The 144,179-nt window shown below is 40.7% G+C and overlaps 4 protein-coding genes, 1 long non-coding RNA gene and 1 pseudogene across 5 annotated transcripts in view; 3 read left to right on the top strand and 3 right to left on the bottom strand.

The window, feature by feature from the left end:
- LOC5571915 (putative helicase mov-10-B.1) overlaps positions 1-41,199 on the bottom strand; it is a 49,698-nt gene extending 8,499 nt beyond the window's left edge. Inside the window, exons 1-3 of the mRNA XM_021852888.1 lie at positions 41,030-41,199; positions 40,679-40,972; positions 39,707-40,328 (exon numbers count right to left, since the gene is read on the bottom strand). Coding sequence (XP_021708580.1) covers positions 39,707-40,328; positions 40,679-40,972; positions 41,030-41,051 — 938 coding nt within the window. The 5' untranslated portion in view covers positions 41,052-41,199. The remainder of the gene's footprint in view (positions 1-39,706; positions 40,329-40,678; positions 40,973-41,029) is intronic.
- On the bottom strand, positions 5,480-6,551 carry LOC110679013. The gene is made up of 2 exons (XR_002502136.1): positions 5,785-6,551; positions 5,480-5,723 (listed from the first exon to the last, which is right to left on the bottom strand). It is a non-coding gene; the product is annotated as an uncharacterized LOC110679013 (long non-coding RNA).
- Positions 41,200-48,073: 6,874 nt separating the features above from the next.
- LOC110678408 lies at positions 48,074-49,168 on the top strand (annotated as a pseudogene).
- A 3,215-nt stretch (positions 49,169-52,383) lies between these two features.
- Positions 52,384-54,421, top strand: LOC5567453 (alkylated DNA repair protein alkB homolog 8). Its single transcript, XM_001657407.2, has 2 exons — positions 52,384-52,632; positions 52,697-54,421. The coding sequence occupies exons 1-2, from the start codon at positions 52,525-52,527 to the stop codon at positions 54,398-54,400; spliced, it is 1,812 nt and encodes a 603-aa protein (XP_001657457.1). The 5' UTR covers positions 52,384-52,524; the 3' UTR covers positions 54,401-54,421.
- A 35,946-nt stretch (positions 54,422-90,367) lies between these two features.
- LOC5567452 lies at positions 90,368-142,457 on the bottom strand. Its single transcript, XM_021852861.1, has 9 exons — positions 141,933-142,457; positions 119,795-120,711; positions 117,000-119,634; positions 116,531-116,937; positions 116,297-116,463; positions 92,416-92,519; positions 91,686-92,354; positions 91,432-91,626; positions 90,368-91,361 (listed from the first exon to the last, which is right to left on the bottom strand). Exons 1-9 carry the CDS (start codon positions 142,324-142,326, stop codon positions 90,451-90,453), a joined length of 6,399 nt encoding a protein of 2,132 aa, XP_021708553.1. The 5' UTR covers positions 142,327-142,457; the 3' UTR covers positions 90,368-90,450.
- LOC5567458 (RWD domain-containing protein 2A) lies at positions 107,383-141,953 on the top strand. Its single transcript, XM_001657408.2, has 2 exons — positions 107,383-107,615; positions 140,919-141,953. Exon 2 carries the CDS (start codon positions 140,920-140,922, stop codon positions 141,844-141,846), a length of 927 nt encoding a protein of 308 aa, XP_001657458.1. The 5' UTR covers positions 107,383-107,615; position 140,919; the 3' UTR covers positions 141,847-141,953.
- Positions 142,458-144,179: the final 1,722 nt, after the last annotated feature.

Here is a 144,179-nt window from a genome sequence, read left to right as displayed (position 1 = left end):
GACTCTCCAGTGTAAAAATCTGGATGAGGTCACCGATGCAGCGGAGGTCTCGGCTGCCCTCAAAGAACAGTGTGACATCGACGTAGCCAGTAAGGCCATCCACCTTAGAAAGGGCCCGCAGGGCACCCAGGTGGCGGCGATCAGGCTGCCGGTCGCAGAGGCCAACAAAGCGAAGAACTTGGGCATACTCAAGGTAGGCTGGTCTGTTTGCCGGCTGAGCATACAACAGCCTCCTGAAGTTTGCTTCAAGTATTTCGGGAAGGGCCATAAGTCGTGGAATTGCAATGGTCCCGACAGAAGTAAGATGTGCAGAAAATGCGGCGCGGAAGGCCATAGGGCAAGCGATTGTAAGCAAATCGCTAAGTGCCTAATATGTGTCGACAGAGCAGACAACGGACACTTAACGGGCGGACCCAAATGTCCGGGCACAAGCGGAGTATCAAAGCAGCCAAAACGGAAGTAACACAGTTAAATTTAAACCACTGTGATGCAGCCCAGCAGCTGCTTTGGCAGTCAGTCTCGGAAACCAAGACTGACGTGGTGTTATTATCGGACCCATACCGCATACCAGCCAACAACGGGAACTGGGTGGCGGATAGGTCTCAACAGCTGGCAGCTATAGGGACGACAGGACGATACCCAATCCAAGAAGTAGTCTCTAGCTCAAATGACGGTTTTGCGATAGCAAAAATCAACGGCGTGTTCTATTGCAGTTGTTACGCGCCCCCAAGGTGGTCGATTGAGGAATTTTCCCACATGGTTGACAGGATGATGGCCGAACTAGCTAATCGGCAGCCAGTAGTGATAGCTGGCGACTTTAATGCATGGGCAGTGGAGTGGGGTAGCCGCTGCACCAATCAAAGAGGCCAGCTATTGTTGGAATCCCTGGCCGCATTAAATGTAGAGTTGGCAAATGTGGGTACAGTGAGTACCTTCCGCAGAAATGGTGCAGAATCGATCATCGACGTGACGTTTTGTAGTCCTAACCTTTTAGGTACCATGAACTCATAGCGATCATCAATCGATTCGCTATAGTATAATACCAGGCGGGCAGAAGGCTGCGCGATGTAACTCGACCCAAGCCCGAGGATGGAAAACAGCGCGCTTCGACGTCGAAGTATTCACTGAAGCCCTGAGGCGCGAACGAAACACTCTGGACCTAAACGGTGAAGAGCTAGTTGCTATGATATCACGAGCGTGTGATGCTTCCATGCCGAGAAAAGCCCCTCCTAGAGAGAACAGGCCGCCAGTGTATTGGTGGTGCGAATCAATTGCAAATCTTCGAGCAATCTGCCTTCGGGCTAGACGAAGAATGCAACGCGCACGCACAGAAGCACAAAGAGAGGAACGCGGTGCAGCATTCAGAGAGGCAAAGTTGGCTCTCAAAAAGGAAATCAAGAGTCGAAAACGGGCATGCTTTGAAAGTCTATGCGAGAGTGCCAATTCTAGTCCATGGGGTGACGCCTACAGAGTGGTAATGGCTAAGACCAAAGGAGCCATAGCGCCCCAAGAGAAATCGCCCGAGTTGCTGCGATCGATAATCGATGTACTCTTCCCGCACCATCCCATAAGCCCATGGCCCCCAGCGCCGTATGCGGCAGATGAAGGAGAAGAAGTGGCGAGAGTGACGAACGAAGAGCTGGCAGAAGTCGTGAAATCATTCGCGTCAAACAAGGCACCGGGACCCGATGGTATCCCGAATGTTGCCTTAAAAGCGGCAGTGAACACGGATCCGGACATGTTCAGAACCACGATGCAACGCTGCATTGATCAAGGAATCTTCCCGGATGTATGGAAGCGACAGAAATTGGTGCTACTACCAAAGGCGGGGAAACCACCAGGTGACCCGTCGGCGTATAGACCTATCTGTCTACTAGATACGACGGGCAAGTTATTGGAGAGGTTGATTCTCAACAGACTAGTACCGTATACGGAGAGTGCGGACGGCCTGTCCAACAACCAGTTTGGATTCAGAAAAGGTAAATCTACTCTGGACGCCATACAGTCGGTCGTTCAAACAGCTGAGGTGGCAATCGAGCATAAAAGGAGCGGCATCCGTTACTGCGCGGTTGTCACTCTGGATGTGAAGAATGCGTTCAACAGCGCATGCTGGGAAGCAATAGCACACGCGCTTCACCGCCTCAAGGTACCGGTGCAGTTGTGTAAGCTTCTAGAAAGCTATTTCGATGGTAGGATTCTACTGTATGACACAGAGGAGGGGCAGAAAAGCGTTCGAATTACCGCGGGAGTACCTCAAGGTTCAATCCTGGGCCCGCTGTTATGGAATGCGATGTACGATGACGTACTGAGGCTGCCCCTTCCGACGGGTGTTAAGATTGTTGGCTTCGCCGACGATATCACCCTAGTGGTCTATGGTGAATCGATGGAGGAAGTAGAGTTGACAGCAGCGCACTCTATTTCCCTGGTTGAGGAATGGATGAAGTCTAGGAAACTAGGACTGGCCCGTCACAAGACTGAGGTGGTGGTGGTCAACAACCGCAAGTCCGAGCAACGGGCGCTTATCTCGGTAGGTGATTGCACCATAGAGTCCAAGCGATCCCTCAGGCATCTTGGGGTAATGATCGATGACAAGCTGAGCTTCGCTAGCCACGTTGAATATGCCTGTAAAAGGGCATCTACGGCTATAGCGGCGCTTTCGAGGATGATGTCTAACAGCTCTGCTGTAATTGCCAGCAAACGCAAGCTGCTGGCAAGCGTGGCGCTATCCATACTAAGGTATGGAGGACCAATCTGGTCAAAAGCGCTTAGAACGAACAGAAACCTAAAGCGGTTGGAAAGCACGTACAGGATAATGTGCTTAAGAGTAGCAAGTGCATACCGGACGGTATCTAAAGAGGCCGTGTGCATCATAGCCGGGATGACGCCCATCGGGCTCATCATCAAGGAAGATGTTCAATGCTTCAACCAAAGGGGTCCCGACTAGAGGCTTGTAACAAAAATATAATAAAATTGTATCAGAATATGATATGCATATCATATTATGATATAATTTTGTTAGGCTCCGTTATCCATAGAACATAATAAAACAGAAATATAACATAATGTGTTTTATTTCCCTTTAAGATATTTTTTTGTTCATTTTTAACAACTTTATAACAAAATAAATAGATAGTTATGCATTTCAATAATATACAATATTATCGTATATCGAACAGTATTATAATTTTGATACTTTGTATCAAACATTATAACTTGGTTTGATATGTTTTTGATAGAATTAAAACACATTTTGTTATGTTTATGTTACTACTCATACACTTTTTGTTATAATTTTAGTTATTTTAACAACATCCTGCATCAAGTTTGTAACAACCTATGTTCGAAAAAAACTTATAACATAATAACATATGCTGATATAATTTTGTTATGTACCCTTAGTCGGGGTACCAGAGGAGTCCGCGACACGTGTAAAGAGGAAACGCTCAGAAGCTGGCAGCAGGAATGGGATAACTCCACTAAGGGTAGATGGACCCATCGACTAATACCAAATGTGTCAGATTGGTATGGTAGAAGCCATGGGGAAGTGAACTTCCACCTGACGCAGTTTCTGTCAGGACATGGTTGCTATAGACAGTACCTGCATAGGTTCGGGCACTCAGAATCTCCTGCGTGCCCCAATTGTGCTGGTGTAGAGGAAACAGCGGAGCATGTCGTGTTCGATTGCCCCCGTTTCATTGTTGTGAGAGGTCGCATGCTCACTACATGCGGAGGGGACACGTCCCCCGACAATATTATAGAGAGAATGTGTGCGGATGCCGAGTGCTGGAATGCAGTAACTACGGCTGTCACTCACATTATGTTAGAATTGCAGCGTCTATGGCGCGCCGACCAAGAGTTGGCTGCAGAGGATTAGCCCTGCCGAGGCTGGTCCCTTGTAACATTGTTTAAGTCGGCTAGGAGAAGCAGTTTGCCTAGGCTACTTCTGCTACACGTGTTGTGCTATATGCACTGGTCCCTTCCCGAAGAAATACCGTAAGGTGGTTCCGGGGAGATGAGGGTCTGAGTCCAAGGGTCATGTCGATGCACTGTTCACCACTTGAGCAATTCTAAATGAATTGCTCATGCACAGTGCATAGGCTGGTTTTAGCGGGTCGTCGTTGGTGCGTCATCCCCGCATTCCCTGAGTTATCTTCTCAGGGGATCTGTTTGCAGATTTCCCCCTTGTAAAAAACAAAAAAAAAAAAGACGAATGTTTGTGATTTTTAAGCTTAGGATCTGAACCGCTCTCTCCCATAATCTCTCTCAGGATTTTAATTTGCAATCATCAAAAACTAAGGTATTGCTTTTCCTGTGATTCACGTGCTCTGAAAGCTATGAAATTCGCCTAAATGCTGAGCCAACTTTGAGATTTTTGAGGCATCGGAATATGCATCAATCATCTGTCAATACGGTCAAACGGTCTCAATATGCATGCATATCTGCATGTATTATGACAAACTTCTCGTCAAAAACCTGTTTATTTATCAGAATAAGCAAGATAATTTCAATTTAATAAAACTCTTTGGGGGTCTTACTATTCAAAAGCATCAATTTTGAAGAACATTACTGTTAATACAACGTACTGGTCCGATGTTTTTGGATTGTAGTGTTAAATTTAAATAGTATATGTATTTGGAAATAATTCTTTAAAAACAAATCTGCTCTGGAGGGGATTTTGACCCCCAAAACCCCCCCTTGGTTGCGCCACTGATCAGGTGCATAAGAAGAAGTGTGAGCAATAGTTGAGGAATGGATGAAGTCTAGGAAACTAGGACTGGCCCGTCACAAGACTGATGTGGTGGTGGTCAACAACCGCAAGAGCGAGCAACGGGCGCTTATCTCGGTAGGTGATAGCACCAAAGAGTCCAACAATCCTTTAGGCATCTAGGGGTAATGATCGATGACAATCCTAATTTGGTAAAACAAATTTAAGATTTAATTAACATTTTGTTAACAACATATTACATTTCATTTGCCGTAGCAGTTCAGTTTTTTTACAGGTGAGTTGATTTCACCTGCTTATAAGAGAAAAAAAAAACGTTTTTAATATACTTAACCTAACTTAACCTAAACATACACGCAGAGAAATGATTTTTAAAATCAATAATATTCTGTATTGAAATCAACAAAAAAAATTATCATTTCTCGGCTAATAATATATTTTTTTGAATTCAACAACAAAATTTTGTTGTTTTAAAAAAATATTTTTTTGTATCTAAAATCAGTCGTGAGCACAAACAAAAATTAGTTTCTTTGAATTCATAATAAATATATTTGATAATGCTAAACCTTATGTTGAACCAAAAAATAACTGTGTTGTTTTTAAAATTTATATTTTTTGAACCAAAAAAAGGATTTTTAAAAACAAAAATAATAATTTTTGTTTTCAAATATGTACTTTTTTGATCCAACTTTTTTATTTATATTTTTTTCTGGTAGCCCGATATTTCATTTGAAATAATCACAAATAAACAGACTATTTTCTCTCAATTTAGATTTTATTTACATCTCATTTACAAATAATCATTAGATGAGTTATTGCCTTCTTATAAGCTCCTGGTTAAAAAATTGCATTTGCCATTTCTGCAAATAACTCGGCATTTTGTTGACGCGGTCAGCACGTAAATAACAATGCACCGTTCACGAGTGATGGCTTCGGAATTACTTTCTCTTACCACCGGTGATGCGGTCGAAAGGCAATCTGTGGATAATGGTGGAGATACCTATGATACATAGAAAAATACAATTTATTTATTTTTTAACACTTCCTCTGTTAATTTATACCTGGACAATCCATGCATCAATTCTTGAATTTCCTTCCGTTCCAGGATTTGCAAGGGTATATTGATTTTCTAAAGATCAAAAAAATGCGCCTAAGTTCATTATCAGATAATTACATGGAAACAAGACAATTACTTACCCAGGGTACGATTGATAAATTCTTCAGAGAGTCCAAAACTCAGCAATAAATCCACCAGCGCGTCAATAATTTCCTCAACATTCATAGCCAGTACTTCTTCTGTTGAATCCATTTTAGCTTTGTTTCAAATCATGGAAATGGCGTCTGGCCGTGCGTACATACTAGCAAAAAAACATACTCATACATGTCATGTCTACCTATCTCAAGTGATATTAATTATTCTGCCTTTAGGCTTGGTACCTTTTATCTGTTCGTACCTACGGCATTTCTGAGCTATAAGTACTGGCTGCAGTTGGCGCAGAAGAGGGACTTCCCGGACTGTGGACTGATTAACATATTATTTTATTTTTTATTTGCAGGATATAAAAATACACTCTCATATAATGCATATGTATGTGTATCAATATTAGGATTTTTTGAAACAAAAAAACTTTTTTTGAAAGCAAAACAGATTATGTCAATAGCCAATAAAATATTTTATTGAATCTAAGGTACTTGTGTTCCAATCAGTTTGGTGTAAAAACAACAATTAAATTTTTTGGAACAATAAAATTCAATATTTGTATTCAACAAAAACAATTGTAGTTTTTAAAAAATATTTCAATCATATTTATTTTTGAAACAAAAAGGTCTGTTTTCTCTGCGTGTATAACGCATTAATCGTGGCAATAGAAGATTGTAACGATTTTTGCCTGAAATTATTGATTATTTTATTTGACATTTGTTCCAATGTTTCAACATTGGATATTCTATGTAACTCATTGATCCTGCAAAAATAGAGTGTATTAAACAATGGCCAATACCAAACACAGCTGACCAAGTAAAACGTTTTATTGCTTTTGCAAATTATTATAGAAAACACATACCAAATTTTGCTGAAATTTGTGGTCCATTGAACTTATTAACCAGAAACAATGTTAAATTCAAATGGACTGATGAATGTCAAAATTCATTTGACAAATTAAGAGAAAAATTTATCAACCCTCCTTTACTTGATTATCCTGATTTTTCATTTGATAATAAATTCATATTGCAAACAGATGCTTCTGGATTTGCTATTGGATCAGTTTTATCAAATAAAAATAGCAAGCCTACAGCGTATGCCAGTAAAGCATTAAACAAAGCAGAAATCAATTATGCAATAATCGAGAAAGAGCTTTTAGCTATAGTTTGGTCTATCAAACATTTCCGGCCATATCTTTATGGTAAGAAATTTGAAATTCATACTGATCATAAACCTTTAGTTTACTTATTTTCTATGAAAAACCCTTCCAGTGGGTTAACCAAATTTAGATTACTTTTAGAAGAATATGATTTTGATATAATTTATTTGCAAGGAAAACAGAACGCTATTGCTGATGCATTATCGCGAATATCAATTACCGACTTAAAGGAATTAAATAATAAAATAAGTAAGGATATTCTTGCAGTCACAAGAATGCAATCACATAAAATTGATCATAAATATGACTCAAAAATATTGAATGGCCACAATGTTTTTGATGAAAAATATATAGAACTTATTATTGACAATACACTGAGAGACAATATAAAAAAATATAGAAGAGGAAGCAAAAATATTAATAAAACCAGCTAAGTCATTACTTCAGCTACGGCGAATAATGAAAAGTCTGGAAGAAACTTGTAAAAAGAATAATATTAACGAGCTCGTATTGAAATTGAATGATAAAAGTGCACAAAAATTCTACAATGAAATAATTGAAAATGATCTATGGAAAGGCATGCCAAAAATACATGTTATTAAAAATAACATTGAAATTATCAGAGATGAAAATAATTATGAATGATTTTTATATGCTTCCCACTGCAGGACATGCAGGCATAAAAAGAACATTGAAGACTTTGAAGCAAAGATATTATTGGAAAAACATGCAAAGAGATGTTGAAAATTTTATCAAAACATGCAAATTATGTCAACAAAACAAATACATAAATCAACCCAAAATTCCGATGACAATAACTTCTACCGCCACACTGCATTTGGAAAAATATACTTAGATTTGGTTGGTGCTTTGATTCCAGATGAAACCGGGAATCAGTACATTCTCACAACACAATGCGAATTAACTAAGTTCATTACAGCAACCCCAATTAAAGACAAAGCTACTGAAACTGTAGCCAAGGCAGTCTTCAAAAAATCCCACTCCAAGAGCTGCTGAGATCAAAAGCCATCAGAACAAGATTTTTTCCGCGCGCATCTTTTGCTCAAATCCAAGCATGCAATGAATCATGCCACGTGTATGAGAGGATTGAATCCCAAGATTCAATCCTTGATCGATTGTTAGCCGGGTAAATTAATCGAGTAAGCATTGATATTTTATTCCATATCGATTGAGAACTTTTGCCTGACAGGAATTGATCATCACAGCTGTTTCTAGTGAACGACTTCAGAAACTTGCGACAATTTTTAGTAACATTCTGGCCTGACGTAATGAACTCAAATGTAGACGAGCTCCTTAACAGAAAATATGAATCAGGACAATTGAGATTGAATTTCCGTTGAAACCAAGATTCAACGAAACTCTAGTTTTCAAATCTTTGTCTTGATTAATTTCTCCTTGAGTGGAAATGCCAAAAAGTACCTAGTTGCATTTTGCTGTGGTATGATACCATTACCATTGATCCTCACTTCATTGCCTTCCATATTACTTCCTTTCATGTTCAGTCATTGTTGTCCCAATTCCCAATGAAACGTCAAATATTCCAAATAGAGAACATTTTATTGCTGTTTGCATTTGAGATGCAAATGTTGAGTAAACGTCCTCCAACTGCGGTCACACAAAATAATCAAAGGACACCTAGCAACGATTACATAAATCACCGCCGCCCTAGCAAGAAATATCTGTGTAAGACATCGCATTTCTTGTGAAAAATCTTACCGCATTTGGTGTTCCCGCATTTGATATTTGCATTTCAAACGCACACAGCAATACCTTGACTCGATTGCCTATGAGCGTAATGACGAGATTCAATCATGGGATTGAATCCTTGCATGAATCACGCACGCTGAGATTGAAAAAATCAGGATTCAAAACGATCCCACGCTTTGAGATGATTTCAAAGCATGCTTGTTTAAATCTGGGAGCAGAAGGATGCTCTTAGAAGACTGAGCCAAGGCATTCGTTGAAAGTGTAATTTTACAGTTCGGAGTTCCCAAAGAAATAGCCACCGATCGAGGAACTGAATTCATGTCGAGTCTTTTTACAGAAATATGTAAATTATTGCAAATAAAGAAGATTAGTTCAACAGCTTACCATCATCAATCAATAGGAGCTTTGGAAAATTCGCACAAAGTCCTAGGAAACTTTTTACGCATACACTGTGGAAATAATCTACAGTGCTGTTCTGAATAATAGCAGCGCATGTCGATTTTCATACAAAATGCTCAACTTTGACATGCTGTAGTTTTGTTCCCTTTCAAGCAATCGAGTTGAAATTTTCTCCACAGAACTACAAATATGCCCAATTTTGTAAACACAAAATTTCAAAATTTTCTAAGCCCCTGCCGGAAAGTGAGATCACAGACAAACAGACGTCACACTCTCATCATTGTCCATCGACCACCTTTTTAACGATCGGTTCAAAAATATGATAGGTGGCCAATCCACCACCCGTTGCGCTCGCATCGTTTTTGCTTGCGTTTGACGTTTACACACTGCAGCCATCTGTTGGCCTGTCGGCCAAACACACTAATTTTAGCATTGGGCGCACATGTCCTCGTGACTATGATTTTGATCGAGATTTGTTCTAAGTGTTACGTCTGCTTGTCTGTGGTGAGATACTAGGTGAAATTGTTCTAAAAAATAGCAGTTTTAAAAATTTGAATTTCGGCTTGACATTATAGTTTTAAATTGTATATCACTTACCATTGGAACAATCTTCTCCTACTTATCAAACCTGCACCTAAACCGAAAATGTTTAAAATATTTGTAGAAGAAAAATTTTAAAATGAAAAACTGCTATTTTTTCGAAAAATTTCACCTAGTGTCTCACTTTTCGGCAGGGACTCAGAAAAAACTGAAATTTTGTAGTTACAAAATTGATCATATTTGTAGTTCTGTGGAGAAAATTTCAGCTCGATTGCTTGAAAGGGAACAAAACTACAGCATGTCAAAGTTGAGCATTTTGTATGAAAATCGACATGCGCTGCTATTATTCAGAACAGCACTGTATTTCAATGGTCGTCTTGGATCCCTTGTTACAAATTTGCTTATAATACAACAGTTCATACGGAAACAAATAAAACTCCATTTGAATTAGTTTTTGGAAAATTGTGTTCATTACCATCAAACCTATATCAACCAGAAAAGATAGAACCATTGTATAACTTCGATGATTATTGTAAAATGTTGAAATTCAAATTGCAGTTGTCTCAAAAAATGACCAAAAACAAATTGTTACGAAACAAACAAAAACGAGCGGAGAAATATAATTGTAATTCGTTACCTATTATATATAAACCAGGACAATTAGTATTAATAAAAAATGAAACTAATTCGAAATTGGATAAAAAATATATTGGGCCATTCCCAGTTATAAATGACAGAGAACCTAATATAGAAATTCGGGTTGGAAACAAAACAGATTTGGTTCATAAGCAAAGAATTAAACCATTTATAACAGAAGAAACGTGTGCTTAGCTTAGCTTAGCTTAGACTGACTACACATATCAATGGTTGCTATTCCGTGATTGACCGAAGTCAGTGAAAATGCACAAAGAATCAACTAGAAGTTCGGCTGGGATTGGCCATAATCTTCTTCAGTGTGCATAATTCAGTGCCTCTATTTATACAAGGTCAATAACGGCGCCGGCCAGGTCCTTGCAGTCAGGTGGGATTGAGGGAAGGAATGCTAGTGTGTAACCTTTGCTATTTGGAGACCGTGTTTGCCTCTGCATCTCCACAAAGGTTACTAGGAAGGATGTTTGTTAATGGGGAGGATCGTTGGGTCAAAGGATTCACTTTGATAAGTGATTAGACCATGATAAATAGTTATTTGTCGAACATAAATATGCTTTTATGAAAATATAATATTTTCATTTGATATTAACAATTTTGTATGTAGAGGAAAATTATGCCGACACTTGAGGTGACGAACCATTCAAAGTTTGTTGAACAAATACCTAAATGTAACATTCCTACAGCTGTCAGGACGAAAGCATGTGTTATTAAAAACTCGATTGTCTGGAACATCATAGAACACTCTTATTCTTATGCCGACACTTACAGTGGCGAACCATCCAAAGTATGTTGAATAAAGTGAACCTTTCGCAAGTCTACACTTGTAGTGTCGAACCATTCAAAGTTTTTTTTTTAATTACAAAAATAAAGATAAAAAGAAATGAGTGTTTTGAAAACAAAAAAATGTTAAACATAAATATTTCATGAATTAGAGTTTATGTCGACACTCACAGTGACGAACAATTCATAGTTTGTTGAAAAATCATATTTACGTCCTACCGTTGTATCGGTTAAATGTGCATTCATACATATTTTATAGATTAGAAATAGTAGCATGAAACGAGCTCACCAATTGATCCGTCATCCTTGACTGAGCAGCAACAATCCACTTTCAGCTTAACTCGTTTGCTCGGCTATATAAAAGCACTCAGAGAAAATAGGCGCACGACTCGAGAGGGAAAACAGCTGACGACTGCTCGGGCTTTCTTGACGCAATGCCAAGGTCGAAGATCAAACAGAACTAACCGATCGCGGAACTTTTTCACTTCACTCGACCGACGCGCGACATGTTCGATCCTGCCCTCGTCACCCGCTCCCACAGGAGCAAGCGTCAAGGTCAAAATATCAAACAGAACTCGCAAAACCGAACTGTCCTGCTTGGGCTTCACAAAGCACTACCCAGCAAGGCGCTCCAAAACAGGGGAAAAAATTCTCCGGCAACGAAAATACGCGCGAATCCGTCAGCAAAGTCAATCGGACGACGCAAAACCGAACCGTCCTGCTTGGGCTTCACAAAGCACTACCCAGCAAGACGCTCCAAAACAGGAAAAAAAAATTCTCCGGCAACGAAAACACGCGCGAATCCGTCAGCAAAGTCAATCGGACGACGCAAAACCGAACTGTCCTGCTTGGGCTTCACAAAGCACTCCATTTATAACAGAAGAAACGTGTGGTGGATAAATTCAGAAACTGATCAACCAACTATTGTAAAATCAGTGAAAAATTGTAAAACAGAAAACAGAACAAAATAATGTATTGTAAAACAAAGAATTGTGAAATTATGTAGAAAACCAAGTATTGTAAAATCATTGAACAATTGAAAAAAAAAAACAAAAAAAAAATTGTTAAACAAAGATTGTAAAATAATTTAAAAAAAAGATGTTTTTTTATGCCGTTTTGAGAGAGTCTAAAACGATGATAGGACAGCTCAAATAGGCTTTTTCCATCTGAAATTTAAATGCAAAAGAAAAATGAGATAAAGTTAAAACCTACATCAATTGCGCACTATTTACAGCATTATAAAAAAAATAATGCACATTTTTTTTATTAAAATTAGTAAGGCGTGTGGTGGATGCGCGAAATTAGATTCAGTAAACCACATTTCAATTAGTAATATTGACGTGCAACATAAACTAAAAACAAAACTGTAAATCACATTGACAGAAATGCTTTCGCATCATTTCAATCATTTCAAGTTACACGAATATATAAACAGTTTGTCGATATTATATTTCAGTCGTTTTCATTAGTAGAGTTCACACACAATCGAATAACGAAGGAAGCTCATAAAATCTCAATAGCGTAAACCATTGCTTAGACTTTCGAATGGTCATGAATATTATGCTTAAGCCTTAAACCTAGTTTAACTATATGGGTAAACGTGGTTTACGGCTTAAGCGAAGGTGAAGAAATCGGCCCTTAACCCTCTAATACCCAAATTTTTGTTTTCGATCTAAATATTATTTTTCGTTATCTAAAATCATTCTAAACACGGTTTGGGCAATGATTTATTTTTCTTCGCAAATTTATGAATTTTGGTTTTTGATTTTTAATATTTTTATTTTTGAACATCCCTATCCTTTTAAATTTTTTCTTGAAGCCTCTTCTGGTTACTGATTTTTGACAATAATAAAAAATTGAGTTTTTACTATACTTTTGGAAATATGATTTTTTTAATTTTTTTCTGGAACATTTTTTATTTTCCGTGTAACTAACGGAAAAACAGATTTGAAATCATTTCAATACCATCAGGCTCTTCTTCTGTGATAGGTTGATTGTAGAAAAATATAAAAGGTACGATTTTTTATAATACACGTTAAATGAATCCCAGGCATTTGTAGGTTATATAAGAATACAATTTTTCAAACAATTTTTAATAATACAAATAAGTTTCAAAAATCATAAAAAACTTTTCTTATATGCGTGTTATAAGTCAAGGTTTAAGCCCAAAATAAAATAATTTTAATTTCCGAGCTATGAAAAAATACACAAAATTCCAAAGTGTACCCCGTCTAAAGGCGGGGTTGGGTATTAGAGGATTAAAGATACAGCGATTTTAATACAAAATTATGATATAATTTTCAATTTTCGGTCATTTTCGAATGTTTTTCGAGGCTCATAAGCCTAGAAATTTGTTTATTGTCTGAAAGAGCACATAATTTTTGACTAAAATGTTTGAAAAAATATTGATTTGGTAATTTTTCATGGTATGAGGCGAAATAAAAAATGTGCCCTGTAAAAATGATTTATTTATTTTTTTTAACGAAACACAACTTCAACATTCAACATTGTGATATTTTGATATGTAATTATCAAGAAAATATGGACCAAAATGTTAAAAGTTAAAAAATAACAAAATAACGAATATAAAGCAATCAATGCGTGAGATACATTTATATCGATTTAAGATAATGAAATATTTCCATTCGAAAACAAAAGCTTTATGAGTAGAGGAGTAACGTGCCCAGTTGTCTCACACAAATATACCTGATGTTTTCTTTAAGTACAGCACGTTGGTATATTTTTGTGGTCGGACAGAAACGTACCTAATAGTTGATTCAAGTTACCATGTTTGTATAAGAAAGAGATGATGCAGCAAAGACACGGAAAGTAATATTGCCAAATTAGTTGTGTTGCAGATGAAAATCAGCTTAATAAACAATTGCGATTCGTGACGTTTACAATCGGCCAAAAGAACAGCATTATCAAGCAGTGATGACTTATCAAGTAGTTAAGAGGAAGATGTTTGCATGGAAGAGGAAACAATAGAAGCATCAGCATCAGCAACTTTACAATTGGCCAAAAGAACAGCATTATCAAGGAGTGCTGACTTATCAAGTAGTTAAAAGGAAGATGTTTGCATGGAAGAGGAAACAATAGAAGCATCAGCATCAGCAACTTCAATACAGTCAACGGATTCCAATATGAATATTTCCGTAGATAAAATAGAAGTTAGGCAATTTTCAAACTGTAATGATAGTAAAAAAATTGTAAACATTATGAAAAAGTAAGAAAACTGTATCAAAATAGGACGCTCCATCATTGTATAAGAACATGAAATAAAATGCTTTCAGAAAAAAAAAATCTTTATTTTATCAACTCGAAAAACATCCGAAAACAACCAAAAGTTGTGAATTTTCAGTAAATTTAATTCTAACATCGCTGTATCTCGGAAACGGTAGCAATTAGCAAAATTTTCTAATATACCTTTTTTGTTGCAAATTTTGCGTACTTTCATAAAATCGGGTCGAAAAGCATTCAAAAAGTTTATTTAGACCATATTGAAAAATCAACCTTTTTTTAAATCATAAATTTTTTGTCCATGATTTCTCCATCTTGACCCACTGTGCAAAAGACTCCATTTTTTGTATACTTTAAAATATAATAAAAAAAAATCTAAAAAACGATTTGTGAAAAAATGGATTTTTTATTTTCGAAATAAAAAAAAATACAACATTTTTTTTACAGTGTATATTTTTTCCAGATAGTTCCAGCAATAACCTAAAACTTTGTGGAAGACACCAAACCGAGCAGACAAATAGTTTCTGAGTTTTATTTTGAAAATTGTTAAGGCTTTTTTTCTTAGGCCCTTATCAAAAGTAACGCTAGGGTAAAAATGGCGAACCGATGATGCAAATAGGCATTTTTGGGTATAATGAAAGCATATGCCAAATTTCAGCCAAATCAAAAAATACAAAAGTAAACTGATATTCAAATTCAAATGGAACCGCTCTATAGACAGTAACTGCATAGGTTTGGGCACTCAGAATCTCCTGCGTTCCCCCCTTGTGCTAGTGTGGAGGAAACAGCGGAGCATGTCGTGTTCGATTGCCCCCGTTTCATGGTTGTGAGAGGTCGCATGCTCGCTGCATGCGGAAGGGACACGTCCCCCGACAATATAATAGAGAGAATGTGTGCGGATGCCGAGTGCTGGAATGCAGTAACTACGGCTATCACTCACATTATGTTAGAATTGCAGCGCCCATGGCGCGCCGACCAAGAGTTGGCTGCAGAGGATTAGCCCTGCCGAGGCTGGTCCCTTGTAACATTGTTTAAGTCGGCTAGGAGAAGCAGTTTGCCTTCTGTTGTTTGCTACCTCTGCCACACGTGTTGTGCTATGTACACAGGCCCCTCCCCGAAAAAATACCGTAAGGTGGTTCCGGGGAGATAAGGGTCTAAGGCCAAGGGTAATGTCGATGCACTGTACACCACTGTAACTGTGCTCTGCTGGAAAACGATGGTGAACCTATGCGCTGAGGGCAATGTTCCCAGTGATTCTGTTTCGTTGTCTCGCCATCGCCCCTTTTTAGAACCGATGGTATAGTTTGAACCTCGCTGGCGGTCTTCTCGGTCTGGAAGAGCGACGTAGTAGTCTTGGCGTGCTAGCGGCAGCCGACTCGAAGCTGGAAGATGAGCGAACAAACGGTTGCCAAATTTTGTCCAAGACGGAAGTAATAGCTGTAGCAGTCAAACATGAAGGCCTGTACCGGTTGAAGATCCATGGTGAACGAGCAATGGTTGCCGGACAGAATCACACCGAGAGCTGCCAGCACACTTGGCATAGGCGTTTTGGACACCGGGATGAAGACGTCATCCAACAAATCATCAGCAAGAATTTGGCGAGCGGAATACAGGTACGTGACTGTGGAACCAACGAACTTTGTAAACCGTGTCTCAAAGGGAAGCAAGCTCTGAAGCCGTTTGCGAAGTCCACCGAGAAGAAGTCAACGGCTACGTTGGACCTGATACACACCGACGTTTGCGGCCCCATGGATGCGTACTCACTAAGTGGTTTCAAGTACTTCGTGACCCTGATCGATGACCATAGCCGCCTCTGTGTGCTTTATTTTCTGAAGAAAAAATCGGAAGTTCCGGAGAAAATTCAAGAATTCGTACGAATGGTCAAGACACAACAAGGTCGAGTTCCGAAAGCCATACGATCGAACAATGGTGGAGAATATGTCAGTGCAGAGCTGCGGAAGTTTTACAAGCAAAACGGAATCCAAGCACAGTACACTACAAGTTACACGCCGCAGTTCAATGGAGTTGCTGAACGAAAAAACCGATACCGAAATGACAAGATGCATGCTGGCTGATGCCAAATTGGACAACCGATTCTGGGCGGAGGCAATGAATACGGCGGTTTATCTTCAGAACGTACTTCCTTCGAGAGCCGTTGATGTCACTCCACATGAAATTTGGTACGGACGGACACCAGATATGAAGCATTTGCATGTTTTTGGAGCAGAAGCATATGTGCATGTCCCGAAGCCACTCCGGAAGAAGCTGAGTCATGTTTCGCAAAAAATGACGTTCGTTGGATATTCGGTGGACCATAAGGCGTGGAGGTTCCTGGACATTATTATTATTATTATTATAACTTTATTAAGGAAATTTTCAGCCCTAGGCTGGTTCATCTCCGATGTTCCTGGAAATTGCTGAAGTTGGTTGTAAGCCGAGATGCGGACTTCATGGAGCTCAATGCAGGAGGACATCAGGCCAATCAAGACATCGCGAGAAGACCGGAAGTTTAGGAATATAACCTGGATGATCAGAAACAAGAACTGATTCCTGTTCAGGAATATCCTGGAGCAGATGTCGTAGATCAGGATGAACGAATCGTCGTTCGAAGACCAGGAGGCGGAAGTCACCATCACACCAAAGCGTTCGGAACGAATTACCAAGGGAATTCCTCTACTTCGTTATCAAGAAATCACCGGCGCGGTCGTTGGTAATTTGCAAGATGAGCCTCTTTCGTACACGGAAGCTGTCAGTGGTACCGAGCGCAATCAGTGGGTTGCTGCGATGCAGGAAGAATTGGACTCTCTGGCGGAGAATCGGACGTGGGAAATGACTGAGCTATCACCCGGAAGAAAAGCCATCGGTTGCCGCTGGATTTACAAACGCAAGACGAACGAACATGGTGAAATTGTACGCTACAAGGCTAGATTAGTGGCCCAAGGTTTTTCCCAGCGCTATGGCTTGGACTATGAAGAAGTTTTCGCTCCGGTTGTAAAGCAAGCCACCTTCCGGATCCTGTTGACTGTTGCTTCTCGTGAAAACCTGATTGTCAAGCACGTGGACATTAAGACGGCCTATTTGTACGGTGAGTTGCAAGAAACCATATACATGAAGGTACCTCCAGGAATCGAAGCTTGTATGGCCTCAAGCAAGCTGGTCGTGTTTGGAATAACACGCTGGATGAAGTACTTCGGAGAATGGGATTCGTTGCGTCTACGGCGGATCCATGTTTGTACAAGAGAGTTACAAGAAAGAGGAACACGTTCATCGCAGTTTATGTGGACGACATGGTAATGGCGTGCAGCAGCGAAATCGCATTTCAAGAAATTATGGCTACTTTGGAGAAGAAGTTCAAAATGTCGCTGCTAGGAAATCTGAAATTGTTCCTGGGAATGCATGTGGAGTTCAACAATGGCTGTTACATGGTGAGTCAGAAGGCGTATATTTCCAAGCTTGCGGAGAAATTCGGCCTTCAAAATGCCAAGCCGTCAGCAATCCCCATGGACCCAGGATATATTCAACGAAAGGAGGAGGATTCTGAAGCACTACCCAGGAGTGACGAATATCAAAGCCTAATCGGAGCACTGAGCCTAATCACGTATCTGTGATGACCAGACCAGACATTGCTATCGCTACATCAATCCTTGGGAGAAAAGTGAGCAGGCCGTCTTATGCTGATTGGACAGAGGCCAAAAGAGTGTTACGCTATTTGATGACCACCCGGGACCTGCGATTGAATCTAGGCGCTAGCAAGGATTATCTGAAGTGTTTCGTGGACACCGACTGGGCAGGTGATGTCAGCGACAGGAAATCGAACTCAGGATATCTCGTATATTTCGGTGGAGGATTGATTTCATGGGCCGCTCGCAAACAGAACTGTGTGGCGTTATCATCAACCGAAGCTGAATTCATCGCTTTAGCTGAAGCCTGTCAGGAGTTACTGTGGTTGAAGAAATTACTGGACGATTTTGGTGAAAACAATGAGCCGATCAAGATTATGGAAGATAATCCAATAAAAATACACCAACTGGAGAACGAAAGAGTTGAGAAACGATCAAAACTTATTGATACGAAATACGCATTCACGAAAGATTTGAAGAAAAACAAAGTTATCGACGTAGAATATTGCCCAACGGGTGAACAAACAGCCGATATGATGACGAAGCCTTTATCAAAAACTAAACTACAAACCTTCAGAGATGCATCTGGATTGAAATTGATCAAGAAAAAAACGCTTGAGGAGGAGTGTTGAAGCATGTGCATCGTAGTCACCTTGCAATCCAGAGTACTGAAGATCTCAATCATAGTAGTCATTATATAATAATGTCAGAAATAAATCCATTCCTTCCATTACCGTTAGCCTAGCTACACGCATTTTCCTTAAGGGGGCAGGACTCGTCATCAATTTCGGAATTTTCAAAATCAGTTTTTTCGTTCAAAATCAAGAAAATTTACTAGAAAATGTGTTCACTGTATTCAATTCTCCAACCGCAACACAGTGAACACATTTTCATCGAATAATGTTCAGTTTTGAACAGAAAAACTGCTTTTGAAGTTTCGATGATGACGATGATTACGATGACGGAGCGTTGATCGTTAATTCTAAGAGCGACGACTTCAACTTGACTATTTTAAACACTGGGGAAGCAACACGTATCAAGCCTCCAGCTTTTCCAAGTATTTTAGACCTCTCAATCTGTTCGAATTCATTATCATTGGATTCCACGTGGAAAGTAATTCAAGATCCCCATGGTAGTGATCACCTGCCTATCAAAATTTCGATTTCCAATGATTCGAGTCAGGCTCGCCAGATCGACGTAGCATACGACCTCACCAAGCACATTGACTGGGGAAAACATGCTGAAGCGATCTCCGATGGCGAGCAGTCGGTCGATGCTCTTCCTCCGTTGGAAAAGTATCAGTTCTTATCCGAGTTAATTATCAACAGTGCTATTGAAGCACAGCGTCGACCAATACCGGGAGCGAAAGTTCGAAGACGGCCACCCACCCCTTGGTGGGATGATGAGTGCACCGCAGTATATCGGGAAAAGTCCGTCGTGTTTAAGGTGAAACAGTTTGTAATAAATTTCTAAGATTGCATTGAAACTTCAAAGGCACAAATCACGCGAAGGAAGCATCCAAAAACAGTGAACTTTTTATTTTGGCTTTGTGCACTAGCAGAAAGCTTAAAATAAGAAGATCAGAAACGTTTACCAACTATTTCTCCAGTTTTGTGCCTTTGAAAACGTGAGTAGGGGCACAAGTCGGCCATTGTGACGACCATCTTTGGATTCTGAGATGTTTCACCTTAAAGAATACCGGAAACGCGGTTCTCGTGAAAACTATGAGCGATATACCTCTCTTGAACGCAAGTTTGGTAGCCTCGTCAAAGCGAAGGAAAAAGGATATTGGCGCAATTTCGTAAACGGGCTTTCTAGGGAAACTTCCATGACAACATTATGGACCGTCGGGAGAAGAATGCGGAACGCGACAGCGGTAAATGAAGACAAAGAACACTCTACTCGGTGGATCTTCCAGTTCGCAAAGAAAGTGTGTCCTGATTCCGTTCCAATACACGGAAAGGTTCGCGTTAACTTAACCGAAAGAAACGAAGTTGATAGACCCTTTTTGATGCTAAAATTCTCACTTGCTCGCCTTTCATGTATCAATTCTGCCCTAGGAATGGATAGGATTAAGTTCAACTTGCTCAAAAACCTCCCAGACGTCGCGAAGAGGCGCTTGTTGAACGTATTCAATCAGTTTCTGGAACGCAACATTGTTCCGGATGATTGGAGACAAGTGAGAGTGATTGCCATCCAAAAGCCCGGAAAACCCGCATCGGATTACAACTCGTACCGCCCTATCGCGATGCTGTCCTGTTTACGCAAGCTGTTAGAGAAGATGATTCTTCATCGGCTTGACAATTTGGTTTCCGCAGAGGCAAAGGAACGAGCGACTGTCTTGCACTTCTTTCAACAGAAATTCAACTGGCCTATGCTCATGGGATCGGTTTTATTGGACATTAAGGGAGCTTTTGATTCAGTATGCATAGATGTCCTTTCAAACCAACTCCACGACTGTGGGCTTTCACCATTATTAAACAGCTATTTGTACAATTTGTTGTCTGAGAAACGTATGAGCTTTTCTTACGGTACCTCAACAACTTCACGAATTAGTTACATGTGTCTCTCCCAGGGCTCATGCTTAAGCCCCCTTCTTTACTATTTTTATGTCAGAGACATTGATGATTGTCTCGTGGGAAATTGCTCGCTAAGACAGTTTGCAGATGATGCCGTTGTTTCCGTAACAGGACCAGGGGCGGATGATTTGCAAAGACCACTGCAAGATACTCTAGACAATTTGTCTACTTGGGCCTTATCAAATTCTCTCCGGAGAAAGCTGAGTCGGTTGTCTTTTCTAAGAAGCATGTCCCAGCACAATTGGGGCTTCAAATCATGGGTAAGGAACTAACTCAGGGTCTTTCACATTAAGTATCTGTATCAGAAATGCCAACAACGAATCAACTTCATGCGCACACTGAACGGAACATGATGGAGAGCCCACCCGGACGATCTGATAATGTTATACCGCACTACAATCCTCTCGGTCCTTGAATACGGTAGCTTTTGTTTCCAATCCGCCGCGAAAACACACATTCTAAAGCTTGAGCGTATCCAGTATCGTTGTCTTCGAATCGCGTTAGGCTGTATGCACTCGACTCATACAATGAGTTTAGAGGTATTAGCAAGAGTTCTTCCTATATCAGATCGTTTCGCGGAATTGTCGCTCCGGTTCCTCATCCGCTGTGAGCTATTAAACCCATTGGTTATTGAAAATTTTGAAAAGCTAATCGAACGAAATCCTCAAACAAAATTCATGACACTGTACTACTGGTACATTAACCCTTCTTTGAATGCTCCCAATCGTAGTTGCTTCCCAAATCTCTCCACAACTCCACTGTAGGTTTTGATCTGACCATGAGGCGAGAAACCCATGGAATTCCTGATCTGCTCCGATCGGAGTTCATACCACTAATTTTTGCAAACAAGTTCGGCCAAATCAGCAGCCACAGAATGTTTTATACTGACGGATCAAAAACAAATTATTCTACTGGATTTGGTGTATACAACGAATTTCATAGCGCCGCCCACAAACTTCAGAACCCTTGTTCAGTATACGTCGCAGAATAAGCGGTTATACACTATGCATTAGAGCGAATTGCCTCTCTCTCCTCTGATCGATATTTCATTTTTACGGATAGTCTCAGCTCCATCGAGGCTATACGTTCAATGAGGCCGGTAAAGCACTCACCGTATTTTCTCAGTGAAATACGATCTAAATTGGGTCCTAAAATGTTTAATAAATTCTTGTTTTTACTTTACAATACGAAAGAGCATGTTCTTGCAACTTACTTACTTGATACTTGATGGGCAACAATTCCTTGCTATTGCGTTGAATCTACGCCGAATGAAGAAGCCTTCTCCATTGGACCCGGTCCTGGGCCAATCGCTTCCAGTCGCCCTGAACGTTAAGCGACCTTAAATCCTCCTCAACTGCAAAAAGCCATCTGGTGCGCGGCCTTCCACGGAGGCGACGGCCTCTCCCTGGTTCCCTGCTGAATATTTGTTTAGCTTGACGTTCCTCCGACATGCGAGCTAGATGCCCAGCCCACCGCAACCTGCCGTGTTTTATACGCTTAACAATATCCATTTCATTATAAACTTGGTATAACTCGTGATTCATGCGACGCCGCCAGATGCCATTGTCCAATTTACCGCCGAGTATTGTTCGCAGCACTTTACGTTCAAAGACCCCAAAAGCTCTCCGGTCGACCTCTTTCAACGTCCAAGATTCGTGGCCGTACAGAGCTACCGGAAGAATTAGAGTCTTGTACAACGCGAGTTTGGTCTTCGTCTGTAAGCTGCGGGACTTTAGCTGGTTACGAAGTCCGTAAAAAGCCCGATTCGCAGCTGCAATACGCCTTTTAACCTCGCGGGTAACATCATTATCGCAAGTCACTAGAGTTCCAAGGTACACAAATTCTTCAACTACTTCAAATATATCACCACCTATCACCACCTCACTACCAACATCACCTATGGGCCCACGATGTCTACCAGCGACCATGTACTTTGTCTTCGTGGTATTGATAATGAGCCCAATTCGCGTTGTCTCTCTTTTAAAAGGCACGTATGCCTCTTCCACGGCTCGGCGATCAATCCCGATTATGTCGATATCGTCCGCAAAACCAAGGAGCATATACGAACGTGTGATAATAGTGCCATTCCTATGCACGCAAGCTCTCCTTATTGCTCCTTCTAACGCTATGTTGAACAATAGGTTTGAAAGTGCATCGCCCTGCTTCAATCCGTCTAAGGTTACGAAGGATGTGGAAATCTCATCCGCAACACGTATACTTGATTTCGATCCTTCCAACGTTGCACGAATCAGTCTAATCAGCTTCGTCGGAAAGCCATATTCCATCATTATTTCCCACAACTCGTTTCTTTTAACTGAATCGTACGCCGCCTTGAAACAATGAACAGATGATGAGTCTGCAAGTTGTACTCCCGGAATTTATCGAGGATCTGTCGCAGGGTAAACATTTGATCCGACGTCGATCGGCCCTCACGAAAACCAGCTTGGTATTCGCCGACGAAGGACTCTTCAAGCGCAAGTTCTTGCAACTACTTTAGCAATTTTTCCAGCTCAAATAACGACTATAACATATTTAAACTTTAATTTTAAAAATGGTTTCAAATATGAACCTTGACAGTTTTGATCATGTTTGACGTTCACTTTCTCTACAAAAGTGCTTTGTCGAATCATACCATCTCCTTGGTTTGGGTCCCCTCGCATTGCTCGATTCCGCTCAATGACAAAGCGGACGCACTCGCCAAGGAAGGCGATATTTATGATCGCCAAATCGCCTTTGAAGAATTTTTCACAATTGCTCGTCAGCAGACCTTGCTCAGTTGGCAACAAAAATGGGATAAAGGGGATTTAGGCAGGTGGTTACATTCCATTCTCCCGCAGGTGTCAAAGGAGTCGTGGTTGAAAGGGATGAACATGAGTCGCGACTTTATCAAGATAATGGGCGGTATGAATAAAAAGCGTTGAACTTTACTACATGTAGCATCTACTCAAAAACAAAATCCACAAAGTTTACTACACTTTTGGTATGAATAAAAAACCTTTCGAACATGTAGTATCTACTACTTTCGAACATGAGCAGTGACTGATGCTGCACGTTAAGAAAATTCTATTCAGAGTGCAGAGTGATGCTGTACGTTAAGAAAATTCCATTCAGAGTGACACTTAAAATCAATAAAATCATGCATATATGCCAAATTTATCGCTTATTCACACGACAAATCATGTGAAAATATGAATATTACTACAATCCCGCAATACATCGCGTAATCGAGCATGAACAATAATTCATGTAGGTTATGTAACTTTACACGATTTGAAAATGTAAGTTTGCGATAACCATTCCCTTTACATGCATGTGAATTCTATAATGATTTAAAAACAAGGATTTTTCTGAGAATTTTGGAATTTTAGCTAGAAATTTGTATCCTATGAAGAAATTTTGATATTACAGCAATTGTGGAATTATAAAGTTCCAAACATTTTCAAGATTCCAGTACTGAGAATTTGATGAAATAGCGGTAGAATTTTGAGCTTCCTCTGTGAATTTAAAAAAACAGCATGTTGAACTCCGATGATGGATATGGGATTCTTAGTATTTCTGTGGTATTCTAGTTATGAGGTACGGTAGGTTTCCAGGTAGTATCTCTGGAATTCTTAGAAATAAAAATATATTCTCACAATAGTGGTTGAATTAAGGATTTTCTTTTACATTTTTACATTCAGGCATTCAAAGGTTTATACTATAATTGAAGATTTCCTCTGAAATCCCAACGGAACTGGAAATCAAAGAGATCTAAAGTTTACAAGAATTCCAAAGTTTCGGACCAGAGTTTGCAGGAATCTCATTGAAATCTCAGAGATTTTTACAGAAATACCGTCTTGAAGATACCCGAATAATTTCAAAAGATTAATAGCCAGATCAAATACCGGATTTACATTATTCCCAAAAGAAACCCAGAATGGCTTCCAGAATCCCAGAATTGTTATAACTAATCTAGAATGCCTATCGGTAACCCAGAATTACTATAGGGATTCCAGAATTTCAAAGGCAATCAAGGAATCTGGGATGTCAGAATTGTTACATAAATTTAAAAATTACTTTATAATTAGCTGAAATACATCCGACATCCGAGAATTCCTACGAAACAACATAATTATCGTAATGCCAGATTGAACATAATTATCGTAATGAGTATCTTCGTACCTACCACACGACATTCACATGCAAAATGGTCAATTGACATTGAAAGCTCTCAGTTAATAACTGTGTAAGTACTCATAAAAACACTAAGCTGAGAATTAGGTTCTGTCCCAGTTGGGACATAACGCCAAAAAAAAAATACCAGATCTCTCAAATAAATTCAAAACTCCTTACCGGAATCTCAAAATTCTTTTCGAAATATTAAAATTTCTACGGAAATCTCAAAATACCTTTCGAAATATCAAAGCTGACATCGTTTTCCCATGATATTTACTCAAATTTTAATTATTCCATTCATTTCAACAATTTCAAAGCATGAGTAGCATCCTCTGAAGCTAACTACCAGTAGCTTTGTAGTAAATGCTACCTTTATTCATAACAATGCGTTGTTTGTAGTATCTTCGAAAGGTGTAGAAAGAGAAATGACACAAACATGTTCCACTCGTGTTCCACATATAGCGTTTACTACCGATAATGTAGTAAACTCAAGTTTACTACATTTTATTCATACGGCCCAATGTGTCGGCTGATGTTCAACCCGGGCTGCAAAATGGTGAGTCGACGGAGTCCTTACAAGTTCCTACCTCATGCTTCCACGGGTCGACGGATGACAAATGACCGCCAGCTAAGAGTTGCGTGCTTAGCTGGTAGTGCAGCTAGATTGAGGAGGTACGTCCACCGAGCTTCTGTTCACCAAGGAGGTGCGGCTCAAACAGCGTCTGTCTGGCATCCAGCGGCTGAATAAGAAATGCTCTTCCCCGGAAGCTACACCTAAGATGGCAGCCCCATCACGGCGGATAGGGATCCTTAGGCTAACAACCTACTGTCCCCGAAACATCAAAAAATGTTCAAGAAATCGATAGAGAAAGATTACGAACTGATTTAACGGCAACGACTTTTAGCGCAAAACAACGGACACGAATTGGAACATGGAACGTACTAACCCTAGCCCAGCAGGGTAAACTGGCACAACTCGCCAACGAGGCGTGTCGCATGAAGCTGGAGATCCTAGGACTGAGCGAAGTCCGTTGGCCAAACTTTGGAGAACACAGAATACCATCGGGACAGATTCTGCTATATTCTGGCCTGCGAGCTGAACACGCTCCTCGGCACCGTGGGGTTGGCTTTTTGCTCAGCGCCCAAGCTTACGCCGCGCTTATGAAGTGGGAGCCTATAAATGAGAGAATAATCGTCGCCAGATTTAGAACACGGGTCCGAAACCTTACCATAGTCCAATGTTATGCGCCAACCGATGCTGCCGAATTGCAGGACAAAGAGAACTTTTACAGTCAACTCAATGCTGTCGTGGATAAAGCCCCAAACGCAATGATGGCGGAACGGCAACGGAAAGCGGAACCGGTTCGCCAGCATGAACTACAACAAGCTTGTCGACTAAGTGTTAGTTCAATTTCATTCGTTGTCAGCTCAGTCGAGATAGTGTGATTCATCCTGGCGAACCGGTACCGCATTCCGTTGCCGTTCCGCTACCATTGCGTTTGGGCCTTAAGATTCCGAAGGGTGATATCAAGATCTACATGGGCGACTTCAATGCGAAGATCGGATCCGACAACTCGAGCTATGAGCCTGTCATGTGACGCCATGGTCTCGGAGAAATGAGCGAAAACGGAGAACTGTTGGCAGAGTTTTGTGGCAATAACGACATGGTGATCGGGGGATCGCTCTTCCCCCATCGTCCGGTTCACAAGTGTCGAATCCAAAATTTGGGAGCACACAGAACAACGTCTTTCTTCCACAAAAGTAGTATACAGAATGACAGGTACCCGATACGCGTCTATTCGCTGCCTATTCGGTTCTTTCGCGCTGCGTTTTCTCTTTCTCCCTTTCTCCTATAAACTTCAACCTCCTATGAACCTCATGCGTTACTAAAATCAAGGTTGCCAAATGCTTTCGATTTCTTTCTCAAAATAAGTTTTTTTTTCCATATTCTGCAAACACCCATTAGATTATAAAACAGTTGTTGCTATTAATATTATAATTTAGAATATTTCATCTCATTTACTACATCTGCCCCCATCCGTACTCTGCATATGCAATTATCAATAATTCGCACATATGGTAAAACTCGACAAAAAAATTGCCGATGTGTGAAACATTATGATTTACATAGATCTGATTTTTTTTTCGGCGAGTTCATTTTCGGCCAGTTCTCATCAACTCATTTGGGTAAATTTATTACGGATCTTATTGAAAATTATTGAAGCGTGTAAATATTGACGTTTGTTTCCTTTGTTTTCAACTGACATACAAATTCAACTTCCAAAGTGTAATTTTTCTAATGGTTTAACAAAGTTTAATGTTCTTTACTTGTTTTCATTTAATTATTTACTTCAGGTTACAAAAGCACTAACAAGTTTCTTAAAAGTTCTCGGCATTTATGCACTTTTCTTTACAGGATTTGCTAGCGTTGCTGGTTTTCGGAAGTTCAGTAGAAAACCCTATAGACGAACTGATCATCAAATCTCGTTGGTCGTTTTATGTTCGTTCGTTCTCGGAGAAGCTTGGGGCTTGGATCCCTCCCTATTTCCGATGTGTGTGCAGTTAACGAATCATGATTGTCATTCAGATTTTCTCCGGAATCCGCTGGTTCGTCCAAAAACTCTTCTGGTTGGAACTGTACCGCTGTTGGTGCCAGTTTTATGTCCTGTATATTTCTGGCATATTGGAGTCCTGATCTGCTCATCACCACCACTCTTGCTCCATCTCTAGCTACAACCTCGAATCGTTCCGACGAAAAGTTGGGATCTGTCTTGCTCTTTTTCTGATGTGCTAAAAAGACGGTGTCGCCGATTTGGATTTCACTCTCCTTAGCTCCACGTACGCGGTCGGCGTATTTTTTGGATACAAGCTTAGTTTCCGCATCCTTCTCTGCAATATCGGAGCGGTCGAGGTCGCTGACATCATCCGAATGGTTTGAATTCCAGAGGCCCGGAAAATTTCCTCTGAACTTCCACCCAACCATAAGTTCAAAAGGGGTCACCAACAATCGCGAGTGCGGAATTAAAGTGTTATGCCTGTGCACATACTGTTCAAGTGCTACACGCCAATTCGTACCATCCAGTTTTGAAGCAGACAAGGCTTTGATGATGCCACAGTTTTGCCTTTCCACAGCCCCATTGCTTTGAGGACTAAGAGGTACAGATTTCCTTACTATCACACCTCTGGTTTCCCAGTGTGAGACAAACCCGGAACTCTGGAATGGAGGACCATTGTCACTCTGTATGATTGCTGGATAACCCCACATTCTGAAGATTTCACTTAGAGCCGAATTGGTAGTTGCAGTGTCGGTTTTCTTCATTTCTACGACGAAAAGATAACGCGAGTACGTATCTGTAACTACCAGGAATTCTCCTGATCCGAATGAGGGAACCGCTAGAAAATCTATTTGCAGCGTTTGCCATGGTCCCTCCGGTAGCTTCCTTGAACACAAGGGTAGTGGAGGATTTCGTCTGGAGAGCTGGATACAGGTGGTGCAGTCTTTCATGAAACGAGTTATTTCGGTGGACATTCTGGGCCACCAGAAAAACTCACGCATTACGCGTTTCATTGAAACTTCTCCGATGTGGCCCCCGTGTGCACAATTGAGTGCCTTCCTTCTTAGCGGGTATGGTAGAATCACTCTGTCGTCTTTAAAAACCATGGAACCGAATGTACGAAGGCTGTGTTTTTGCGCCTCATATGCTTTCAGATCAGCTGCCCATTTGTTAGAAGCTAACGCTTCTCTAACGGACAATAATTCGCAATCTTTTTCCGAAATTGTTTCTATTTCGTCCCAAGTAATAGTCATGCTACCGGAGTCCAAAGAGTAGAGATAATGGCTATCGCGTTCTTCCTCGAAGGGTACTGATTCCTGTGCTGCTGATATGAGTCGGGACAATGCGTCAGCAACATTCAGATTTCCCGGCACTCTCTGGACTTCATAGTCATAAGGCTGTAACCTTAGTGCCCAACTTTCTGCGCGTGAGATAGCACTTTTTCCCAAACGGTGATTGACATTGAATATATACTGAATGGCTTCTGCGTCCGTTCGAATAATAAAATGCCTCGTCAGTAAATAATAGGAAAATCTTTCTACCCCCCAAACGACCGCAAGTGCTTCCTTTTGCGTTTGAGGGTATCGTTTTTCCGCTGAAGATAACGCTTTAGACGCGCAAGCTACGATTCTTGGGACACCATTATCGTCAACTTGCGCAAGTACCGCTCCTAAACCACTAGGCGAGGCATCCACAAAGAGTTCAATGCGATCATTTACGTTGTAGTATCCAAGCCTCTCAATGGAATTAGAGATCTCGTTCCTGAGCAAATTGAATTCCTTATCCTCCTTATCGGTCCAATAAAAGGTTTGGGAGTTTGAAAGATTTCTCAGATTTTCAGTTTTAGCTGCTCGGTGTACAATAAATCTGTCCACAAAGGTGAGCAGTCCTAAGAAGCTTTTGACTTCAGCACAGCTTTTTGGTTGCCTGAAATCTTTAATCGCACGTACCTTTTCTTCCTCGATTTGCCAACCATCTGATGTGATCTGGAAACCGATAAATTTGACGGACTGACTAGCAAACACACATTTATCCTTGTTCAATTTGACGTTATGGTTGGCAAGACATGCCAGAACTTTCGCCAAATTCTCGTCATGCCCCTCCTTAGTTCTTCCGAAGATCAAACAGTCGTCCAAATAGTTTATGCATCCCTTACAATCGGCCAACACGGTTCTTTGAAGCGTCTCCTGAAATATATCAGGCGCGTTGCATAGACCAAATGGAAGTCGGACGCACCGAAACATACCGAACTCGGTATAAAAATTTGTGAGGTGGCGCGACTCTTGATGCAATTCGATATGAAAAAATGCATTCGAGAGGTCAATAGTCGAAAACCATTTTGCGCCATGTAATTCAGACACTATCTTGTCTAATGTGGGGATGGGGAAAGGTGTTCGTTGTATGTATCGATTCGGTCCCCGCAAGTCGATCACTAAGCGTATGTCGTCTTTACCCTTGGGCACTATTAACATAGACGAACAGAACGAGGTGTCCATTCCATCCACCACCCGTTCAATAATGTTAGCCGACACCAGGTTCTGTAATCTTCTCTCAACTAACGGTTTCACTGCTAGAGGAATATTCGTGAACACATTTCTACATGGTGGCTTTGACGTGTCATATGTGATTTTAACAGGTGGGACGTTAAATTTGGGAAACACTCCATCGAGAGCTATTGCTGCGATTTCACCACCACACAACGGTTCCTCGAATACGTTCTTCGTTGTAGGTTGCACAGGGACTTGTAGGCCTAACATCAATATGCAATAACGCGAAGCAGTTGGCCTTCCAAGTAAAGCACGAGCTTCCTTGACTACATAAAACTTTTCTATGTAGACTGGTCTGTCACTGGACACATACAAGGGAGCATGAAATGTTGCTACAACGTTGATATTGCCTTCCGTCGCATACGCTTTAAGTGGTCTATCCGATTTGTGCTGCACGTTAAGGATTTCGTTACAATAGTTCGCGTTCATTGTCAGTTGCTTAAACATATCCTCAGTAAATGTGTTTACTTGCGCCCCTGAATCAATCATGAAAACGCACGGCATTCCTGATACTGTAGCAGTGATTATAGCCTCATCTACGCCAATACGTTGACAATTTGATGCTATGTGAAACACCGTACTGAGCCCGGAGGTTTCTGTTTTCGTGGGCTCAGTATGGTTCTGTAAAACAGTTAAGTTTAATTGATCATTCAAACCCTTTTTTTTGTGTTTTGTTACCTGTTTGTTTCCGCTGTTCTGAGCATTCAAATCATTTTCTGCGGTTGAGTTTGAAGCATTTTTGGATGACTTTAGCAAACCACTCTTGTTATCCAAGATGTTCGCCGTTTCGATCGCTATTCGTACGGATTTCTGTCTTGTCTGTGAAAACGGAGATACGATTGATGAACTATACATTCTACAATTTTATTTGTGATTACTATTACCTCTTCTCTGTTACTGATCGGAATTTTGTTAACATGAGGTGCATTTGCGATTTGTCTTATGGCTCGTTCCGGCTTCAGATGTGTCTATAAAAACATAAAATGCGTTTCATAGATTTCTTTATTTGTTTTATTTTCTTACACGTTGATCTCATACATATTGATTTTTAATGATCAGTAACTGATTAAAATAAAAAAGGAAAAGGGAACTCCAACATTTCAGTTAAATTTAACTTTGTTCTCTGGTCTTTAACTTTTCGTTATTCTATTCTCATTTTAGGTACCGATAAGCGAATTCAAATGAGAAAAAAAAGAGGAATTTAAAAACCATTGGGTTCACTTACTGTTTGATCAGATTCTGCATCATCTTTAACCTCTTCGATTGCGGCTATCTTCCGTGACTGGGGCGCGTCTTCCATCAAGTCAGTTGGACGCTTGACTCCTGACACATGACGATGCGAGCGGCAAGCTCGTTGGATATGACCAAGAATGCCACAATAATTACACCTTTTATCTTTGTGGCTGCAATCATTACCTCCATGATACGGGCTGTGGCAACGCCAGCATTTTTCTCCACGTGTTGATCGGAACGATGGACTGCTGCCAGCATAGATCTGTCCAGTTCGTTGGGCTCGGAAACTGCCTCTGAAAGACCTGCCACCGTAGTTTTGTGAAACCCTCTGAGGCTTATAATCAAATTTGCGACTGGGGCCCTTCGGAAAGGATGCACCCACTGTTGCTACTAACGCCTGCTCAGACTTTTCGTATTTCTTCCGCACAAAATCTTCGTTTAACTTTATAGCCTCGATTTCGCGCACTTTGTCGACCAAATCTGTAAAATTTTGATTGCGACTCAACATTTTCAACGACGCCGTGCGAACTTCCCGATTCGTTGCATGTTCGGAAACTGTTGCAACTATCTGTTCGAACTCCTTTGAATCGTCGAACTCACACAGTCTGGCCATTGATCCTACTCGCGTGATATACGATAGATCAGACTCATCCGGTTTTTGGGACAGTAGTGCTAATCTGCGCCTCAAAAGCATAACATCAGATCCTGATCCGAAGTACGACTTGAGCCTGGACATCGCATTTGTGAATGGAAAGTAATCAGCATTCGGATCTTCCTTCGACGACTTGGTGTTCTTGAATATTTCAAGCAGCTTTGGTCCTGCTTTCACCTTGAAGATCGTGAACATGGTAACTTCATCATTCACCCCTGCCAACACCATTGAATCCAGCAATAGATCTTTCCAAGCTTCGAAGCACTGACGATGGATCTCGCCATCCTCCGCTGGTTTGCACTCTGGAATGCTGACGGATGCAATTGATAGCTGGTTCATGGACGTGAAGAATCTTGATTCTTCCCAGTTCGGTGCACCTGGAGTCCTACGGGTGCTTGAAAAACGCGTTTCTCTTTCCAATTCATAAACATCGCCGTCCCTTTCCGTTTGGTTCGCCATTAGCTCCTCATTTATTTGTTGGCTTCGCTTGAGTTCTTCCAAAAGCCGTGCATTACGTGCTTTTTCCGCCGCCAGCTCACGAGACAAATTTTTCGCTTTGTTCGTCTTTTTCTGTTTATTCGCCGACGCTGATTCTGTCTCCACACTCACTTGCCGGGTGGCGAGCTCTTCTACCGATTCCCGGATCAAATCCATCTGTTGCATATTCTGTGCTTTTTCCGTCGTTGGCTTCCGAGACAAATGTTTCTCCTTTTCAATCTCTTTCTGTACTTGGACTGATGATACTTCTTCCCGCACTTTGCCGGAGGCGTTTTCCTCCCTTGGCTGGCGTGTCAAATCCTTCATTTTGTAGCATTTCTGTGTTTTTCTCCACTGCGTTGTATTTTCTGCGAAACGTGAAAAAAACGCTCTTAGATTTCTATATCTCTGTTGACGTCACGCTACATTTTCAACATAAATCTACTAAAATGTCTTTCTTTAATTGATAACGTCCGTTAAAATATGAGAGGTCCACTCAGCTCATACACTTCAATCCTTATTTTGCTCTCTCACTACACAGTTGAAAAAATGCTGACGTCATGTCTACATTATTACCACCATCACCACACCGTTCTATCATACCTTGTTATTATTTTTTGTTTTTCTCTCGTGCCGAGACCGCATCGCTCGAGCACATACTTTTTTTTTTTTTGCGAAGAGACCGCATCGCTCTTGCCCTTTATTGTTATTATTTTGTGATGAGACCGCATCGCTCAAACACCTTTTTTTCTTCTTATTTTTTTTCATGCCGAGACCGCATCGCTCGTGCACATATATTTTTTATTCTCGTATCGAGATCACGCCGCACCATTCCCCCAAGACGCCATGTTTTTTTTTTTTGCAATCGGAATATTCACTTTTTGTCTGTTTGCCTTTTTTCTACCTTATCACTTCTCCAATAGACTTTTCAATATTCTCCATTGTTAAATTTGTACTGATTCATCGTTCACAAATTCTAAACGAAAAGAAATTATTAATTTTGCACTCTACTTACCTACTGGCTCCGCCATGTCGAATCCAAAATTTGGGAGCACACAGAACAACGTCTTTCTTCCACAAAAGTAGTATACAGAATGACAGGTACCCGATACGCGTCTATTCGCTGCCTATTCGGTTCTTTCGCGCTGCGTTTTCTCTTTCTCCCTTTCTCCTATAAACTTCAACCTCCTATGAACCTCATGCGTTACTAAAATCAAGGTTGCCAAATGCTTTCGATTTCTTTCTCAAAATAAGTTTTTTTTTTTCATATTCTGCAAACACCCATTAGATTATAAAACAGTTGTTGCTATTAATATTATAATTTAGAATATTTCATCTCATTTACTACAACAAGGTCACGTGGGACTCCCGTGGTGGCTTTACCGAAAATCAAATTGACCACATCTGTATCAGCCGAAAGTGGAAACGGAGCCTTCTTGATGTGCGGAATAAACGTAGCTGACATCGCATCCGACCATCACCTCCTCATCGGCGAGGTGCGTCTGCGCATTGCGCGGATTCGTCGACAGGAGGAAAGAGTCGGACGTCGATTTAACACACGCCGACTGGAAGATGCCACAGTGAAAAGGTCCTTCGTCGAAGAACTGGAGACTCGTGCTGCTAATATTTCGGAAGGTGGCAGCGTAGAAGAGCAATGGACCGCCATCAAGAATGCCTTCATCACTACCAGCGAAAATAATCTGGGTGAGCTACGCACTCGGAGAAAACAGTGGATTACCGATGAAACCTGGAGGAAGATATAGGAGCGGAGAGAAGCCGCGATAGAGCGGGCGAAAACCAGAGGAGCCAAGGCACTTTCCCGTCAACGATACTCGGCTCTAGAAAGGGAAGTTAAGCGCTCATGTAGGCGGGACAAACGAGCGTGGGCGGACTCCCTTGCTGACGAAGGTGAGAAAGCCGCAGCAACCGGCGACATTCGTCTTCTCTACGATATCTCACGACGCCTTAGCGGGGCAAAGATGAATACGACGATGCCCGTGAAAGACACGACTGGACAACCCAGACTACCAGAAATCGCATGAAAGTTCACGTTACAACTCGTTTATTCATACTAATTACATCAAACCCGCAAAACACCGTGGATAAACTCGTCAGTTTGATGAGTTTCCTCGCATAAAACACTTCTTTTCTGAGTTCATTTATACATTTTGTTTCGTCTCGTACACTCGTACAAAGTAAGTCGCATCAATCCGTAGCAGCTGTCAAATCAACATTTGTTATCATAAGTTAAGTCGCATAAGATCACAGGTTGGTTCGGTAGAATATTTATACACTCGCATTGTATGTTATTATTCATCACATAATACATGCACGCATATCGCCTCCACTTTTGTACGTAGAAGGCCTTTTCGCGACATCTTATAAGTGAAATTTTGCACATATAAAGCCTCCAGGTGATTTCGTTATACGTACATTTTGGTTGTCTGGGAACTGTTAACCGACCCCACTGACCAGCTAAAACGCTGGTTTGAGCACTTCGAACAACTTTTCCAAGTGTCAACCCGGCCACCAACACCTCAGCATGATCCGCCTAGGGTTCGGCGTATTAGTCGCGTTAACACCGAAGCTCCATCACTGCATGAGATAGAAACAGCCATCCAAAGTATGAAATCCAACAAAGCCCCTGGGGTCGATCGCATATCAGCCGAGATGCTCAAAGCAGACCCCGCAATATCCGCTCAACTGTTGCATCAACTATTCCGGAATATCTGGGACACCGCGACTTTTCCGGCCGACTGGATGCAAGGCGTGTTAGTGAAGGTACCCAAAAAGGGTGACCTCGCCGTATGCGATAATTGGCGGGGCATCATGTTGCTATGTATTGTTCTCAAAGTTCTATGCAAAGTGATCCTAAACCGGATCCAGGAGAAGATCGATGCGACTCTCCGTCGACAGCAAGCGGGATTCTGTGCCGGACGATCCTGTGTGGACCATATTGTCACGATCCGTATCATCTTGGAGCAAGTCAATGAATTCCAAGAGTCCCTGTATATGGTATTCATTGACTACGAAAAAGCTTTCGACCGACTCAATCACGAAAGTATGTGGGGTGCCCTGAGACGCAAGGGTGTTTCTGAGAAAATCATCGGCCTCATCGAAGGCCTCATACGAGGCCTTTACGTGCAGAGTATTGCACAACGGGGTCTTGTCTGAACCCATCCGGGTTGTAGCTGGAGTGAGGCAAGGATGTATACTATCACCACTACTGTTCCTCATCGTAATTGACGAGATCCTGATAGGCGCCATTGACCGTGAACAAAACCGTGGGCTGCTGTGGCAACCTATTACTATGGAGCACTTAAATGATCTCGACTTGGCTGATGATATTGCTATACTAGCTCAACGGCGCTCTGATATGCAGAGTAAGCTAGACGATCTTGCCGAACGCTCCTCAGCGGCAGGTCTCAACATCAACGTCAACAAGACCAAATCGTTGGATGTAAACATGGCCGGCCCTTCCAGCTTCACAGTAGCCGGGCAAACAGTGGAGAACGTCGAAAACTTCCAATATCTTGGTAGCCAACTGGCGTCTGACGGCGGTACCAAGATCGACATAGGTACACGGATCAAGACGGCGAGGGCTGCTTTTGCGAGCTTAAGAAATATTTGGAAAAACAGTCAGATTAGTCAACGCACCAAAATTCGAATATTCAATTCCAATGTCAAATCTGCGCTGTTATACGCCAGTGAAACGTGGTGTGTATCAGCGGAGAACACTCAACGGCTGCAGGTGTTCATCAACAGATGCCTGCGGTATATAATTCGGGCATAGTGGCCACACAACTGGATTTCTAATGCTGACCTCCATCGTCGGTGCCACCAGCAACCGATACAAACCGAAATTCGACAACGAAAGTGGGGGTGGGTCGGCCACACTCTACGTCGGGGCGGAAACGAAATCTGCAAACAAGCGCTGGAATGGAATCCAGCAGGACATCGCAGCAGAGGCAGACCCAGAGGATCATGGCGGATGGAAATCTTTCACGTCGGCCCTATGCACCAGAATGGGTGCCCAGGACCCATAAGTAAGTAAGTAAGTGATGTTCAACCACTACTCGTTAGGCTCGCATCTCTATCGAATAGGGCTCGCAGATAATAATCGATGAGGTTGTGGAGCTGGTTACCAAGACATCAACCATATTGTCTGGTACTGTCCCGAATACGGAATTGCCAGATCAAATCTATGTATATCTCTCAGGGCCCGAGGAAAACCATACAAGGAAGACATTAGAGATGTGTTCACGGAGAAAAATGAAGCTAGATTAAAACAACCAAATCTATGGTTGAAGTTCAAACTACGATTTTGGTTGTTTCAAAACTAATAATTACAGTCAACTTTCGTTCGTTGCACTAAACCCGTGGCCCGATTAGTGAAAGACTTTCACTAATCGGGCTAAGATTTGAGCTGTCAAAACACCGATTACAATAGAAATTCAGGGCTACCAACATTGACAAATTGGGTCCTAAAATTTTTAATGAAATCTTGTTTTTATTTAATAACACGAAAAAGCATGTTATTGTAACTACTTTAGCAATTTTTTCCCGCTCAAATAATGGCTATAACATGTCTAAACTTTAATTTAAAAATTTGGTTCATAAATAAACCTTGACACTTTTGATCATGTTTGACGTTCGCTTAGTCGACAAAAACACCACAGGGGTTTTGGTTCGACCACTGGGGTTGTTCCTATCTGACATTTCGTAAGGGACACGGAAAACAAAATACACCCAAAATTTGAGTTTGAGCCAAAGGATGTGACAAAATCTAAAAAAAATGTTTTTTGGGCTTGAACCAACGGAAAACATTAGAAAATTGAGTAAACATGTGTTTTTGGCCGAAACTTAAGCGTTTGGCACTAAAATTGGGACAGGGCTTTAGGACCCTATTGCGGTTTATGTCAGAAAGTGACGCTTGCCTTCGTTTTAGGTGGGCTATAGCCCACTTAACGGGAGCCCAATTAAAACGAAGTGCAATTAAACGTAGTGCAACGAACGAAATTCGACTATATTTGGTTCTAGGTTGCGGTTTAAGTTGAAGCAAACTTTATTTTTGGGTGGTTTCAACCCAAGAATATTAGTTGTTTGTAAACCAATTTTGTTTGATTCAAACTAAGGACATTGCTGTTTTTAAACCATAAACTAGTTTATTTTCAGCAAAAAACAGGTTGAACAAAATGCTTTATTCTGGAATAATTAAACTGCAGTATTGGGTTGAATCAAAACTATTTTTGAGGTATGCATAACCTAATTGTTTTGTTAGGTGAATTTCAAGGTTAGGAGTAGTTCAAAACAAACTAATTGATTAGTTTGGCTAAATATTTTTCAGCACATCATCCGTTCAAATTCGTTTTGCATTGTTTTGTTCAACGCATCAGAAAAAAGGTTTGTTAGTTAGGTCAGTAGTTCTAGGCGCCATAATGACAAGTGCAGATTTCAATTCAATTCAAACCAATTGTAAGTTGGTAAGTTGTATTGTTCTTACAATAACGAATTATGAAAAACGAACTCAAATATTTTCAGATTATTTACATGAAAAGCAGATCTTGACGAGCAGATTAATAGAAATAATGACAAGTGCAGATTTCAATTCAATTCAAACCAATTGTAAGTTGGTAAGTTGTATTGTTCTTACAATAACGAATTATGAAAAACGAACTCAAATATTTTCAGATTGTTTACATGAAAAGCAGATCTTGACGAGCAGATTAATAGAAATATACCGCAGAATTTTTAATGCAGATGAAGTTCTAATCAAGTGGAAAAATTCATTAAGTAAGTAAAACGTTAAAACATATAAAACCGAGCTCATATGTCATAAATATTCATTTTTATTCCTTTACGCAGATCAAATCTTCGCCCTGAACGAAATGAAACGAATGCGTTAAAGATGCTTGGTACATGGAGCTAGCAACCAATTGCAAACGAATTTATATTTAACGATAATGTTGTATTTTTCGAAATAAAAACCAGCTGCTTTCCTAATTTTTTTACCTACTTTTTTACAAAGAAAGAAACATCAAGGGACAGGCAGGGAACACGCCCGCAGGCAGATGGTAAAAACAAACAATAAAGCCATTGCTTTGAACTAGAATTTGTTAAATTCAAACTAATCCCCTTAGTTAAAAATAACCAAAATATTTGGTTGATTCAAGAGCAACAATCATAATTTATTTGTTTCAAACAATTTTTTTGTTGAATTCAAGTCTTAAAGAGAACTAAATAAAACTTGAAATTTTAGGTTGTTTCAACAAACGCATAATGTTGAATTGAACTAGATATTTGTTTGTGCAAAATTCAACCTAAGATTTTGGTTAAATCGAAATTAAATTTGGTTGCGTTTACCATTATTTTTTCTCCGTGTTGGGTAGACTGGACTTTGACTACATGTTAGGGACCGTTCAAATATTACGTAACGCAGCAGGGGGAGGGAGGGGGTCTTACGTAGTGTTACGGTTCATAGCAAAATTTAAAATTGTTCATAAAAAAGCTTTTACGTGGGGTGGGAGGGGGTCTAAAAGTGACAAATTTTGCGTTACGTAATATTTGAATGAACCCTTACTTGTTTACAAGTTTTTGAAGCAAATCGACGTTTTTGTTTGATAATATGCTTTTTTGTTCTTGCTTGTCCACCTCGTATACCCTTTTCCGTTTTTTGGATGTCCACCTTGTTTCCCTCGAAACCCGTTTATTTGTACCATTACAGGTTGTCGTCATGTCCACTCTGCGTTGATCAGCACCAATAACGCCACTACAATACGCTGCTGTTGAAGATCAACGAGTAAACCCAAAATTCCCATCCCTTCCAAAAATGATTGTACTCCTTAACCTCGACCAAACCGCGAGTTTTACGGTTCCCCAAAACTAACCTAGATAATAAGAAGCATGATTTTTTTGTAAAATAAATCAATAGAATCCGGCTCCGTAATGCCTAAGAGCGCTTGAGCCTGCTAAATAAATGATAAGATAAAAATAAATAAAAAGTCGACAAGGGAGTGTTATGCGAATATGGGCAGTAACGATTTAAAAAAGGAATAAAGGAATTGCTAGAAAAATATCGGATGGGTTTCCTGAAGAAATTCGTGTAGGAATGACCGGAGGAATTACTAAAATCATTACTGTTGTGAAGCTGGTGGGAAACCTAGAAAGAACTTCTGAACAATCCTTAAAGATTTTACTTGAGAAATGTTTAGAAGAATTGCATTCCTGGATGAAATACTGGAGAAACTTCTGAAGGAACGTCATAAAGAATCGCCGGTTGAATTAATTGAGGAATTTCTGGAATTTCCTTAAATAACTGGTGGAATTTCAGGACAAACCTGCTTCTACAAGTATGAAAAAGTGACTTTAGAGACAGATTTTAGTTAAAAAGAGATCTTTTGGAGAATTGCTTTAAAATAGTGACCAAGTCTCTAAAGTCAATGGGTTAAAGATTCTTGGACCAACATACCTTTCTTGGTTCCGAGAAAAATCTTTGACCTCGTAAACTCGCAGATAATGCTGCTCAAGCAGATCCCACTGGTCTCCGCCGCGACGGTACGTAATCAGCAGCGAATACTTGTCCGGTGACTTCACCAGCAAGCGGTTCTGGATCAAAAACCCCCGAGACTCTCCGGGTTCCAACACGATTTCTTGCAAATCAATCGGAAACAGCTCAAACTGCTTGTGGTAGATGTAGACTCCGTTGACGATTACTTGATTGCCCTCCGGATTGGCCAGCTTCAAGGTGGACATCAGCTGGTACTCGTCGTAGAGAAGCGTCACATTGAGGGCACTTTTCGTCCGTCGAAGAATGGCACTTTCCTGAATGGTCAGTGTCTGACCATGGGTTGAAATGTGATGTAGGTAGCCCATGGCGCTTCGGAAGTTCTCCCGGCAAATTAGGCAGCTGTAGCCTTGCGCTGAGTGGCCCGGATCCATCGGACGACTGACGGTGATGGCATAGGTCATTTCAACACCCGTTGAAATCTTTTCCAGGTACGTCTCATCATCAATTAAGCAACAGTCTTCAAGGCTGGACAGGAAGGGATTCATGTTGAAAGGTTTCCTCTCCTGGTTACTATTTCCTGCTTCTGTGGATAAGAAATATACCTTCAACTTTTTCAGATCAACGAAAAGTCGATTCTATAGCATTCCCCAGAAACCGTACCGAAAATGGGATGTTAAGGACACTTGGGTATTAAGGGATTGAACTACTCTATCGGGTTCGACAAGTTACAAAAACGTCCAAAGTTTTAAAGACTCACATGAAAATAGAGACCGGCTACCAGCCCTGCAATGTAATGAACCTTGTTTTGTTCCCACCCCCTTGTTTTCCTGGGGAATGATACATTCTGAGAAAAAATCTCAATTATCATTTTAATGCAATTCTAGTGAGTGGATTTCTGGGGAATGTTACAGAATCGAAACCAATCCCTCCTACCTTTCTCAGCTGCTTCCTTCTTCTCCGCAACAGGTTCCTTCTTTTTCCGTTCGGCTAAAACCTTCTCCACATTGATCCGGTACTGTTTTTGGTCTGGAATAGCTTCCGTCACGAAGCTGGACCGACCCATCAGCGCTTGGAACTCCCGAAGCCGCACATCCTGGCGATACTGCCGGAAGACTTCGGCGGTAAACCGACGGAAGACGACATCGGAGTCCACCGTTCCGTCCGGGGCGAGGAGACCTTCGCCGTGGCAAACGTCCAGCACATTGCTCAGGATTTCGGTTACGCTGGCTAGAAAGGGAATCGCTTTACATATGCCGCCTGAATCAGTTGAAAATAATTGCTTACCTTTCTTCGTGTTGTTCTGCATAATTAGAGAAAGTTTCCGGCGGCAGCAGTTTGCACTTTTCGGATTATTTTTAGGTTTTTTGCATTAAATTTTTGGTTTTAAGCGGAGGACACGAAACTGAGAAAGGCTTTTTTAACCAACCCGGGAGCATCATGACAGCTGCAGTACAACGTCAATGTACCGAAAAATTTTGGTCCGTGGTACTGTCAAACTCAATGAAATCATGGAATGTGCTCAAAATAGGGCGTAAGCTAGAATTATGCTTGATGGACATAAAAAAAGTTTTACATTTTTTGTTTGGCATTTGTAACATCATTATTAACGAGTGATCACCAAATAGCGATTCTCTAAAAGGATTTGTATGGTCATCGGGAAGATTTTGTATGGCCCTCGAGCGAGTTTTGAATAGTGGTGTGATGTGGTCCGCATGCTGTAAGTTGCTTATAGTAACCGTTCCTTTGCTTACGAAATTATTTTTTGACCACTTGGCAATTCAAAGCAAGACAAATTTGTTAGGGATCGTTCAAATATTACGTAACACAACAAGGGGAGGTAAGGGATATTTTGTAGTGTTTCGGTCCATACAATAAAATGAAATTTTCCATATGAAACCTGTTACTTCAGGGAGGGAGGGAGTTTAAATTGGCAAATTTCTTCGTTACGTAATATTTGAATCATCCCTTAGATATTTACGATAATCACTAGTTTATGGGAAATCGACTGTAGTTATAAGCTTGAAATCAATCTGAGATCATATCAACTCGCAGTACATTTTCTTTTGCGGATTTGAACACTTTTTTACTCATACTCACCACCTAAGTTTCAATCAGATAAGCTTATTGGATGAAGTATCCCGCTTTTACGAACGCTAATATCACCAAAAATTAGCCCACTTTTACAAAAAGGGATCTGGTGATCTGACGTTTGACTTGGGTCGCTTGATATGGACTTATCCACTCAGTCCAAGAATTTTGACACTTGACTGGAACACGTGGAAAGCATCTACGTGACCCGTTAAAGTGTCAAAATTGACAAGTCAATTGACCGGACCAAAGCCAAACGTCAATATGTTGGATCCCTACCAGAAAGTAAGCTAACTTTTGGCAGCCATTACCGCTTTTAAAAAGCTGGATAGTTCATCCAATGGACTTATCCACGGTCTTATTTCCATGTTGATTTTTTCCGATCTAAATATGTTTACACAAAATGACATCCACGCCAACGTTTTATTTTATGTTACGGCCAGCGCTTTCTTTTGAGGGCATAAAAGCGATCCACAAATCAGTTAGGCTGTATTGTAAGTAATTTCTTATAGATTACTTTTCCGCAAAACAAAGCACTAACACGTCATTTAATCTTTTCACCGAACGAATTGGTACGCTCTTAAGTTCATTTAGTGCTCAAACTTGGTGATTTTATTAAATTTATTTCCATTGGCAGACGAAAATACCAGACTCGCCCTTATTTCATTTCATTCCATTCGTTGTTTTGCACCCGTCAACAACGAAACAAAATTCCGATCTGCCATAGTGAAAAATTGTGCCGGCAGCGGTGGACGGCCCCATTGTTTACGTTGAAAGTAAGTACGTGAAAATTGTGTTATCTGTCACTTCGCGGGGGGGTTGTTTTTAACTAAACGAACAGCTCTTGCATTTGTGGACGACGGCCTTTTCATGCGACAGATCCGCAATGAGAATATATACCGAGGTGAGGAAGAAGCATTTAGTGTGCGTGACATCCGTGTACGGTGCAAAATGTTTCACTACTACAAGCGAGCGAGCTGCCATAAGAAGCCATGTAAATTAGTGACGTAGTTATTTTTGTTTACGTTTTTTCTCTTTACTAATACATAGCCTTTGCTTCTTCTTTCACACCTTAGTATATATTCTCATTGACAGATCCGTCTATGCATTTGTTTACATCGGTGGAGGTCCTCCTGGAGGAGGACCGGTGCTAACACGGGCCTGTCATTTTCATAGAAGAAATGTCAAAGTGCTTCCCGATCAGCTGATTTGAGACGTCATTTGAATAGGCCTATTCTTATTTCATTCCCCAAATTAAGATTGAAAGAAAACGCAGATCAAAACAAAATGCGAGATGATCCGTCAGGTTTCTTCTTTTTCTTTTTGCATTTCCACGAATTTTCACAAAAATCCGATTCTAACCGTTCTAACCGTCAGCAAGATTTTCTAACCATCATCATCCCATGCCAAGACACTGGAAGATTTGTCAACATGAAAAAACTGTGAGTATCGATCACTCAGGCAAATTAATTAACGAATTCCATCCTGCTTTAGACCGAAGTTAATAAGAGAAATGAAATATCACCAACAAAAGTTCTCCGAAGTTCGGTCAAAGACAAATTCAAGACCTTTATGTTCCTTGCAGTTGCCCAAAATTTCATGGCTCATTAGGTAATCTAGAATGCCGTGAAAAGTGTACTGCGATCTGTCAAACTTGGGAACCTTTTGCACTACCGAGGGACCGAATGCAGTACTAGAAGTGGTACCCAATCTGAGCCTGAGTGGGACGGACCTGGTTCGGTGTCGGCATTCTACCGAAGTGCTACACCGACAAAGGCATTCCTTATGCGTCGGCGAAGCACTAAATTAGAATGCCGACGCCGAAGTTTTGACTGCCGAACTTCTAAATGTCACTCGAATTGTCAATATGAATTCCATACCTTTGGAATTACCCAATTTGGGTCCTAAAATTATTAATGAAATCTTGTTTTTATTTAATAACACGAAAAAGCATGTTACTGTAACTACTTTAGCAATTTTTCCCGCTCAAATAATGGCTATATCATGTTCAAACTTTAATTTAAAAATTTGGTCCATAAATGAACCTTGACACTTAAGATCATGTTTGACGTTCGCTTAGTCGACAAAAACACCACAGGGGTTTTAGTTCGACCACTGGGATTGTTCCTATCTGACATTTCGTAAGGGACACGCAAAACAAAATACACCCAAAATTTGAGTTCAAGCCAAAGGATGTGACAAAATCTAAAAAAAATGTTTTTGGGCTTAAACCAACGGAAAACATTATAAAATTGAGTAAACATGTGTTTTTGGCCTAAACTTAAGCGTTTGGCACTAAAATTTGGACAGGGCTTTAGGACCCTATTATAATTAAAAATATAGGTGAACATATTAAATGTTTACAAATTGCGCGCCTTATGATTTTCATTGCTTTCATTAGTCATTCCATTAATGAAACCATACATCATAAGGCTATTATGAATTTCATATTAGCTCAATGAAAACCATAATTGCGAAGTAAGTTATACTTAGTTACCGTATATCATTTTCTTTAAGACGCCTTACGATTCACATAGCTGTCACTAATGTCTCACCAGTTGATAATCAATCCTCGACTGAGCAACAAGGAATCACTTTCGAATTGTTCAGATTTACCAATATGCTTATTTGGGCCATACCGAATCACTGCCCAGCAAAACGCCGAAATTGAAACAAAATGAAAAATGAACATGCTTATACTGTAACGAAGCACTGCCTTTCTTGAAAGAACGATACAAGTTCAATATAAATCTGGTGAGTTAATTTTTGTCGCAATGATAGAATGCGTTTTGCGAACATTATTTTAGACGACTGAAAAAACAAATCTTAAAGACAGGTCCAAAACTTCAAAGTACTCCAGTTATGTTGTTTTTCGATAAAGTTTTATCAAACTTACTACGAAAATGCTTGACTACTATATCTTTTGAATACCGAGTGTCAGTCCTATACCCATTTTTATTTGTAAATAATGTACATTAATATAACGAAGCCATATAAATAAGCTCTTATCTAAACTTCATAGAAATAATGGTAAATATACTAATCACTGTAACTTCTGAGTTTCTCGATGAGATTATATCAAACTTTCAGAGAAGATGCTTAGATATTATATTGCGGCGCTTATATTAAATCCACATCCAGCGGCGGCGGTAACGCGCAGAAGATATGCGCGCAATTCAATCGCAACGTCAAAATTCAAGTAGGCTAAGATTTTTTCGTTCTTCAAGGACGCAAATGTTTCAACTTGGCTAAATCTGAAACATTTGGTGATTTTCATTATCACTGCGACGGTATATCGACATTTTCAGATAATCGCATTACGTGGATTTATCTTGCAGAGCACAATATGTTTTGATTGCTTAATACAAAGCTGATGGTTGCTTGGCTAGTTTACTAATTAATAATGATGCACTGGTGGGGAAAATTGTGAAGCATGTAAAAATCCCTTCCAAAATAGCTCAAAACCTTGAAATCACGATAACTTTCGATTCCCTCGTTAAAACATTTTAAAATTCACAGGAAAGATGCTTGAATACTAGTGATCCTTTATAGAAAGATAAGCGGAAGTAAAATGGAAAGATTTGGCAACAGACCAGAAGTGCTGATTTTGCTCGGCGTCGAGAACAATATTGTAACACGGACATGACTTCCTCATTGCTACAAAAGATATTTTGTTTCGTTATACACGCTTAAAAAATATATACTAGATAGCTTAAATACCATTCTAAAACCATATTCGGTCTATTCACTCATTCACATGCATTTTAATGTATTAAGCATTGCTTGGTATAAACGGTTTTTATAATGGTATATGATTTTTCGAGAATTATGCATTTAATGCTTAAAGTTCTAAAATCATGCACAATGAATTAAAAGGCCATTTTTCTTTAATTTCAGTAAACAAAGTCAATGAAAATGTAAGAAAAACGATTTTCGCATGCAACTTATTTATTTCCATATAAATATATCTTAGTGAATCTGTCTCTACAACTCATGATTAATGCTTCTTCCAACCTGTTCCGCTTCGATCAAAATCGCAATTGTTTCCGACTTGATTACGGCGACCGGAATGGAGCTCTTTTACAAAATAATCTGCAAAAGTTTGGATGATGACGAAACATCGATATGATTCTAATTAATGAACATACCTTCATGATCGTAATTCCATATTTCACCCCATTATGAGCTTAAAATCTCTTCCTGCGGCAAATTTTCTGAGACAAATGTCCTTTGGGGATGGCGTCTCTGATAAGAGCTGAGTGCTGATCCGCTGCGAGCATTTATTTTCTCCACATTCTGGTTTTTCTTTATGGGCTTCACTTGCGACATAGAATGCTGGTTTTGAACACTCGAATGTAAAATAAATTGCTTGAACTCGAATTTTTCGAGGATATACTTAGGAACACGATGTGATTCTGATTCCGAACCGAACAAAATCAAATTAAATTTTGAAAAGTCCCAAGGGTAGCGTCTTTCACTACATAAGCACGACAAAAAATAAATCACGGATAAGCTTGACAAGGTATAAAATAATAAGCTTCTCAAAGATTAAAAGAATATTATTTTGAGAAAATAATATTTCGTACACTAACTAGTATTTTCGTTTTTCTCCATGTAGATCTTTGAGCTACATATTCAAACTAATAAACAGCCCAAAAAATCAACAACTAAAAATCGCATTGACAAAAATAAAAAAAATAAAAAAATATTTCATTTTATTTTGTTTCATGCAAAATTACTTTTACCGATATAATTTCAAGCGGATAACATTACTCCTCAAGAAAAGTTCGAAACAAACATAACGCATGTTCGTTTGGCTCACACTTTGACAGCTCTCGCTGCTCGATTGGCTCACACTTTGACAGAAATGTCAGCTGCCGCGAATCTCTCTTATAAAGGATTTCTATTGAATACTATATCTTTCGAATGGTAGGTGCCAAATTCTTGGACATTTTTTGTGTTAATAACGGTTTCTGGCACACCGTGGACTAGGCTCTTCAACAAAAATTGCAGCTCGAAATGACCGCCATCGTTGAGATCCAACATACTACGTCAACTTTTTCAGAGGTCCAAAAAGGAAGTTCAGCAAAGTACAACCGCGGGGATCCAAAACATTTCAAATCGAAAATGGAAATTGAGTTTGTAATAAACGGAGAATAACGGTCGAGTTTACGTCAACAAAATATTGTAGTCCGAATAATTACATTCCCAATTTGTTCAATATCTGTTTTGCATTAGAAAATGGTAACCAACGTGAGAAAACCGAATTTTCATTCCTCGCCACGTCGTAGCTTGATATGCAATAATACTTTGCTGTGTATTATTGTGATGCTCGCAATACGGCAAAATAGTTGGAAATTCGATTTCCACAGGTTAGCTAATCATTTGTCTACAGTCAATGGATCATTGAAGGTAGTTTTTGTCCTAGGGGTACGACACTTGCAGGTTATCCCCATTTTAGGCAAAAAATGTTAATATTAGTCAATTTTTCAACGAAATAAATAAAATAGATAATAAATCACCAAAAATCGATGAAATCCAAAAAAATCCCTTAAAATCTGTAATAATTCATCGAATTGACAAAAATCGATGGACATCCCTAAAACTCGAATGTCAAATTTTGGTGTTTATTTTGTTTCGGTTCCACTTTTTACTACGAAGCAAAAAGAGATTCTACAAACCACTCGCACCAACGGAAAACCTCATAAGGAACTGTCATCGTGTGCGTGCAAAAAAAAAACAAAAAATATCTCTCTCCTTGTTTTTCTCACAGAAAACCAAAGAAAACATCGGCAGCTTCGTAGTCGCGATTTGTGACCGGCATTCGAGTGTACGAAGGTACGGTGCTGCCATCTGGGAAAAGTTTGCTCGATGCGTGAAGCGTCGAAAATTTTACCCGGCAAGGTATAGGAAGCGAAATTTCAAATGCTTATATAAAATTAACTACAATAGTTATTTAAAATCTTTTCAGTATATGTTGATATACTTTTGATGGGCTACATTATAGGCATATAATTTTGAGTTTTATATATTTTTCTCAATATGCTGCTGATTCTATAGTTGATCAATAGTCTAACCCCGTACACTTAACAGAATTTAATTAAAAAGTGTTTTGAATTTTTTAGAAGCATTTGAAAATTGACTTCCTATGCTTTGCCATGTAAAATAATCGGAGCTTCACGCATAGGGTCAACTGTGGTAATTACCTTCGTAGACGCGAATTACTGTTGGAGAAAATTTGATTGCCGGACTTCGCAGAGTGACTAATATTCAAATTGATAAGAATTGATAAGACTAAAGTGTCCGACTTATTGTTTCAAGTAAGTTTTACTGAAAATCGAAATAGAAGAATCAGAAAGTGAAGGAAAATGGAGAATCCTGCTCGACCGGAGACGATCAGTCGAGCCTGTTGCCCCATCGGGTACCGTATGCTCAAGCTGCACGGGCGTTACTTGGCAGCAAACGCAAAATGTATACGGACACATGAAAGACTACAATCCTCTTTTGAGCTGGGCCTCCGGAACGGCCGAGGATGTGGTCCACCGTGCCAGCATACCCCGCTGGTGCACAAGTACGACCACCTGCTCCAGCTGGTCGACCAAACCCTGGTCAAGGGCATTGACCGCCTCGAGGTGAGTGCACCAGTCATCAAGGAACAATTGCAGGACATCTACAATCAGGCAAATACCAAGGTCCTCGGCACGGTTTGACACCGAGAAAGTGTGTGAACTGCGTCAGGCTTCCCAGCAAAAGGCCACCTCCCTGAAAGAGCTCTCACGGAAGAAAGCCAACGAAGTACTGGCCTCCCAGTACGGAAGCATCGCCGTGAGCGCCGTGGACACCACCGCTCAGCTGGCCGAGTGTTTACTGGACTACCTCTTCCCGAAGTGCGAAGGCGACGATGATGATGACGCTCCCATCTCGGTTAAGAATATTCAGCCCTGCACACCGCTCAGAGTGTAGGACGCCTTTCCAACAAAGTTGCCCGACGCGTCTACCGCACCGTGTACAAGCAGTTGAAATCCCTTCGAAAGGAAGATAACAAAGAGTACGTCGTCACGTTGATTGCTGTCCTCCGTCTGACCCAGTACCTCAACTTCCTGAACGACAAAGGGCAACAACAGGCCGTGGAAGATCGCCCCTGTTAGCACCAGCAACAGTATCGTCCCCGCCCCGCCAGCTCTAGCTTCACTTCTGACTCCTACACCGTGGTTGCCTCCTACGGCCGTGATTGCTACAACCAATAGCAGAAAGACACTTCAGGCCAAGAAGGAGACCGACGATGACCAGCTATATTATATACGGTTTACTCGTATCTTTATTCTTTTTGTAAAATTAAAAAGTGAAAAACGTAAAAAAAATGTGTTTTATTCCAATGATATAGGCAAACTGTCATGTTCGCGATAATGATGGATTTTTATATTGCTGACGTAGTTTTGGCTTAACGTTTCTGCCCGGACATTATTAGAAAGGATAGAATCGAAATAGGGGCAGCCATAGTTCAGCGTGTTGGCCATGCTGGCTGCACCGCTGATTTTTATTCCTACATCACATGATTCCAGGATTACATTTTGTGTATTTCACAGGATTTTCATGATACTGGTACAAATCAGAGAATTTGTTTGTTACCAATGTCGATGTGCCCTTTTGAAATGTTTGTCCTATCAATAATTCAACTCCAAATTACCCCACTTACCATGTTATCCGAGGGAAACCCACTGGAAGCATCCATTCCGTCGCGCAACATCGAAATAAAAGCCCAAATCGCCGGTCCGGAAGCGTTCTAGCGAAAGGTGGCCATTGCCAAACAGCTGATCGGTTCCGAGGGCGAGATAATCAAACAGCACGACGTGTTCTTCAACGCAGAGAAGGGCTGGCTCAAGTTGAGATATCTCGGGGTAAGCGAATTTTAAGTCAATCTCGGGAATCGTGCCATGTCCATGACTAGGGTTAAGAGGATGAGAGACCCGTACAATCGGGGATGTGGGGTGGTGGAGATCATTGATGGAAGAAGGGCAATCGAGCCGGAGGATAACTATCAGCATGTCGATTCTGATGTGGAATATCTGATCGAAAATCAACCTCAAGAAGACGACTCAAGCGATGCTTTCAAGGATCTCATGAGGGACCTAGAATACGGTTATGGCGCGCATTGCCAATGTTCCCCGGAATCATCCTTACGGAACGAGACAGATGTGCATTGGGAGGGAACTAGTTCGCCAGAGGGAATGCACTTGTCCTCTCCCACAATTCGGATATTATCTTCGAATGCTTCGTGGCTTGTGGGTGCCAAGGAACATGCCTCAATAGATTGGTTCAATTCGGCCCCCGAAAACAGCTGGACGTCAGAACCAGTGGCAAAAACCTGGGTTGTTCACCGATGCCAAAATCCCTCACCCGGAGAGGAACTATTCTTTGACTACGGGGGCGGGGGTTCTCCGAACCAAGCCACTGGCGCGGTTACATGTCTTTGCCAGTCGGAACTCTGCCGCGGGACACTTCCAGCTTATTTGTTTAGTATAATCATATTCTCTGGTACTAAAGATGCTGGCCGCCGAGACAGCAGGTTTTGTTTACTTGTGAAAGAACTGTCAATAATGTCGACACTTTGAAAGTTTCATTGGGCGATTTTGGAATCGATTTGTTCATTTTAATTAGATTTTTCGGTTAATTTAAGATTTTTTCGTTTTTTATCATTTTGGTGGGAAGACAACAAAATTAAAAACACAAAATCAAAAAAATGTGCTGAAAATGGATAAAATTAAAAAAATGAATCCATATCCGATAAAATGAAAATAATCTGTAGTTAACTTGGTAATTCAAAACAAATGAGTGTTGTAGTGCGTAAAATTGAATCGAAATTGATTGGTGTCGTCCCCCTAGGCTAATAGACCGTTTTAAGCTTAGCAAGTGATGGAATTCTCCTTGGAAGCATTTCTGCAACGCTGCGGAACGTTTTCTACAAGAGGGGCATATTGGCCGGTTTGTTTTGAAACGTCAAGAATTGGACCGTTTGCAGATTTTTCGGGGAGACCTACGAGAGTGGTAAAATGGGGAAGTATGTATAATCCATTGGTCATATGGTTCCGGAACAGCTTGACGACATAAACAGCAGATATCAAACGGTAGGGTGAACAGGTATAGGCCCCCCTAAGGAAAAACTGCTCTATCGCAGTGGCAAATCCATTACTTATACAGTTTTTGGTGTCAAAGTGTTATTTACTTAGTTAATCATGCTTTGCATGCAACTTTCTCTTGCCAGGTAGCTTCTAAAGCGAGTACAAGACGTTATCTGCAAACGGTCCAATTCTTGACGTTTCAAAACAAACCGGCCAATATGCCCCTCTTGTAGAAAACGTTCCGCAGCGTTGCAGAAATGCTTCCAAGGAGAATTCCATCACTTGCTAAGCTTAAAACGGTCTATTAGCAGTCGTCTTCCGGTAAAAGTTTTTGTTATAAGTACAATAGTAAAGGATGGGCTTCATTTACAACGCAGCTTGCCCATCGGACCTCAGATTTCTCTCAGATTTCTCCATTTTGTCGTGTCGTCTCGTGTGCTTGATTTGACATTGACATTTCGTCATATCTACAAACACTCAGCGCAGGGGTTTTGAAAGTTGTGGGAAAATCTCCACTTTGTTTACCCACAGGGTTGAAACAACTGTGCCGCACTACTCAAAATGTGGTAAATTCTCGAATTTTCAAAAATTTACAATAAAATCAGGAGTGCATATAAATTAGATCTGAAAGCGTCAATAATCATTAAAAATAATCGTCTTTCGAAGAAAAATATAAAAATAGGGGGTAAGGTCTGACGGAAATGGTCTATTGAAACAGTGGTCTTTACTATCATTAATACAGTTTATGGATCAATTATTGAATATGTTTGGTGCAAATAGACACACAAAAAGCCAAGTGCCCAAAAATGAACTGGTTTCCCAGATTAGCCCTTTTGCTGCTGTTGGTTTGGTATGCAAAACAAAGGGCGAAACATCACTCTAAGACATTTTCACTCAAAGTTCAATTGCGCCCATCTGTTTTTTATGTTTTATTAATGAAACATTATATAGATTTGAAATTGCGTGGTATTTTCAAAAACTACGTAACAAGCAGATTGCATTTCTGCTGCTAACTCATTTTGTTTATTTTTGTCAGTTACGCCCCTTTGAAAAAAGCGCACAGATTTGTTGTTAATTGCAGAAAATCAGGAAAAAGTTTAATTCATTAGGCAGAGTAAAACCTAGTGACACTATTTCGAACCTTCAACAACAAACAATGACACGTTGCTATAGCACGGCACAATAGTACGGGCCAGTGCTAAGCTGATGTGAATGTCGAAAAAATGCATTTGATGCAAATTGATGTACATTAGATGTACAGTGAAAAAGTGATCCACCCCTTGCCTGATGTCGATATAGCCTGATTCTCGTTGTAGCATTTTTTTCCGTTTATTTAATTTTCGTCGTGTATAAGAAAATTTGTTTCAAAAATCGTTAGCGTGGATGTTGATGAAGAAAAAGTGAGTGCAGAGAGACAAAATGCGCCTCTCTCGCCCTCTCGCGCACGTGTTTGTCTGTTTTGTTTACAGCAAACAAAACAGAAAACAGCTGAATTTACCCGAAAAATAGTGTTATATTTTTACGTTTCGTTCATTTCCCTGTGCAATCTTGTAATTTGTACAGATTTGTACCATGGTGCTTTCCAAAAATGCCGAAAAGAAGATTCACAAGAAAATCAAGCGCTGCCAGCTGCTGATATCACGTGAAATCGATCTCAAGTTCAGCGATCTCCCGACCGAGGTTTGTATCGACATTTTCTCTATGTAAAGTTGTTGACTTCTAATTTATTCTCTAATGGTTGCAGTGCGTAGTAATCTGCAACGCCGGATTGTCCACCGGTCTCCAGCAGGAGGTGCTCCTCGACGAGATCCTTCGCCATGGGACGACCGTGGAGGATATCGTATTTCCAGCCGGTAAGTCGTACTGCTATCTTAGATTTGGATCAGTCCAGGAATCGAAAACGACTTACGAAGCTATGAACGGAATAAGCGCCCTCGGGCAGGATGGATGCGTCCTGCTGATGGCGTACTGTTTGGCACTTCCGGAACGGGGTTGTGAATCAGAGGAGTACGCTCTTCCGCCGGGACTGGTGCTAATAACGGATTTCGTTGACGAGAGCTTAGAAGGGAAACTTTTGGGAGCGATCGATTGGGACCAGGAAGAGGAAACAAACGGTAGTATGAAGCATCGTAGCGTAAAGCACTTCGGTTTCGAGTTCCTATATGGGACGAACAACGTGGATCGCAGCAAACCCTTGGAACGGAGGATTCCTTCCGTGTGCGACGAGCTGTGGGTGAAGCTGAAAGCGCTCCATCCGGAACTCGGGTGGCATGTTCCGGAGCAGATGACGGTCAATCGGTACGAACCGGGACAGGGCATTCCTCCGCACGTTGATACGCATAGTGCGTTTAAGGATCCGATAATTTCTCTTTCTCTGGGCAGCGATATCGTGATGGATTTCCGGAACACAGAAGGTAGACACTTGAACGTGGATCTTCCCAGAAGGTCTCTGCTGGTAATGACCGGTGAAAGCAGGCTGGGATGGACCCATGGTATCACGCCTCGTAAGATGGACACTGTCCGCTTGAACAGTAGTCTATCCATCCGGAAACGTGAGCTCAGAGTGTCGTTTACGTTTCGTAAGCTCAACGATGGCCCTTGTCGGTGTCAGTTTAGTTCCTTGTGTGATACCTACCAGCAGGAATCCAAGGAAAGAGCCGATCGGATCAAAGAGAACGCTGCCCAGCTGGAGTTGGAAAATGTCCACAAAGTCTACAACGAAATAGCGAAACACTTTAGCGAAACAAGACACTCGCCATGGCCGCGAATCGCCAATTTCCTTGAATCGCTTAATCCCGGATCTGTGCTGGTAGATGTCGGATGTGGCAATGGCAAGTATCTGGGCCTCAATCCGCACGTCATTGGTTTGGGATGTGACCGAAGCGATGGCCTTCTCAAGGTTTGCACCGAAAGGGGATTCAACGTGGTGCAATGTGACTGCCTTGCGTTACCTTTCAAATCAAACTGCGCCGATGCTTGTATCTGCATTGCCGTAATTCATCATCTGGCATCGTTGGAACGTCGAATGCAAGCCATCCAGGAGATGTGTCGGATTCTGCGTCCCGGAGGCAGGGCTCTGATCTACGTGTGGGCCAAGAATCAGGAGGCCAACGCCAAAAAATCCAGCTATCTCCGCCAGAACAAACAGAACAATAAGCCAACATCGCAGCAGAACCGACCGGAGAAGATTCCGGAGCCGATCGAAGGGGACACTACGTTGCCGGTGCACACCAATCGGACGCAGTTCCGGCACCAGGATGTGTTGGTTCCCTGGAAGCTGCGTGACGTCGAACGGCAGGAGAAGGAAACGAAGGTAACTTTTCTGAGATATTACCACGTGTTTGAGGAGGGCGAACTGGCGGAATTGTGTGGGAAAATTGTGGGAATCAGCGTTGAGGATAGTTATTACGATCAGGGCAATTGGTGCGTTATTTTTAGGAAAGAATGAACGACTTTGTTGAGTTTAGTACCAAGGGTAGTAGTTATTCTATCCGAAATTTCTCCATGAGAATTATTGTTAAGGGTTGAACGACTCAGTGGCGTAGCTAGGGTTTTTGGGGCCCGATGCGGAGTTCGATTTAGGGGCCCTGATTGTTGAAAAAAAAAAAATGAACGATTAGTTTTTTAGAATTATGACTAAAGTGAAGAAACTTTTTTTTTTTTTTTTTGTATGGTATTCAGTTGGAGCTGCCTGACAGCTTAACTTGTCAAGGCTGAACCCCCGGTCTGGCTTTTGCCAAGTTTCCCCTCTACCAGGACCAATACTCAGACGGACTAGGCAATGGCGCCCACATGAACACTGTTTTTTTATTAGTATTGTGACGTGGTAGTTTTTGAAAAGTGCCCATATTCCCTTGCTTCTGAGAAAAGGAAGCATTGTGAAAATCAGCAGCTCCATCAGAATTTGTTTGAAATAGTTGTGTAGTAGTGTCGAAATGGTTTTGAATAATTTGTCATTCAAGTGCTATTCTGATTACTCCTGTCTTTTACGTAAGATTAGAGTCTTAAATGTCAATTGTCGTCAAGTTTTAACAAAATTAGGCTGTTTAGTAGTAGTTCTAGTTAATTTTATTTGTTAAAAGTGTTTATTGGTCATTACGTTCATATATCCTTAACGAAAAAAGTCGCTTTCCTTGTCTGTTCAACAATTTTTCGAAACTAGCAAGTGTACCCTAATGATCGATCTCACAAGGGAAGGTCACGATGGTGTTACACGGGGTTCTCAACCGGACTATTTTTGTTAGATTCTACATGTCGAAATATGAAAAACGCCAAAGCCTTTCGGGTGATGGACCAGTGGTGTAGCCAGGAGGGGATCTAAAAGGGGCAATTTTGTACGTATATTATATTATTAGGCTAGTTGTAAATTCGACAAAAATATTTTTTTCGTATTTATTGTGATGGTACACACTAAGCTGTTACGGTGAATTTCACCGTAACTCAACAGCTGAACAGTTCGGTGAAATAAAACACCGTAACTTCGTCGGAATTTAACGGATTCCGGTGAATTTTTACGGAATACTGTAAACATTTACCGTACTCCGGTAATTTATTTTACCGAACTGTTCAGCTGTTGAGATTTCACAGGAATTCGTAAAATAATTTAAGTGTGTAGAGCATAGGTTCCCAAACTTTTCGAGTATGCGACCCACCAAGCCGTCTGGCATACTCCTCGCGACCCACCAAATGGAAAATGTTTAGGAATTCGTTTTCCGCTAAAACTTTCTTTTTTTTTTTCTAGTTCATTTATTTGAGGCTCAATCGCGTTTAACGCTTTACGGAGCCGAAATTCATTTTTTGTATTGTTTACAAATCATTCACTTTTTTGTACTAAGATTAGTATGGGAAGGAGCCAGGGTACTCGTGGCAACTCGAGGTTAATGGTCACATTTTTTGGAAGGAAGGACATGGTGAGGATTGGGTTTAGGGTTTTCTGCAGCACATCCGGGAGGTATATCGTGGTATCGCGATTAACGTGTAGTGGCGTTGGTACCAATTTCTTGCCGGTATTCGTCTGCCGGATGGCCAGGATCCTCAATCCAACATACAAGGGACAAAACACAGAAAAAAAAACTGGAGAAGAGAACACAGAAGAATTAAACTTTTATACTGGACAAGCGAAGAAAATCGTAAATTGCGACCATATAAATAAGATCGCGGGTGCCCAACACATCTCTAACTGGAACATAGGGTTGTCTACCTCGGGCCGCAAGGGTATCCAAAAGTTGCGCTCTGGAGGCGTCCATATCCGGGCATTTCCAAACTACATGATCGATGTCATCATAACCTGAACCACACCTATTACAAATATTGCTCAGCGCGAGGTTAATTCTGTGCAAATGTGTACCTAGCGAGTAATGGTTGGACATAAGTCTTGACATCACGCGAATGAAATCTCGACTTACATCCAAACCTTTCCACCACGCTCGCAAGGAAACTTTAGGAATTATGGAGTGTAACCACCGTCCCAGTTGGCCATTTAGCCAATCGCTTTGCCAACCGTGAAGAGAACTTTGACGTACTAAATGAAAAAATTCATCGTGTGAAATTCTTCTATCATAAATCTCACCTTCCTCAGCGCCCACCTTTGCGAGAGAGTCCGCCTTCTCATTGCCATAAATTAAGCAATGTGAGGGGACCCATACAAAGGTAATCTTATATGATCTTTCGACCAGTGCACACATCTGCTCTCTTATTTTTGTAAGAAAGTAAGATGCATGCTTTACAGGTTTCATCGATCGAAGTGCCTCAATAGAACTGAGGCTATCCGAAAAGATGAAGAAGTGGTCTGCGGGCATGTTAGAGATCATCCCCAAAGCGAAGTTGATTGCTGCCAGCTCAGCAACATAAACCGTGCAAGGTTCCTGAAGTTTTCGGAAGGCGGAAGAGTTTTCATTGAAGACACCGAAGCCAGTGGATCCATTGATGCGGGACCCGTCAGTGAAATATCTCCTGTAGGAATCGACATTCTGATACTTTGCGTTAAAAATACGTGGAATCGTTATACATCGAAGTTGATCTGGGATTCCATGAATAGCTTGTTTCATGGACAGATCGTATTCAACAGAGGAACTGTCATTGGTGAAGTGTACACGTGGAGCGTTATAACATGGAAGACTTATGTCAGATGACATGTAGTAGAGATAAACTCTCATGAATTTTGACCGAGTATTCAGTTTGAGCATTTCTTCGAAGTTTTCGATAACGAGTGTGTTGCTCACCCCACACTTAATAAGTATTCTTAGCGAGAGCTCCCAGAATCGGTTCTGTAGTGGTAAAACCCCTGCCAGCACCTCCAGGCTCGCATTGTGAGTCGAATGCATACAACCTAAGGCGATACGCAAACAACGATATTGAATTCGTTCCAATTTAATAAGGTGGCTGTTTGCTGCTGAGAGAAAACAGAAAGAGCCATACTCTAGAACAGAGAGAATTGTTGTTTTATAGAGTTTTATGAGGTCTTCCGGGTGAGCACCCCACCATGTTCCGGTAATTGTTCGTAGAAAATTGATCCTTTGTTGGCATTTTTCCGTTAAATACCTAGTATGGGTTCGCCAAGTGCCTTTTGAATCAAACCAGACCCCAAGGTATTTTGAAGTCAAAGACTGGTCGATGTCTGTTCCCAATAGCTTAAGCTTTAGTTGGGCTGGATTCCGCTTCCTAGAAAATACAACCAGTTGAGTTTTTTGCGGCGCAAACTCGATCCCTAAATTTCTAGCCCAAGTGGATAGATTATCAAGGGAATTTTGCAATGGTCTTTGCAAGATTTCCGCTCGTGGGCCCTTCATAGAGACCACAGCATCATCTGCAAGTTGTCTAAGCGTGCATGGTTCTTCCAAACAGTTGTCAATATCTTTAACATAAAAATTATAAAGCAAGGGACTTAGACATGAGCCTTGGGGAAGACCCATATAGCTAATTCTGGAAGTTGTCAGTTGACCGAGAGTGAAGCACATGTGTTTTTCTGACAACAAATTGTACAAGAAATTATTTAACATTCCAGGTAGTCCACTATTGTGCAGGCTTTCTGACAATATTTCTATGGAAACTGAATCAAAAGCGCCCTTAATGTCCAAGAAAACCGAAGCCAATTGCTCCTTGTCTGCAAAGGCTAGTTGAATATCTGATGAAAGCAACGCTAAACAATCGTTTGTTCCTTTGCCCTTGCGAAAGCCAAATTGTGTACTGGAAAACATGTTGTTTGATTCGACCCAGTGATCGAGTCGGGATAGGATCATTTTTTCTAACAATTTCCTTAAACATGATAACATAGCGATCGGGCGGTACGAATTATGATCAGACGCTGGTTTCCCAGGCTTTTGAATAGCTATTACTTTGACCTGTCTCCATTCAGGTGGAACAATGTTGTGTTTCATGAATGAGTTGAACAGGTCAAGCAACCGTCTTTTAGCGATATCAGGGAGATTTTTAAGAAGATTGAACTTAATCATATCGCGTCCCGGAGAGGAGTTGTTTGATGAAAGAAGAGCCATAGAAAATTCCAGCATAGTGAATGGTCTGTCCAACGCATCGTCTCTCTGGGTTTCCCAAAAAGGCGGATGAGCTGGAACTGAGTCTGGACAGACCTTTTTTGCGAAGTTGAATATCCAACGATTGGAGTATTCGTCACTCTCATTTGAGGATGAGCGGTTTCGCATGTTGCGAGCCACTCTCCAAAGCGTCGTCATTGAAGTTTCTCGTGAGAGGCCATCGATGAAACGTCGCCAATAGCTACGCTTCTTCGCTTTAATAAGATTCTTCAGTCTTTTTTCGAGCTTCGAGTACTCTAAATAAAGTTCTGAGGTACCATATCTACGAAAAGCTTTAAAGGCATTAGATTTTTCTCGATACAACTGAGTGCATTCATCATCCCAACCAGGTGTGGCTGGTCGTCTTTTGAAGGATGCACTTGGAACTCGTTGCTTTTGGGATTCTAATGCACTTTTATAAATCAATTCTGTTAGGAATCGATACTCATCCAACGGTGGGAGAGTGTTGAATGATTCGATACCGAAAGTTACCGCTGATGCAAATTTTTGCCAATCTATATTCCTAGTGAGGTCAAAAGGAACCTGAATTGACTGTTCTGACCTTTCACAATTATTTTTGATAGAGGTTATTATGGGCAAGTGATCACTACCATGGGGATCATCGATAACCTTCCACATGCAATCGAATGATAGTGAACTTGAACCCAGAGACAGGTCAAGGCGGCTTTCTTTGCCGTCGGATGAAATACGTGTCACTTCACCTGTGTTCAAAATGTTCAAGTTGAAATCGTCGCATAAGTCATAGAAAATAGCCGCTCTATAATCGTCATAACATTCGCCCCATCCAGTACCATGTGAGTTCATATCACCCAGTATTAAAACTGGAGATGACAGCATGGAGACTGCATTCCAAAGATGACGGCGGTTTATTGAAACTCTTGGAGGAATATAAACAGAAGCTACGCAAAGATCTTTACCCTTTACGTTTATTTGGCAAGCAACGATTTCTATGCCTGGATGAGTCGGAATGGGGATTCTGTAGAATGAATGGCACTTTTTGATCCCTAAAAGCACACCCCCGTAATTATCATCTCGATCCTGGCGTATAATGTTAAAATCGTAGAAGTTAAGATCATCTTCAGAAGAAAGCCATGTTTCACAAAGTGCAAATATATCACAATCTGAATTGTGAAGCAAAAACTTAAATGTGTCTAATTTAGGTTTTAGACTATGACAGTTCCACTGTAACACAGTGATCATATCTTGTACCTCACTCGATGAATTATCCATCGAAAGATATGATCGAAGCAAGGAGGGGCCACGAGATAGTCAATTCCCTGAGATATCCTTCTATTGCGGGGAGAAAAAGATCGAGTATGCCTCTGAATGAGTCTGAAACTCCGAGAGCATTACATATGCGATCCACAAGGGCCGTAAAAGTTATCAGTCCTCGCTTAGCCCGGGGAGTTTTCGAGGAAGAGCGAGGGACTTCAGTAGCATTTCTTTTGCTTTCTTGTCTAGAGCTTCTTTTCGAAGTGTATTTTATCTGTGGAGGCGGGGGCGGCAGATCTTTGCTGCAACACGGAACGGAAGCATCAAAGACCTGTTTCTTCGGGTTTTTCAAATTTGCCCCACCTCCTTTGGAATTAGGCAAACTTCTGAGGGAAGATTTCAATACCTTACGGCGCAGTCCCGGAGAAGATGGAGACTTTCTTTTACCGGGTGCGTGTACCTCCGAAGAATCTCCCCCATCGGTTTCGTCGTCGTTCGCTTCATCGGAAGACAACTCTTGAAAAGAGTTACCAACTGGGATGGCTGATGAAGACTCTTTTGCAGGCGGATTCAAAGCTTTCACCATTTCCGCATACGTCTTCTTGGAGCGCTTCACAATTGAGCGACTCTCATTTCGAATGCGCTTTTTGTATGCCGGGCATTTCTGCAAGTCATGCAGATCCTTGCTACAGTAGCTGCATTTTTCAGCTTCCTGTGTGCAAGCATCTTCTGAATGAGCTTGGTTGCATTTGCCACAACGGGGCTTGTTGTCGCAAAAGCTAGCACTGTGGCCAAGCTGCTTGCAGTTGGTACAATTGAATACCTTCGGCACGTAAAGACGCACTGGGTAAAAAACACTATCAATGCAAACAAATTTCGGGAGGACGGAACCAGGAAAAGTCACTCGAAACGAGGCTGACGGCGAAAAAACTTTCTTATTTCCTTCCATGGAAACTGATTGCAATTGTTTGCAATCCAGTATAGCCACATCAGGAATTGACCGGTTATCAAAAACACCTTTGCCAGTCTTAATGTCTTCACATGTCAGACTCGCGTCGATGATTTTCCCTTCCACCTCGACTTCTCGTGCCGGAATATAGGTAAAGTATTCCACAGCAAAAGCCTCATGCTGAGCAATCTCGTTCGCTGCTTTGTAACTAGGTGCAGTTACACGCAGCTTGGATTGCTTCACTTGGTGAATAACGGTCCCTGGATATTTACGCGTCAGCTCTCGAGAGATCGAGAGCACATTCAAAATCTTATTTTTGCGCCGGAAATAGACAACCCAAGGCCCAGCCGAAGACGGTTGGTAAAACCGCGTTCGAGCAACGAGATCTTTTGGAGGCGTATTGCCTCCATCCGAATCGTCCATGCGGGATAAAAATCAACCGCAACCAAATAAAAAAAAAAAATAATAAAAATAATAATAATAAAAAAAAACAAAAAAAAAATATGCAGAAAAAAAATTAACCTATCAGTGGACTATTTTGTACACACCTCCCCTAAATGAGCAAAGCAAAATTACAAAGAAAAAAAAAGAAAAAGAAAAAAAAAACTTATCCAATCAGTGGGCTATTTTGTACCCAACTCCCCAATTCGGTCAAAGAATCGCACCGGGAGAGAGACAGAGGAGAAGCGAAAACAACCTTGAACTCAGCACTGTTTGTTCGGAGAAGTAAAAGCAATTCAATAGATATCCAAATTGATACTTATCCGTATACAGCAGCTCGTCCACGCACCGTAGGTAGCAGAACGACCGATTTGCCTTCTGCCTTGTTGATGCTCTTGGTGCGGGGAGAAAAAAATCAATCACCGTTGATGCAGTTGGTGATGACTTTCCTTATGGTGGAACGATGCTAGTTTCACTAGCTCGCTTCCTTCGCGAAGCGCGATCGCCTAAGCACACAATTGCACTAATTTAATATTGATTGTGAGCACAAATTGAACCAAAAACCCACGCGGGCGGTGGGAGAAAAAGGCCTAAAATACTTTGCAAGAGTGCCGTGCGATGAGACCGGGAATCAGTCAACCGACTCGTACAAGCGCTAAGCAAGGAATGACTAAAACTTTCTTTGTCGGATACAGTATTTGGTCAAGGGCATACACCAAGCGCGTTTATGACAGATTTTACGATGTTGCTAACATATCAATGTCACTAATTCTCATTCAAACAATATTGTTCAAATAGCAATATTATATTGCACCACAATACTTTTTTGATGGAAATATAGTGCAGAGCTACTTGTGCACTTCCTTGGTACACTTTGGCATGGGCGGTTTTTTTGGGCGGACCAATTTTCTGAAAATTTTCAATTAGAAACAATTTAATACGACGCATATTGTGACCATATAAAAGTACAATAGCTTTAAAAAACTATTGAAGTTAAGTGCCAAGAACAAGATCCGGCTCCCCATAAATGAGTTTTACATAGAAATTCAGGAATCACGAAAAAATGTTATTAATTGTGAGTTTTTCTGTTTATCAACAATATTCAGCAATTTTTTCTGAGCTGAAAATTTGAGCATTTAGCACTGAACTGACATCTGGGTGCTCTATCATTGACAGCTTCCATGTTCTAACATTTTTCCAAGAAAATTTCAAATGCAACATCAAGTGTCTTGATCATCAGTACCTAATGATTGTCAGGCAATCTAAAATAAGTGCTGAAATAAATAAATGAGAACGATTTCAAACCATTTACCTAGATTTGAGCAGTCATTTGAAAATGTAGGAAAAAAATCTAAGAAAAATAATACAAATCAAGAATTTTTTCGCGACCCACCAGAGACCAGCTCACGACCCCCCTGGGGGTCGCGACCCACAGTTTGGGAAACTATGGTGTAGAGAACAGAATTGACATTAATGTATGTTTAAAATGTATTTTTCCATGCCATAGGCGCAATCAGGATGGGTTTTTGCTTGGTTTACTATTCTAATAAAACCAAATTTTGTTGTTATTCATATTCCATGTCAGTTATGCCAATGGCATAAATATACATTATAAACATATATAAATGTCAATTCTGTTCATTACTATCGTAATGAATACTGAGAAAAATCTTTTTGATAAATTTTCAATTGACTCAATAATATTATATTCGTACAAAATAGACCCTTTCAGAGACCCTCCTGGCTACACCACTGGTCCATCACCCGAAAGGCTTTGGGGTTTTTCATATTTCGACATGTAGAATCTAACAAAAATAGTTTGGTTGAAAACCCCGTGTAACACCATCGTGACCTTCCCTTGTCAGCGTCTTACTTTCCATAGTCATTTTATAGTGAATATTGAAGAGTAAAGTTACCTTAGGCTTCTATTACAGTCTCCTACATGATTCACTTTTCGGTGGCAAATGCAATGCTTCACAACGCCTACTTTCTACTTGTAAATTTTGCGAAAATGAAGCTGGAATTAGATTATTTATACCGCTGTTACAAAAGAGGTATTTCTTATTATGGCAATGTAAAAACCATATTAAAATAAGATTGTCGCCACTTATTTCTACTCAGTGAATCTACTAGTCATTTTCCTAAGAGTTCCTATGTATTCCCTACGTCGTATATGATAACGATGTATCTAGCTAGCTAATAGTAAGAGTGGCTACGGATCATTCTGGTTAGCAAAAGGCAAACTGAACGTCACCAATAGTATTAATGTCCACTTCGAATAGATTAATTATTTGAAATGGGCATCAATTCTATCAATGACGCAGAATGTCCGTTGGATCACATCCGAGATATTATTGCGTCTATGCCATATGAATTATGACGCGGCTTTAAGCAAAAAGTGCCAAAATGTGATACCACCACTACAGGTTACGCCTTTGGTTTCCATCATATGGGCTAATGGATTATGCCCTCCCATCGCGGCAAGGTCGCATAACCAAGGGGAGGGATGACTAAAGTGATGGAACTTATGTTGATATGTTCTAGTAGCAGTCCAATGACAAAAATGTCAATTAATGAGCCTACAGTTCTTCTTTTCTTAATTCCTGTCCAGAAACTCATTAGTTTATTGAAAATTATCGATGATATCAATGGTTAAATCGTCGCGAGGACTTCCCGTGAATTGACATGGAAGTGAAAATATAAACTGGTGAAGTAGCGCTGAAAAGCAATGGTTCATTACAGCTTTAATTAAGTATTCTAGGAAAGTTTTCACAATTCCTCAATTTTGGAAGAAATGCATTTAAGATAGATAAATTTGCCCAAGGTTTGCTTAGAATAAATAACCAAATGAACTCCAATGATTTCTTCAGGAGCTCATTTTGTGATTTTCCGGAGTTCCTAAGGATTTCGTTTCAGACCTTCAAAAATTCAACGTACCGTAATCCGGTGTGACATTGATCAGTTTTTAGGATATTTCTTAAATTTTTCATTTGAAAATGCAAATGTCGCAAGTTTTACATTTTTAAAACAAGTACTGGCACCCACCACTCGTGACTATATACCGTATTTTGGTTTTCAAAAGATTTAAGTAGGGTCGGTGTTCCCTTAGTGGACAGTCCCCTATAGTCGCACTAGTGACTTTTCACGGCCGTTTTGCTATAAATCTTTAAAAAACATTTTTTGACATGAAGGTCAGGACCTATTTATCTAAGTACAATTGATATGCATCTTGATTTTGCTCAAAAAATGATCGAAAAAAATATTTTTGCTTAAAATTTGAGCTCCCTTGCGCCTATAGTAAACCTATTGTTCCTATAGTAGCACTACTATTTTTATTATACGAAATTATTGTAATATTAAGGACTGGGCGGATGGGCCAAGAGAAAGACTCAATCTCAAACAACTAAAGAACGTTTATTAGGAGAGAATGGTCTATACAGTTTGAAGGCTTGATTCGTAATGAACTCCACTAGCGCTTGTCAGTATTTCATGGCTTGCTCAGCAAGGCCTACTTCTTCACCCCCTCTCGATTGTGGAGTCCAATGGTTCGTCGTAGGTTTTCAAATCTTGCAATGTCCAACGCTTTTGTAAAAATATCTGCTAACTGCCTGTCTGTGCAAACCGGTTCCACCCGAATGCGTCCGGCTGCAATGTGGTCGCGAATAAAATGATGTTTAATATCAATATGCTTTGCCCGTTTGCACTCCAGGTTTTGGGCCATCCCTATGCAACCACGGTTGTCCTCATAGATGGTCACAGGCTTCGTCATCTTTACTCCAAGATCAGTTAAGAGTCCAGATATCCAAATCGATTCTGCCACACCTGCGCTCAACGCTATATACTCGGCTTCACTGGACGAGGTGGCCACAGTCGTTTGTTTCTTGCTTGACCAGGAGATCGTATTGCCATAAACCTGGAACAAGAATCCACTCACCGATTTTCTGTCCACTGTATCCGTTGCCCAGTCCGCATCAGCAAATCCGACCAAAGGTTCCGCTTCCTTATTTCGAGAGTATTCCAAACATATGTTCTTGGTCCCTTTCATGTATCGTACTACTCGTTTCAAGGCCGTCCAGTGTTGCTGTTCTGGTTGTTGCTGAAAACGTCCAAGAAATCCTACTGGGAAACAAACATCCGGTCGAGTTGACATCATTATATACATTAAGCTTCCGAGAAGTTCACGATACGGTTCGCCAATCATTCCGGTATTGCTTCGTGTCAGCTGTAGCCCCTTCTCCATGGGAGTTTTTGTTGGATTACAATCATCCATACCGAATTTCTTCAAAACTTTTTCAATACTAGCTTCTTGCGAAAGGCACATTGTTCCCAATACTCGGTCATAGGCGATCTTCATCCCAAGGAAGTGTTGTAACTCACCACAATCAGTCATCTTGAAGAACTGGGATAACTTCTTTTTGATATCGTCCACCGTTTTGGCGCGTACTCCCATGATTAGCAAATCATCGACGTATATGACAATGTAGACATCATCGTTCCCCCTCTCGTCGATGCGGGTATATACACAATAGTCATTCTTCGATCTCTTGAACCCAAGCTTCAATAGTACCTGATTCAATTTCTCGTTCCAGCACTTCGGAGCTTGTTTCAGACCATATAACGATTTTTTCAACAGGCAGACTGTTTCAGCATCCGCTTCGACACCTTCGGGTATTGCCATATAAATTGTCTCTTGCAGTTCACCATGCAGGAAGGCCGTCTGCACATCCATTTGGTGTATAACCATGCCTCTTTGCAGCGCCACAGCTCGAATCGTCGTCAGTTTGGCTACCGGCGCATAGGTTTCTTGATAATCGATGCCAGATTTTTGAAGAAAGCCCTTTACGACCAATCTTGCCTTATGCCTAACGACATTTCCATCAGCATCTTCTTTAACGCAGAATACCCATTTTGGCTGCAATGGTTTCACTCCGGAGGGTCGCTTCACTAGTCGCCACACTTGGTTGGTATCCATCGAACGCAGCTCGTCCCGGACAGCCGCCAACCAACAGTCTCGATCATTGCGTCCATCGATCTCCTCATAGGAGGACGGCGGATCTGAAGAATCGGAATTGTCAGCAGCAGAGATTGCTCTGAATCCAGTTAAAAAATCGAAAAACTTACCTGGGAGCCTGCGCTCCCGTTTGCTGCGCCTGGTGTTTGACTCTGAACAGCCGTCACCTCTATGTTGCGAAGGGAGCGCCCCAGGATTTGCTTCCTCTTCAACTTCTTCAAATATGGTTTCTTCATCAGATTCATGATCGACAACATCAGTATGTGGTTCCTCTTCACCAGGATTATTCAACAGCTCCCCCTCTGACTCGTATAGCGTGGGGACTACCAACGGAACTTGACTTGATTCATCAGTTTGCTCTGCGTATGGAAAACATTCTTCGTTGAACTTCACGTCTCTCGCTATTATTATTTTTCTTGATGCTCTGTCCCAAAGCCGGTATCCGTTTGGAGCGTATCCAATCATCACCGTCTCACGGCTTTTGGGGTCCAATTTCTTCCTTTGTTGGCTCGGGATCCACGCCATGGCCTTGCATCCGAAAATCCTTATCTTGTCAAGGTTCGGTTTTGCATTCGTCCATCTTTCTGCAGGAGTAACGTTTTCAGGCACTGCCACCGTCGGACAACGGTTCAGGAGGTACGTCGCAGTGGGTGCCGCCTCTGACCACAGGTTCTTCGGAGCTTTTGAATCAATGAGCATTGATCTTACCTTCTCCACCAAAGTTCGGTTGAACCGTTCAGCTACTCCATTTTGTTGAGGGGAATAAGCTACTGTGGGTTGTACCTGAATGCCTCGCTTCTTGTAGTAGCTTCTTTGTTCGTTGGAAAAGAATTCCCGGCCTTGGTCCACAGTAAACTTGCATATTCTTGTCTGCCATTGAGTTGTAGCCATCGCTTCATACTCCTTAAAACATCGGTATACCTCAGACTTGCGCTTGATTGGATAGATTACAGCAAAATGCGTCCAGTCGTCTATGAACGATACGAAGTACCGCGATCCGTCCCAGGCCGGTGGATCAATAGGGCCACACACTTCTGAATGAACTCGTTCCAGTGGACGTGTGGCACGTTCTCGAACTCCATCGAATGATTCCCGGCACTGCTTGGCCATCACGCATGTATCCCAAAAACCAATTGTTTCAAGCTTCTTCGTAAACCCAGTGGCCATTTCATGCTTAACGAGAGTGTTCAATGCTTGCTGACTTGCATGTCCCATACGACGATGCCACAACTTGCTCATCCCAGCCACGCTGATATTAGCTACAGATCCGACATCCAATTCCAGTTGGTACAAGTTTCCGCGAAGGTATGCCACGCCAATAAGCTCTCCATTTTTCTTGAACTCCGCACGATCTTGACCTCCACGACCAGTGAATAGAACATCGATTCCAGGTTTTCTCGGAGATCCGGCAGGAGCACAACATTTTTTATCTGAAATTCAATTCCTTTGTTGGACATACCTTTTATATCTCCTGCGAACTTCCCGACGAGTGTCACATCATTCTTGGCTACATCGATTACGAAGGGATCCTTCAATTTCCGCATGGATCGCAGATGTTTTGCATCATTCACGAGATGATCACTGCATCCCGAGTCTACGCAAAAGTGGATCTTCCCTGCTTCAGACTTCGTCTGGTCACCGTTTGCCATGAATGCGACCGCCTTACTGCCGACTGCTGCATTTGCGTTACCTTCCAGCTTCTTTGACCGACAGTCCTTCTTCATGTGACCAAGTTTTCCACACCGATGGCACTTGCCAGTAAACTTCTTCTGGTTCTTCTTCTTGCCACCAATGAACGCTGCCCCGTTGTCTTCACTCGAGTCATCCAGACGGTCTTCACGCTTGCTTTCTTCAGCCAGCAGCCGCTGCTTGACTGTCTCTAGCTTCAGGTCCTTCTCCGCCAGATTCTTGAGTGCCGTCACCAAGGGGTCATAACTATCGGGCAGGGTTAAGAATAATTGACATACCAAATCACCTTCCTCCAGTTTGGCTCCTGCGGACTTGAGTTGCCGGACAAGGTCATCGAATACATTGAAATGAGCTCGCATTGAAGTTCCCTCCTTCTTACGTAAACGGGCCAATTGTTTCCTCAGCAACGTTTGGCTTGAAACTGACCGCTTCGCAAAGGTTTCTTCCAGAGCCTTCCACATTTCAGACGCCGTTTCCTTTTCCCGGACAACTTCAAGAATTTCATCCGCCACGAATCCCACCAGCACCGATTTAGCCTTCCTGTCCGTTTGCTCCCATTTTGCACGACCTGCATCGCCTACAGCCGGAGCTGGTTCCGACAACACGGACGATACTTCCACTGCATCCATGTGAAGCTTGACCCGGAAGCGCCAATTCTCGTAATTCGGTCCGGTCAGCTGCGAAATTCCTTCCTTTGACGAGCCCATAACCTATTGTAATATTAAGGACTGGGCGGATGGGCCAAGAGAAAGACTCAATCTCAAACAACTAAAGAACGTTTATTAGGAGAGAATGGTCTATACAGTTTGAAGGCTTGATTCGTAATGAACTCCACTAGCGCTTGTCAGTATTTCATGGCTTGCTCAGCAAGGCCTACTTCTTCAGAAATAATTGATGAATTAATTTTTTTTTACATCAAACGAACGCTTAAGATCCACACTTTGTAGGAAAAATATAAAAGTTTTGTAAAAATACGGTTTTGATAAGTATTTTGCCGACGCCGTGATGCTAGTGCTACTATAGGAACAGAAATTAGAAATAGTGCTACTATAGGCACATGTATTCCTATAGTGGCACACGCGATAATAAATACAAACATTTGAGTTTTCGTAGGTTTTATATCAAGCATAATTCTTCAAATCGGCGTAATCTAACATTTGCATGAAATCGAGAAAAATGCGATGCAACATATTGTAAAGCATTTTAAATCCTATTTAAAATGTTTTACATTTTTTCTATTGCTGTGTCTTCTAAAAGTTGAAGAAAAGAACACTGTTTCTAACCACTATTAAACAATTCAGATTTATTTTGAATTGGATGGAAAAACTGGTGAAATTATCGAATAAACCCTTTTGCTTTGGGCCACTCACATACACCATGATGATTCGTCGATACCATACCTTGATTGATACATACACCTTGCTTGATGCGTCGGTTTGACAGTTCGTTTTTCACATGCGTCACGTCGTATACACCAGTATTATTTTGAAGTTGCACATACACCGGTTTGCAAATTCCCATAAAACCTAATAAAGTTAGTAAATTCGACAGTTTCTACCTTTAACTACAACGAATATTGGGTTTCCGAATGTTTCCAATTTCAACTCGACTAACAGGAGCGCGGACGGAGCCGTGAGTAACAAAAGTAGATGGAGAACAGTTCTTGTGAGAAAATTGGTAAGAAATATTGACTAGAACCGAATACGAACGAATGTTCCACATCAGTTTGCCGACGCGTCAGCTAGCTGCAGCTGTAGAAATCCCAATTTCTCGATTTCCAACATGTTTAGTGATTCGGAAACGGTATGACGTATCTGCTGATTCAAATTTTATGTTTGATTCTGCATATAGGTCGCTTTACTATGAGCATATGTACGGTGTATGTGCTAGCATGAACAGTGTTGACAGTTGAGTCGCTTTGCAAACGTAGGGTGTATGTAGCCAAATTAAAAACACTGAGTAAAGTGCACATAGGGCAGAATTGAAATTTATTTCAAAAAATCGAAAAAATGGTTTTAGGAATACTTTTGTAGGCTCAATAAGTAGATTATGCGTTTGTCAAGCCCATGCAAAACAAATCTTGGTTTGTTTATTTTTTGCAGATACGTCGGAATGAAGAATTATGCTTGATATTTTTCCCACAAAACCAAGAATAAATTGATTTTTGGATTTAGCTGATATGGGGGTAACATTGATCACCCATGTAAACAAATTCGGTAATATTGAAAATACCGTTGCTTACTTAAATCATGGCTCTTGAAGTCGAATATGAAGATCAAATTCTTACAAGTAATTTACTTTTTGAGTTATTTTAAAAATTAAAAACACTTTGAACCGCGCAATACGCCTAAAGGTAGGCAATTTCCTGAGCAAATTCTGTATTCTTAATGATAGTTAATCAATGTTGCTTGATTGAATAAATTTATTAAAGATTTGACAAACGGAATCGTTTTTCAGCTATGCCATTTTAAGTAACAGTCGCATTTTCCTTGCTTATACCATTTGCAGAACTCGTGTGAGACTTGAATCTTCGGTAATGCCATCCTTAATGATAAAAATCATTGATTCAAAAAGTTGACAAATTTACGCATGAACGAAACGCAATTTTCGCAAAACCCTCAATTTTCATTAGCTTATGAATGTAAGAAAGAGAGGCACTATTCATAATCTTAAAATATTTCATCAATAAAAGATAATTCGAACTTTTTACGAGAAGGATCATACCGATCAATGTTGCCCCGCTGATCAATGTTACCCCGGATTACGGTAGTACTTTTTTCTTAAGGGACACCATAGAAGTTACTCTAGAGATTCAATCATGAATTGCTTCAAAGATCATTTCAAAATATTTTTCAAAAAATCATATGTGCTCAAGAAATTATTTCTTAAGAACTTCTATCACGATTCTCGCTTACAATATTTTTCGAGATTTCAACAATTATTTTCTCCAGGGATTTTCTATATTTTCTTAACAATAAATTGTTCAGATTTCAACCACAAAATTTCTTCAGAATTACTCCTTTGATTGTAGCTGTAAGTGTGAAACCTCAGAGGATTTTTGTAGCCATAAAAATTTTACTTGAAAAAATACATAAGAAATTGTTTGGATGAACTGCAGGAGTAATTTCACATGAAATCTTTGGACATTTGGAGGAGCTTCATGACCTTCGCAGTTCAAATTTGAAGAGGAATCCCGGGAAGAGTATTAATTATATCCTTGGATAATCTCAAGAGGAATTTTTAGGAGCAGCTCCTAGAGAACATGTGAAGGAATCCATATAAATTCCTGGAAAAGATAACTGGCGGAAACTGATATAGGAATTCTCGTAGATCTTCATGAAAAATCCCCAAATAAATTTATTTTAGAAACTGTAGAATGTTTTTTTTCTCAATTATAGCTCCTGTAGGAAAACTTTGGAAGAGCTTCTTTAGTTACAACTGGTGATATCGAAATAATCAAGAAAAAGCGTTGTAGTGCTCATGGATTTCCTGGAGCAAATTACGAAAAAATATCTTTTAACCCGTCCCTTGAAACAACACTGGAAGATTTTTGGGAGATTTCGGAGGTGGTGGAATCGATAGAAACATTTCTGAAGGAGATCCCAGATGTATACTAGAAGAGAACTTTTTAAAAGTTCCTTAAGTTTTTCCTCGAGGAATCTGAAAAGAAATTCCTGAGAATCCTGTGAAAAAATTGCGTAATAGTCTCTGAAGGTATCTCTGGAACCCTTGAAGAAAAGATTTACTGCAAGCAGAATGAAAGAAAATAGGTATTTAAAAGAACATTTTGCCTAAATTAGAGACTTTAGAGACCTAACGTTAAAATAGAGACTAAACTTCTAAAATGAGATCTACTACCAGTCTTGAATGTGTACAAACTATGTCCAGAAGATGGTAACTGATTTATTTTTTCAACCATAATTGAAATAAAAAATCGACTAGTTAAATAATACGGCCTGTAACATACCTTCAATGCTCCGCACATTTAGGTAGATCCGTCTGAATTACAAAATTAAACCAAGTTATTGAGAATTAATTTTGAATAGGTTTTTAGGCTACTCTAATCACTAATAACACTGATCATAGGGCCCCTACACATTGCCGACCAAGGTCACCTTCAAACTGAATTTTTATCAGCTTGTTTACGTGTAAGTTTTCTAGAAATAATATTAAATGAAATTCTTATCACAACTTGGGGGCCCCTATAAACTCGAGGCCCGGTGCGGATCGCACCCCACCGCACCCCCTAACTACGCTACTGGAACTACTTCAACGGAATTCAATTTTAATTTTGTAGGTAATAGGTATTACCTACAACTATTCTTAAAAAAAAACTACATTTTATTTTGATGTCCCTAGGCTGTTGTGGGGCCCAGTTAGCCGTAGCGGTAAACGCGCAGCTAATCAGCAAGACCAAGCTGAGGGTCGTGGGTTCGAATCCCACCGGTCGAGGATCTTTTCGGGTTGGAAATTTTCTCGACTTCCCAGGGCATAAAGTATCTTCGTACCTGCCACACGATATACGCATGCAAAAATGGTCATTGGCAAAGCTCTCAGTTAATAACTGTGGAAGTGCTCCACAGTGGGACGAAACTAAAAATTGACGGTCAAACACTCTTAGAGGCGTTTTAGCCCATAGGTGTCTTCGGGACATTGTTTTGAATTAGCATCCCGAGTAATAATAAAAAATATTTTTTAAATTAGACTAAATAGGGCACCCGAGCAAACATATTTTTTCGAAAAAAATTTTTTTTGGGCGATCATTACTTCAGCAAAGTTTTAGTTCTTTTCCATTTTCAAACAGGCTTTGCTGAACATACTTGATATTTTTGACTTCGTTTTCACGGGTTAAATTTTTAAATTTAACCCTATTTTTACCATAAATATCAGTTTTTTGACCATTTCTATGCTCAATGTGCAATTTACGAGCATGACATGTTCTACAACATTTTATATATTACAAAATACACAAATTTGCCAAATATACCAAAGCTGTGAAATCATCACATTCCAAGATATAATGAAATTATGTTAAAATTTTATAATTTTCGACCATTTTTCAAAGCAAGTTTCTCCTGAATCGGCACTTTTCGGGCAGCCATATTTAGTATACTTTGATGCCTTATTATATCAGATAAAGCCCCATGGCAACAGAATGATCGGATCTCACAGGGCTTATTGATTTCAACCATTTTTTGACGAGCTTTGGAATTTTGATCTTAAGATAGTTTTTTGACCTTGACACTGTGGTGCTCTTAAGAACACTAAGCTGAGAAAGCAGGCTCTTGTTCCAGTGGGACGTAATGCCAGAAAGAAGAAAAGAAGAAGACTGTTGCAAATTTTGAAGTTTTGCTCCCTCTTTGCCCCTCACTTCCAAGATCCTGCTCCACTTGGTCAAACCACCTGACTCGTTGCGCCCCTCCTCGTCTTATACCGGCCGGATTCGATTTAAATACAGTATTGGACGAAACATTTGCAACTTTTTCGATTTTCCATACAAATGACCACTTTGATAAACTATATCTCAGTTATTTTATGGACCTGATCTGAATGAAATGTTCATTTACATAACTTGAATTTTTAAACAATGTATTTTTGAGTGATTTTGCCAATCACAAGTTGAAAAGCAGTAACGGTTTTGACTAAAGTCAATTTTTTTGATGATTTTTTATAATTGACATAACTAAACATATTGAAGGAATAGCTTTCATGGTATCTTCAGCAAGTTTTAGATTTTTAACGAGACCAATAAGTTTGTTGAAGACAGTTTTCGTGTAGAGCTATTTCGAGATAAAAAGTTATGAATTTTTATGAATTTTTCGTCAAAAATTACACTTTAGTCAAAACTGTTATTAACTTATAAACTCGTGATTGAAAACATTATTCAAAAATCTATGTTAAAATTCAAGTTATATCTGATGTTCTGTGAAAGTTTCATTCGAATCGGTCCATAAATAACTGAGATCTAGTTTACCAAAGTTGGTCATTTTGTATGGAAAATCGAAAAAGTTGGCAAAATGTTTTGTCCAATACTGTACATATTTATCATTTTTACGGGACAGCTGTCGGCATTGCCGTCACAACGTATCCCGCCTGTCGTACCATTCCAGCTCTGGCGACTATCTGAATACTGGGTTCACCTTAGAGTTGCGCATGCTCGTAATTCATTGTTCTCCTCCATACGCCGTTCTCACATAATCTACCGAAGATCGTCCTAAGCACACATCGGTTCAAAAAACTCCTAGCGCTTGCAGGTTAGAGGAATTTATTTCTTTGAATTTCAATGCTGCAGTTGTTATCCGACGTTACCAATGATCCGAGCTAGATAAATTCGTCCACCACCTCGAACTCCTCTCCGGCGATCATCACACGTCTCCTCAAGCCAGCAGTTATTTCATAGATGAAAAAAATAATTTTAGTATATACCATTTAATTCCACTAGAGTTTGTATCCTTTGAACAGATACGAGTATTTCGACCTCAACTGTAAGGCCGTCTTCAGTGTCCGTGCACTTAAGTCGAGTCTAGTGAAGACGGCCCTTACAGTTGAGGTCCAAATACGCGTATCTGTCAAAGGATACAAATTCTAGTGGAATTAAATGGTATAGTTACTAAACTCTTTTTTTCATCTACTTATAGGTAGGAACGAACAGTTGGGGAAGAATCAACGTTGCTGGAAGACGTCGACAGCCCTGTTGGACCCCTATCCACGAAGCTGTGACAACAACGGCGCGAGAAGTGATCGTCACTGGTGAACGACGAAGACGAAACGACTGGTTCGATGAAGAGTGCCAGAGGGTGACAGACATGAAGAATGTCACCAGAAGCCGTATGCTTGTGGCCGGTACTCGACAGAACAGAGAGCGGAACAGGGCAGCGAGAGCCGAAAAAAAGCGAATCAACGCAGAAAGAAAAGGCAGCACGAAGAAAGTATGGTAGCTGACGCTCAAGAAAGCATGAGCCGGAATGATATGCGGAGATTTTATGCAACGGTCAATGGTGCGCGCACACAATACCGTACCAGTGTCCGCCATGTGCAAATGACCCGAGAAGGGAATTTGCTAACCGATAAAACGGCGGTGGCTGCCAGGTGGAAGGAGCACTTTGAACGGTGAGAATGGAAATGTAGCGAGGAACAGGATGAACATAGATGATGACGACCAAGCTGTGGACCCATCCGACCATAGCAGAGGTTAAAAAGGCTATCAGCGAGCTGAAGAACTGTAAGGCTGCTGGGAAGGACGAGATCCCGGTCGAGCTTCTCAAGCACGGAAGTGAGCAGCTTTACCAGTCGATCCACCGAGTACTTCTGAAGGTATGGGAGGACGAAGAATTGCCCACCGGCTGTTTGGATGGCCTCATCCGCGCCTATCTACTACAGAGGAATTACTCTGCTGAATTCGGCGTACAAAAATTCTGTCGCGCATCCTGTTTAACAAACTGAGACCGCTCGAGGAGTCCTTCGTCGGCGAATACCAAGCTGGTTTTCGTGAGGGCCGTTCGACAACGGACCAGATGTTTAGCTTGCCGAATGATCCTATATAAATTCGGGAGTAATAACTTGCAGACTCACCATCTGTTTATTGATTTCAAGGCGGCGTACGGCTCAGTGAAAAGAAATGAGCTTTGGCAGATAATGTATGAAAATGGTTTTCCGGCGAAACTAATTAGGCTGATACGTGCTACGCTGGATGGTTCGAAATCAAGTGTTTCGGATCGCAGACGAGGTGTCAACCTCGTTCGTGACGTTAGACGGATTGAAGCAGGGAGACGCACTTTTGAATTTACTGTTCAACATTGCACTCCGAGGGTGCTATTAGGAGATCTGACGTGCAGAGAAATGACACTATTATCACAAGGTCGCACATGCTCCTTGGCTTTGCGGACGAATATAGACCTGATTGGAATCGATCGCAGGTCAGTGGAGGAGGCCTTCGTGCCTCTGAAGAGGGAGACAGCGAGGAATAGGCCTGACCATTATTCTACCAAAACGGAGTACATTATTGCAGGTAGAGATAGAGTCAGGCATGGTGGTGTAGGTGCTGAGGTAGTGTTTGATGGGGATGTGTTTGAAGGTGTTGAAGAATTTGTTTACCTTGGAACACTTGTGACATGTGACAACGACGTTTCCCGCGAAGTGAAAAGACGTGTTGCGGCTGCGAATAGGGCTTTTACGGACAACGTAACCAGCTTAGGTCCCGCAGCATGCAAACGGAAACAAAATTCGCCCTGTATAAAACATTGATTCTTCCGGTGGCTCTCTACGGGCACGAAGCGTGAACGTTGAAAGAGGCAGACCGGAAAGGTCTCGGTGTTTTTCGAGCGTAAAGTGCTGCGGACAATACTCGGTGGGAAACTCGAAAATGGTGTGTGGCGCAGACGCATGAATCACGAGTTATATCAAGTGTACAAAGATGCAAATATTATCAAGCGTGTAAAATACGGCAGACTTCAGTGGGCTGGTCACTTAGTGCGAATGTAGGAAGAAAGAATTGCGAAAATAATATTCAGCAGGGAACCAGGTAGAGGTCGGCGGCTTCGGGGAAGACCACGAATACGCTGGCTGTACGCAGTGGAAGAGGACCTGGCGTATGAAGGTAGGTATAGGCTGAGGAGAGACTCGCGAAGAGGAAAAAAATCAACGTCATATGCAGCCCAGATTTCGCTGTCACGAAAACGTCAAATGCAGCCCGTTGTGAAAAAGTTAAAAGTATTGTATTCAAAATAAATTATTATTAAAAACCTTAATAAGTGGAGCAGTTTTTCCAAAGACGCTGATAAATCTAAACACAAGACAAGTTATTTATAATGTCTGCTACGCTTGCTTGCATGAAATTTCACTCAAAATGCCGTTTATGCTTCGGTGTGATTCAAACGCAGTAGTTTTTTGCTGCGATGGTCGTGTGAGAGCTTGAACGGCTTGCTCAAGACTGATGTAAATAATGAGGGGAACAAGAGAAAAACTCAGCAATCGCAGAAAAAGAAGACCGTCTCCGCGAGTCTCGTCTCAGGGTATAGGTATGCTACTAAAACAGCTCAAAGATTTATTATCAGTTATTTCGTCTTCGACGTAATTACCTACAATTCAACCCGTTCTGCTTTACGTTTCAGTCTGGTATGCTGCTCAGCAACCACCTGTAACGTTATTCCGACAATGTCTACGTCGTCAGCGAAACAGATTGACTACCTGTATTTATTGAAGATCATGTCCCGCATATTGAAGTCCGACCGTTTCATAACACCTAGCGCAATATTGAACAGGGAGCAGGAAAGACCATCGCCTTGTCGAAGTCCTTGGCGTGTTTTTAACGGGTCTGATTTTCTCCTGCTGCCTTGGCCTTCCGCCTCAGCGCCATTCAGGTGTCGTTCCATAGTGCTGATTCCATCTTTCAATCAACTCACGTTCGTCCGTCCAAAATACCTCCATCATTATCCCATCACTTTTCGGCTCGCGGAACAAAGCCTTTGCGGGATGCATTGATTTCTTGTAGAACTTACTCGTTTCTTGAAAACGATCCATTTCTTCGCATTCCAACTCTCACATGCGGCGCTTGTTATCCCGGAACAGATGGGTTTGCTGTCTTTACTTTCTGTTTATATGCACTCTGCGCTGCATTCTTCTCGTCCATGTCCACCAGCGAACGGTTCTTTCTCGGCGATCCCGTTTGTTGCGGCGAGTATGCTGCTGTGATTATTGTTTGATGCCTTCACGCTTCAGGAAAGCCATCAAATTGGAGCCACGGTATTCACCTCCTTGATCGGATCTCAACACTTTCGGCGGTTTGCCAAACTGTGTCTTTATCTACTGCCTGTAGTTCTGGATTGTATCAAACGTTTCGGGTATCCTCTTCAACTGATACACCGTTGTATACCGGCTGTGGTTATCGGTGAGGGTCAAGAAAAACCGACGACCACCCGGTGTCACGATGCGCATTGGTCCACTCAGATCACTGTAAACCAGATCCATCACAGCACTGGTTTTTTTCTCTGCCTTCTTCGTGAATTGTAGCCGTGCCATCTTTACCTTGGATACACGTTTCATCCGCATTTCTTGATGCTTATACCTGTTGTTAGTTGTCGGTTCTCCCAGCTCCTGAATTGTCTTCATGTCCCGATGACCGAGTTTGCGATGCCAATCATGCAGACAGCTTTTCGATTCACAACGCTCGTTCACAACACTCACATGCTCCACCATTTACAGATGGTAGAAACCGTCGCTTCGCCTCGCCACACCAGCGATTCGATCACCACTGGCAATCTTACATCCACTTTCGTTGAACTTCACGTCAGCACCTTTCTAGACAAGCTTTCCCAACTGAGACAAGGTTCATGTCCAGATCCGGGACGTACAGCATTCCGGTCAGCACAATCTGTTTTTCTTCACTGGTTCGCGCGTGAGTTTGGCAGTTGCCAACACCTTTCACTGCTGCCTTCTTCCCATCAGCTATCGTCACACAGCTCGGTGTACCTTCACGAGGGTTCTCAACACAAACGAAAAATTCACGATTGGCTCGCACCGCAGTCCACAATCCAATTCATCGCTGGTTCTTCTCGTGCGCTGAACAAAAAAATATATTTCACTCGACGCAGCCTTCCTTGCTTTTGCATGTTGCCTAGCAACCTTCTTGGTGTCGATGGTAACCGCTTGTTGACTTCCAGAATTTTCACCACGGTTCTGTTTCAGCCACAAAGCACAATCCCGCTTCTTGTGGCCATCCACAAGACGGTTTTGGACCTCGTTCGAGCGCCAGCGTAAGCTCGTCATCCGACCGCTTCTCGAAAGTGGAGGTCAGCGCATCGAATGTGTTAGGTAAACTGCGAAAAACTAAAACTACATGTAAGTCATCATCGAGCTTCGTACCAGCGTTGGCCAACTTCTTCAACAGAGTTTTTGAATTCGGCCAGGTGCTCATCAATATCGTCACCTTCTTGGAACTTGGGATAGCAAATCCGCTTCATGAGATGTACTTTCGACAACGACTTCTTCTCGTGTTGCTTCCGAAGGTTCTCCCACTCATCCTTGGCGGTCCGCGTAGCCCGAATATGGCCGTGTTGAGACCTGGTTTGCAGCAGCCCGATGATCGCACGTGCTTTTTGGTCACCTTCATCCCAAGCAGCCAGCTCTGCCACGTTCGCTCTGTTTTCAGCCTCTTCCGGCTTCACTGCGGGAACGATGTACTTCCAAAGGCTTTCTCGCACCAGCAGGAACTCAACTTCAAGCTTCCCGGTTTCGTAGTTTTTGTTCGTCAGTTCCGCGATTCCAGATCCATCTTGTACTTTTGCAAAATCTTGTACTTTGCCCAAAACCTCTTGGATGGTGAATGGCCGTAGACCGGGTGTTTCACTCTTGGTTGAATAAAACTTCTAATCTTGACAAGAGACAAACTTGGAAATTTATCTAACAAATCAACTAATCTATGTTTGCTATGATTAATAGTCGCCAACTAGATCTCATCTTGGGATGAAACACAGGTATTTCTCCCTTGTGGCCTGGCTCAAGAGCTTAAGCTGAAGCGCCATTCCTCGCACTCTGGAAAGAGATAAAGACCCTGCCAATATGCAATTGCTTTAGATAAATGATGGAAATTACTCGATTCCTGCTTTAGATGAAAAACACACACTTCTAAAAAGTATATCGGAACGAACTTGCCATTTTTTTTTTAAATTACAATTACAATTCAATTTAGTCTATGCTAGGTGTATGCTTTCTGTACTAAAGATTTTGATGTTGTAACGGTTCATCCATGCAACCGTTACAACATGTTACACACAGGAATTGAAGCCGTCAGATATTTTTGAATACATCCATTTTTTTCAAAATTCTTGGCTGGAAGCGTAAGATTTCATCGGTTTTCCATTGCCAATTGATTGATTTGACTTTATGTAAGCATATTAAACATATAGTAGGGTAGATTCACAATTATTGCATACTTGCCAATATTCCGAAAATATTACGTAGACGGCGTTGTTTTGAAAACCAAATTTTAATGTTAAATTATAATTCATACTGGTTTCTCATGGAAAAGTTAAAAACGATTTATTTGAAGTGGTATCAAACTATTGCATGCAGTGCGCTTCAAGTAGCACCCAAATTGTTACGTCATGAGGCAAATATTCCCCGTAATAGAATAGCTTATAAAGAAGTCAAATCTAAATGGATTTCATTGCTTTTTTCACCAAAATGGATAGTTATATTATGATTTCATAATATGAGGACAGCTTTCTTGAAAAACTTAGTTTTCCATTGTAAATATTAAAGCGTTCAGTAATTGGCGCACCACCAGCAGCTGCAGCCTAACTTATTTAATATGAAAAAAACGCCACGAGATGTGCAATGCCCATTATTACATGCATGAGTATGAGCATGAGCATAGATGACCGTACAATTCGTAGTTTCTACTCCGTGATTGACCAGAACAATCGAAGTTGCACGGAGATTTAATGAATGGGGCTCGGGATTAGGTTACCATTATCAATGTGCACAAATCGAGAGCTCAAATTTTAAAAGTCAATAACGGCGCCTGCCACGTCCTTAGGTCATCGGGGAAGGGAAGGAATGTTAGTTAGAACAACCGTTGTTACTAGAGACCGAGTATACCTCTGCATCTCCACAGTTGTCATGGAAAGGATATTGGGTTAGTGGGATAAGGATTAGATCTGGAAGTCACCAATGTTTGGTGATGCGATCCATGATATAACCACGCCTAACCGGATTTGCGAACTAATTCGCCGTACGCCGAATAAGTGTTCATCGCTCACACACACAAGAGCACGCGACGCGATCAATAAATCAAACACTACTGAGCGATCGCGGCACTTTTTCACTACGACGCGAACACGACGTGTAGTAATAAATAGAACGAAGTGTGCAATAATTGGGTTTTGACAAGGATTCATGAATATGGGAAAAAATCAATCAATTCGAATTAAAAGCACAAGCATCGACGAGACGGGGTTGGTGGTCTGATGGCTACCGCTTCTGCTTCATATGCAGAAGGTCATGGGTTCAATCCCAGGCCCGTCCCTTTCCTCGTACTTTGTAGTTGTATATCTCTCACTTGCTTCTATCTTTCATTCTAAATATATCACACTCAAACTATTCGTTCATAGCAAACGCTAGAACCAGAGACGGACAAGAAACCGTTTCCCTAACGCTTCCTACTTCCACGCGCACGCCTTTCTTACGCCTGATACATAGGCAGTCTGCTAACCACAAAAGCAAACCTCTCTGCCATGCCTTTCCCCCAATCCATACACTCCCGCATGAACTGGCGTGGATGCAGTGGAATATACGGTCTACGTGGGAGCCAGTTCAATGCATCATCAATTCCTCCCCCTTCCCCTCTTTGGTCTGCATTCTGACGTGGCAGGTGCCATTGTTGCCTAAAAAATAGAAGATCACCAGCACTTATACACTGAGGATGCCTGTTAGTCCCAAGCAGTCATTCGGTTGGTTCCTTGTGTAAGTGCAGCTGATCTGGCGATACTGGAGTGCATCCACGGGCGGCCAATCAAGCTCAAGCTCAAGCTCAATTCGAATTGAAAGCACAAGCATCGACGATTGCTTAATATATCTGCAGGTTTTTACGTAATTCTGATAGGTTTTAGAGATTCTGACATATTTTGAAAGCCGAATAACTGACGCTGCAGCCATAACCATGCAATCATTGACGATCTACCCTATCACAGGATTAGTCTTCAATCGAATGTAAATGCTGGGGGTCCATATCCAGCTTTTTACGAGCGCTAATGGCTGCCGCAAATAGGCTCGCTTTCTGGTAGGGTTCATTCGATTTGACGTTTGGCTTGGGTCCGCTCAATTTAAGAGGAAAATAACCATCATCGTTTTACAAATTTTCAAAACCAGTTTTTTTGCTCAAAATTGAAGCAATGCTCAAGAAAATCTATCATTGCATTGCACTTGCTATCTGAAATACGATGATAGATTTTCATAAGGATTGATTGAAATTTGAACAAAAAAACTGGTTTTCAAATTTTGATGATTGAATGATGGATTCTTGAGCCTTAAAAAGACCCAAGCTAAACGTCAAATCGAACGAACCCTACCAGAAAGTGAGCCTGTTTGCGGCAGCCATTAGCTCTTTTGAAAAGCTGGATATACTTTAAGGGTCCAAAATATTGAAAAAAAAAATAGTACTTTACAATTGAATTATTTTCGACGTATTTTTCTCTCATAGAGGAAATTTGTCTCATCATTTTGGCATGATCATTGACTTATTACGCTGTACAAATAAATAAATAATAAAAGGTTCAAATTAAGACCGTAACCCTACGTATTGTTCAGTTGTTGAGGTATTGTCCACACCTCAATTTTGTATTATTATAATATATTGTTTGAATTATTGTTTAAACAATTAAAAACTAGCGTACCCTACGTGGCTAGCCACGTACCAACGGAACTTAGAAGGAAAAACTGTTTATAACCTTTGTAATGTCGAATTCGTTTTTGAACCTATGTTGGAATTGGCGCAACTCGTTCTGAATCACAGTTTCAACCCCAACCCGATTGAGGTTCGACCGAAGTAATCACCGACCCAGTTCCTAAAAAAGAAAACGACATAAGATTGATTGTATCTGCGTTCAATGCACAATGGAAACATAAGCTAGGAAAAACTGTGATAGTGTTCCTAGAACAAAAACAGCTGACACCGTCCCAAAGGAGACGAACAGTCACCCCACAGTTATGGATCAGTTAAGGGTCATTTTCCGGAATAATCTATATAAATAAAAATGGAATGGTGTTTGTATGTCACGAAATGGCTTACGAACGGGTCCACGGATTTGAATGATTCTTCCTCCGCTTTGTTCGTCAGGGGCTCCGACGTGTTTGTGTGTATAAAAATTCCAGAACATTCGCCAGGAATGTTGTACAAACAAAAGTGAACGGAACTGTCGTTTTGTATGGGACGATCCATAGCGTTTTCCAACAGCCTACTTGATGGCAAGACGAAGTTTGCCGGGACCACTAGTGATTTATAATCAAGGTGGCGCTGTACGAAAGGTATGTTAGTGAAAGCATACGTTTTTGCATTTCCTTCGGAATCGTCTTATCTGTGATTCATAATTGCACACCAAATAATTGTTTGCTGAAATCGGATAATTTTTGATGAAATTTGTCGAGCTGACATTTTTAGTGAATCGAATTGCTGATCTTCAATGCAGAACGCTGAAAAATTAACAGGTTTCTACTAAAACTCAGCAATTTGATTTACTGGAAATATCAGCTCAACGAATTTCAACAAAACATTGCTGATTTCAACGAAAAAAAAAATAGTGTGTGTGGTATGGCTTTCAATCCCTTACAGTTATGAATTACTCTGACCACTGAGGACTGCTGGAGAACAGTAAAAGCAGCCATCAACGATGCAGCTGAGAGCAACGTCGGGTACGTGGGACGGAGTCGACGGAACGATTGGTTCGACGAGGAGTGCCAGGAGGTTTTGAAGGAGAAGAATGCAGCGCGGGCGGTCATGCTGCAGCAAGGGACCCGGCAGAACGTGGAACGCTATAAACGGAAACGGCAACAGCAGACCCGCCTCTTTCGGGAGAAAAAACGCCGCCTGGAGGAGACGGAGTGCGAGGAGATAGAACAGCTGTGCCGGTCTCAGGAAACGCGTAGGTTCTATCAGAAGCTCAACGCATCCCGCAACGGCTTCGTGCCGCGAGCCGATATGTGCAGGGATAAGGATGGGAGCATTCTGACGGACGAGCGTGAGGTGATCGAAAGGTGGAAGCAGCACTTCGACGAGCACCTGAATGGTGCTGAGAGCACAGGCAATAAAGGACGGGACAACGGAGGAAATACCTTCGTCAGTACTGCGGAAGATGGAAACCAACCAGCCCCCACTTTGAGGGAGGTTAAGGATGTCATTCACCAGCTCAAGAACAATAAAGCTGCTGGTATGGATGGTATTGGAGCTGAACTCATAAAAAAGATGGGTCCGGAAAGGCTGGCCATTTGTCTGCACCGGCTAATAGGCACAATCTGGGAAACAGAACAGCTACCGGAGGAGTGGAAGGAAGGGGTAATCTGCCCCATCTACAAGAAAGGCGACAAGTTAGATTGTGAGAACTTTCGAGCGATCACCATTCTAAATGCGGCCTATAAAGTATTATCCCAGATCATCTGCCGTCGTTTGTCACCTGTAGTAAACGAGTTCGTAGGAAGTTATCAAGCCGGCTTCGTTGACAGCCGATCGACAACGGACCAGATCTTTACTGTATGGCAAATCCTCCAAAAATGTCGTGAATACCAGGTCCCAACGCATCACCTTTTCATCTATTTCAAGGCGGCATACGACAGTATCGACCGCGTAGAGCTATGGAAAATCATGGACGAGAACAGCTTCCCCGGGAAGCTCACGAGACTGATAAGAGCGACGATGGAAGGTGTGCAAAATTGTGTGAAGGTTTCAGGCGAACACTCCAGTTCGTTTGGATCCCTCCGGGGACTACGACAAGGTGATGGACTTTCGTGTCTGTTGTTCAATATTGCGCTAGAAGGTGTTATGCGAAGAGCCGGGCTTAACAGCCGGGGTACGATTTTTACGAGATCCAGCCAATTTATTTGCTTCGCGGATGATATGGACATCGTCGGCCGAACATTTGAAAAGGTGGCAGACCTGTACACCCGCCTGAAACGCGAGGCAGCAAAAGTTGGACTGGTGGTGAATGCGGCCAAGACAAAGTACATGCTAGCTGGTGGGGTCGAGCGCGACAGGGCTTGCCTAGGTAGCAGTGTTACGATAGACGGGGATACGTTCGAGGTGGTCGACGAGTTCGTCTACCTTGGATCCTTGCTGACGGCTGACAATAACGTTAGCCGTGAAATACGGAGGCGCATCATCAGTGGAAGTCGGGCCTACTATGGGCTCCAGAAGGAGCTGCGGTCAAAAAAGATTCACGCCCGCACCAAATGTACCATGTACAAAACGCTCATAAGGCCGGTAGTCCTCTACGGGCATGAAACGTGGACGATGCTCGAGGAGGACCTGCAAGCACTTGGCGTCTTCGAACGTCGGGTGCTAAGGACGATCTTCGGCGGTGTGCAGGAGAACGGTGTGTAGCGGCGAAGGATGAACCACGAGCTCGCCCAACTCTACGGCGAACCCAGTATCCAGAAGGTGGCCAAAGCTGGAAGGATACGATGGGCAGGGCATGTTGCAAGAATGCCGGACAGCAACCCTGCAAAGATGGTATTCGCTTCGGATCCGGTTGGTACAAGAAGGCGTGGAGCGCAGCGAGCTAGGTGGGCGGATCAAGTGCGTATCGATTTGGCGAGCGTGGGGCAGAACCGAGGATGGAGAGATGCGGCCACGAACCGAGTATAGTGGCGTAAAATTGTTGATTCAGTGTTATCTGTGTAGATGTTAACTAGGGGAACTTACGTATTGTCGGCAGCCTAAGCAGTTGAACTTTTAGGGAGGCAATTATACACAACAACAAAGCACAACAATTAACAGGAGACACCTTAACTACACTTGAGCACACTTAATTTATGAATTATTATGCACAAAACACTATTTTGTTCTCTAAATCGTCTATTTTTCCTCACCAAAGTCACGAGGCACTTGTTCTTTTATCGGCAATGCAATTACTATTGTCGGCAACAAAATTGTTCTCTTCGGCAATCCAAAAAAGTACAAAAACTAGGTTATGTTTTGGTAACCTTTCGTATTTGTTGACAATGCCTGAAATTGAACGTCACTCATTATGTTCTACTCGTTGAAAGGGCCAATGCAGAAAAATACAGACTACACTGAGAACAGCATTGCAGTTATAAATAGAAAAGCTGAGAGTCATATTGAATACACAACGTCACTAAATTTGTGCAGACTAAGGCGCCGTCCACAAATTACGTAACGCTCTAGGGGGAGGTGGAGTAGGCTCAAACGTTGCGGCTCACACACAAAATTTACATTTTCATACAAGGACCGTTGCGGAGGAAGGAATGGTCGAACACGGTTCTCTTGATTTGTTCTTATTGCATATCAATTATTGATGCGGCGATCTGGACTATAGAAATTCATACATTTTGCCTTAAGAAAGATGGAACGATTGCAATACGAAAGCTTTATTTATCGTTTTAGCATCACCCCACATCTAGGCGTCGATAGACGCAATCTATGACGAAAGGTCGAGAGACAAAAGGTCGAAAGGACAAAAGGTCGAAGAACAAAAATACCCATATTGCATGGGTTTTCAACAATTTTCCTTGACCAGATGCCGCCATCTTGGATTTCAAAATGGCGTCGAGTATCGATTTTCGTCATCCCCTCGTCGCGCCCGTTCCGAAAATGCCCATATTGCATAGGTTTTCAATGATTTTACTAATTTCAAAATGGCAACGGATATCAATTTTCGTCATACCCATATACCCATATTGCATGAGTTTCCAACAATTCTTACACTCCTGAAGCCGCCACATTGGATTGCTAAATATGGAATTTAGTTAATTTTTCTAAACTCATCGTCCAACAATTTTTATTCTATTTTTATCAATTGATAAAGATAGAACCTCTATCATTGTTATTTGAGAGATGTTGTACTGATAGTATCATCATAATATTTTTTTGGGATAGGGATACTATCACTCTATCCTCTTTCTCTGATAGGAACCATTCCCAGTGAACCACGTATCGTATAAGGATGTGCGCCAAAAATCTCATGTTCATACGTCAAAAATCAGAATCGCACAATATGTCAAATCAAAACGAATAAATGTTAACACAAATTGTATATAATTCTCCACTACGATTAATTGTCGACAAAATTTGTTGACAACAAACCATGCCGTAAATAGTATAATCTAGAATCGCATCAAGTTGTATAAACTGACAGATTATATATCAATGCAGATTAGCATCAAATGAAATCGCAATAACTTAGCAAAATTTGCCACCTGAGGTCAGTATCTTCTGGCGGTGGGCTTCAAAGAACAACAAAGCGTGTGTGCTGTATAGCAAACTTCCTTTCATGTTAGCAAATAATCACACCATACACATGTAGCGGTCTGTGGTATAGTGGTATGGTACCGGCTTAGGTATCCAAAGGTCCGGTGTTCGAGTCTCACTGGAAACTTTTTTTTTTATTTTTATCGGAATTTTGTGGCATCGTATTGCTGGCCATGGAAAGTCTGAAAAAGTCGTGCGAAGTGCGTATATGGCCTCCACTTTGGTGTGTATATAGCGTTTTCATGCATTTTATACGAGTGATTTGATTCATATATAATGATGTAAAGCAAAAAATATACCAACCGAAATGTTGACTGGGTTCTCTCATTGATACTATCAGGATGGACAAGAAGTGATAGTATCATCTGGCTGAACTGGTAGTATCAGTTGTCTATCAGATAGATGATTGTATCATCGTCTATCTGATAATTTTGATGCCTGCCCGTGAAATATATTTTTGCAATGAGAATACATATTTTTTTTAGCCGAACACATCAAGGCAAATTGCGAAATTTGTTCAAAAATAAATGAGGACTTACGCATTTTTGGCCAAATCTCACCCCCAACGACGGTACTTGCACATTTGTTTTCAATGTTCCACGATTTTTTTCTGGTTCATGAATATTGTTCGATTCATTCGGATCAACATTGCCAGTAAAATTGATTTGCGTTCCTATTTTTCTCAGTGTATGAGAAAATCAGAATAGGCCCTTTGCAAATCAATGCACTTATGACTTGACACAAAAACATCATCCTCTGATTGCCTGTAGAACAACAGGAGTGTTGCCAAAATAGTTCAACTATTAAAAGACGTATCTTTTATATGTTTCTCAGTATATTGAAGATTACGCCCTACAATCTACTAATAAGAAAGTATTAAAAGGTTCAATTGTTACCAATGCATGCTTTCTTGGCTAATTCCAATAAATTAATTAGTTGTGTTTTATTTTTTCGGTGAATTTAAATCGTGAATAATAAATACACCGCAATTGAACATGGTTTTCTGGCAACCTAGTCCAGCAATAAAAATTGATTGCCGAGGAAATCAAAGTGCATTAATTTCAATTTGTGATTTAAAGCATAAAAATTAAGTATTTTCGAGTGCTTTATATACAAATCACAAGTTCAATAGAGCATAAGTGATCGGTGCGTAGCTTGTGTGAAAAAATTGGCATTGGAGCTGAGAATTGGACCTTTTAAAGTGGTGAGTTTTTGTTAAGCAGTTCTTGTGTTGTTTTATTCGGCAGCTCACGAATGACGATAATTTCGTAAGCATTTATTTGATTTAATGATAAAACCCATGTTTTATAATATTTTTGTGAAAGATGTGATTTACATGGAAGATTATAGTTTAAGGAATATGTTGAGTACATTGAAGTTAACTCTTGTTCCATAGATAAATTTAAACAAGGACGATAAGTTAGTGTTGCCGAAAATACCCTCAGGGTGCCGAAGCCATCATTTACCCTAAATAAATGAATGAAATGAATGACGATTGAAAAAAGTTTAACAAGTATCGTTAAAAATAAAAATTCGAAAAAATATTTTTTTTTCATTTTAATTTTTTTGTTCTTTTTTTATTTTTATCCCCCCCTCGTACCTTCCAAGTGGTCTCGGACATAAAAGAAAATTAATATTTGTATCTGCCTTATTGAAAATTGCAAAACATGCAATATTTTTCTCACGTATGTAATAGAAGAACATGGACGAAAATAGTTAATTTCAGCTAAAAGGGGGGCAACCCTGTTTGGGTACTCATAAACACTTTAGTACATATTCTCATTGGACAGTTCGTTCGAATCGCATCGGGACTTCGACAGGGTGAAGGACCTTTGGACTGCTGGACACTGATGCTATGTAAGATAAGCGAGGTTTTTTCACAACTGTTTTACAAAATACAACAGCGCGACTACTGAAGTGTCGAAGGTGTCTTGTGGCAACCGAGATATCGAAATGTTTATAAAATCCAATCTATTTGTTTGCTTTCGGTGATCGTTTACGAATGTGCACGTTTACGGCAAATCGAACTTGCGATCGAATCCTGTTCGTTCGAATCCATGGCCCATTTGATTTTACTGGCGTGAACGGGAATGCAAAGCGGTTTTCGATCAAAAGAATAAACCCAACTCTGGACAACTGACTCACATCCGACGAATAATACGTGGAGCTTAGCGAGCTAAGTGGATTGACCGAGTGAAACATGGCATGGCGAATATGAGTCGCATCCGGCAATAGAGACATGCGATACTGATGGAGTCAGTCTTTACTGATCGGTTGATATCTTCTAGTCTATGAGATTTAGTGTAGGTGAAATGTTCAAATTATTCTAGAGGATACCTAGGCAAGTATGGAATATGTACAATCATATGAACTATTACCTTCGTGTTTTATATGCTATAATTTTGCAATAACGATATCTATTGACACCAAACCAAAATGTTCCTCAAGAATCTTCTTAAAAACAATACTCGACAACTTTTATTTACAGTATGACCCTTTATAATACGGTAAAATCAATAAATGTACATGGAAGTCGCATAATAATGAACGCATTATATACGGTTCGAGTAAACCACAGTTTGAAATCGGTATATCTCAAAACCCAGATAATATAGAAAATTGGGATCTTTAGTAAAGTTGTTCTGGAGGTGATGCGCTGTCTGACGGTACCCCATTTTATTCGGAATTTGACCGCTAGGTGGCACTAGTGGGCATGGAAGTTTTACTTTTGTTTAGCAGATATTTCAGGATCCTGACCATTTAGAAGGATGGCGTCTTCAGCAAAGTTGTTTAGTAGGTTAAGGACTATCATTGTTCGAGCTAGTTGATTCAAAATTTTGCCACTAGGTGTCCGGTGAGCATGAAAATTTTGTTTGCTTATATCTCAGGAGCCTGACCACTTACAAAGATATTGTCTTCGGAAAAGTAGTTCAGTAGCTCAAGGGCTATCATTATTTAAGCCAAGAAATAGGATATTTTGCCACCAGGTGGCACTAGTGAGCATAAAATTTTTGTTTTGCGGATACTGCATGATCTTGATTTTTCAGACAGGCACCTTCGGCAAAGTTGCTCAGAAGCCCAGGGACTATCATTATTTTACAAAATCTCGAACTTTAAGGATTATACAAAGAAAGAATTTGAACTACCAAATAACTCTGCCTAAAACGCCATCTTTCTAAGTGATCAGGCTCCTGAGATATTTGCAAAACAAATGTTTTATGCTCACTAGCACCGCCTGGTGGCATAGTTTTGAATCAATTTACTCAAATAATGATAGTCCTTGAGTTGCCGAACAACTTTGCCGAAGACGCCACCTTTCTAAGTAGGTAGTCAGGATCCTGAGATCTGCGAAACACAAGTTTCATGCTCACTAGCGTTGCCTAGTGGCAAAATAGGCTAAAATAATGATAGCCCTTGAGCCCTTGAGGCAATTTCTTGGCTACTGAAAAATTTTGCCGAAGACGCCATCTTTCTGAGTGGGATATTCGCAAAGCCAAGGGTGTTGTACAAAGTACAACGCGCGACTACTCACGTTACAAAAATTTGCGCGACGTCCGAAAGGTTAAGAGTCCAAAATAAAATTAGCGACATCGAACGTAGAACGAAACATTTTATTACAAAACTAATCAACAAAACCAGGTTTTGTACGTGCGTACAAATCTACATAAATTCCCTACCTCCCCTTTATGACAGCTTCGATCCACGTCACTTCCCGATCGCTCACCAACGCCAACAGTTCCCGCTGTTTGCGATCCAGTTTGACCACCGTGAACCGCTTACTGCTGGTTCGCAGCGCGTTGCTCGTCAGATATTCGCGGAATCCGGCCACACCCTCGTAGCGGTAGATCACCAACGGGTGGAACGGATTCTCCGTCAAAGTGTACAGCATCAGTTCCGAAGTGGTTGCCAGGACCGAGAACTGGATCTGCTTGGGCATCTTGGTCAGGATGGTTTGATACTTGTTGAAGGTGCTGTTGTGATGCTGGGGTCGTAGATCGCGCCAAATCTCTATGGAACCGTGATGGGCGGACGCCTCGGTCAGTGCCTGGTCCGAATTAATGGCGATGAACAGCTGCTGCTCGAATTTGGCTACGGTTAGCGAAGTCGGATGGGCTATTTTGATTAGCTGCAAGAGACCTAGTTTGTAGTCGGCCCGTGGTCGCCACACTTGCAATAGGCTATCTCTGCTCAGTAGGATCAATCGTCCGTCTAGGTGAAGAGCTTGATTGACGGCGGGCGTGGTAAGCAGTTGATGGAACTTCAAGTAGTACACCAGATTCTCCAACTGGAGGCAGTACACGTTTAGCCCATCGATGTGAGGCGAGTAGAGTCCGACGCAGTCCAGATCCAAGACCTTCAGTGCCACAATATCCCTGGGTAGTGAACTGTTGAACTCGTAGATCGAGGTGAACTTCGGTGTCTTCTTAGGTGCTGTGAAGTCCGGCGCTTCGAGGTCAAGGATGGACTGTCGATACAGATGACGGCTGTGGTCGTAGTATTCAACGAAGAGGTTCTGCACGCCACCCAAGACGATTCGTTTCGTCTTGGTGATCTGAAGGGTCGGATAAGTGATGGGTGGAAAACCTAGAAATATGATAAGGAATGTAACGCTTCATGCAATGTAGAAATAATAGGCTTGAGTAGCATGTCAAACCTTTAGCAATATGGAACTGCGAATCCTTCTTGTTCCACCTGTAGAACTCAACGGCCGTACGATTTCCGTCGTCCACGTGCGCAGCCAGTAACTCGATCGGCATTGGTGAAAGGGGTAACGTAATAGTAACTACGCTACGGAAGTATCCCGGCAAAGGCTTTATCGGTTGATAGTGACTCAGATAAGGAGTTTTGGCTGAAATTCAGAGAATATCAATAACTGCATAGTGACCAAGAACGCTCTAACGAACTTACTACTGAGTGTTTCCACCAAGGATTGACCAACCATGTGCAACCGTCGCAACTTCGTTTCGTATTGGCTCAGCTGATCGCCGTATTCCACTTCCTGCAGAAGTTGGTTGATGTTCACATCGAACATCTTACTATCGCCCGTATCGACATTCTTGGCATTCAAGTTCTGAACCAACGTTACCGGGGTATCTATCGTTACTTTACCCTCCTCAACACGTGCCAGATTGTCCATAAACCGGTTGAAATCCTTGCCGTTGATGGAGTTCACCTCCAAAGATTCGATCGACGACTGGTAGATCAAGTTGTGTTCTGGAAATTTGGTTTTAAGGTACAGGGTACCTTCCAGCGTTTGTGGAACCGATTTCAGAAGCAAACTCTGAGGATCAAACGTAACATTGTTGACTGGGCCACGGGATTCGATGTCTCCCAGGATGGTAGCCCCTTCCAGATAGGTGACGCCCTCGACGGTATGGTTCCGATCCAGACGAACAGAGTTGGCGAACCATTCGCTAAAGTCCACCCCTTGGATGATGCATGGATCCGGACATCGGAGGTTATGAACTCGAAGGTTGTCAATTCGTTTGGCTCCAGAGAACGTTACCTGCTCAGCGTGGTTCAACAGGATGTCCCGTCTGATGTCCAGGCCGTTTAGGGTGGTCAAATTGAGGTTTCCTACAATGAAAATATCGAGGTCGTTGAAGACTACGTCTGTAGAGGGAAAGTGTTTGATTACCGTAAACTTCAGCATCATGGAAGACCCATTTTCCAGTAATGGTTTGATCGACGTTCTTCTTGAGGACGTATCTATCAAAGTCCACGATATTTATTCCTCGAGACCTAAAACGAAATGAAAGGTTTGAATATGGTTAATATTTATAATTGCATCGAAATGAGCAATCAGTCAGATACTCTCGACAAATTTTCCGAACACCAAATCGAAGCAGTCTCTAGCCCAGGCCCTTTGATTCAAGTGAGGAAGCAAAGAGTACCGCCTATCGTGGTCAGTTGTTCCGAATTTGGGGGATTTAGGCAGAAGATCACGAACTCCATTAGGGGAATCAAGGTCTCCTTCTAAATCGCAAAGAAAAGTGACTGTCGCGTATTGCAGGAATCTCTTGAAGATCGCGAACTTTTTCTCAAACATCTTAAAGAGAAGAAGCACATTTTTTTTACTTATGACGATAAAACTGAACGTTTGTTCAAAGTCGTCTTGAAAGATCTCTCAAGTGACTATAAGTCACCTGAAGAGATCAAAAATGGAATAAATGATTTATACTTGGATTTTCCCCAGTCCAAGTAATCACTAATTAATTAATTTAATGTTAATTTTAACAAAAGCAATACTTATGTTCGATGTCCGTGTGACATGGGGACAATTACAGAAACCTGAATGGTACAAAACATTGCGGCATGGATGCTAAATGCATGATTTTCGGAGGTTTTTTTTTCACGCTGACGTCTGTCCAGTGAAGGATGGTACCACAAAATTCGTATGCTCGAATTGCGGGGGCCCTCATAAATCTAACTTTTGGGCTTGCCCATCGCGTAGGCGAGTCGTCGAAGCTCGTGCCAGGCAGATGAACGGTAATGTCCGTTACGATAACGAACCGGGTTTCAAAAGTGTTCTCAATCAGTTCTTGGGTGACTGATTAAAAAAAAAGTGAGAACTATTATAAATAAAAAATATCGAAGCCCATGTCGATTTACTTATATATTAGGTAAAGTAACGGTATATCACAGACATAACAGTCAGAACAATTGTCAATTTAAAACATAGTACTAAAATTATCGCCCAACACTAAAAAAACAGATTTCTGCCTTACGAAAACTAGATGGAGGTAGTGCGCAATCGTCAAACTCGAACAATACGATACAAGCGCCACGAGTGAGCATGTGGCACATAACAAAATATTACAATGCAGCGCTTACTGTCCTATGCAATAAATCTGAGTGTTATGTCTGTTTCTATGTGGCTATACATTTAGGTTAAGGTAAAGATGAATTGAAGCCAAATTTCAAATCTTTAAGAGCACTAATCTGGAGAACCAGACAACCATTTAAGCTGAAAACTTGATCGATTGGTCTCTCGCTGGTGGTTACTGATCGTTAAAATTTTCAGCGTGAATGGCTTTCTGGATCTCCAGATTTATGCTATTGAAAATTTGAGCAGTGGCTTTGATGCATCTCCTCCTTTAGTAAGGTTAAGTTTATCAAAAGTTTTTTCTCACACAAGTAGGGTAACCTGCAAACATTCTGAAATCAAATGACAAGTAATATCATAGGATGCTGCGTCATAAGGCCGAAGTCTGTAAGGCCGAATGGATTATGAGTCTTAAAGTGTCATTAAAATGAATTCAAAAATTATGGTACACGGGATAAAAATTTGTGGTAAAAATTACTATTTTAGCTGACTACGCGCATTCTTGAAACTATTATGGAATTTCAGAACAAATTACTATGTTTGTGGTCCATCCAACCACCTCACATTCGAAAGAAATCGTTTTCATCAAACTGAGTTCGACTATAGAGCGGTTCCACAGAAAATGACGACTTTTTTCCCAAATTTCATTTTTATATTTTTGATTTGGATGAAATTTTGCACATGCTTTCTTTATGCCCAAAAATGCCTTTTTGCATCATCGGCTCGCTATTTTGACTCTAGCCTTACTTTTGAGAAGGGCCTAAGAAAAAAATACTTAATAATTTTCAAAAAATTATAACTTAGAAACGGTTTGTCCGATCAGTTTGGTGCCTTCCGCAAAGTTTTAGGTTATTGTTGGAACTATCTGGAAAAAATATACACTGTAAAAAAAATGTTGTAATTTTTTATATATCGAAAATAAAGCTTAAAAATCAATTTTCTCAAAAATCGTATTTTTGATTTTTTTTTATTTTTGTTATATGTTAAAGTAGACAAAAAATGAAGTCTTTTGCACAGTGGGTCAAGATGGAGAAATCATGGACAAAAAAGTTATGATTTTTTGAAAATAGGTGAATTTTTGAAAATGGTCATAATAAACTTTTTAAATATTTTTAAACTCGATTTTATGAAAGTACGCAAAATTTACAACAAAAAAGGTATACGAAAAAATCAGGCTAACTTTTACCGTTTTAAAGATACAGCGATTTTAATACAAAATCTGATATAATTTTCAACTTTCGGTCATTATAATATAACTTAGAAACGGTTTGTCCGATCAGTTTGGAGTCTTACGCAAAGTTTTAGGTTATTATTGGGACTATCTGGAAAAAAAAATATACACTGTAAAAAAAATGTTGTAATTTTTTATATACAGGTATGTTCCGTTTTTATCAACACGGTCGGCGATTTTCAGTTGATAAAAACGGAACCGTGACAAAAACGGAATAATTTTCTTAGACAAAATATTTTACAAATTTGAAATGAAAATTGCAGGTTTGTCGGGATAATACACATTTTCATCTTATAAATGCACAGTATTGATGTTTAGAAGCTGTGAGGTGCCTTTAGATTGTTCATTCTTATAGGTTCGTAATGGAAGTTGATTGCCGACTCCTATCAATCAATATGATTTTATTATAAATCATCATAAAACTATTTGATAAGAATTTCAATGAATGTAATAAAGAATATTGAAACGATAATCATAATAATCATATAAATGTCCTTTGCATCACAAGGTACACCATATTTGTAAAAATAACTACAAGCAAGCTGATTATTGCTTTCTAATTAAGAAAAATCAAACAAGAAACAACTTCTTTTTCTACTGTTCATCCTCATTGTTTCTTCTTATGCTTTATGGCATTACATCCCAACTGAGAAAGAGCCTTCTTCTAAGCTTAGTGTTCTTATATACACTTCCGCAGTTATCAACTGAGAGCTTTTTTGTCAAGGTACATTTTTTTGCATTTTTGGTCACATCCGATTGATGATTAAATATGGAGTTATGTTGCGAAAAGGAACTTTGAATTGTTAAATTTAACAGTAAAATTATCGTGGTGTTCTTTCATTTAAAGTTATTACTACCAACTTCGACAAGGATGCACTCATCGCCAATCTAGAACAGCACCACCATCGCTTTTTAGCTTTACGTTAGATCATAAATAGACTGGCAATAAACTAATGTTTAGGTCTAGTTTTTTGTTGAGTAAAAATTATATTAAATACTAGTGGTCCCGTCAAGGTTTGTTTTGCCATCAAGTAGGCTGCTGAAAAATGGCATGCAATCTCCCATACAAAACGACATATTAGCATCCAGGTTTTTTTTTTCAATTATTTCAGATAATTTTCAAAATTGTTTCCTCCACTCAAACACATTAGAACACTTGACCAATGCTTCAGTGAAATAATCATGTAAGTCAATCAGGCCGTTCTTAAGGCATTTCGTGACGTACAAACACCATTCCATTTTTATTTATATAGAAGTTCATCAAAAACACAAAAGTGTAAGAACTCTAGAACAAGCGTCGCTAAATAAGAACTTTTTGGTAAGAAATTCTTTTGTAAAGTTTTCTGAACAAGCGTATGGCTATTGTTTCAAGACTCCTAATCAACCTTTTAGTCTCCATGTGGGGAAAGGGTCATGTCTGCTCAAAGATGGTAATTCCAGCAAATTTGAAATAGCAACAAAATCTTCTACAGATTGCTTAGTTTTTCTGGACCTCTTCTCTTACCCCTTGGAACAGGATTTAATCAATTGCTGTTTGCTATGGTTTATGCAAGGCTATCGAGTTTGAGAGATAGAAGATAATGTCCAAAATATGACAAGGTCGACAGCCCTATAAAAAAAGAAAAAAAAGAATAAAAAACAAACTCAATCATGTCTCTTGCCGTTGCCCAAAAATTCTTGAGTTCATTCCCATTCTCCTTATCAAAAATAACTGAACATATATGGGATCGTCCATTGATCATGTAAGCGGTTATGGGGAGAGGTAGGGTGATTTAAGATATCTTAAGCGCTATGCATTTTTTTTTATTTTCATACAAAAAATCAAACCATATGGGGAGGGTGGTATATATGTCTATCAAATTTACATAGAAAATTCTTTTATGCCATATCAGTCAACTTTCGTTCGTTGCACTAAACCGGTAGCCCACCTAGTGAAAATTCAGGACTACCAACATTGATAAATCGAGATTTTGTCAAACATTGACGTTTTTCTTCGTTTTTAGTGGACTACAGCCCACCTAACGGGAGCACAATTAAAACGAAGCCCACCTAAAGACAGTGCAACGAACGAAATTCGACTGTATAAGAAAAATGAAAGGTCTCTGCAACTCTCTTAAGAACGTATTCAGCTAATCACAAATTCGAGTTGTTGCTAGGACGTGACCAGAGAAACTCTCGATTGTTGAAGGATGGGTCAATCTTGTCTAACAGACCATCTTCTTCTTCTTCTTCTTTCTGGCGTTACGTCCCAACTGGGACAGAGCCTGCTTCTCAGATTAGTGTTCTTATGAGCACTTCCACAGTTATTAACTGAGAGCTTTCTTTGCCGATTGACCATTTTTGCATGTGTATGTCGTGTGGCAGGTACGAAGATACTCTATGCCCTGGGAATCGAGAAAATTTCCTTTACGAAAAGATCCTCGACCAGCGGGATTCGAACCCACGACCCTCAGCATGGTCATGCTGAATAGCTGCGCGTTTACCGCTACGGCTATCTGGGCCCATGCTTAGTTTGAAAACTCCAAATGAATAGTTACATAAGAAGTAGTCAAACCTTATTGAATCGTATATGACTTGACACCTACCATGTATCGTAAACGCTCAATATTAACAAAATGTCGAAAATTCTACTCTGAGGCTATAAAAAAACATCTCAATTGCTTGAAAACAAGTATTTAGTTTATATTTGAAACATTTTGAAAATTTAAAAAAAAACAATTTTTGTGTGTTGATAAAAACGGAATAATTTGTTGACGAAATCGGAACGTGACAAAATCGGAGCGTGACAAAATCGGAACGTGATAAAAACGGAACATACCTGTATCGAAAATAAAGCTTAAAAATCAATTTTCTCAAAAATGGTATATTTGATTTTTTTTTATATGTCAAAGTAGACAAAAAATGAAGTCTTTTGCACAGTGGGTCAAGATGGAGAAATCATGGACAAAAAAGTTATGATTTTTTAAAAAAGGTTGATTTTTCAATATGGTCTAAATAAACTTTTCGAATGCTTTTCGACCCGATTTTATGAAAGTACGCAAAATTCTCAACGAAAAAGGTATATGAGAAAATTTTGCTAATTGCTACCGAAACATTTGAAAAGTTTATTATGACCATTTTCAACAAATTCACCTTTTTTTTTAATCATAACTTTTTTGTCCATGATTTCTCCATCTTGACCCACTGTGCAAAAGATTTCATTTTTTTTCTACTTTAACGTATAAAAAATTAAAAAAAATCAAAAATACGATTTTTGAGAAAATTGATTTTTAAGCTTTATTTTCGATATATAAAAAATTACAATTTCTTTTTACAGTGTATATTTTTTCCAGATAGTCCCAACAACCTAAAACTTTACGGAAGGCATCAAACTGATCGGACAAACCGTTTCTAAGTTATAATTTTTTGAAAATTATTAAGGATTTTTTTCTTAGGCCCTTCTCAAAAGTAAGGCTAGAGTCAAAATGGCGAGCCGATGATGCAAAAAGGCATTTTTGGGCATAAAGAAAGCATGTGCAAAATTTCATCCAAATCAAAAAATACAAAAGTAAACCGACATTCGAATTCAAATGGAACCGCTCTATAGTGTATACATACATGGTTGAATCAAGCGCATTTCCAGTCTGCTAAGAATTGCCGGTGCCAGCGAGTTTAAGTTAACCCCTTAAAATGGTAGTTTTTACCGCTCAAATTTTTGTTTGCGTTTGTTATAATTGATCATTTAGTGTCACATTTTTACTATTAGCTTGAGATAAGGGAAATGTTTTGGACGAAGTATAAAAAATAAGCTTATTAAAGAAATTAATTCCTCTTTTTTAATATGAGAAGTGCCAATAATCAATGTAATAAGAACAGCATATATCAAAAAAAAAGGAAAAATTTCTGATAAAATGACAGCAACTTTGATGCCAACAGCAATTCGTTGAAGCAACATTATTCGAAAAAATATCCAATGTTTATACAAAATCTCTCAACTAGATACGCATAGCTCTAAAGAATAGCAAATTTAGAAAAGAAAGAAAAATTACTAATGATTGTAAGAGTAAGTAAAATATATATAAAGCACTACGACAGCAAAAATCAAAAGAACAGGCTAGTTGAAAGTAATTGAAAGAAACAAGTCACTGGGTAAAAAGACACTTATTGGTGCAACACGTTAAATCGATAGCCCTCCTGATCTCCACAGGAAAACGCAGAATCTTCAGCAGTTCGCTCAGGCGCAATCTGCAACTTGGTATCTCGTCAGGTCTGATACTACTTGATGTTGAAAAGGCGTACGATTCAGTATGGCACGAAGCGATCCTACACAAAATGCTTCTCGGAAACTTCCCCATGATGCTGGTAAAAACTATAAGTAGTTTTCTGAAGGACCGGACTTTCCAAGTATCGGTAAACGGTTGTCTCTCCGATCGGATGCATGTACCGTTCGGTGTACCGCAGGGCTCTGTACTTAGTCCTGTTCTGTACAATATTTTCTCTGCCGATGTCATCAAAGTCGACGGAGTTCAATACTACTTCTTTGCCGACGACACAGGATTTCTAGTCTCCAATCGAGATCCCACAGTAGTAGTGGACAAACTGCAGCAAGCCCAAGATTCCATTCAAGAATACCACAGGAAATGGAAGGTAAAAGTGAACCCCGCTAAGTCGCAAGCTATCTTCTTCACACGCCGTCGGAGTTGTAGGTACCTACCCCAGAGGCAAGTTACTTGTAGTGGAGTTAATATTCCTTGGTCTCAATCTGTCGGATACCTCGGCGTGACCCTTGATAAGAAGCTGAACTTTGGCTGCCACGTGACAAACTGCATCCGGAAGTGTGACAAACTTATTAAAACGCTGTATCCGCTCGTTATAAGGCGCTCTCGACTGGATCCCAGTATTAAGGTGCTCCTATACATAACCGTTTTCCGGCCCACGGTGGCGTACGGGTTCCCCGCTTGGTACAACTGCGCAAAATCTCACCGAAAGAAAATACAAACCAAGCAAAATCGTTTCAGTGCGCATCGTACCTTCGTGCTGTGCGTACACGAATTCTCTCTGCTATTGGAAGTTTTCTTAAAAACTACCTAAAGCAATAAATCAGTACTTTTCAGTGCTACATAAACAGTACTTTTCAGTGCTAAAATTAAAAACGGTACTTTTCAGTGCTACTAAAACAGTACTTTTCAGTACTATTGATCCCTTTACGATCCTTGTTTGGACCCGTGCCTTCAATTTTTCGTTGGACCCGTTGGCGAAAGCTAGCGGTGGTAATCCTTCTTGGACACCGTCTTGGGAAAAAACCTCTCGAAGGTCACGTCTTCTTTCGTTTATTAACTAAACATGGTATCAACAACTAACAAAAACTGTCACTACACGTGGCAAGAATGGAAGAAAGGACGCTTCCCCGGAATGCGAACTTTCTTCCAAGGGTGAAATGAATAATTGTATCGAAATGAGCAATCAGTTCGATGCTCTAGACAAATTTTCCGAACATCAAATCGAAGCAGCCTCTAGCCCAGGCTCTTTGATTCAAGTGAGGAAGCAAAGAGTGCCGCCTATCGTGGTCAGTTGTTCCGAATTTTGGGGATTTAGGCAGGAGATCTTGAACTCCATTAGGGGAATCAAGGTTCCCTTCCAAATCGCAAAGAAAGGAGACTGTCGCGTTTTGCCGGAAACTCTTAAAGATCGCGAACTTCTTCTCAAACATCTTGAAGAGATGAAGCACAAATTTTTTACTTATGACGACAAAACTGAACGTTTGTTCAAAGTTGTCTTGAAAGGTCTCTCAAGTGACTATAAGTCACCTGAAGAGATCAAAAATGGAATAAATGATTTACTTGGATTTTCCCCAGTCCAAGTAATCATTTTGAAAAAGAGAACCCAATCTGGCATTGTTCGAAAAGGGTTTTCTCAAGAATATTATTTAGTTCACTTTAACAAAAAAGAACTAAATAATATTAAAGCTTTAGAAAAAGCAAAACTTATGTTCGATGTCCGTGTGACATGGGAACATTTCCAGAAACCTGGAGGAAATTACCAGAACCCCACTCAGTGCCGTCGGTGCCAAAAGTGGGGTCATGGTACAAAAAATTGTCGCATGGATGCTAAATGCATGATTTGTGGAGGTTCACGCTAAGGACGTCTGTCCTGTGAAAGAAGATACCAGAAAGTTTGAATGCGCCAATTGCAAGGGCCCTCATAAAGCTAACTTTTGGGAATGCCCTTCACGCAAAAGGGTCATTGAGGCTCGTGCCAGGCAGATGAAAGATAATATCCGTTACGATAACGGTCGTTTCCGCAATTTGCCTGGTAGAGTATCGAACAATGCTCATTTTTCAGTTAACGATCGCTTGATCATGAATCATACCCATCAGGAAGATCATAATCATACTCATTCACAAACAAATTTTAATCCATCGGGTAGCCGTTCGAATCTTTCAATTTCGAATGTATCTACCCACGGTAAATCCTTTGCCGATATCGTAGCAGGAAATTCGAACTCCTCCCCTGTTCGATCCATGGGTACCCATTCTACTTGTTTCAAATCAATTGGAAAAAACCCTACCGCCACAGGTAATTCCGCTTCTTCGTCTACCGGAAATTCTAATGGGAAATCACATGACATGTCTGCCTCTGATTTTAATTTTCTAACTGAACAATTGAATCTAATGATTGATGCAATGTTCAAAGCCACCACTATGACTGAAGCAGTCCAAGTAGGTGTAAAATTTACAAATCAAATTGTTATTGGATTACGTTTTTCTAATGGATCCAAATAATAATTTAAATATTTTAAATTGGAATGCTCGTTCTCTGAATGGTAAAGAGGACGAGCTGTTTAATTTTCTTACGGTTAATAACGTGCATATAGCAGTTATTACCGAAACGTATTTAAAACCTGGAGCTAAACTCAAAAGAGATCCTAACTTTTTTGTTTATCGTAATGATCGACTTGGGGCATGTGGGGGAGTTGCAATCATCATTCATAGGCGTATAAAACATCAACTATTTTCGTCATTTGAAACTAAAGTTTTTGAAACTTTAGGTGTTTCTGTTGAAACACAGTTTGGTAAATATACTTTCATAGCTGCCTATTTGCCTTTTCAATGCTCTGGACAGCAAGTTAATTTGCTCCAAACTGACTTGTGAAAATTGACTCGCAATAAGTCAAAAATTTTTGTCATTGGTGACTTTAATGCCAAACATCGGTCATGGAATAATTCTCAAAGTAATTCCAACGGCAGAATTTTATTTGATGAGTGCTCTTCAGGATATTTCTCAATTCAATGCCCTGATAGCCCTACATGTTTTCCTCTTCTAGAAATCCATCTACGATTGACTTGGTCTTAACCGACTCTAGTCATCTTTGTAGCCAATTAGTTACTCATGCTGATTTTGATTCTGATCATGTCCCTGTTACATTTCAAATATCCCAAGAAGCGATTCTAAATCCTATCAGCTCCACTTTCAATTATTTACGAGCCTACTGGAATATATATGAAACGTATGTTGACTCTAATCTTGATATTAACATTTCTTTAGAAACTAAACTTGATATTGACAATGCTCTTGAAACTTTAACAAATTCCATTGTTGAAGCCAGAAGCATTGCAATTCCAAAGTGTGAAGTAAAATTTGAATCCGTGATTATAGACGATGATCTTAAACTCTTGATCCGTCTTAAAAACGTGAGGAGAAGACAATTTCAACGCACTCGCGATCCTGCTATTTTTGAAAAGGTTATTTTGAACAGAATGATGGCCCACATCAACGAAAATTCAATTTTTGCCAATGAACAGTTCGGATTCCGCCATGGACATTCGAAAACTCATCAACTTTTACGTGTAACAAATTTGATCCGTTCCAACAAATCTGAAGGCTATTCTACTGGTCTTGCTCTTCTAGACATAGAAAAAGCATTCGACAGTGTTTGGCATGAAGGTTTGATTGTAAAATTAAAAAACTTTAATTTTCCAACATACATTGTTAGAATAATTCAAAGTTATCTGTCAAATCGTACACTTCAGGTTAATTATCAGAACTCCAGATCTGAAAGACTTCCTGTAAGAGCTGGTGTTCCTCAAGGCAGCATTTTGGGACCAATATTATACAATATTTTCACATCTGACTTACCTGAGTTACCTCAGGGATGTCAAAAATCTTTGTTTGCGGATGACACAGGCCTCTCCGCCAAAGGACGAAGCCTGCGTGTTATCTGTAGTCGATTGCAAAAAAAAAAATGGATATTTTTTCTTCATACTTGCAAAAATGGAAGATATCTCCTAATGCTTCCAAAACTCAACTAATAATATTCCCACATAAACCAAAAGCTCTTTATTTGAAACCTTCAAGTAGACATGTTGTCACGATGAGAGGGGTTCCAATAAATTGATCAGATGAAGTTAAGTATCTAGGGCTCATGCTAGATAAGAATTTAACTTTCAAAAATCACATTGAGGGCATTCAAGCCAAATGTAATAAATATGTAAAATGTCTCTATCCCCTTATTAATAGAAAATCAAAACTTTGTCTTAAGAACAAGCTTTTGATATTCAAACAAATTTTCAGGCCAGCCATGTTGTATGCTGTACCAATATGGACTAGCTGTTGTAATACCAGGAAGAAAGCTCTGCAGAGAATTCAGAATAAAATTTTGAAAATGATTCTGAGGCTTCCTCCCTGGTATAGTACCAATGAGTTACATAGAATATCCAATGTTGAAACATTGGAACAAATGTCAAATACAATCATTAACAATTTGAGGCAAAAATCGTTACAATCTTCTATTGCCACGATTAATGAGTTATATGTTTAGGTTAAGTAAGGTTAAGTATATTAAAAACGTTTTTTTTCTCTTATAAGCAGGTGAAATCAACTCACCTGTAAAAAAAACTGAACTGCTACGGCAAATGAAATGTAATATGTTGTTAACAAAATGTTAATTAAATCTTAAATTTGTTTTACCAAATTAGGATGATAGTGTTGTCTAATAACACAGAACACCTAGATAAAAGAAATGAATGTAATGTGTGGAATGATACTAATAAAGAAATTAAAAAAAAAAAAAAAAACTACACAAGAAAATATATTCGGTTTATTTAACTAGAGCTGCAGTATTAATAACTATAAAAATTATTGATTTGACAAGTGTGGCATTAAACTTTTGACCACACTGTGTTACACGGTGGGTGTCACGGATTGACATACAATGCTTTGTAGTGAATGCTACTATGGACATGGTCATATTTACTGCACTGATCAGTGATTTTACCCGATTATAGTAAAATTAACAGATTTGTGTAGTGGGTTGAAAACACAGTGCAACAAAAATGACATTTTTACGTGTCTCAAGGATCAAATTATGTGTCTCTAGTAGATTTGGGGTTGCTGAATCAGATGCCGTTCTCAGAAATTTCCCAGCACGTCACAAGTTTTAGCTACAGGTCGCCAAAGTTGTATAAAACATTGGTTTTATTGATGTTTACCTAAAATTTGAAGTATATTTCATCAAACTTTTTTGTGATCTTATCCACCAAGCATGCAAAAGAGGACTTAAACTTTTGTTTTAGATATATTTTGGTTGAAATTTCACGATTAAATTTAGATTAAACCGATCTTTTTGAACATACTTGCAGTCTTCATACAAAATTCTTCATTTCTCTTATATTAGAAATACAATACTTTTCTGAACCATCAAAAAATAATTTTTCCGTATCAAAAATGTTATAAACTTTGATGATAAGTATTGCTATACACATAAAGTTTTAATTCTGTGGCAAATTAAGTAAATAAATTTACATACAAACTTGCATGCAAGTTGGCTGAAATAGTAAATTTTTGCATTTTCAACAATAAATATCTCAAAAACTAGACGTGCTATGATATTTCTGTAAACAGCGATGGATTCAGCAACCCTTAATTAAGTAAATAGAGGTATTTTGATGCTGCAGACAAAAACGTGTTCCGCAGTGAAATCGTTGGTGCAGTTCTTAATTCTACCATGGAGTCGGTAGATTGTACAACAAAATTTGTTTGCGTGAAACACAGAACACCTACACTGAGGCAAAAATACTTAGATTTACCATAAATAACGACCTTTGAATCAGTTAAATTATCATTTTATTGAACACCTAACAATTTCGCATATGGGATCATAAGCTTCATACAGGGTGACCAGCGCACCGGGAAATCGGGAAAACCGGGAAAAAGCCGGGAATTTAGAATCACCGGGAGAAAACCGGGAAATATACGGGAATTTCAATTAGCACCGGGAAAATTATGCATACCAAGTAATGTTTTAACCAGCACGATCTATACTTTAGTGGATTTTTACAAAAGCTTCTGAATTCGAATCCCAAGTTAGTCAATAAAGTCAAGAACATATTCTTTATACTAATGTTACCACTTAGGGGAAGACGGGATAAGACCGAGCAATAAGCCTAAGCAATTTAATTCATGTGTCAAAATTAAGAATGAATAAATCCCTTCTCGATGCAGCATATCGATTTTTTGAAGCCTTGTGCATGATCAAAATATTTGTGATAATTTATTTATTTCTTGAAGTTTGAAAAAGTGCTTTCTTATCACGATTATTTTTAGCGACTGGGTAAAAATGCCCACCCACGGGGTAAAAGCGACCACCACGATTTTCGTGCTCAATTTTGCGAAAAAAGTATATCAGTTCCCTGTTATTCTAAAAGTATCATATTTTTCATTAATTATCGTGGATATTGAAAAATGTTTAGGGTTTATTAATTAAAAGACTTACATATATGCTTATTATTACCTTAAGGCATCCATATTTTGGAAAAATATGCGGATTTGGCTTGTATTTTTAACAAAATTGATTTCATTTTACATGAATAGTAATGTACAACTTTTAAAATGGTTTAGACATTTTATTTGGTATAAATTAGAGGTGGCGGTCTTAACCCATCTACAGTCGTCGGTTTTACCCCGCTTGGACAAATTTCACAACAAGAGCCTTATTTCAAAGCTAAATATTTACAATTCATATATCACTTCACTGCAGCATATATGATATTTCTGTTGAAGCATGGACGGGTAATTTGATATGTTTTTACAAAACAATCCCTTGCGAAATACTTAAGTGAGCATCTGTTAAACTTAGATCAAATTCGATATTGACGAGCAGAAACTTTGTTTTGATACTTGTTATGAAAAAAAAAAAATATGTGAATATCACCCCAAATACTTCGGAATGTCAAAAATCTTGTGTTTATTGAAAGTGCTTGTTGAACTTTCAAGAAAATCGCCATTTTCATGCCAAACTACAGGTGATCCGTCTTACCCCGACGGGCGCTCTTACCCCGTCTTCCCCTACTCTAATCCAGTAAATAATTAGCCAGTAAATTGAAAACATTTAATGAAGGAAAATTTTGCGAAAAGTTTTTCATATAGTTTCATGATGCTTTTTAAGTTAAAAACTACAATGTTTGAATGTTATAAATTTTTTTAAGCAAGCTTGTAATTCACTAAGATCAAATTAAATGCGTTTACAACCTACGATATTCATTGAAGATATGCCATTCGCTTCTTGTTTGGGCTTGGTAAAAATAGTATAAAATTCTAGTTCATTTCAGAATTATGACTATTATTTTTTATCATTGCCTTGAGAAAATGTTCTAGATTTGTGGGGATAAAACATAACAAAAAATTCTATGCTGATGACCATGGAACGAAATGTTGAACAATTGAAAAATTCATTTTTATGTCTTCCAAATCTGTGACCGTTTAAAATTTAAACTATGATTCATTCAAAGATTGACTCGATCCCATCATATAAACAAGGGTCAAATTTGTTTTACCACTGAACTTTTTCATAACAATTTCCACGATTACTTAAAATGATCGTCGTAAAATATCGTTTCATAGATCAAACTGGAATTTAGCAGAATCAATATAAGCCCAGAAAATTTGAATGCGCAGCAAAATATCTGATTAAAAGTCGTTTAAAAAATCGCAATAATGTTTCTTAGCATATCATTAAACCGGGAATATTTTTGAAATACCGGGAAAAAACCGGGAGAAAACCGGGAATTTGAAATTGACTTTTCACTGGCCACCCTGTTCATAAGTGAGGTACATAAAAATCCGAATCAATTTTCAAAGCAATCGCTAGAAGAACTGCTCCGTTTTCGAAATCGGGTTCAAATTAATCAAAATCTGGCAATATGTTATCAAACCATGTCAATTTTTGAGCACGACTGAAGTAATTGGCAAATATTTTACAGGGATTCTTGGAATGGCTTGTGAAATCAGTAATGAAATTCTTCACCAAAATCATAAGTAAAACTTACAAATTTCAACAATCATCGTTGTGTAATAAGTTCTCAATGAATTATTAAGTTTTTTTTTTGCTTTAGTGTAGATATAAGAAATTAATGAATGTTGAAAATAAAGTAATTTATTACCTAAATAAATTTTTTAAGCACAGAAAATTATTAGCGTGATATATTTTCTCTCACTCTCTGAATGTTTTTGTTTTTTTCGTTTTGACAGCGCTACACGCGCGCGCCAATCCTCCTCTGCAGACATCCATTCTCTCTGTTTACATTTTGGTACATTTGCATTCATTACAGTATGGCACTAGTGTTGCTTCCTATCAGTGTCGAAACTATCACGATAATCATTTGTTGATATATTTTAATCAATTTTTGATCTAAGTGCATTTGTACTGTTTTACCAACTTAAATCTACGGTCGTTTATGTTAAAGCTGTGTATACAAGGTATAATCCCGAGCATCATATAGTCCCCACCAGTGGATAATAAAAAAAGGTACGATAAACAAACTGGTACTTATATTGAAGAAATGTATTGTAATAATAGATAGTTGTAAATTTTGGATTAAAATCGAAATGATTATTCGTGTATCGAATTAGATTCACTGATTTCTTAAAGACAATCGTAACCAAAGAGATCAGCAGCAGTAGGTACTTTGCAAAAGATTTGTTGAAAACGAACTAGACGGGGTTCTACCCTTGGAACCTCCTGACGATCAATTTTTGTGACTAAGTTCACCAGATAGTCGTAACAGGTGCGTCCCACTCGAGCTGAGATTTGGTACCACTTCTAGTACTGCATTTGGTCCCTCGGTAGTGCAAAAGGTACCCAAGTTTGACAGATCGCAGTACACTTTGAACGGCATTCTAGATTACCTTATGAGCCATAAAATTTTGGGCAACTGCAAGGGACATGGGGGTCTTTAATTTGTCTTTGGTCGTAATCTTCTACGCTCATCTGATTGTGCTTGGTGGGGTGTTTGTATCAAAACATGCTCTTGGAAGAATGGCGGGTTGTTCAGTATATGAGGACGTATACTCGCCAAAATTATTAATATATGATCTGAATCCGAAAATGGTAACTTTGGCAAAGAAAGCTCACAGTTGACGGATTTCACGCCAACTCGACACGCGAAGGGGTGCCCTTCAGAATTTAATGAAACTTTCTTTGCATATTTTAGTAAATTTAATTACGATACTTTTTGCTTAAGGATGATCGAAATCTGAAATGGCCGTTTTTTTTAAATCGACTTTAAAGTTTTGAATCATTTTTTTTTTCAGTGTAGAAAATGTGTTTTTATTTTTTCAATATTTTTTTTAAACTTCAGGAAATTTCACGACAGTCCCCCATACAACACTTTTTTGTAGGTCTTACCGTTTTCGAGTTATACGGGTTTATAAAAAAAGGAAAAAAAAAACTTTGGGACTTAGAAAATTATTTTTTCAATATTTTTTTCTAAAACGTCAGGAAATTTCACGACAGTCCCCCATACAACACTTTTTTGTAGGCCTCTATCTTTTGAGAAATTACAGGTTTTGAGGAGTCCTACACGAAAAAATCATAGCCTTGACGCAGCGTTGCCGGATGAGGGAGAGCTCACCAGTAGCGTAGCTAGGGGTGCGAACCGCACCGGGCCCCGAGCTCCTAGGGGCCCCAAAATCGCAGTGTGGATTGCTCATAGTTCTAAATAGTCAAATAGTTTTTGATAGGAAACTGACAATTTGTAAGATCGCAAAAAGGATATGAGTATGGCAAGCATAAGTTTTGGAGGAGATTTGGATCAGCGATGAATAGGGTCCTTGATTATCCCTTGTTTAAGGGCAAAGTTCAGAGTAGCCCCGAGGGACCGTGACTTTAGGCCGCTATATTTTAGGGGCCTCCACCAATATTCGTTTTATATGTTAGGCCGGAACAAATGTTAAAATCTTCTTTTGTCACCTTCCATCAAAATGTTTCGAGGGGGGGGACAAAAAATAATAAAATGTAAATTCAGAGAAATTTATCATTTTTTATTCTCATATGGTGAAAAACCATGGTTTGCCACATATGTCCGTCTAATCAAAATGTTTGAATAATAAACACGACATTTTTTATTGTTCGTAACATCGATCGCATAAAATTTTTCATAAAACGGCTTTCAAATTGTACTGTAGCTATTAAAAATTTCAAGAAGGCTGCGAAAATGTTGCACTTATATGCAACTTGAAATCATATCTCGAAAACTTATTCAAACAGACTCAAATCAAAAAAATATATAAACTTACTTTATCGATTCTACGTGTTTCGCAGACGAAATCCTACACGTGGCGCTCTAAACCAACTCGATTTTTCACTTTTAGAACGTGTAATTTCCGGATTTACAAAACGACGAAAGTAAGATTTTCAACTTTCGCAACCTAACCCCTACTTTCGCCGCTCCGCTGTATGGAGAGACAAAGTGACTTAACCACGAATCAAAACAAAACACTACTTGAGCCGATTTTACACTGATAGAAAAACGTCGAAAGTAACTGAATAAATCGGCTTATCATTTTGTAATATTTTTTTTGTGGGATATAACAGGAACTCCCTAGTTTTTGAACGCGAGCTTAATGTATGCAAAATTTAAGCGATGTACTCGGCGAAAAAATGTTAAAAAGTTGATTAATTTTAAAACAGTTTTAAAAGACAGGTTGTGATTCTTCTGAATTTGTTTTCTCAAAACCGTATGAAAGTTACTTACGTCGATTTGAAAAAGTAATCGAGATATTTAGATTGTATCAATTCGGTCCAACATGTATGTAACATTAGGGCGATTCAAATTTTAAAAAAGTTCGATAATCCAACCTCTCATATCTCTCTTATAATCTTCACCATAAAAATAGTGTTCTGTGAAATTTTCAGCTTTTTAGGTGGTGATTTAAAGGCTCAAAGACGATGTAGGTTTATATGAAAATTAATATGCAGAAATTCTGAAAAATGTTTCAATTACGTTAGTACTGTAAGAACAAACATATCATCACATAGGGAAAACTTATTCTTCAAGTCTTAATGAAGAAAGTTGCTGAAGAAACAAATCCGTTTTGAGCAAATTATCTTTGGGATTTTTGTAGATGTTTGCAGGGCTGTGAAGCTAAATAATAGCTAACAAACTCATGAATATCTTTTCTCCTATCGGTCGGATTGAATCTCTTCAGCAAACTTCTTTATTATGATTTGAATAATGAGTTTTTACTATGGGATGATAAATTTGTACTTACATTCCAGTACTAACGTGCTTGGAACATTTTTCAACATTTTTCCATAGTTATTTCCATATAAACCAACATTGGGCCACCTTCAAATCACCACCTAGAAAGCTGAAAATTTCACCGAACTCTATTGATATGATAAGGATTGTAAGAAAGATATGGGAGATTTAATTTTTAAACTTTTTTAAATTTTGAACATTCCTAATGTAACATTCTCGGTCGGTCTAGGGTTTTTTCGTAATGGAAATTTCCTTGACTTCCCTGGGCATTGAGTGTCATCGTACCTGCCACATGTTATACGAATGCAAAAATGGCAACTTTGGCAAAGAAAACTCTCAGTTAATAACTGTGAAAGTGTTCATAAGGACACTAAGCTGTAAAGCAGGTTCTGTCCCAGTGGGGACGTAATGCCAAGAAGAAGAAGAATTCATGTAAGTCATAGGCCACACAGTTACAGTGAAAAAAATAGATTGAGGACTTGTAATCGAATAACCCCTGTTATCTCATATAATACAGTAAAGACGAATTACAAAGCTAGCTAAAAAAATCACGAAGAATAATGAAAATCTACACTGAAAATAGGACATTTTATTTATTTGCCCCTTCTGACTTTTTGAAAATTTTGAAGGGGGGGGAGACAAAAGTAAAATTTCAAATTTGTTCCGGCCTTATTTACCTTGTTGTTGTTCAACCGATTGCACGCATGAGAGAACTTAGCATTCAAATAGCTTAAAGCGGCCTCAGATACCTATTTTAAAAATGTTGTATCTAATTACGACTTTGAATTCATAAATAATTATATTTGTATAATAGATGCCTCCAAAAATCTACAACATTGATAAGCTTTTTATTTTCTATTTTCTTTTAGGCTGATGAATATATTAATTTTCTTTTTAGTCCGAGACCACTTTGGACAATCAAGATGGAGAAAAATTTTAAGGGTACAAAATCAAACAAAACATAATACAAAAACAGTATTTTTTTATGTTTTGAACAGACTGTGAAGTGAAATTTCTTAAGGTATTATTTTTTAAATCTTCCAAATATACCAACCAAAAATTATCCAAATTTATTGTCAGGTGACCTTAAATAATTCATTATATTTCTTTAAAAATTTCTCTTTGTGATGGATATGCCATGGATTTTACCAACATTTTGTTTTTTTTTTCTTTTTATTTAACGTATCTATCTAGATATTTCTCTAAGATTCCGTTGAAATAACGAGAAAGTATTTACATTATTTACATTCGTTTTGGAATTCTTTCATGAATTTTTGCAGAAGACCTAACTGGAATTCTCCAGAATCAACATTAGCAACGAATTCAGGGGAAAAAAAGTGCTTCCATATAGAAACTCTACAGAATATTCTGAGCAACGCTACCAGCAATTTTTCTAGTAATTTTTGAAAATAAAATTCTTGGGGCGTAAAATTAATACAGTCGACTCTCCACATCTCGATATCTTTCCCTATGTCGATAATTTTTTTTGCATATAAATTCCTTCTCCATATCTCGATGAGATTTCCATTCCCGATTTTATCTCCATATGTCGATATGCTGAATATCAAAGGATACTAGACTAGGTTTTCGCGAAGCTGAATAATGTAGAAACACGAAATGACGACTGATTGTTTATTATTTTTCCTATTTTCCTGACAACGGAGCGACTTTCTTTCAAAATATGTTCTTTGTCTCGACCTCTCCCTATCTCGATGGTTCCTTCGATATCGAGATATGGGAAGTAGACTGTATAATATTGCTAGTAATAATCTATCTAACGTTGCTATATAGACGCAGGGTGTCTACTACCTGGAAAACCTGGAATTAGGGAATTTTATTCTATCTGCAAAAACCTGGAATTCTCAGGGAATTTCGGTCCAACTCAGGGAAAATATTTTGAAGTACTAATTCATGGTAGCAGATCATTGCTGAATCTGCATGATTACAAGTTTCAATAACAATCGTCAAATCAATGATTATTGTGAAATATTGTCGCATACTCTAGTAAACTTTTACTGCTTTGTCTATTGAGCTGTCTTAGCCATCAATACTGCTCATGGATACCAATTGAGGATTCCTTATCAAAAAACATCCTAAACAGTATTTATTTTTGGGATTATGTATTAAATAAAAGAATTAAATATACGAATTGAAGGTTGATTACCCCTTGAGATTTGTCTGAGGATTTTTTTCTGGTATTCATCTTAGAAATTTGAATTCCTTACGTGATTGGGATTTTTTTTTATTTCGTCCTTAATATTTTTCCAGGGAGCCTTTTTTTGGATTCGTCAATAAGGAGTTCTATGAAGGCACCAATTCTTCCAGAAACTCCTTAGCGATTTCATCAGTTTTTATTAAGAATTCTTGAAAATGTTTTTGCAAGATTTTTCCCAAGGAGTATCAAAAAAAAAAAAGGAATTAAGGAATTTTGACTGATTTACAGGAAATTATTTTTACTTCAGAATAATCTTTGCATGTTTTTTTTTTTCAAGGTACCGTTTTGTCTCAAATTCCGAACACTCAGTTTTTGTATGGTGATTTGGTTGAAATGTTTCGCTGAAATATGTCACCAAATAACAAGGAAATGGCGGTCAATTGCAATTCAATTTTACCGTCTCCAATATAATTTATACCGCGGGAGTAGTGATGATTCTCTAGTTTGAGACCAGTAGAACAAGCTCAGATAAATTTATTTGCGAAATTATTAATTTGAATACGATTTATTAGTGGTGTTCGGAATTTGAATCAAAGTGTCCGGAATATGAGACAGAATGAACACAGTGTTCGGCATTTGAATCAAAAAGTTGTTCCATACTTTTACGTAAAAACAATACTAAAACTCATTAAATCAACATTATTATTGTCACATCCATCAACTAACAATTAGACTTTGCGAAGAAATTGAAATTTACACAAATATCAGCCAATTAATACCAATCAGATGCATTTGAAGTCACTGTTGGCCTTAAGTATTCGGAATATGAGTCAAAACGGTGTGTTTCAAATTATTTTTTTATGAGTTATTATGAGTCTCGCCGGCAATTCCTCATTAAATAATATCAATAATAAAATCAAACATTTTCTCTTGAATGCTTTCTAAATCTGCATCAAAAACCTCATCCAAAATTTTCACAATACCAGAATACCAGAATTTCAGGAATGGTCCAGCGATTTCACCAGATATTTTTCTATGAATTGTTTTAAGATTTTTTTCAAGAGTCTTCAAAGAGTTCAATTAGGAATAACCGTAAGAAAACTACTAAATATCTTACAACAAACAGAAAGTTATCTTAAAATACCTTTCAAGGTCCTTTTAAATAGAAACATAGAGAAACTTCTGAAGCAATTGTTTCATATATATTTTTTTGATTCCACAAGACGTAGCATCAAAAGCTACTTCGTGGTGGAAATCGTATGGGTGAATTTTTACCAGCAGAATATATTTTGAACTTTTCATCACGAAATTTTCCTCCAAATGTAAAACGTTTTCGAAAAATGTTAAAGGTACGCGTGTAATAAAAGGCATATTTTGCAAACCATTATTTGAGGGGCCCCCAAATCTACCTCCGCATTGGGCCCCCAAAACTCTAGCTACGCCACTGGAGCTCACCGAGGCCCCTCTTGAGGACTGCTGAAGTAGTGTCAAAGCACTAGAAGGTGCCATTGGGTTCGTGCAAGGTAATCAGAAGTTCGCAGAAGAATGCAGCGCGGCCGATGATGCTACAGCAAAGTACCCTTAAAAAAAGTGGAACAATACAAACAGAAGCGAAGGCAGCAAACCATATATTCCAGGATAAAAAGCGTCGTCTGGAAAAGTTGGGATGCAAAGAGATGAAGCAGCTATATCGTTCTCAAGAATCGTGTAAGTTCTACAAGAAACTCAATGCATTCCGCAAAGGCTTTGTGCCGTTAGTCGAAATAAAGGGTGAGATATATTGATAGACGAACGTGAGGTGATTGGAAGGTGGAAGCAGCACTACGATGAACACCTGAATGGCGCAGAGTAGAAAGACCAAGGTTGCAGAAGGAATGGTGTCATCGGTGCGAAGGATGAGGGAGACGTGCAAACTATCACAATAAGTGAACTTAAGGATGAGCAAGAGCAACAAAGCAACTGTGAAGGATGGTATTGAAGCGGAACTTATTGAAATGGGCTAGTTGTCTGCACCGATTGATAGCCAGGATCTGGGATACAGCACAGTACCGGAGCAGTGGAAGGGTGCTTTCCCAGATCATCTTCCGCCGTATATCGCCGCTTGCAAGCAGATTTGTGGGAAGTTATCAAGCCGGTTGCGTGGATGGGTGATCGACAACGGACCAAATCTCTATGTTGCGGTAGATCGTCCAAAAGTGTCGCGAATATCAAGTTCCTACGCACCACCTATTCATCGATTTCAGAGCCATCGATCGCGAAGAGCTATGGAAAATTATGGACGAGAGCGGTTTTCCCGGCAAACTGACTAGACTGATCAAGGCAACGATGGAAAGTGTACAGTGCTGTGTGAAGATATCGGGTGCGTTATCGGACCCGTTTGAAACACGCAAAGGACTTCGTCAAGGCGATGATCTTTTCTGCCTCCTGTTCAATATTGCGCTAGAAGGTGTTATGAAACGGGCTGGCTTCAACATGCGAGGCATGATTCAGCCAGCTCATCTGTTTCGCTGACGATGTGGACATTGTCGGAAGAACGTTCCAAGTGGTTGATGAACAGTATACCAGGCTGAAACGTGAAGCAGAAAGGGTTGGATTGAAGGTAAATACGTCGAAGACGAGATATCTGCTGGCAGGAGGGATGAGTTCGAGGTGGTGAACGAATTTGTCTACCTCGGATCATTGGTAACGTCGGATAATAACTGAAGTAGAGTAATTTGAAGACGTATTATTGCCGGCAGTCGTGCTTACTACGGACTCCACAAGACCATGCGGTCTGGTAAACTTCACCTCCGTACTAAGTGTACCATGTACAAGACGCTGATAAAATCGGTAATCTTCTACGGGCATGACACGTGGACAATGCTCGTGCTAGGAGTTTTTGGACGACGTGTGCTTAGGACGATCTTTGGCGGAGTATGTGAGAATGGCGAATGGAGGAGAAGAATGAACCACGAGCTTGCGCAACTCTACGGTGAACCCAGTATCCAGAAAGTCGCCAAAGCTGGAAGGGTACGAAGGGCGGCACACGTTGTGAGAATGCCGGACAACAATCCCGCAAAAATGGTGTTCACCTCGAATCCGGCCGGTACAAGACGAAGAGCGGCGTAATGTGTGTGTGTGGGACGATCTAGGAACTGGAGGCAATCAGCCTTGGACCAAGTTTGTTGGCGTAACATTGTAGCGCAGGTCATGTCTTGAAGGTCGTAGTGCCGTCAAAAGTGAAGTAAGTAAGTGAACGAAAACTTGGATGAAATCCAATGAAAATCCTAACGTGGATTCCTGAAAAATCGGAAACTTACTTGAGCAAATTCAACAAGAATCTCGTGAGCCATTCGTGAAAAAATCCATGAAGAAATCTCTGGGGTAATAATCTCTGCAGTAGAGAAGATCCTGGTTGAGTTCGCATGAGAGAATCACTTGATAAATTCTTGGAGAACTGAGGACGTCCTAGAGAAATCTATGGTAGAAACTTTAGAGTTTCTGGAGGAGTCTCTGAAAAGATATCTTGATAGTAATATTGGAGAAATTTCTTGGAAAACCTACGAGAATCGTTGGATGAATGCCTAATCAGAGAGATATTTGAAGGAAGCTTTGGACAAATGCTTGAATTATTTTCTGGTGATATTCCTGAAAAAAGTCTACAATTTTTAGACAATCAATCGGTACCACCCCTGCATACAAGATATTGTGGAGCATTGCGAAATTTAAAATCTCCGCTAACTCCATAGCAATTAGTAAAACCTAGTACGCTCAACTCATTCTCTGATAGATCTTCCAAAATAGTCTACTTACTCCTTCGCTCCCTTCAGCAGTCCTTCCAGGTTTATACTATCGAATGTTGCCATCTTCTGAAGCTCCACCGGTCCCTTGAAAACCAGCGGTGTAGTCACGTTTTGTGGCTTCGATACACTCAGGTAGCTGTGTACAATTTCCTCCAAATCCAGCTGGTTCACCGGACCCTGTCGAGTTCAAAAAAGAACAATAAGTTTGAGTTAGGATTGAATCGCTGATAAGTAAGTCCTTCACCTTAGTATGAACATAGCTGCCGAAGTGAACGTTGTCGAAGCGGTATGACCCCGTGAGCACTTCATCTCGATTCGTCAGCCAAATTTCCCGATGAAGCTGTTCCAAGCTGTACCCATTAAGCTGAGAAACGTCCGGTTGAAGGTGGAAATGAACGTTCCCTTGAACCTCCACGTTCATCGGTCGTTCAACGCCACTAGATGTTGCGTATTCCCGTAGTTTAGCGTAGTTCATCCCGTTCAAAGTATGCTCCACGTGTATCCGGTTGGCCACAAGCAGATTACCATCGATTCGTACGTCCTTGAGATATTGACGATTTGGGGAGTAGTTCAACAGCACGTCGGTGGCCAGGTTCAAACCGGAAACGAGACCCTTGACGGTGATTGGCTGATAGGAGACAATCCCCTCATCTAGAAAAAAATCATACAATCAACGAGTCATCCCATAAAACTACACGAGCAATTATTCTCACGAAAGATAGCCTCCGGTAGATGTTCGCTTCGATCCAAGAAATAGATGTCCTGAACCAAGTCCTCCAGCTTGACTCCATTGAAATACCCATCGACGAACATCCCCTCGGCTGCCACGTGCTCGAAGACCTGCGGCGCCGTGAACGTTTGGTTGTACTCGTTCAACAGCCACGTGCGTCCGAATTCTTGCGCCGGGACGCCGTTGATCGATCCGTTGAAGTACACATTGCGTACGTGTAGAGGATTCTTCAAAATCAACGTTTCCTCCACAATGACATCCTTCTCGAGGGGATCGTTGATCTTCTTCAGCCCAATCAGGTCCACTCCGTTGATGGTTGCTTGATCCAGCAGTATGAGTTCCCCAACGGTTACGTTGTAGAAGCCCTTGCCGCCAGTTACCGCAATCGAATCAGGCTGAGCGTAACTTTTGTGTAGTGTGTCAGAAAACAGGAAATCCAGATCATAACCGAATAGCCTGGATTTGTTGTGCGTTTCCATTCGACCGACGCTCAGGTCTCCGTGGATCGTCAGTTTACAGTTTACGCAGCGTACCTTCGACTTGATGCGTTGGTTGGTATTCACGGTAAGGAGCGTACTCAGAGGTCGTTCCTCGAACAGAGTCGTCTTCGCAACTACGGTGGATGCGATCAATTCCTTGAAATGGATCGTTCCCTTAACCACTTGATCGCCAGTCTTTTTCAGTATCGTTCGATTCAAGTGCTTTAAATCAATGTCATTGATCATGGCAGCATCAACTCGATCACCACGTATGGTTAGATCTCCGTTGAATATCTTCCGCCCGGTAATGCGCTGCAGTTTTTTGGAAGGTATTGGGATGAAGTCGCTCGGATTGACACCATTGAGATTGTTGGCGAACGCGTGATGCACAACAAGAGGTTCCTTGAAGACGAAGTTCTGATTGGCGGAAGCTGCACTTAGCGGAAGGCCATGGTGATACAAATCGTAGAAGTTGAACGTTTTGCTCGATCCGTATATGTTGGAGGTGTTCAACAGTTGTCTGATCGATACATCTCCGGTTATTACAAAGTCGCCTTCCAGATATACGTCTTGGGTGATCGTAGAAACCGGATTCAATTTACTCAAACTACTACTGTTGATTTTTCCCTGAAGGTAGATTGGCCCCAGAAGCTGGACGTTGTCGAACGACTTGGTACCGGTGATGAGTTGAGGTTCCTTTGGGTCCTTCAGCAGTACCTGCAGCTGATCGTCAACCACGTTGATGTGGTTGATGCGATCATCTACGTGTAAGTTCTCCATGTACACAGGGTTGATGAACTGTACGTCTTGTCGTACAGTGAAATCCTGTTGATCCGGCGTCGGTTCGGTCATGACTAGGTAGTTCAAATCTACTCCAGATAGTCGTTTGTTGGGAGTTTCAAGTTTCCTTGTAACGATATTATCGAAGTTTATGCTACCAGTAATCACTTGATCTCCAACGATCTTCAAAGCGTTCTTGTTGATATATTTGATATCAACATCATTCACAAGACCGCTGACTTCGAGATCTTGAACTCTGATTTCTTTGAACTTTTTCGGATAACTTTCAACTGTTCTTTTCTGTGCGCTGTCGTACTCTGATACTCGATCCAGGTACGACATGATCATCCCAACATCCGTCGAGTTAAGCTGCTTTGCCACCAAATTACCCACTGTAAAGTTCGTGGCCCGTAGTGTTCTTCCCGTGAATACCTGATCCACGCCACGAAGTAGAACATTGTCCGCAGACACATGAACACCATCGATTGCCTTATCTACGAACAACTCTCCGCGTATTTCAACCGCTTTTGCATGCAAGTCTACTCCTTCCAAAGATCGAAGATCATCTGTCGTATGCAACAGTGTTTCACTGGCATAGCCGTTCAAGAACTTTACCGCCAATCTGTCTTCAATGATCAGTCGATCTACATTGATCACATCTTCGTGTTTTGTTTGATTCGCAACTCTGGGAACCACCCGCTCATCGTTGACATTCTTCGCTTCTAGATCCCTTATCAATCCGTCGGCCGCGATCACCTGCGGTACCCTAACGTCCCCACGGACTTCCATCGCTTCACTCAACTTCAGGCTGTCATCGATCAAGCTACGAAGTTTCTTCGCCTTCTGCTTCAACGCCTTCATCTGTGCATTCACATTGTTCAAATAATCGAACGCTTCTTGGTTGAACATGAAGTGCTTCGTGTGTAAAACTTTAGTCCTCAGCTTTTCCACACTCGAGTCCTTGACTTCTATATCCTTCTCGAACCTTGCACCGCTACCCGAAATCTTCGGCAGCGCAGCCAGTTTGTTATAAACCTCTTCCAGATTGACGTTCTCCAACTGATGGGTCGTTTCGCTACACCACGATATAAACTGCCCGTAGACATCCCGGAGATCATTCTCAACGCCGTAGATAGGAGTGAACAGGTTCGCCGTAGTCCCGTAGCTTTGCTTGTTGGCGATCACGATCAGACTGGTGTTCAGAATGTGTCGATAGACGCGCATGAACGACACTCCCGTGCTAAAGGCATTCCGGGTGTAATCAATTCGCGAAGGTACAAACTTATAGCCATCGTACTCGTAGATCAACAGGGGCTTGCCTTTGCAGCGGATCAGTAGCAGGAAATCACCGTTCTCGTGCTGAAATAGAAACGTGGATGCAAAGACGTTACTCAGAAGTTGTTGCAAATCCGATCTTTTCAGAAATAGCGTAGGACAAGGGCCAAGTCATAATCATATTTACGCAGCATTAGAAATAAAGTAGTCGATTACGTAGCTTAGCCCTACCAAATATACTCACCGTAACGGGCAGGAACATCTTCACCTGGTGCAGTTCGATCTTCTGCACCGGCACGAAGTATCCCTCGACGAACTTGTACACGATCGAATGCTGATCGTAGTCAAGCTTATCGATCGCGGTTTCCTTGCCGGCTCGCGAATTTCCCGTGATTAAGTAGTGTTCGCGAACGTCGCCCAACTCCAGGAAGAAGTACGCTATATCCGACACGGAGTAGACGTAGATCTTCTGGTGGAACTCGAACCTCTGCTGTTCGTAGTTAAACCGAAAGATGTCGGAAAAGGTGTCCTCTTCGACGGACTGATCGTTCATCTGATTGGCGATGGCGATGTACAGGGTCTGCTCGATCGAGAACGGTTCTATGTTGATGGAATTGTAGCACGGCAGCTCATCGATCACATCGAAGTGATACCCGGTCCAGCGATATAGAGGGCAAACGTTTTCAACGCTTTCGTTCAAATTGATGTACGTGTGCGTCAGATAGAAATGGTTCCCCGCAGTCCACATGTGAACCGTATTCTGATTGGATTGTCGAAACTTTTGTATAATCTCAGTGGTGCCGTCCTCATGAATTTGAAACACGGGCGACCCCTCGTCGAACCCTGGATGAGCTTCCGGGAATTCTTGGTTAGCCGCATTGTCGTAGTAGTTGACCACGGCGACAAACCCGAGCGAAGCGTGCGAAATACAGTCGAAATGTCGTGCTTGAGCCGCCAAGTACTCCTTGTACTTGTGGAACTGTCCCTTCTGTCTCTTGTAGAACGTTACGATGGTTTGGTTCTTGTAGTTCTCCTTGGATTTCCGAATATGCAGTGATGCACCGAAAACGGAGCGTCCCACTTTAAGCAAGCAGATATCGATGGGAAAGCTAACCGGTATGGATCCTCGCTCACGGAAACCTTTGAGGTAGCGATTTTCGGCTGGAAAATTATAGAGTAAATAATGAGATTAAAAGATTACGATCGCTACTCGAGCCACGACGTTATACATCCGCTTAATTCTCGTCGATCCTAACTTCCTTCTCAACAATTCAGTTCAATTCACGCTCCTACCACTACACACAAGAAATAATAGTAATGACTCTCGCAAACAGCTACAACATAAAAAATCAGCATAGGTGATCTCAACATTCAGGTTGGCCAGGAGGAGGAATTCAGACCGACGATTATGAGGTTTAGTGCCCAACAACTGAAGAAAGCGGCCTTCGACTGATGGATTTCGCCGCCTACAGGAACCTGATCAATGGACGGTACCGACGCCCAACTTGGTACAATTCAGCGCGTCTGAAACAACCATATAATGTCAATGCATATACGCAGTAAGATGAGACAGCGTTCATGGACGAAAGGTGGAAGCTCGATCGAGCTTTTCTGGAGGACTATAGCCATTGATGACGCAGTCGAAAGCATCGTCGAATACGTGAACCGCAGATCAAGAAACGCTTAGTTCGACCAGGAGTGCCATGTGGTTTTAGAGAAGAATAATGTAGCCGCAATGCACACTCACGCACTGAAACAAGCGTTGCAGTAATGAGAACCATGAACGTGTTTTTAAATTTACTATTCCAACCAGAGCTGCCAGATGGTTTGATAGAAAATCTGTATCCACGAGGTTAAAAAATCTGTGTCCCATACAAAAAAACTGTGTCCATACAAAAATTGTTGAAAGAAAATCTGTGTTCCATACAAATTGAATCTGTGTCAGAATAAAAATATCTGTGTAATACAGAGAAATCTGTACATCTGGCAGCCCGGATTCCAACCACGGTTGACAGCTCAATGAACGCTTTTTGTTTGTGTTTTGTTCACTCTCAATTCAACTGCGGCGATAGCCGAGCGGCTAGCGTTCGCGCTTGACAATCGCCAGATCCTCGGTTCGATTCTGGTCTGCTGCAAGTTTTTAACTACGATATAGTAATTTTTACTATACACATGGTACCATGGTAAAATTGAATGCACAAAATATTCTAAATAAATGCGAATTTAGTCTGCACAAATCAAGTGGCGTTGTGTATACAATTTAAACCTCTGATATAGTATTTTCAACCGCAACGCTGTTCTCAGTGCGTGAATCTATACAAAGGGATGGTACACAAATTATGTCACGCTAAATTTCGACTTTTTCGACCCCCTCTCCCCCTTTGTCACTTTTTTTTGTATGAGTCCTTCGAAAATTTTGTAAGGTTTGTCACGCTTGGCTTGACCCCCCCCCTTGGAGCGTGACGTTATTTGTGCATGACCCCAAACTGATGTAGAAATAGCAAATTCGCCTATTCCTAGAGAGAAGAAAGCTTCGCCCGCAAGAAGTGGAGTGTCAAAAGATGGAGTAGAGAAACAGTTCTCAAAAGAGGAGGAAGTTCTACTAGAAGCTCAAGCATCCCAAAAGCCGTCTGTTCGATTACGAAATCGTCATCTGCACACACATCTCGTCAACGTTCCAACTTGCCGCTTTTCATTCAGCCGACTAAATTCAAGCCAACAGTAAACGTATAACCGACCAAAGCAATGCTGCAAACGGCGTTCACACTGGCTGTGTAGAGCCAATACCATACTGCGCAACAATTCAACAGCAGCAGGCTATTCAATTGTTTCTTTTCTTCGTCTCTTCATACACAAGTTTCTAATGTCGTTTTCGTTTTTAGGAACTGGGTCGGTGATCAACACATAATCAAACAAACGTCAAGCAAATTGTAGTTCGGTCGAACCTGAATCGGGTTGGGGTTGAAACTGTGATTCAGAACGGGTTGCGCCAGTTCCAACCTAGGTTCAAAAACGAATTCGACATAAGTTTCGAAGTTTCTAAGACAAGACGTGACAGGCCAAAGTACAAAAAAGAAACCAATTGCCTGTCAAAAAAGACCACTTCTCATTGGTCGTTTTGAAAAAGCCTACTTTCACATCGTTGAGTTGGATCGCAACAGGGCACTTTGTTGTTAACCCGGCCGTGTTGCTAGTTCATAGATTAGAGTTTGCATCAAAATTTCGTAAATTTTTCATGAAATCATTTTGTTTCAAATCTATTTATATTCGATGTTAAGTTCAAAGCATATGTTCATACAATACTAAAACATATAAAAAATACCTAAATGAGACCAACACAATGGAAATTGTGTAAATTTTCTCTAAAAATATCGCCGGTTTCGAATTTCAACCTGAGTTTTGAAAAGTGTAGCATCGTCTATTGCAGTCAATTAATGAAGCGTGCAAGAAACAATCAAATTATGCGCCTTGATATTTTAATTTGTTCACAAAATTTGTTCAAAAAGGTTTCTGGTAACACTGGCATTTGTATCGTCAAGGTTATCGGCTGAAAAACAACGGGGCAGTCTTGGTTGAGCTGTCACGTCCTGTCCTAGGTACACTTAACAGCCAGCTTCAATTATCTGTGCTGTAGTAAATAGACAGCGTCATCCAAGCAATTCAGCGTTCTTGCCTGCTGCGCTTTGTGCTATCCAAGCAAGCAGACCGCTGCATAATTTCTCTATGAGAGGTTAGTGACATTTGAACACACGTAGACTAGCACACGGCATAAAAATTAACAAGGCAGGCTCTTTACTGATGTAAATATCAAGATTGATTGTAAACATGTGACGTCACTCCTAACGTACCACATACCTTCCGGATCACTAGATCATTTTTTTCGAAAATTTGTTCGAGGTGGATAGGAATGACATCGTCAAGTAGCTGTCAGTTTTCGGAATATATCACCTTCTTAATATAGTACACCGTGGACTAGCATACGCTCGTCATACACAGTTTGTTTTTGTTTTCCCCAAAGAAACTTGCACACGCTTTCCAGACTCATCAAATGAAATATTACCCTATTTGAAAAAAATACACCCGGATTCTGGGTGTTTTTCGAGACAGAGTGCATATTGTTTTCCTCTAAGGTTTACAACTACATCTACACTAGGGCACCCATACCATTGGGCGTGATAACCACTATACACAGCAACATCGTCACCGTACTTCGCTTGCGTATAAAAGCAAGCCAATTCCACATACACGGAGAAAATGAAGTACTCAAAAGTGAGTTCATTTCACTTAATTCCGGGGGTTCGTGCGTTAACCTAATTTTGAGTTGATGGGGTAGAAGTTGTTTTCATTTGCAGCCATGCGAAAAAATACCTACTGGCTAAGTTCTTTTCACTCAATCGGCAGATCAAATAACTCAACTTTCAGTACTGTGCCACTTACTCAAATTTGAGGTAACGCACAAAGGTTCGGTTTTTGGGTTGTTTTGCTCTTCGCTCTCTGACAACAATAGAAGGAGCGAATGAAATAAGAAGAGAAAAATAACTCAAAAGTAAGTTAAAAAATACTCAAATATGGGTTTTTGGTTTTCTCCGTGTAGAGAATAAATGTAAAGCATTAGTCATCTCCCTGAGCAGGCGCGCTGCCTGTTTGGGGAGCGATAAATCAAGTAGGGGAACTTACGTATTGTCGGCAGCCTAAGCAGTTGAACTTTTAGGGAGGCAATTATACACAACAACAAAGCACAACAATTAACAGGAGACACCTTAACTACACTTGAGCACACTTAATTTATGAATTATTATGCACAAAACACTATTTTGTTCTCTAAATCGTCTATTTTTCCTCACCAAAGTCACGAGGCACTTGTTCTTTTATCGGCAATGCAATTACTATTGTCGGCAACAAAATTGTTCTCTTCGGCAATCCAAAAAAGTACAAAAACTAGGTTATGTTTTGGTAACCTTTCGTATTTGTTGACAATGCCTGAAATTGAACGTCACTCATTATGTTCTACTCGTTGAAAGGGCCAATGCAGAAAAATACAGACTACACTGAGAACAGCATTGCAGTTATAAATAGAAAAGCTGAGAGTCATATTGAATACACAACGTCACTAAATTTGTGCAGACTAAGGCGCCGTCCACAAATTACGTAACGCTCTAGGGGGAGGTGGAGTAGGCTCAAACGTTGCGGCTCACACACAAAATTTACATTTTCATACAAGGACCGTTGCGGAGGAAGGAATGGTCGAACACGGTTCTCTTGATTTGTTCTTATTGCATATCAATTATTGATGCGGCGATCTGGACTATAGAAATTCATACATTTTGCCTTAAGAAAGATGGAACGATTGCAATACGAAAGCTTTATTTATCGTTTTAGCATCACCCCACATCTAGGCGTCGATAGACGCAATCTATGACGAAAGGTCGAGAGACAAAAGGTCGAAAGGACAAAAGGTCGAAGAACAAAAATACCCATATTGCATGGGTTTTCAACAATTTTCCTTGACCAGATGCCGCCATCTTGGATTTCAAAATGGCGTCGAGTATCGATTTTCGTCATCCCCTCGTCGCGCCCGTTCCGAAAATGCCCATATTGCATAGGTTTTCAATGATTTTACTAATTTCAAAATGGCAACGGATATCAATTTTCGTCATACCCATATACCCATATTGCATGAGTTTCCAACAATTCTTACACTCCTGAAGCCGCCACATTGGATTGCTAAATATGGAATTTAGTTAATTTTCTAAACTCATCGTCCAACAATTTTTATTCTATTTTTATCAATTGATAAAGATAGAACCTCTATCATTGTTATTTGAGAGATGTTGTACTGATAGTATCATCATAATATTTTTTTGGGATAGGGATACTATCACTCTATCCTCTTTCTCTGATAGGAACCATTCCCAGTGAACCACGTATCGTATAAGGATGTGCGCCAAAAATCTCATGTTCATACGTCAAAAATCAGAATCGCACAATATGTCAAATCAAAACGAATAAATGTTAACACAAATTGTATATAATTCTCCACTACGATTAATTGTCGACAAAATTTGTTGACAACAAACCATGCCGTAAATAGTATAATCTAGAATCGCATCAAGTTGTATAAACTGACAGATTATATATCAATGCAGATTAGCATCAAATGAAATCGCAATAACTTAGCAAAATTTGCCACCTGAGGTCAGTATCTTCTGGCGGTGGGCTTCAAAGAACAACAAAGCGTGTGTGCTGTATAGCAAACTTCCTTTCATGTTAGCAAATAATCACACCATACACATGTAGCGGTCTGTGGTATAGTGGTATGGTACCGGCTTAGGTATCCAAAGGTCCGGTGTTCGAGTCTCACTGGAAACTTTTTTTTTTATTTTTATCGGAATTTTGTGGCATCGTATTGCTGGCCATGGAAAGTCTGAAAAAGTCGTGCGAAGTGCGTATATGGCCTCCACTTTGGTGTGTATATAGCGTTTTCATGCATTTTATACGAGTGATTTGATTCATATATAATGATGTAAAGCAAAAAATATACCAACCGAAATGTTGACTGGGTTCTCTCATTGATACTATCAGGATGGACAAGAAGTGATAGTATCATCTGGCTGAACTGGTAGTATCAGTTGTCTATCAGATAGATGATTGTATCATCGTCTATCTGATAATTTTGATGCCTGCCCGTGAAATATATTTTTGCAATGAGAATACATATTTTTTTTAGCCGAACACATCAAGGCAAATTGCGAAATTTGTTCAAAAATAAATGAGGACTTACGCATTTTTGGCCAAATCTCACCCCCAACGACGGTACTTGCACATTTGTTTTCAATGTTCCACGATTTTTTTCTGGTTCATGAATATTGTTCGATTCATTCGGATCAACATTGCCAGTAAAATTGATTTGCGTTCCTATTTTTCTCAGTGTATGAGAAAATCAGAATAGGCCCTTTGCAAATCAATGCACTTATGACTTGACACAAAAACATCATCCTCTGATTGCCTGTAGAACAACAGGAGTGTTGCCAAAATAGTTCAACTATTAAAAGACGTATCTTTTATATGTTTCTCAGTATATTGAAGATTACGCCCTACAATCTACTAATAAGAAAGTATTAAAAGGTTCAATTGTTACCAATGCATGCTTTCTTGGCTAATTCCAATAAATTAATTAGTTGTGTTTTATTTTTTCGGTGAATTTAAATCGTGAATAATAAATACACCGCAATTGAACATGGTTTTCTGGCAACCTAGTCCAGCAATAAAAATTGATTGCCGAGGAAATCAAAGTGCATTAATTTCAATTTGTGATTTAAAGCATAAAAATTAAGTATTTTCGAGTGCTTTATATACAAATCACAAGTTCAATAGAGCATAAGTGATCGGTGCGTAGCTTGTGTGAAAAAATTGGCATTGGAGCTGAGAATTGGACCTTTTAAAGTGGTGAGTTTTTGTTAAGCAGTTCTTGTCTTGTTTTATTCGGCAGCTCACGAATGACGATAATTTCGTAAGCATTTATTTGATTTAATGATAAAACCCATGTTTTATAATATTTTTGTGAAAGATGTGATTTACATGGAAGATTATAGTTTAAGGAATATGTTGAGTACATTGAAGTTAACTCTTGTTCCATAGATAAATTTAAACAAGGACGATAAGTTAGTGTTGCCGAAAATACCCTCAGGGTGCCGAAGCCATCATTTACCCTAGAAAAAATCAAATCAGTAGTGTTTTGTTTTGTCGCCGTCCACTGGAGTCAATCGAGTCCACCAATCTCCCAAGCAATCGAACATCGTCAAACGTCAAATTAGTGAACTCGTGCATCGCTTCATGGTTCTCTAACTCGATATTGAGATACCTACCGAATATAGTGTAGTTCAAAAATCTATCATTTGAAAAAAAAATGATTTCCTCTGAATTTTTAAAATCTTATAATTAGGTTTTCTCAGAAACATTTGAAAAATTCAATCAAGGCATTTTTGCAATTTCTCTTCGTAATTGGCTGTTTTTCATCACGCCAATCTGTCATGAAACGGCCTACTTTCCTGCACAGAATTATGCCGTGCCGTAATAGTCATTACGCAACTACAATCAGTTGCGTAATGATTGTTATCGAACGCATTTTCAATACTCAACTGTTTTGAGTTTCGTTATTAATCATTACTCAACAATTTTCAGAAATTGCTAAATAATGGGGATATGATTTCAGATGCCCTCAAGTGATCTTCTACGAAATTGTACAAAATATTGTACGCAACTCGTAGCAGTACTCGATGTTTACAGCACTCGTCGTAATAATCTAATGCTGTAAAAATCATCATTCTACAACTTGTTGCGTAAACTACTACAGTGGGATTCCGTTTTTGGCATGCTCCGTTTTTGGCATGCTCCATTTTTGGCACTCCCCGATTTTGGCAACAAAGTGGATCCGTTTTTGGCAACATTTTTAAAAACCATTAGAGTTTTGAAATTTTTGTAAATGTTATTGTGTCTGTAGTTTTGATCATTTGAATTGCGAGTCAACTACAAACCGACTGCATTGCAGAGCTCCATTTTTGTCGATTATCCCCCAAATCCTTGCCCTAATCCCACTAACTACTAACGGCTCTCGTACGCGCCTATTAACATCGGGATGGTCATTGCTCATGCATTCGCATGAGGCAGTTTCATGAGGCAATTAATCTCCAACAGTATCTCAATTAGAAGACTCTATGACACTACCCCGCACGCCACTACCCCGAATGCCACTACCCCGAACGCCATTACCCCGAAAGCCATTTCCCGAACGCCACTACCCCGAATGGGTCACTACCCCGAACGCCATTACCCCGACTGCATAATATTTTGAGGCTTATGCTAGTTGGAGAGTGGGAGATAATTGTACGATTCCTTACGAGTATTTAACGAGTTTAGCTCAACTATCTTCTTTCTGGCGTTACGTCCCCACTGGGATAGAGCCTGCTTCTCAGCTTAGTGTTCTTATGAGCACTTCCACAGTTATTAACTGAGAGCTTACTATGCCAATGACCATTTTTTGCATGCGTATATCGTGTGGCAGGTACGATGATACTTTTATGCCCTGGGAAGTCGAGAACATTTCCAACCCGAAAAGGTCCTCGACCGGTGGGATTCGAACCCACGACCCTCAGCTTGGTCTTGCTGAATAGCTGCGCGTTTACCGCTACGGCTATCTGGGCCCCTTAGCTCAACTATGTATTTTACAAATATCAGAAGATGTAAAAGCAGTTAGTTTTTTAGCAAATATTTTTTTCGTACCAAGTTTTGTTTGGATTTGTCCTCTAATTTTGCTCATTCCAATGCTCTAAAGAACAGCCTATTTCAAAAAGAAGGGTGAATTTATTATGAAAAGGATATATATAATATGCACAAATTTAGGATGTAGTAAAGTCTCTTGTTGAACGTCGGTACCCATTTCCTTTACTCATTGTGGGTGTCGGGCTACTAGAACTTATGTTTCGTAAACGATGGTGATGGAAGATCACCCTGAGATAGTCACTGCAAGTTTTGTTCCATGGAATACGCTTAAAGACCAATGTTGGAACGTTTCGGACGTTTTCGGAGTTTCTGTAGCACGCCGTTTTATAGGTTAAGCGAGCTCCAACTATTTATTAAGAATGGTTATAAGTAAGTAGTTCAAGTAATACATACAATTTAACTTACAATTGGTCTCCTAGTTTTAGTTCAACGTTAAAGCAACAGGATGACGGTTCGAATTCACGATCTATATGTTTCTACAAATTCTGACTCTGCCTTGTTCGTGTGGTACAAATAATGGTTTAGAGAAGAATGGTTAGCGGATATTACGACAGTGCTATCTGTCAAGGTTTGACGGCTTGTCAATTGATAAGTGTTTGTGACGACGAACAGGGTTGCCTGCGATCGGATTACAGTGGCGTAGGTTTGACCCCAACATCCCCCGACCCGTAATGCAGGTCCAGCACTTCCGGCGGTACTGCGTTACCTTCAACATCACCTCGCTCTGCTGGCTTAATATCCAGGATGGCAACCTTTGTCACAGGACGCCGTAGTACACCGCTAGATGTCTTCACAAGAACCTGTCTGCATCTTCCGTCCCGACCAATGATAACGGAAAGAATTCGCCCACGCAGCCAGCCGTTTCGAACCGATGGATCTACGATGATAGCTAGGTCTCCAACCCTCGGGTCCTTAGTATCTTCGTACCACTTGGTACGGACAGCGATAGTTGGGAGGTATTCCCGCACCCATCGGTGCCAAAATTGATTCACCAGGTTCGTCGTCATTCGCCAGTTGGTCCTAAGGGACTCTGGACGTTCTGGGATGGTCATTGGTGGTTGAGCGACTCCACGCGAGCTCAACAACAAAAAATGATTCGGTGTGAGAGCCGCTTGGGATTCTGTTTCTAGAGGCACAAACGTTAGTGGCCTAGAGTTAACTATGCCTTCTGCCTCTATCATCAACGTCAGAAGTGTCTCATCATCTGGATTTTTGGTGGTCGTTAGGGCTGAAAAAGCGATCTTGATAGATCTGACCAGTCTCTCCCACGATCCACCCATGTGTGGGGCTGACGGTGGGTTAAATACCCACTTGGTTGTAGCGTTGGTGAATACGGCGGACAGATGCTGATTAATCTCTTGGATCTGCTGAATCAATTCGTGACTGGCGCCTAAGAAGTTGGTACCGTTGTCACTCCTGATCTCCAATGGAGCTCCTCGTCGCACGACGAATCGTCGTATTGCCATCTTGCACGCTTCAGTGGATAGCGAATGTACCACCTCTAGATGGACAGCACGGATGGTAAGGCATGTAAACAGTGCCACCCAACGTTTGACCAATGAGCGCCCGACCTTGACCTGGATTGGACCGAAGTAGTCCAGTCCAACAAAGCTGAAAGGTCGAGTGTATGGACTGAGGCGCGCTTCAGGAAGGGGTGCCTCCCGTGGGCTCAATGGTTTGGCCTTGAGAACCTTACACTGCATACAATTTCTTGATAAATTCCGCACCAGCACCCGAAGACATGAAACATGGAAGCGTTGTCGAATTTCATTGACGACTGTCTCATTATTTGCGTGCAGGTAGGAGCGATGGTACCAGTCAACGACCAATTTTGTCACGCGATGTCCTTTTGGGAGAATTATGGGGAACTTAGCATCGTAAGGTATGAAGATTGCTCCAGAAATTCGCGAGTCCATTCGGATCACTCCATATTCGTCTATAAAGGGCGACAGCTTGTAGATAGGGCTGGTTCGTTTCAACCGACACTTATGGCCTTCTTTCATTTTCTGGAGTTGGATAATCTCTTCTTGATACTCGGCTTGTTGCACGAATCGCCATATGGCGTTCTCGGCTTCTTGTACTTCTTCACGGGTAATGTGCGAATATTGTAGCGGCTGCTGCTTCGCTTTTCGTCTGCAGTTGTTGGCAAAACGATAAAGATAGGCAACTGTTCGCCTGAGCCTTTCTAATTTGGAGAAGCGGTCCCAATTGACGATTTCGCTGCTTTCCATTATCTGGTGGACGTTGCATGATCTAATTTCGACATTTGTGCCCTCAGGTTCAGTTTGACGTGGCCAAGACTCCTCAGGCTTCCATAAGAACTCTGGACCCTTAAACCAACGGCTATCGGCTTGCAGATTCGGCCCTCTGGCCCACTTTGTGCCATCGTCTGCGACATTTGCTTTTGATGGAACGTATCTCCACTCTTCAGGATTGGATTTGGAAAGAATTTCTCCTATCCTGCAAGCGACGAATTGTCGGTAGCGCCGGTGATCGGAATGAATCCAGGAGAGCACGGTTTTCGAGTCGGTCCAAAGCATTCGCTTCGATATTGGTAGACTGTGACTGCTACAGAGCGTTTTCATTAGCCTACAGCCTATGACCGCTGCCTGGAGCTCTAGCCTTGGTATTGAGAGTGCTTTTAACGGGGCTACTTTCGCTTTTCCTCCCACAAGTGCGCATTCGAACTTTCCGTTGATGGTGGCTCTGAAATAGGCGACGCAGGCATAAGCAGTCTCACTGCCGTCAACGAAGACATGCAACTGTAAATCTTCGATGTCTGATGACGTAACGCCCGGAAAATAGGCACGTGATATTTGGATCTGTTCGAGTTCCTTGAATTTGGTCGTCCATACACGCCATCTTTCTAGGATTTCTTCGTTTATCGTGTCGTCCCAATCAGCTTTACTTCGCCAGATATCCTGGATTATCACACGTCCGTGGATGAGGAAATGTGACAGGAGCCCCAGCGGATCAAACTGGCTCATTACGCATCGTAAGATGCCTCGCTTGGTAGGGATAACTGATTCTACGTCAACTTCGCTGGAGAATACGAACACGTCTTCGGTCGACCTCCACTGCATACCCAGTACTCGCTCAACTTGGGATCCGCTATCATCAACTATCTTTATTGTTTTCGTCTCGGCTTCCCCGACCCGTCGGAGAACCGCTGTCGAGTTTGAGAGCCAGTTGCGGATAGTGAATCCGCCCAGCCGATGCACTAACTTAACTTCTTCTATGACTTGGCACGCTTCTTCCTCGCTGTCGAAGCTCTCCAGGTAATCGTCGACATAATGTCGACGTACAATCGCCTCCGCTGCTCTTGGATAAGCTTCCGCATGCTCAGTGGCGTTTAAGTTTTTAACGAATTGCGCCGAGCATGGGGAGCTGGTGGAGCCGAATGTCGCAACGTCGATTACGAAGATCTTCGGATCTGGACCGGTTTCATTGGGCCAAAGAAACAGTTGGCTGTATCGGTCTTCTTTTCGGATTTTCAGTTGATGGAACATTTCCATAATGTCTCCCACCACCGCGATCTTGCGTTCTCGGAATCCACAGAGAACATTTGGAAGAGGCTGCACTAGATCCGGGCCCTTCAATAGCATGCTGTTCAAGGATACTCCATTCACTGTTGCTGCCGCATCCCACACAATACGTAGCTTATTCGGCTTTTTCGGATTTCGCACTATTCCGACCGGAAGAAACCACAACCTTCTCGGATCGACAGCATCCAGCTCCTCGTTTGTTGCCTCGTGGATGTACCCCTTCTGTTGATACTGCATTATCTGACGCTGAACGCTTTTGAACAAAGTTGGATCCGTGTTAAAGCGCCTTTCCAGACACCGTAGCCGTCTCACTGCCATGGCGTAGTTATCGGGAAACTCCACGATGTCGTGGCGCCACAGCAACCCGGTTTCAAAGCCGCCTTCGATCCGTCTAGTGGTTTTCTCGAGTAATGCTCTGGCTCGCTTGTCTTCGTCCGAATCAGGGCTCCGATCCACCGAAACTCCTACATTCTCCACCGTGAAGTACTGCTTCACTAGCTCGTGCAGAGTATTGTCGGAATCGCAACCACAGATGTGCAAATTACAACTCGCGATGTTCGACCCGTTCGGCATTGACCCATAGATTGCCCATCCGAGACGAGTTTTCGCCGCTATCGGTTCTCCTACTCGACCTTCACGTAATTGTTGAGTGGCGGTGAGATGCGTATTCTTGGCTCCAATGAGTATTCCAGGAGCTTTGGACTCAAAATCCGAGACTGGCAGCTTTCGGAGATGCTCGAAACGATCAGCGAGCTCTTTGTAGTGCAGCGTTTGAGCCGGTAGCGCTAAGGACTCCACGGTTCTAACGTCTTTCAAAGGATATCGTTTACCTCCTCCGACGCTCGAAATCTCGACCTCCACCTGGCATGAACCTTCCTCTTCACGGCTGATGTTGCTGGTCCAGGTTAGGCAGAGACGGTCTTCGGTTTGTTGGGCTTGCAAAGCATCTGCTATACTCCTTTCCAACAGCGTGACCGAAGAACCTTCATCGATAAAGGCCAGTGTTTCGACGCTCCTTCCTTTACTAAACAGGCGCACCGGCAACATACGGAACAGCGTGGAGCTCTGAGTGTGATGAGCATTCACACCTTCGGTAGGATTTTTGCATGGCGTCATTTCACCTCCTTGTGTTGTCGCCTTGGTTGCAGGCGATGAACTTGCTGTTTCGTTATGCAGAAGTCGATGGTGTCGTGATTGGCACCCTTGTACGTCACAACGCGTGGAGGACCGACATGGTTTTCTTCCGTGTTTCCCGAGACATACCCGACAAAGGTAATGAGTATGAACAACCTTCCACCGATCGTCAGAATCCATCTTTTTGAAGATTGGACATTCCTTCACCCGATGATCCGGATTTCCACAGACCAAACAGGTAATTGGCGATGCTGCCTTGACGAACTCCGTTTTCGGCTTTTCCGTCACCACTATACTGGACGGCGTAGCGTGAGCATTCACGAATCCTTTCTGCTTCTCCTCCTTCTTCGGTTTTGGCCCTTTCTGATCCAACGTGAGAGTGACTTCAGCCGCTGCAGATACCAGGTTCGTCATGAAACGACTGAATACGCGGAGGTCCGTCACCAGAAACTGTCGCTTGAATGTTACCCAATCGAGTTTCAGGTTCGCTGGAAGCTTATCCACAAGCTCCTGTAGCAAGACAGGGTTGGATAGATGAAGCACTTGGCCAGCCGCCTCCAGATGCTCGCAGAAGTTTTGCACTGCCATTCCGAAGGTCACCACTGTACACAGGTTATCCGCTTTCGGTGCCGGAACATCTCGTACCTTTTGTAGTAGAGCATATATTATTTGCTCCGGGCGACCGTACAATAACTGCAGCGTTTGCATCACTTGTGGCACAGATGAGGGTAGCAGTAAGCGGCTACGGACTGCTTCCAAGGCTCCACCTTTCAAACAACGTTGAAGCCTCCCAAGGTTCTCCACGTTGCTGTAGCCGCATGCTTCTGTGGAGGTGTTGAAAGCACTAAAGAACATGGGCCACTCTTCTGAATTACCACTGAACGATGGCAGTTCCTTCGGCATAACGTGTCGCGCCGCGAGTTGGCGAGGCGTTGGTGACGAATTATCGATTTGTGCATCGGGAATCGTTTGCGCGCTGAATGGCGCTTGTGAGACGTGTGGGTTGGTTTGAGGAAGGCTTGTAGGAAGGGGAGGAGGAGCGTAGGAATAGCGTGTATTTATTGAATCCAAATAAGGATTACCTGACCCTACGCTACTGTGAGCATATTGTGAAAAAGCTACCTGGCCTACTGGTGCGAAATTATTTAAGCTACTGGTTACCTGGTACGGGTGGCTTACGTATCCCGATGGCATCGGATGACCTCCTAGCTGTTCCATCGAGCTGACGTATGGTGGCAAACACTGGGCGGAGCTGGTTGGATTCGCCCCTGGGTTGACCCAATTTACACTGGTCACTGGCGTCGATGATCCCGGACGATTCGCTCCTACTCCAGGTTGGAAGTCTCCCATATAACTGGTTGCTTGTCCCACCGCATACGTACTTGATGGTTGATTTGCAGACAAGGCGATCGTAGAAGTAATTTGCGGAAGAAAGGATGTCGATTCGCTTCCATACAGCGAACAGCCTGGTCGCGATGACGTCGTTACTACTGATGTCGCATTTCCTTCTCCAGTAGCGGTGTGCTGCTGTCTCATCCTGGGATTCAATGAAGTCGTCACCGTACTTGCCGACACGGATGTTTGTTGGTACTGGCTGACAGCGACCTGATTCATACGGCTTATCCAGTTTCCGAGACCGCTGCTTCCTACCGTGCTACTGGTTGATTCACATTTCGCGTTGAGAATATCGTACTTTGCTTGCCATGCCTCCTTCTCCAGCTGAAGTTTACGTTGTTCTAACTGAGTTGAGTGCTGCAGTTCGATCTCCCTCAACAGGACGGCCTTGCGCTCCTCTAACAGTTTAAGGTTAAGCTGTGCGAGATCACTAATGGATTCTGCTCCTCCTGTAGAGCCTCTTGTCTTCTGCTGTCCGTCAGTAGCTTGAACATTGGAATCTCCGCCGGTGCTATTGGAAGATGATTTCGCAATACAACCGGCACACCTCCAGTTTTCTTCCTTTTTCCCATCGTCAAAGCCGACGCATCCATAATGCGACCACTTATTACATCCCTCACATTGCACCATATCATCGATGTTATTTGCGAGCTCGCACATCTGGCAATCAAATAGATCGGTCTCCGGCATCCTGGTGTAAGCGTTCCTGCGTGTTTCACCACAATTTTGGAGATTTGTGTTGGAACGTTTCGGACGTTTTCGGAGTTTCTGTAGCACGCCGTTTTATAGGTTAAGCGAGCTCCAACTATTTATTAAGAATGGTTATAAGTAAGTAGTTCAAGTAATACATACAATTTAACTTACAATTGGTCTCCTAGTTTTAGTTCAACGTTAAAGCAACAGGATGACGGTTCGAATTCACGATCTATATGTTTCTACAAATTCTGACTCTGCCTTGTTCGTGTGGTACAAATAATGGTTTAGAGAAGAATGGTTAGCGGATATTACGACAGTGCTATCTGTCAAGGTTTGACGGCTTGTCAATTGATAAGTGTTTGTGACGACGAACAGGGTTGCCTGCGATCGGATTACAGTGGCGTAGGTTTGACCCCAACAACCAACCTGATAGACAATCGTTCCACTATAGCAAGGAAACGTTAATACACTTGTACATGTTAGAAAAATGGCGGTCTCTGATTGCCGTTACATTTGTGTGATCATTAATTTGAATTTCGATGAGACAATCACAATTTTATTTTTATTCAAGACAATGAAGAAATTATGCTGGCAGAAAAGTGGTGAGCAAATCCATAAGAGATCTGTCTGTTTTTACACAAGAAGATAAAAGAAGGGAAAATTTTATATTAGAATTATAGCAGGATTCACTTTAGTGAATGCCTTCAGGATATATTCCTTTAAAAAAGCTGTTCTATGTGGAAACACTAGTGACTAGCTTATCAAACGAATACTTGGAAGAACAGCCTATTTAAGAAAGAAGGGAAAATTTCTGGTGAAATGTTTGCAACTATGACGTGAATGATCACTGTAACAGCATGATGCTATGGCACAACCTATATTCATAAGAAAGGAAAATATTTGTTTAAAAACAAAATTGAAATATGAACACCACCAAGAAGTCCAAATACCGGTGATCACGCAGCTGTTCAACAAGATCATATTGAGGGTTACGGGTTGGAATTCCTCCGGTGGCAGATCTTATACATTGAAAATTTCCTTGGCGCGTCCCTGGGCATAGAGGCACATGTACAAGAATAGTAAATTGACAAAGAAAGCTCTCAGTAAATAAAAGGCTTATTTAATAAAAAGCCCATTCACAAATTTCATAAGGCTGAAAGGGGCAAAAAACGTTGTGGGTGGTTGTCTTCAGAATGTTACAGCCCATACCCAATATGTAGAACTTCCATACAAAAAACGGTACGAAGAGGTGGGTAGGTGTCAAAAATAGCAATTTTTGGCGTTATGAAATTTGTATATTAACCCTTGAACTACAAAAGTGCCCATTGGCTGATAAACAGGCACTGTCTCTGAAAGAATGAGAGGAATATAGTTGCCAACAAAATATTTCAAAAGAATAGCTGACATATAAAAGAAGGAAAAAAAAAGATGAACATTTTACCAACGAATTTAACGCGCCATTAATCCAGCTTTTTACGAGCGTTAATGGCTGCCGCAAAAAGGCTCTCTTTCTGGTAGGGATCAGTCGATTTGACGTTTGGCTTGGGTCCGTTCAATATAAAACGACCCAAGCCAAACGTCAAATCGACTGCTCCTTACCAGAAAGAGAGCCTGTTTGCGGCAGCCATTAGCGCTTTTAAAAAGCTGGATTACTAGTTTTCATAATAGATGCATTTTTGCCCGCAAAATAAGATACTTCACTATATCTCATACTATTCGGGGTAATGGCTCATTCGGGGTAGTGGCGTTCGGGGTAATGGGATGGAGCCCAATTAGAAAACAACCTCTTTTCTTGAGCATTCATGCTGAGTGACCAGCCCACTTAAGTCTGCCAGTGGGGAAACACTGAATGAAACCACTTTCCTTTAGACTTGTTTGTTAAAACACCGCAGTAAAAGAAACAAATCTCGATTACTTTTTCAAATCGACGTAAGTAATTTTCATACGGTTTTGAGAAAACTAATTGAGAAGAATCACAACCTCTCTTCTAAAACTGTTTTAAAATGAATCACCTTTTTAACATTTTTTCGCCGTGTACATCGCTCAAATTTTGCATACAATCAGATCGCGTTCAAAAACTAGGTAGTTTCTATTATTTTCAACAAAAATAATTATAACAAAATGATAAGCCGTTTCATACAGTTACTTTCGACGTTTTTCTACCAGTGTAAAATCGGCTCAAATAGTGTTTTGTTTTGATTCGTGGTTAAGTCACTTTGTCTCTCTATACAGCGGGGCAGCGAAAGTGGTGGTTAGGTTGCGAAAGTTGAAAATCTTGCTTTCGTCGTTTTGTAAATCCGGAAATTAAACGTTCTAAAAGTGAAAAATCTAGTTGGGTAGGAGCGGAACATGTGGAATTTCGCCTGCGAAACACGTAGGATCAATAAAGTAAGTTTATTAACTTTTTTGACTTGAGACTATTTGAACAAGTTTTCGAGAAATAAAGCAAAATAATTTTTCCGGAAATTCATAAAGTAAATTGTATTATTTTAGTGTCAAAATATAATCGATGAAAAGTGTGCATATTTTACTATATCGTATTTTATTTTCTAAGAATTCTACTGTCCCGTTTGATTCCGCCACCATGAAAAAAAAAATGCGGACGCAGTCCAAACTACACTTTTTTTTTCTCAAAAATATAATTGAAGCATGCAATAAATACGATAGAGAGTGTACAAATTTCTAGACTGTGGTATAAGTGTGTATAATATTTTTTCTACATTCCATATTCATTGGAGATTCTGTAAGACGCTAGATTTGTCAAGAGACGATTGAACATTCTTACAAAAAAATCATCAAGGATACGGGTCTGATAAAATAATTATTAAGTTTGTGGTAGTTTAGCATCATACTTAGCAGGCCATGCCTTTAGTACAGATTATGATTACTCAAGCTGTCAAGAAGTGCAGATAGCAAAACTCCACATTGGCGACGAAAGAACTCACGTGATGGCGGAAAACGAAGATTTGAAGAACTACCACTGTGGTAGAATTGCACTTCCGGTATCTACGTTCTGGTTTTGATGGAAATAAGTAATTAGAATTTTTCGAAAATTCTAAATGAAGTAAGTTTTATTAACAAAAACCATTGCCAAAGCGATAGATTCGATCTATCGGGTCTGGTGTTAAATGCTCAAAAGGGAGCTACCGTAGCGACAGTTTTGAACTGTCGGGTCCGGTTGTATCTACATAGATAATAAATGCTTGCCTCAAAAGGGAGCAACCGAAGCAACGGATACGATCTGTTGGGTCCGGTGGTAAGACAAATTGCTCGCCTTAGAGAGGAGCAGCCGTAGCGACAATTTCGAATTGTCGGGTCCGGCGGTAGAGAAAGATGCTCGCCTCAAAAGGGAGCAACCCTAGCGACGGATACGATCCGTAGGGTCCGGTGGAAAAATAGCTCGCCTTAGAAGGGAGCAGCCGTAGCGACAGTTTCGAACTGTTGGGTGCGGCGGTTTGTAGAGAAAAATGCTCGCCTTAGAAGGGAGCGATCGGTTCAGAAATCGATGACCTTAGGAACTAACAATGGTTACGACGGTTTTTCACCAGAGTTGTACAAAATACAACAGCGTGACGACTGAAATGTTAAAATTTTCAGAAAAGTATTTCAGTACAAGCTTACCAAATCTGGTAGCGTGGATAGTTGATTACCAACGGAATCGATCCTTCGAGTGAAGTGGGTGAAAAGGCTACAAATTGGCCGCCCGTGGATGCACTCCAGTATCGCCAGATCAGCTGCACTTACACAAGGAACCAACCGAATGACTGCTTGGGACTAACAGGCATCCTCAGTGTATAAGTGCTGGTGATCTTCTCTATTTTTAGGCAACAATGGCACCTGCCACGTCAGAATGCAGACCAATGAGGGGAAGGGGGAGGAATTGATGATGCATTGAACTGGCTCCCACGTAGACCGTATATTCCACTGCATCCACGCCAGTTCATGCGGGAGTGTATGGATTGGGGGAAAGGCATGGCAGAGAGGTTTGCTTTTGTGGTTAGCAGACTGCCTATACTCCACTGCACTGTGACGTCACGCATCAATTTTGACAGGTACTGGTCCTGTTGTTTACAGTTTGGACTTAGTACTTTTTTCGAATCATTCTTAACGGTTTCTTGTCCGTCTCTGGTTCTAGCGTTTGCTATGAACGAATAGTTTGAGTGTGATAGATTTAGAATGAAAGATAGAAGCAAGTGAGAGATATACAACTATAAAGTACGAGGAAAGGGACGGGCCTGGGATTGAACCCATGACCTTCTGCATATGAAGCAGAAACGGTAGCCATCAGACCACCAACCCCGTCAATTTTCGTTGATTTCATAAGGTATGTTATCAAGCTCAAGTAAAACTCTTTTCAAACAAAACTAGTAAGATGCTTGTTTGTGTATTCTACAAAATTATGAGCCGCGTTTATGGATTATGATATGTAGTTGTTTATGTTTGCCCTTTTGACTACAGTCAATAATTCGTAATGAGATGCTTTGCTTCAGAATCAAAAATTAAAGTGCTAAACTTACCAAATTTTGTCAAATTTTACGCTAGAGCCTAAAAGTCCAACTGATTTTTAATGTGCTTCAAATTAAAGAACTCATGCAGTTTTATAACACCCAGCGTCCTTGTTTTGTAAATACGTCTTTATTACTGTTATTTTTTTTATATTCATGCACTGTTCTAAGGAAATGTCAGGTTCTTAAATAAAGGACACTTAAGCGATTATTAATTTCACATGACCCACAAATACAAATAGTGTACATAAGGCTTCTATAAAAAGCATTTAAGAACTTTAAGCGTTAAAAAATGTAGAACGTTTGTCACAATAACCATTACGGAGCAATATTTTAATAGCATAGTCCAACCCTACGAGAATCTGCTTCGAAATGTAATGTTCCGAAGTTTTGATGCCATATGGTTCCATAAGGATAATGTAATAATACTCTAATGATGTTTTCAAAACCAATAATAATAAAATAAAATGAAAAAAATGGGTTCCGATTTTGGCACGGTTCCGTTTTTGGCAACTGAAATTTTCGACTTTGTTGCCAAGAACGGAATCCCACTGTATTATACAAGCATTATGTAGTGTGGGAAACACACGCGATACTCGATCGAGTTCTTCTCTCGTGTAGGCATCAGTTCTCGGTAACTCACTGAACCCTATATGCATTTTCTAACAGATTTGTTTTTTTTTTTAATTTAAAAATTATACCCAATAAGATGTTTAAATTTTTTTGCTTTTACTCAACTGAAAAATTTTCAAATGATATTTTTCATATCTAGATAAGAAATCAGTACATCAGTAAATTTTGCATCTGTTTCCAGGATGGAAGCCGAACTCCTGCAAGAGCAAATGCTACTGAACTGCCTGCGCCAGCAGCTAGACGAGTTCCACATGCTGTCCTCGATATTCTGCAACCCGGGCGAACTGCACGTGGACGACTACAGCTTCGTGGACAACATCAACGCATACATCGAAGGCGAAACGAAGAGACTGAACGCTAAGCTGGACTACCAACTCAACCTACCACTGCTGAGTGCGGAAAAGGTACAAATTCGCATCGAGCTACCTCATCTCTATCCGGGCATAGAAATTCCACTTTTTGTGGTTCGCTCGGCTTGTTTTCCCCGGGACCAGGAGCGTCTGATTACGGAAAGAATCGAACGCTACATCGACCGAGAAGTGGTGGACAAGAGCGAACCCTATGTGTTCCAGATCGTGTCCTGGATTCGGGACAACTTTGGGGATTTGACCAAATTCGAGGACGCCATCAAGCCTCAGGATCAGCCACCGAACAGTGTGACCCAAGGCACGAAAAGCGACACTTTTGAAAGGTTATGGATTTACTCCCATCATCTGAAAAGTAAAACCAAACGGCAGACCATACTGAAAACAGCGCGGGACTTGGATCTGTCGGGGTTTTCGAGGCCTGGCAAACCGGCGGTCATATGCGTCGAGGGTCGTCAGTCGGATACGCAAGAGTTTTGGCGTACGATTAGACCTATGAAGTGGCAGAAGATTCAAATCAAACTGGCCGAAGTGGAGCCACTGGAATTAGGCGGCGGCGAAGCGGTGGATGGGAGAAGACGTTTTCAAGGTTTCCGCGAGGAGCTGTTCACTGAAGTGAACGACGAGAACGACGAGGAAGTGCCTATGAGTATGAGTTTATTTATGAAATTTTTGGATAAGCACGACAGTGGGTACATTAGGAAGGACATTTTTGGGTTCGATCAAACAGAGAATGTAGTGTAAATGTTGTGTGTATTATGCCGGAAAATTTTTCGGGTGCAATGTCGTTGATATGTATTTTTAATATATTTAATAAAGAATTCAGTTACCTTCAGCCGTTTCAGCGTAAATGTCCGCATGAGAAGCAGTATTCTCCACTGATTGATATTCCATCTCGCCGGTTATCGGTCCACCATGAACGGCTTGGCGACGTCGCCGAACCCAACTGGAGCCATCCGTTGCACTGAGGAAGCTTTGAATGCGTCGCTCCACGCGGTTTTCCAACTCTGGGGTGATGACCAGCGGTTTCCCGGATTCTCCCATGCGCATGTCCGCCATTAGATTGCGGTAGAACACTTCTTTCAGCCCGTCGAGATCATCATCACTGGCTGGTTGGGGATCACTGTCCGGTTCTTGTGGTAGCTCACATCGCACCATATAACTGGGCAGTTTTAACGTCGTTAGTAAGACGAGCACGAGCAAACAATTTAAAAGAAACAACATTTCAACGATCTAACACGACATGTTTCTTAAAAGAATGAAGATGTACTGCGGCAACGTGTTGGCGAGTGGGGATTCGAATTGACCTTGAACTTGGTCCAACTGTTTATGGCTGTGTGCCATTGTTCAGCTCAAGTAAAAAAGAGAGGATTTCGGAACAATAGGCAGTGTACTGAATGTGTGTAGGGGATCAAATTAGGCAAGTATACTAGGGTGGATCAAATTATCGTTTTTGCTCCACGCCGCTTGTTCGATTCTAGATCAAATACTGAGTGTCCTCGCAAAAGTTCAGCTCCTTTGTCCAATTCGTCCAATCGGCCATAGTGTTTACCCATGTGCTCTTGAGGGTTAGAGCCAGTGCTGGGAATGGTAATAGTAGTAGGCTTGAATTTTCGCGAAAATCACGTGGCTCTCCAGTACAGTAGTTCAAAAACGTGTATCTCATCAAGTAGCCTATGTTGAGTGCACGAATTTTCTAAATCATGAGTGTCATTGAAGGCTCTAAATGCGGGAAATGCAGCGGGAAATAGAACATTTTTCTGTAGTAATTCTGGGTTGCCCTTAGCAACGGGTGTTTTGCTATTTTCAAGGCTTTTTGCCTACAGCAGCGATAGGCGTGAGTTTCACTGGCTTCGCTGACTGTCATTGGCTTTGCTTGACTACTGTAGAGTGAATTTCAGATTTTTTCCCAACCCTGGTTAGAGCTACGCTGATACTGATAAATACATTTGTCAGCTACAACTTTGCCAAAAATCGTTTTCAAATAGGACGTCTCAGTAATTGGTTATTGATTTATCTTCTTAGTGATTATTAATTTATCTTCTAAACAGGCCTAGTTGCTGCATCTGGCGCGAAAGATAGCATACACAAATCATGGCTACTATGTTTCACTGCTATATACAGTAATGCCTGCAGAGCAGCTCACTTATTATATCCAAAGATTTTCAAATCATACGTAAATGAAATCAAATAAAAAACTAAAAACAAAATCAATAATTAATTACTGGGGCGTCCTATTTGAAAACGATCTTTTGGCAAAGTTGTAACTGACAAATGTATCTATCAGTATCAGCGTAGCTAACTCTCAAGAGCATATGGACAAAGACCTTTGGCTTAGCTAGAATGTTATTCTGGATGGGGTCTAGGAGGGGGGGGGGGGGAGGTTCTCAGCAAATGCTTGTTTTATAGAAGTAATGTTGATCGCAATAATAAAGATTTTCACAAATTTCGTAATTCTAACAGATTTGTATTGGTTTTATTTATTTGAAATGTTGTCTCATTTCGCGGCACATCAGTGATATTTGTAAATTTCAATTTTTGCTACGGAAAAAATCATTCTTTTTGTAATTCAGTCAAGAATTCTAGCAAAAAAAAAAACTCACAAGGAATGTCCTTTGTGATTCTTCCATGATTTGAACCATGTGATTTGAAGAGATACCTCTGAGAATTCCTACGCGAATTACTTCATGAATTATTTTAGTACTTTTCAGTACTTTCTTCAAGAACTTACCTTTACAGTTTTCATTGAGTTCGTCCTGGAATTCCCACGGAAAATTATTCCCAGACTTTCTGATTTCACCAGAAAATTTCTCGAAAATTCTCTATCGAATTGCTTAAAAATCTCTTGAAGAATTTTGCCAGAGAATGCTTTAGAAATTCTTGTAATCATTTCTCCTGGAAGGTCCTCTTCGTTCTTTTTACATATTAAGTCCAATTGTTAGTTTAAAGTATCCTCCAGTTGTTAGAGATTTTCAGGAATTACTGAGGATTTCTCCAAAAAATAGTGCAACACATTCTAGGGGTCTCACGAAAAATGTCTTCAAGATCATCAAGCAAGAATTCATTCCACTAATTTT

This window comes from Aedes aegypti, chromosome 3, assembly GCF_002204515.2.
Source record: "Aedes aegypti strain LVP_AGWG chromosome 3, AaegL5.0 Primary Assembly, whole genome shotgun sequence".
Lineage (NCBI taxonomy): Eukaryota > Metazoa > Arthropoda > Insecta > Diptera > Culicidae > Aedes > Aedes aegypti.
This window is presented reverse-complemented; position numbering and strand designations above follow the sequence as displayed.

Excerpts from the sequence above, each read along its gene's own strand:
- LOC5567453 (XM_001657407.2), top strand. The coding sequence starts at position 52,525 with ATGGTGCTTTCCAAAAATGCCGAAAAGAAGATTCACAAGAAAATCAAG. Across the intron at positions 52,633-52,696 it reads TCAGCGATCTCCCGACCGAG|TGCGTAGTAATCTGCAACGC; the intron begins GTTTGTATCGAC and ends TAATGGTTGCAG.
- LOC5567458 (XM_001657408.2), top strand. The coding sequence starts at position 140,920 with ATGGAAGCCGAACTCCTGCAAGAGCAAATGCTACTGAACTGCCTGCGC.
- LOC5567452 (XM_021852861.1), bottom strand. The coding sequence starts at position 142,326 with ATGTTGTTTCTTTTAAATTGTTTGCTCGTGCTCGTCTTACTAACGACG. Across the intron at positions 119,635-119,794 it reads AGATGTTCCTGCCCGTTACG|CACGAGAACGGTGATTTCCT; the intron begins GTGAGTATATTT and ends TTTCTATTTCAG. Across the intron at positions 116,938-116,999 it reads TCTACCGGAGGCTATCTTTC|ATGAGGGGATTGTCTCCTAT; the intron begins GTGAGAATAATT and ends ATTTTTTTCTAG.